This window comes from Schistocerca cancellata, chromosome 4, assembly GCF_023864275.1.
Source record: "Schistocerca cancellata isolate TAMUIC-IGC-003103 chromosome 4, iqSchCanc2.1, whole genome shotgun sequence".
NCBI lineage: Eukaryota > Metazoa > Arthropoda > Insecta > Orthoptera > Acrididae > Schistocerca > Schistocerca cancellata.
This window is the reverse complement of record NC_064629.1, coordinates 366,565,055-366,709,233: the sequence shown is the minus strand read 5'-3', so window position 1 is coordinate 366,709,233 and position 144,179 is coordinate 366,565,055. Positions and strand designations below refer to the sequence as shown.

Here is a 144,179-nt window from a genome sequence, read left to right as displayed (position 1 = left end):
ACCTCATGTACCTCAGCCTCAAAGCCTTCACCTGTTTGTGATCTGTCAGTAAATCAGACTATGTCTTCTGCATGGTTTCATGGTTCATTTTTCCACTGCTCCCTGCTTCCAATTGTTACACTGAAAGGTTTACTGAAGCAGCTGGAAGTTATTGTATAGTCAGCCAGCATTTCACTGACTGCTCCTATATTCACCACATTCCCTATTTTGTTGTGGGATTCTAGATATCCTGTAAGCATACAGTGTGGTTCAGTTTTTAGCCTGTATGCTGCTGCCATTGCCTCCATTTTGACCTAAAGGTGTAATGCGGGCATGCCAAGCATGGTCTCCATCCCAGCTGCAGGTATACTGCTAATTCCACTTGCTATGGCTGAGCAGGCGTTTCTGCCCCTCACCAAGTTCCTTAACAACCATCTCCTGTTCCACTTTGTTCTGCCATATTGTAGTCCCAGAAACTATCATGTATCTTATTACAGTAGTGCATATCCATTACAGACTCATTTTCTCCACAGGCTCTTCTAGTGCTCATAGAATTATCTTTCACCTGGAGCATATATTTCTTGTGTGAGGGGGTCCATGATAGTTTTGCATCCACAGTTACCTCTACATATTTCACTGCCCCCTCTACAGGAGAGTTTCATTGAGAAGCTTAAGATTCAAGTATATGTGCTAGATATACTTACTCGTAAATGGTACTACATCAGTTTTCTTGGGGTTGACCCGCAGATTATGTTTCCCGCACCAGTTTTTCACAATGTTGAAGGCACATTGTGCCATTGTTCTAACAGTAATACCCAATTTACCAAGTATTACTATGATTAAGTCATCTGTGTATCCTTAGCAAAAGCAACCTCCAGTATTTAGCTCTTCAATGAGTTCACTCTCCACTAGGTTCCACAGTAGTGTGGGCAAAACCTCTCCTTTCAGACACCATCTGGTGGTGCTGATTACCCTTTTTTTTATTCATCATGGTAACATGGTTTTAATCTGCCCACATATGGTGGTTTCAATGACTTGCTCTTCTGAAAGTCTAACCATGGATTCAGAGGCTGTATTGCTAAAAGCACCCTTGATATCCAGGAAGATGCAGAGAGCAATTTCTTGAAAGTGTAGTGCTTTTTCTACCTTACCAACATGCTGATGAAGTGCTGTTTCACGATTTGCCTGGTTGATATGCAACTTGATTTACATGTAGAGGAGCCTCAGTTAACCTCTATTCCCCTAACATGCACATTAACCAGTTTTTCTAATGTGCTAAGAAGAAGGGAGGACAGCCTAATTGGTCTCATATCATTGGCCTTGGTATAATCAGTTCTCCCCGCCTTCAAAATGAAAACAACCCTCAGTGTTCTCCAAGAATTAGGAATGATCTCTGCTGCTAGGTTAACCCTAAACAGCAGTCCAGTTAAACTCTCTCCCATTTCTTGTAGTAAAGCGGGGAAGATTCCATCTCGGCCTGTTAACTTGAATGGTTGAAATTTTCCCACCCAATTGGATTTTTTTTTTTTAAATCAACACTTTCTCTAGCAGATTCCCAGTTCTCCCTTCGATTAACTATAATTCAATGCCTCTCAGGGACTGACTCTAGGTCTATGTTGCCTGCCAGAGCAAACTGAGTCTTGATGAGCACATCCAGCATCTCATACCCTCTCCTTGTACACTCACCATCCGTAGTTGGTATTCTGGAATTTTATAAGCTTGCACTTCCTCACAGAATACCTTCCAGGACGACAGTTCTACTTGCTTAATCCACAAGATTGTATATGGCAAACACCTCTCGATATTTTATCCATTGTCTTCTTATCTGCATCCTTTGCAAGTCGAGGTTATTGTTCCGCAAAGGTACACATTCATGTTTGCGTAAATCTTGGTGATTAAAAAGTTTTCTAAATAAAAGGTCATAACGGCAGATATCAGTGTGTCTGACATTTCCTCAAAACCTACTGGGTTCATTAACACTTTCGCTGTGGCATCGGTGCAGGCACGCAACTCTCCAGTGCAGCCCGGCAACGTGCGAGTGCGGGCTGGTAACGCTCGAGTACGGCCGGTAACACTCTGAAAGGGTAGGTACCGCTCAGAGCCGATGCTCCTAAGCACACCTGAGCTACAGGCTGATGTCAAGACCTTGTAGGATCATGTTCTATACTGACCTAATGATGACACCTTAGGTGCATCACTTCAAATAAGCTTCAACTGTACTGTGGTCATGTTTTAAAGTCAGTCTGCTATCTGACACCTGCAGGGGTCACAGGCGTCATTCAGATGTTTGTGATTTGTTGATAATGTCACAAAAAATACAATTTGGATTGTAAAACGCATATTCTTAAGAAGGAAAGAGGAAACTGGATTCATTTGATATTATATTTACTTTAAGTGCGCATTTTTAAGATTGACTCTGATACAGGTCGCCAATTTAGTGGCATGTTTGCTCCTGGTGTGAGAGAATTAGCAGTCTACATTTATCATAGACGCCCAGATGTGTAGAAATTAGTAAGCAAAACACTTTTCCTGCTGCTTTTCACATTGGAAGGTCCATTAACTGCCATTACGAACAATATACGTTCGATAACTGACCCCACAAAACAAAAGTTTACAAGCTTTGATGCTAGCTTAGACACTGCAACTAAACTGAGTAATCAGACAGTGAGCGCGGACGCTTAGAAGCGTCAGCCGCACTGGCTCGTGGCTTGTTGTGACGCTTATAAACGTCAGCTGCAGCGAAAGTGTTAATGAAGTTCTGACTTCAAATAAGTGTGGAGAGATGTCTTTCATATAAAAGTCCCAGTCTATTTTTCTAGAATTCCTACAGGCCACGGTATGTTTATCACTTATTTCAACCTCAAATTTAACGTATGTGTGGTCAGCTAAAGATAGCTCCAATGCCACATGCCACTGTTTGACACAGTTACCCATTAGAATGGATTCAAAAGTTATCTCAATTACTTCTTCTCTTCTTATGTTCCTGAACATAGGTTTCCTTCCCCTATTCAGAATCTCCAGGATATTTTCAAGTAAAAATTCAACAACCTACCATGCTCACCTCTGCTGTTGATGTCACTGCTTCCCAACACCAGGTTGTGGCTACTGCCATCACAACCAGCCAACAGCTGTACAATATGCTGTGAACAACTGTCTACAAATCTCCTCACTTCCTGTGAAGGATTCTGTCCTCATAAGGAAGGTAAGCTGAGGCCAATATAATTTCCCTCATGCTCCCTTCCTCACACTGTTCCATTCTAATAGTCATTAAATCACTGGAACAGAAGTCTGTCATTGGCATGAATGAAATTCCATTTTTATCATAAATGAATGTTCTGGAGTTCTGTAAATTCCTAGCATAAATCAACTCCAATTCTTCTGAGGCTTAAAACTCCCCCTTTGTATAGATACGGTTCTTAGATCAGGCTGAAATCCACCACCTGTCTTTCTAGAAGATGACACTGAGTGATAGTTGCCCCTGTGTTGCAAGTTTTTCTTTAACACTTGCAGCCTTCAACTTGCTGCCACAGCTGCTTGTGATATCTTCAATTACCCTGTAGAGACCTTCTAGTTATGCACCCATACCGTATACTGTACATATAGGAGGTGTTAGGGGTATAAGTGTACATATTGTGATCATTGGTAACCTAATATGTACCCACTGAAAATGTAATAGTTGTTTTTTTCTCTGTGTCTAACTGTCTTCTCACAGACATGTAATATTACTGCCTGATGTTTTCTGCACAGTTGTAACTGCACCACTACGTGGACTATGCCTCTCAGTATAAACTAACCATTTTGTGTCATTGCAGCCACACATCAACACACCACCTGCTGCCCAGGGGAAAATAAGCAATAATGGCTTGCTCTTACCGCATGTACTTCGAGATACTAACCAACCTAAAAACATTCTGCTCCTAATCACTAAATTATTAGTCTGCAAATGAGGTAAATATCAAGAAACAGCAAGTTTCACAACAGACTGGAGTGTCTCAGGGTTCACATTCAGAAAGTGTTGCCCAGTGCATACCTTAAATTCAGCTATTCTTAATTGGAGCACTCAACACATCTTTCGGATAACTCCACAGCCGCAGTCAAAACAGATTAACATCAGATGATCTGGATGACCAGACTGTAGGGAAAGGATGGCTGATAATCCTAGCATCTCCAAAATCCCTCTGCAGCAGCTGCTTCACTGACTGTGCAATGTGCAGAGGAGTGCCATCTTGCATAAAAATGATCCTGCCCTCACATCCATGGTGCTGAATGATTGGAATGAGATTTGTGTGCAAAAGACTCTCATAGCACTTACCAGTGACAGTACAGGTAATAGGAGCTGCAGGACTCATCTCCTTGAAAAAATACAGCCATAGCATAAATGGTGCCATCAACCCACCCCACAGAGTCACCTTTGCAGAATGAAGTGGCACCTGTTGATGTGTGTGCAGATTTTCCGTTGCCCATATTCTGCAGTTCTGTGTATTGACATGTCCTTGGAGATGGGCATGGGCTTCATCTGTTCCACAGCCATTCGTTGTTCATTTCTATGCGATCAAGAAATTACGGAGCGGACGCTTGTCTTGCTGGCAGGTCAGCAGCAAACAGCTACTGAACACTGGTGATTTTGTACGGATAGCAAAGCAGGATGTTTCGTACGACTATACCAATTACTCACAGGCATGTCCAATGTTCAGGCAGTTCACAATGCACTGCAAGTTTGCACACCACTGCTCGATCTCTCCTGCAATGCTTTGGCCACATCTTCAACAGACATCAGATCAACTACTTTCCTCTCTCTGTCACACTGCACTTCAAAATAACGTTTTTTCAAATTCTGTAATCATTTTCTCTAGACCCTTAGAAGACATCGAGCCAATGCTGTTTTTCATACCCCTGAGTGCCCAGAACTTCTGCAGGGCTACTGGTGGGCAGTCACCAGTCTTGTAAAGAGCTTTATCAATAGTACACGATCCTTCATGGAGACAGTCATGTTGGATATTTTGGGCACAAACTGAGGAACAGCCATATGCGTCGGTTGGTGTGTATATTCTGACACTTATAACGCCATATATTGATCAAATTTTCATTCAATTTTCTTTTGTTCCATGATGTTTCCACCTGCATCAGTGATATGCTATTCAAATTTGATATTCTGAGTGGTGGTTCTTTTTCTACAGTGTTTTGAAACTAAAACTTTTAATTGGAAATACCCTGTACATCTCCTAAAACAGTTTTCAAGTTATGACACTTATTTATCTTCTGTTATTAACAAAAACAGTATTGGAAAATGATCTCATACTGAAACTGGAAATATAATTCAAAATAAATTATCCAGCATCTACATGTTACAATATGTCATTTCTACGATTTTTGAAAGCTGTGGAACATAATCAACACAAACTATTTTGTACTATAAGAAGTTACTCCAGTAGGTGAACATTAGTGACAACTGACACCTTCAGTAGTTTCTAAACCAATGAGTATAACCTCTTCTTCAGTGCAGAATAATTACAGGTCGTTGTCCTGCAGTCAAAGCGATTTTTGTGCAACTGACAAAGGGCCACCACAATTTTGTCCATGATTTTGTATAAAGAGAAGAGAGAGACAAGAATTGAGTTGCCACTCCGTTACATACTTGTGTATAATACCTTGAAAGGCATTCAGACAACTGAAGAACTATGGTATACAATCATACCTCATCTGCCCAGTGGCAGCAAGATTGATTATAATTCCACAGCAGACGAAAAACACACAGAGCAAGCATGTCGTGAAGAAACAGACGGGGAAGACAACTGATCAGACTATACCAACAGGTGTAGTCCAGGACACGATCAATGTGTTCATTTTAAATTTATGGTGTTTCATGAAAATCCATCTGATTTTACAAGACCATATCTTCTCCACAAAATAACATAACAACTTTGGTTGCATTTTAACTTATGCATCAAAACTAAGGTGTCCCACGAGAAATGGTTAATATTCATGGAGATGACAGGAACACTAATTTTAAGCAGAAAACATATGCCCTATTCTGAATGGTTTCTGAGATAGAATACATTTTATGAACATTTGTTTTAGAGCTAGTGGTGTGCACCTGTGTGTCTTACCCACCCAACCTCCTTGACATTTGATTCAAGTCCCACCTACCTCATTGCTTTCAACCTCTTCACTCTGGATATCTTTCTGCCATTAAATTAGCCTGTTATGGTAGACGTGCAGCTGTCCATGGTGTATAGTCAGGGAAGCAGTGCAAGGGATTGCAAGTGTATCAAAGAAATCATTGGTTAACTGTGTTTGTACACATGCTGGCCACAATACCACACTAATGAATACGCAGGTGTGGTGTACATTTACGGCTTCTGCAATGGTAGTGCTCCTGCTGGTGTTGAAGAATACCATCAGCACTTGAATTCCTGATCATAGAGTGTTTACCAGTTTTCTGCATGTTGTGTGAAACAGGTATTCTTCCAAATTTCCATCGTTTTTCTGAAGGCGTAGTTCAACAACCTATGATGGAACAACAAGACATTGTTGAAATGGTGCAGTGTTGTCCTACTTACCAGCACATGGCAACTTTCTGCATTCTCAGCTACGCTACAGATCAATTTATTTATGAAAATACAAAGTACAGTCACCAACAAACTTTACATATTCACATACTCCTTTACCTTTAACCCAAATGAATACAGACTCATTTACAGATATTTTTCTCTTACTACGTGTATACAATGACAAAGGTGAAGTTGACATACATGCTGATTTACCAAAGTCTTTATTTGCAAGTTCAGCCATGTGATAGGTGCGATGGGCAATAATGTCTCTATCCACAAAACTTTCAAGTCCACCAACACTAGGTACGCCACTACCACCACGTACAATAGCTACAGTTAACCAACCATTACCATGTGCAAATGTATCATTCATCGCATTGCATCAGACAAGGGTACATCACGAACCGGGGGCTCAAGGAGGCAACAGCATGTTACGTCATCACTCTGAGCGCTTGACCTTTGACCCCGCGCTGATATCTCTGGCTGACGCAATCGTGGCGGCGCGCCAGCGGGCGGGAGCACTCTAGTACGGCCTAGTGCTCCCGTCTGGGATAACGCCCACTGGCAGTGTGAAAATATTCTAAGTCCAAGCTGCCGCATGTACTTAAGCGAGCGATCGCCGCGCAGCAGCTCATTCGCGCTGCTGCTGCCGCACACGCAACTGCATTGAACGCCACCACGATGCCATACAGAAGAATCCGTCGACGTTCTAAGCAAACAATTTATAAAACAATTCAAAACATCGAATTCTCCACATCTGCTGCAGACAAGAAGAACCGCACACAAGTGAAGAGTGTTGCTGCCACTGCACTCGTCGACGGACCATGTGTTTTCTGTGGTTGCAGACTTAATTTTAGTATAGACATGAATAATACATTTGCACATGGTAATGGTTGGCTTACTGTAGCTATTGTACGTGGAGGTACAGGAGTACCTAGTGTTGGTGGACTTGAAAGTTTTGTAGACAGAGACATTATTGCATATCGTACCTATCACATGGCTGAACTTGCAAATAAAGACTTTGGTAAATCAGCATATTTGTCAACTTCACCTTTGTCATTGTATACACGTAGTAAGAGAAAAATATCTGTAAATGAGTCTGTATTCATTTGGGTTAAAGGTAAAGGAGTATGTGAATATGTAAAGTTTGTTGGTGACTGTACTTTGTATTTTCATAAATAAATTCACAATTCATTGTGATCCTTACATGCAGAAAACTTGTACCCTTTCACATACAGCACATCCACAATTCCACATTGACAACAATGCCACTCAACTCAAATTTTGTCACAGGTTACATGACAATTGCCATTTGCTTCCATTAATGCTAATCACTGATGCAGTCATGTTTACACAGAATGAAATCAACAACACATGCAATAATCAGCAATGGCCACAGGAAAATCCACACGCTACAGTGGAAACAAATTTCGAGGTTCATTTTTTGCTTAGTGTTTGGTGTGTTATAATCGGCAATATATTGATGGTTCAGTCATTTTAAAAGAGTGAATGACGGAGCAGAAATATTTGTATTTTTTGGAAAATTCATTTGCTAAACACCTTCAGAATGTTGCTTTGGCCACATGGACTGCAATGTATTTCCAGCATGATGAAGTCCCTCCACATTTTATGTGAGGGAACATCTGAACCACACTTACCCTAATCACGGGTTTGGTCATGGTAGTAGAATTAACTGGCCACAAAGATCACCAGACCTTATGCCATTAAATTTTTATTTATGGGGTTGGATGAAATCTGAAGTGTACCATCAAAAGGTGAATACTCTATATGAACTCCTTGGCTGCATCATGGACACTGCTGCCCTAATTTGGGAGCATACACGGGCACTCAAGACAAGCAATGCAACATGCCCTCATAAGAGTGGACAAATCCAATGAAGTTATGGTGATATTCTAACATTTGTTGTGTGCTGTACAACAGCTGTATTGTGACAGGTACAGCAATGATTAGAGATGAATGTGTTAAAAATACGTATTTATCAATCATTACTTTGTAAAATGCATGTTGTACATGTGTAAACCTGACAAGGTGTTGCATAATAATGAAAATAAAAACAAACAATTCTGTTGGAAGAACATCCACAACTGAGCATTACAGCAGAGGTTGAAAATACTGCTTCAGTAGTAAATTACTTTATTTTCACGTGACCGGTTTCGGACTGTTATAAGCCCATCCTTAGGTGTCATAGTTGTGCTGTGGTCCCTGGAGTGCCGCATGTAACAGGCACCGTGTGCTGCCTATGAGCACAGAACAGGGAGTCCCTGTTCTGCGCTCATAGGCACCACACCGTGCCTGGTACACGCGGCACTCGAGGACCACAGCACAGCTACAACACCTGAGGATGGGCTTATAACAGTTCGAAACTGGTTGCGTAAAAATAAAGTAATTTACAACTGAAGCGCTATTTTCAACCTCTGCGAAAATAAAAACAATGTACAGTAAATGTGTTCTATCTCGGAAATCATTTGGAATAGGGTAGATGTTCATATGAAGTTTTCTGCTTCAAATGATCATTCCTGAATATTGACTACTGCTCCTGGGACATCCTCCACAAGGAGATTTTCGAATTTCAATTTGTGAGAGACTGTGTGTCAGATAGGTTAATTCTAAACTCTAGATTTTTATTTTACGGCTCATATCATTTTTGCATAATCTTTCAGTGCTAGTGTCAATACTCATGTGTATTACGATATACTGTGTATTTTCAAACATTTGCGACTGACAGAAAAAAGTTGTACTGTATCAATTAAAAGTTTATTTATACTTTTTAGAAACTTTTGGTAACAGTATCCTCATTTAAAAACCAGCTGCCTAATTTTATTGTATATTTATGTGAAAAGAAGGTTTATTTTTGAGAATTTTCATACACTTGCAAACGTTTGTGCTTTGTACAACTTTAGCAGTAGCATCCTTGTTGAAACTGAAACTACATGTGAGATTTTTTGGACTAGACTTATTATCAGAGTTGGGTGTAAACATGTAACTGGATCCTTCTACTGACCACCAGACTCACCCTAAGATGTAAATGAAAAGTTTAGAGAAAACCCCAGTTGGCTAGTAATTAAAAGTTCCCCAATCATACTGTGATCACTGGAGGAGGCGATCAACTGGGATAATTGTAATTTTGTTAGTTATTGGTGTAACAAGACATCCTGTGAAACATTACTACATGCCTTCTCTGAAAACTACCTAAACAAATAGTTTGAAACATCACATCTAAAAGAAACAAACAGACCTGACCTCTTTGAAGATATCCACATTGACCATGAGGCAGCTGTAAATGTAAACATCACTCAGGGATTAGGCCTTAGGCCTGTTCCAACTGCTGCCTACTAGACAGTACAAGGAGTGATCTACGATTGTTGGACATGTCATCAGGATATCGCTAATCCCGCCAGCTGTTATTGCTAGTACAAAAATCCTGATGCTGCCACTAGTCTCACGAGGCTGACTGAAGCCCATTCCAGAGCTCGCCACATCAGAAAAAATCTGAAGGGGTACCAGCAATTAAACCCAAATCTTTCCACAATAAAGGCAGCGACGCTAATCATTCGGCCATGGAGTTGGTCTGAGGCAGTTGTAGCAACAATAATTACCGAAGTACAAAGGGCAACTGAAACAGGTAGCAAGTTATATATTTTCACCAAAGTAGATAAAACGCCAGTAGGGTCATATGTTGATGAGGAACTTGAAACATTTAGTTCAGGATACTAGCAGGTAGAAATATGGCTGAAGTTTAAAAGAACAGTTGACCATGCACTGGATAGAAACATAACTAATAGAACAGCTCATGGTGGCACAGACCTTCCATGGTCCAGTGTCCTTGAGAAGAAATTCTAAAGAAACAGACTGCAGCATAATAAGTGTAAAACAAAGCATAAGATTATCAATAGAGATGTACTGAACGAAACCCATTTGGCTGTGTCAAGGACAATGTGCAAAGCCTTCAACTAACACAGGAGAATATTATCAAGACTTCTCTCACAAGACCCAAAGAAATTCTTGTCATGTGTAACTGCTGTTAGTGGTACCAAAATTACTGTTCAGACATTAATAGACGAGACAGAAATTGAAATAAGGGTAGCAAACCAAAAGCATAAACACTGAACTCCATTTTCAAATGTTCCTTTACAATGGAAGTACCAAGTGTATTGCCCCAATTTAATTCTTGCACCACTGCAAAGATGAGCAATATACATATTAGTTTCAATTATGTGGAGGGAGAAAAAATGATGAAACCACGTAGTTGAGCAAAGCTCCAGTGTCCAATGAAATCACTGTCAGATGATATACTGAATTTGTGGCTGAATTAACACTTTTTTAACCATACTAAACGGTTGATTTCTTGAACAAAAACAATCCCACTGTTGGAAGAAACCACGAGTCACACCTATCTAAACCAAGGGCAGGCAGCAGACACCATCCCTACAACTCTCATTCAATATTTTTGACATCCATTTGTTGCAGAATCTTAGAACATATTATGAGCTCATGTCTCATGAGGTATCTTGAAGAGAATAAACTCCTCCATGCCAACCAGTGTGGATACCGAAAAGCTGTTAATCAAAGCAGTAAGGTAGATGCTGTGTTTCTTGACTTACTAAAGGCAGTACCACACATACACAAATTATTTGAAGTACTATCATATGGAATACCAAGCAAGATAGGTAACAGAATTTATGATTTCTTGTTAGGAAGGATGCAGAATATTTTCTTGGATGGAGTGTCATCAAGAGATACTGAAGTAACTTTGTATGTGCCCAGGAAACATTATTGGTACCATTGCTGTTCATGTTGTATATTAATGACCTTGTGGACAATATTAACAGTAACCTCAGAATTTCCACAGTGATGTAGTTATCTATAATGGAATACTGCCTCAGAAAAGCTGCACAAATACTCAGGCAGACATTAATAAGATTTCATAATGGTGCAAAGACTGCCAACTTGCTTTAAATGTTCAGAAATGTAAAATTTTGCACTTCACAAAATAAAAAAAACTTAGTATTCAATGAGTCTTAGTTGAAATCAGTCAACTTATACAAATAACTGGGTGTGACAATTTGCAGGGCTATGAAAATCAGTTGGTAGACTGTGATTCATTATAGAACACTAGGATTGGTTGGTTGGTTTGTGGGATTGAAGGGACCAGACTAATAGGGCCATTGGTCTCGAACACTAGGAAAATGCCATCAGTCTTCAAAGGAGACTACATAAAGAACACTTAAGTGACCCATTCTAGAATAGTTCACTAGTGTGTCTGACCTGCACCAAATATAACAGTGGATATTTAATGTATGCAAGGAAGGACAGCTAGGTTCGTTTGATGAAGGGGAGTGTGTCACGGAGATGATTAAAGAACTGAACTGGCCAATACCTAATGATAGAAGCAAACTATCATGAGTTGGCTACCTACAAAGTTTCAAGAACCAACTTCAAATGATGGCTGTAGGAATACACTACATTCTCCTATGTATCAATTCTGTAGTTATCACGAGGACAAGATTACATTAACTACAGCGCATAGAGAGAGACATTTAAGCAATCATTTTCTCTGCACTCCATAAATGAATGGCACAGAAAAAGAGCCCTAGTCACTGGTATAATGCAAAGTACGTTCCGGCATGTAAGTCACAATGGTTTGCTGAGTATGGATGTAAATGTATGTGATATTCTTTTTGTAGGGTTTGTGAAAGGCTCTGTCTGTGTGACTCTCCTTCCAACAGCTTTGAGTGAACTACAATGTCACACAGCAACAGCTGTGAATGCAGTAACTCGAGACTTGGATGTGAAACTATGGGATGAGTTTGACGTTGGTCTGGACGTTTGTCGTGCATCTGATGGATATAAAATTGAACATTTGTGAATGGTAAATGAAAATTTATATCCTAAATGTCACTGAAAAAGTGCTCTAACTTTGGATGGGTACACACACAAAATATATAGTCTTATAAAATCGGACACTTTTTTGAAAACAAAAACTTTATAGTCCCATGCATAAATTACAGTCTTGAAAAACCTTGTATAACAAAACAAAACTGTGTCCTTGAATACCTAGGCTTCTTGTATACCTGTAAGTCAAACATTATTATGGACCATTAAAGGATGCAGGACAGGACATATTGCCAGCTTCAGATAATAATATTAATCAGTTTCACTCCAAGTACTGTGAAGGTCCTGTCTTACACGATTTCTCATTCCCTTCATTCCTTTAAAATGATTTGTGAAGAAGCAGCATTATGATATGGCACTGATCATGACGAAAAAAAGATACTTCATGCAACATGTATGTTGCAGAGCTGCTACCAGATGACAAGTTGTATCTCACCAGCGTCATCCTCTAGGCTGGCTATAAAGCTGGTCTAGTTGCCTGTTGTCTGCTGTCAGCCTAAAACCCTTCATGGTTAATAGCATCTATGATCTACAAAGATAAATTATTCATTAACACTAAAAGTCATAAAAATGGGCCCAATTTTGTATGTCCTGCTTCTTGGAAACAATTTTATTCTTTCAAATTTGAAAACCGCATCATACAGCTGGGAAAATGTTAGTTCTACTTTGCTCTGAGAGCAGTTGCAAATGTATGCAATATCAATTAGCCATAGATAAACCTATTATTTTTACAAACATTGCACATCACATCTTAACAGTAATTTCTTTTCCACAGAAAAGGGCAATTATTTTGTTTGCTTTTTTCTTTTTCTTTTTCAGAAAGAAGTTTTCCTTCCGATGTGTGGAAAACAAATTCTTTCATGACATCCTTAAGATTAATTTTCTCACCCTGTCTTGATGAAGGTGGCATCTAGACACTGACACTGTCGATTCGACTTAAATTTTAAGTTGTCACAAAACACTGAATGGCCTCTACGAGGACAATGATATTTGAGGAGGAGGGGAGGAGGAGATTAGTGTTTAACGTCCCGTCGACAACGAGGTCATTAGAGACGGAGCGCAAGCTCGGGTGAGGGAAGGATGGGGAAGGAAATCGGCCATGCCCTTTCAAAGGAACCATCCCGGCATTTGCCTGAAGCAATTTAGGGAAATCACGGAAAACCTAAATCAGGATGGCTGGAGACGGGATTGAACCGTCATCCTCCCGAATGATATTTGAACCGTCATTACCAGAATGATCAGGCAAATAACTCTCTGAAACAATTCTTTAACCCTATCACACTCAAGTTATAAGCTGTCTTTCAATAGATGATGCAATACATGATTGTACATCAGTAATTATGGTTCACAGTATTTTCAACTGCACATGAAGTCTGATGCATATACTCCAAGCGACTATTTCAAACATTGTATAGATGGAGAGTTTGTTAGTTGTTGTTGTCTTCAGTCCTGAGACTGGTTTGATGCAGCTCTCCATGCTACTCTATACTGTGCAAGCTTCTTCATCTCCCAGTACTTACTGCAACCTACATCCTTCTGAATCTGCTTAGTGTATTCATCTCTTGGTCTCCCTCTACGATTTTTACCCTCCACGCTGCCCTCCAATGCAAAAATTGTGATCCCTTGATGCCTCAGAACATGTCCTACCAACCGGTCCCTTCTTCTTGTCAAGTTGTGCCACAAACTCCTCTTCTCCCCAATTCTATTCAGTACCTCCTCATTAGTTATGTGATCTACCCATCTAATCTTAAGCATTCTTCTGTAGCACCACACTTGGAAAGCTTCTATTCTCTTCCTGTCCAAACTATTTATCGTCCATGTTTCACTTCCATACATGGCTACACTCCATACAAATACTTTCAGAATCGACTTCCTGACACTTAAATCTATACTCGATGTCAACAAATTTCTCTTCTTCAGAAACGCTTTCCTTGCCATTGCAATTCTACATTTTATATCCTCTCTACTTCGACCATCGTCAGTTATTTTGCTCCCCAAATAGCAAAACTCCTTTACTACTTTAAGTGTCCCATTTCCTAATGTAATTCCCTCAGCATAACCTGACTTAATTTGACTACATTCCATTATCCTCATTTTGCTTTTGTTGATGTTCATCTTATATCTTCCTTTCAGGACACTGTCCATTCCGTTCAACTGCTCTTCCAAGTCCTTCGCTGTTTCTGACAGAATTACAATGTCATCGGCGAACCTCAAAGTTTTTATTTCGTCTCCATGCATTTTAATTCCTACTCCGAATTTTTCTTTTGTTTCCTTTACTGCTTGCTCAATATACAGATTGAATAACATTGGGGAGAGGCTACAACCCTGTCTCACTCCCTTCCCAACCGCTGCTTCCCTTTCATGCCCCTCGACTCTTATAACTGCCATCTGGTTTTTGTACAAATTGTAAATAGCCTTTCGCTCCCTGTATTTTACCTCTGCCACCTTTAGAATTTGAGAGTATTCCAGTCAACATTGTCAAAAGCTTTCTCTACATCTACAAATGCTAGAAATGTAGGTTTGCCTTTCCTTAATCTATTTTCTAAGATAAGTCGTAGGGTCAGTATTGCCTCACATGTTCCAACATTTCTGCAGAATCCATACTGATCTTCGCCGAGGTCAGCTTCTACCAGTTTTTACATTAGTCTGTAAAGAATTCGCATTAGTATTTTGCAGTTGTGACTTATTAAACTGATAGTTTGGTAATTTTCACATCTGTCAACACCTGCTTTCTTTGGGATTAGACTTATTATATTCTTCTTGAAGTCTGAGGGTATTTCGCCTGTCTCATACATCTTGCTCACCAGATGGTAGAGTTTTGTCAGGACTGGCTCTTCCAAGGCTGTCAGTAGTTCCAATGGAATGTTGTCTACTCCCGGGGCCTTGTTTCGACTCATGTCTTTCACGGCTCTGTCAAACTCTTCACATAGTATCATATCTTCCATTTCATCTTCATCTACATCCTCTTCCATTTCCATAATATTGTCCTCAAGAACCTCGCCCTTGTATAGACCCTCCATATACTCCTTCCACCTTTCTGCTTTCCCTTCTTTGCTTAGAACTGGGTTTCCATCTGAGCTCTTGATATTCATACAAGTGGCTCTCTTTTCTCCAAAGGTCTCTTTAATCTTCCTGTAGGCAGTATCTATCTTACCCCTCATGAGACAAGCCTCTACATCCTTACATTTGTCCTCTAGCCATTTTGCACTTCCTGTTAATCTCATTTTTGTGACATTTGTATTCCTTTTTGCCTGCTTCACTTATTGCGTTTTTGTATTTTCTCCTTTCATCAATTAAATTCAGTATCTCTTCTGTTACCCAAGGATTTCTATTAGCCCTCGTCTTTTTACCTACTTGACCCTCTGCTGCCTTCACTGTTTCATTCCTCAAATCTACCCATTCTTCTTCTGTTGTATTTCTTTCCCCCATTCCTGTCAATCGTTCCCTTATGCTCTCCCTGAAACTCAGTACAACCTCTGGTTCTTTCAGTTTATCCAGGTCCCATTTCCTTAAATTCCCACCTTTTTGCAGTTTCTTCAGTTTTAATCTACAGTTCATAACCAATAGATTGTGGTCAGAGTCCACATCTACCCCTGGAAATGTCTTAAAATTTAAAACCTGGTTCCTAAATCTCTGTCTTACCATTATATAATCTATCTGATACCTTCTAGTATCTCCAGGATTCTTCCATGTATACAACGAGTTTGTTTAGAAAGACATAACAAATATCTCTTCAAAATCAGATAGTGGCTTTAGGTCCTCTTGGCCAAACCCTCAATCAATCTCATTTAAAATGAAAGCAAGAATTTCCAATACCTTTCTAAAATCTTCAATCATGAGCCCATTCTTCACAAACAGATGATGTTTTTGTACCTCTCAATCTTGCTTTACTTTCCATTGGCATGGTACACTTGGATCTTTCAGATTTTGGTCCCCTAGAACTCTCTTTGGATTCCTCTAACAGCATATGAAATGCTTCCTCAGTCCTGAGATTTGCACGTAGTGCTTTTAGAATGTCTACAGAATGTTTCAGTCAGACTGCATTAAAATTTGGATTCTGCCAAAATCTGGCCTGTTCTTCGCACCGTCCAAACACCTCAACAGCAAGTGTCATGTACGAAACAATCTCTAATTTTTTGAGCCACATATCATAGCCAGGCTGAGATGATCACCTTTCGTGTCTAATTGAGCTATGTGCATTCAATACTTTGGTCACTGTTTTCTAGATACAGACATAGTTTTCACTGAAACGTTTAAAAGATTTTAACATTACAGGTCCTCAGGCCGGACACAATGGTACCAGTGACTGAACTATCGGATTTAGATTACATCGCCTGCATTTGCAATTCCGGAATTATGTCTTTCACATTATGCAATTGATCACAGCATTTCGAAACTTCCCCCCAGAGCAAGATCGAAAATCATTTCTGCAGTGGGTATAACAGTTCTTGAAGAAAAATTTCTACATTCTTGTTCTACCCAAACATATTAGCTGCATCATTTAAACGATGGACATGTAGGAACTCCATGTTCCTAGTGAGAGTCTTATGAGAATCTTTTTAACAATATTTGACATCATTTGTGCTCTGAACTATCTCAGATTGAATAAACCCAGAAAAAATTCTTTTACTCTGAATGTTTAAGGGTCAACGCAACATACACAGAGAGATCTTGCTTCCGGCCAGCTATGCCCATCATTGAATCCAATACAATTCTGTAAATTAGAGAATCTTACTTGCTGCACGATGTGTCTGTAGATCACATGGACAATAATTTCCATTATTTTGCCAACCAAGTGTTGCAAGGCTTCAGTTCTGGTAAATAGGTCTTCCTCACATCTACAAGTGTTACGAGGTTTCCAGTGATCATTTCATGTCCTCTGTGTTTGTCCTGTCCACCACAGGAGCCTAAGTTAACTGATAATTTCTAGTAATGCAGTTCTAACTTTCTCCTGATCAGCCAGCAGATGCAACATGGCTTGAGTTATCACAGGTGTATCTTATCTAAGCACTTTTTGTTGAAGGGAGTTAAGGGGCACTGGCTGAAAAATGGGATGCAGGGAGGAGGAGGACAGAATAAAATGTAGCTGGAGTTACAAGACATTTAACATAGTTGGTAGCTTCACGGACGTGACTGTTTCATTCAGTCATAACCAAGATTTGCTGTCAAACGTGGATTTGGGGAAAATAGGGGAAAAGAGGGGGGGGGGGAGGGGGGGCATGGCAATGGCAAAACTGGAACTTGCTCATTCCCCCTTCCCGGACTTCGAAGTGGAATGGTATAAGTGGCTCCTCCTACACCAGTTGTTACAGCATTGGACCTTAAGGTAGGTTGGCCCTACTACCCTATAAACTCTCCATCTACAATCTAGCTAGGCTCCACAGATGATTTTTAGAAGTGGAGCTGCAGTGTTTTGTCTGCTCGTCGAGATCAGTGAAAGAGGCATTTTAGGATCTTAAATGGTTTGACCATTTTCAGTCTACACAGCATACCATACTTGGTACCTAAAACAATTTTGATTCCAGTTCTCAGAAAAAATGTGATTTCTATACTATGTTGGTGGAACTGATGTGCCAACTGCTCTATTCTACAGCACTTTCAGGATAGTTTCTTATCCAATCAACAGTGAAAAAAATATTTCACTGTTGTCTGGGCTGTGTGTCTGCCTTACTGTGTGAAAGCAATTTTCAGTATTGCAACAATGAGTAACACATCTTCCAGAAATTCTCACTATGACTCCAATATTTATGTGGTAGAAGTTGACCTAGTTTAGGAACTTCCACAAACGTTTCTGTTACTCTTTATTGGGTGTTTTATAGTGAGCCAAAAAGCTATAATGTTCACTGCAATGGTCTGCATTCTAACCAACACAGCTTCACTCACTCATATTTGATTACAGAATGACACCATGTGTCACAAAGATCTGGCTGACTTCTACGATTTCTCAAGGACTGTAAATTGATCACACGGTGTCTTGTAGAATTTTGTTTCTAATATTGTTCACTATGTCCTGAACATACAGTCTGTAGTCCAATGTAACTAGTGGAAAAGGGTCCAGTTAGTCATAACTTACCTCTTTTTAAGACTGCTTCACCTGAGAAATGGTTGTACATCTACTTCTACATGTGTACACTGTGAGCCACTGTATAGCGCATAATAGAAGGTTCTTCATAAAAATATTTGTAACTTTGTTTTATTCCATTACCAAGTGGAATGAGTGAAATATGGCTACCTTAGTATGTGTAACAGCTACTCAATCTTCTTCACATTCTCTCTCCACAATATATGACTGAGGCATATGTTCTCTAAATTTACCAAATTTTTCACAACAACAACATTATTGTACCTCCTTATGATTCTCACAGCACATCTGGATATGTTTGAACTCATTCTATAAAATTTCGGTAGTCCAGCCAGATACATTCCACTTCTTCTGATATTTCGGCTGTATACCATCCAGCTATCTTCAGCGCAAGCCAGGTGACTGACGTTCCAGCACTTGCTCCGTCCTTTTAAACCTGCAGACTGTGCAACTGCACACGCAGTCACAAATACATAAGGTGCCAGAGATGTTGATTGGCAGCAAAGATTTACAACATATGTATGAAATGTGGTTGTTATGTCTACTTTATATGGATTCAAAGTTATGGAGCAATACCCAGAACAAGTCATATTAGCACATATATGTGATTTCTTTTACAAACGCACTGCACTTTTGTAGGACCCTAACAAACTAAAGACTTATTTTTGCCTTCACATCTACAGCTTTCACATGTTCATCACATTTCATATAGAATCTTAGTACTACCCCTAGATAATTAGACAACCCCAGGAGTTTACCATTTGTCTTGTAATAAGATACTATAAAGTTATCTCTGTTATTGGCATTGCCTTGCATTTAATGCCATTTATTATAAGAGAACTCCTATTCAGTAAAATAAAGAGAATTATTATCAAACACATTTTCTTTCCTTGGAATCATCCAGTGTTAATACTTTCCTATAGACAACAAATTCACCAGTGGGTAGAGTTGTGCTCTGCCAAAGCTTAGGTTTGGCAACACACACAAATAACATATAAATGGCAAAATTAGCTGTAGTAGTATTGGTAGAGTCGGTAGGGAAAGAAACATAAATGAATGTTCGAGGGAGAAACTGTTAGCCAATAACATCTTTCTTTTTGTTTGTTTTGCATGTAATTACAACTGCAGATCATTCCGTGTTAGTCCATTCTGTGTTTTATATAAATTGCATTTTATAAGTAATAACAATTAGTTGCTCAAGAAACTCTGCACTTTTACACAACCAGAGCAATTACTTTTGATGCAAGTACAGTTTACATGCATAAACATAAACAATCAGTATGTTCAAATGCAAGAATTTATTGTTATTACTGATGAGTGCAAAAGTAGTTTATAACTAACAGAAACATGTTTTACATACGTTCAGTGAAGTATTGAAGTGATGTTTGACTTTCTTTTATTTCACCTTATTTGAGGAAATTGCATTTGCTAGCACTATATGATAAATCTCTTTTGTTTTTATTATTTTTACTGCAACATCCCTATGTTCCATATTACAAATCAATTTTTTAATAAAAGCTTAATTAAACATTGACAATTTCAATTTTGCTATAAATACTGTTTATTTTTAAGAAACAGAGAAGAGGATAACTATGTAGAACAAAAATCTTCCATAGCTTATGCAGCTCTTTATATAACCTCATTCAGTTTTTAGATGGTTAACAGCTTCCTATTTCTAGGTGAATTTAGTAAACCACTGGTAACATACACAAATAAAGTGAATGAAATTAGGTCTAGGAAAACTACCATAGTTCATGCTTACTTATGATAGTCTATGGTAGCCTACTGAAGTTTTACAACTCTTCTCAGTGAGCAATCAGAGTGTGCCGTTGAACTCATCTGATAAATTATGTTGAGGGCATTAGCAACATTCTTACATGTCCTTGCGGCACATGAAAGCTACTTTTGTTTTTACTGAGAGTCTTCAAGACTTTTTGAAGTTGAAACTAGTTCATTAACTTTCAGGGTCTGTCACATTGTGCATTTTAATACATTTCAATTTCCCCCGCCACATTGGTAGCATGGTAGCACTTAACCAGTATCACTCTTGGACACACATGAAAGAGTGATATTGATACTGATGTAGGTACTGCCATTATATGTGTGGAGCAGTAGGGGTGGGATGGGGATGGGAAGGAAACTGAACTCTCTAACGAGGAATTTAATATTTTGATTTTCTGTCTTATCTCTTCAGTTTCAAAACTAAGCTGACCAATGAGATACTGGGTGGAAGGTTTGTATGCTTATTGACTAAGTCCAATTCTCCCAATAATTTTCTGATAAATCCTTTACACCAGAATCTGACAAAACAGTTGTAAACTTTGTGCACAGACCTCCCTGCAGATGCACAAGTTGTCCTTATGGGATTTTTTTCCCCCTTACATTCACTTTTGCAGCACAGACAGCACAACACTATTTTCAACATTCTCTAAAATGGTACCATTAAAGCAATGTCCTTATTTCCTGTCTTATTACCTTACTTGGTGTGTATTTACCTACGGCATGATTTGCGTGTTGCAGTTTTAACTATAATTATTCTACATCTGGACTAAATATTAGTGACTGTATTACTTCTACCAAACTATTACATTACTATGAAATAAATCTACCTTTTTTTATCTTTTTGTAAATATCTAACATCCAGATTTATTTTACAATATAAAATCCAAATGCTGAAAATTTTCCTACTTTCTACTTCAGGTTTTAATCAAGTCCAAGTTCCTAGTATCATATGAGAGTGACTTCACCAAGAGTAATGTGTTCGGGGACTTTGCCACCAATACTGCAACAGTTAACAACCGATATTTTAATATTCACTTTCTAAATTAGGTATCTACACAATTTTAATAATTTTTTTCTGGGCACCTGAGTTCTGTCTAACCTAAGAACAACCTCCAAGCATTCCACACCCACTCTTCCACACCAGTGGCCAGTCATGGAATATAGTGCAGACCTGACTATCCTATCAAGTCACCAACCTGTGTGGATTTGCAGTAGAGCAGCTGACCTGAGCTGATCGCTGCACTCTGCATATGGCGTGCAAATAAGCTAAGGCACAACTGCCATTCGTGAACATCAACTGACACTCAAATGCAGAGCAGATAATAGTCTGCAACTCCTAACTTCTGTAACTCTTGTTGCACTCTTCCCCGGCGGGACTCTCCCGTCCTTTGTTAGGGATTTCGAAGACAGTACCAGGGACCCATTTACATGGGTCATCGCCATGTGCTGCAGGTCTTCTTTCTTCCTCCTGTGCATCCTTCAAGTACTGCGCATTGCACTATGTGCGGACAGGTCGTAGGGACTTTCCACTTGCATAAGGCACATATTAAAACTTGTTTTCTTTTCCAAAAAAAGCAAAAGGTGGCAGATCACTCCCTACCTAATAAAATTCCTTGTACTGGGGAGATGTTGGACCACCCTCCCCGGCTGATCCCACCCAATTACCTGCAGCAGGGCTGCAGCATAAGCGGCAGAGATGCTGGCTGACCCTGCCAGTGTCTCAGTTGCACTCGCCACATTCCAGGTGGCAGTTGCCTTGAAAGATCGGCAGATCACCGAGCAGCAAGAGCTGATCAAGCTGCTCGTGGAGGAAGACTTCACACAAAAACATGCACCACATACGTAAGCACCTGCTACAAGTACCCTTACACATGCCCTCTTTTATCACCTCCAGTGGCTCAGGCACTGAAAAAGCTAGAGGTGGAGCTGACAGAGGACACACACAATACAGAAGAGAAAATGTGGTGGCAGGTCAGTCCATGCCACAAACACCGCAAAGACACACAGACAAGTGAGCCCACAAACTCACAAGGCAACTGCCAAGTGCTGTTGCCAACTCTGTCTGCGTCAAGTAGTAACACCAACAACACAGGGAACAACACAAACAAACCTGTGACTGCATCACACGCAAGTACACATGAAGCTACACAGAACCTAAAACATCCTCGGCTGACTTCCCACCAGTCATTGCACACCACTACGGAGACCTTAGTCTCCTAAACAAAGAATTTACTGACAAACACAACCCCACAACATATTATTCAAAACGCAATGGGGTCCATACCACACTGTATGTGGCGAAGAAGACAGATTATACGAATCTACTGAACTTTCTGAAAGAAAGGAAAATGGAACACTTCACATATAGAACCATATTGGAAAAGGCACAGCAATATGTGATCAAGGGGGTAGATGCTCGAACCCCGACCAAAACAGTACACAATGAACTGGGAATGTATTCACATAAATCAAATGAGTGAGTTTGGCACAGTTAGATCGGTCAAATCACGCAACCTGCTGAAGATGAAGTTATTTCTTATACGGTTGTAAATGTACAGATTCACAACATGGCTACAACACAAACAGTCATAGGGGCTGTGTTCTTGAACATCTAAAAAGCTTTTGACCATCTCTGGTACAACAGCCTCATATGCAAACTAAGCCATGCTGGTTTCCCCAATGGGCTCATATGTCTCATACTCTTGTATCTCACGAACAAATGTTTCAACACTGGCATGCAGACAATCAATCAACACAACACAGTATCCAAGCTGGAGTACCCCAGGCAAGCATATTGGGGTCCATCTTGTTCAACCTCTACATTAGTGATCTCCCTGTTACGCAAAACTTGACGTTGGGCATCTAAGCAGGTGACACGGCCATCCTTGTGCAAGATTGGAAACTGTAGAACATAAATTCACAATTACAGACAGCACTCAGAACTCCCAAGACTTGGTCAGAACAATGGCATATTAAAGTAAACATCGACAAATGTGAAGCAGTTCTGTTCACACGAAGACCAAAACTAGTGCACAAACATCAACATTATATGCAGGTAACTCTACATGCATGCCCAATACATTTCTGAGAGGAACTTAGATACCTTGGTGTCTGGCTGGGCTGCAAACTTACATGGAGGGACAACATAGAATACATCGATAATGGAGTGCATGAGGCTAAAAAAACTCTACCCAAGGCTCAACAGGTAAAGCACACTGAATAGGAGGGTATCAAGGTGCATATACATGACAATAATCAGACCACTGATGATGTACACAGCTCCTGTCTGGGGATATGCAGCTCCTACATGCATGCACTGCCTGCAGATCATACAGAAGAAAGTGCTATGCATCATTAGCAATGTTCCACACTACACTCACACCGTGAATCTTCACAATGAATACCAGCTTGAAACCCTCAAGGAAGTATTCTAAAAACTCATCATATAACTATGTGGGAACTCTAGACACACTAAAAGTCCTTTCATCCTATCTCTGGGGATCTATGATCACAACCATAGGTGGGTGCATAAATGACCAAAGACAATACCAGCTAGGGTATAACCACTTATGGCAAACAAAGAAACACACACACACACACACACACACACACACACACGACAACATCGGCAAGCCTCTGCATATCAGCAATACTGACTGGATATGCCAGCTACTATCACAACCGACCAACAGCCAACAGCAGGGAAGCCAAAAAGCTCACGCACTAACACACAAACAAACCACCAACACTACCCTACACTATGAATCCAGTATATGACCTATCTGACACCAACCGATGATCAACCCAACTGTTACAGGTATGCTGATGCCCGTCGAGAAGTCAACACAGTTACCCAGCTGCAGTCGCCGAGTAACAATGCCTCACAACAAAGGTATCTGCCTGCATGATACCCACCACTAACTGCCTAACCCTTGCATGACCTGTCACAGATAGAAACCAATCCACTACTGCTCTTACTACCTGACACTACTTTTGCAGAAGTTTTCTCCCTTGGCTCTTGCCTTGGCCTTTTTTTTCCCTCTGCCCTTCAAACCACTACCCTTCATCACAGAAGCCACTGCTCATTCACGTAAATCTTCTCAAAGCTTGTTATACGGTACAGAGACTAGTGTAGGTAAAGCAACACTACCACTGAGGGTTCAAAATGTGTGAAAAACATATCTGGACTGATGAGCTGTGATACAAGCTAATGACAGTAAAAGTAAATACTACCTCCTTCCCAAAAGAGCACCATTTGGGCAGGTGGTGGAGCTAGTTTGGAGTGGAGAATGTTTAGACATATATATCCAGCAAATGGTACAGGAATCTACTATATGATAATGTGCAGTTGTTTGTTCACACACAGCACCCTCTGGGCAACTTTTACTTTCAGCAAGACAGCAGAACAGCCCTGTTTTCATGCACAGTGTTAAAAAGGTTTGATAAATACTCGAAAGGACATGAGCACACTTGTGTGACCCTCCCCCCCCATTCCCCACTTTGTCAACTGATTTCAGTCAGACTGAGCACAACTGGGATACCATTGTCTTCTAGATGTGCACATCTTGCATGCACCTGACCGCTCTCTCTGTCTGTAGTAACGATCTGAGCAGTCACTGGTAAGAAATTCTCCTCCACATTTTAGGTGTCTCATTGAGTCTCAGTGATTGTGTGCCACCATTGTCATCCAAGCAAGAAAGGATGATCTACAAAAGTAGGTATGCATCTATTAGTCAACTGTTAATGAGTGTATCACTGAAGGTTCTAATGGCTCACCACATTTTAGACTGTGTTCCTGTAATATATGATCAAAGCAGCCATTTACTAGAAACAGCTTTTTTATATTGTTTAGAAGTGTGAGCAGTATCGTTCGTTAGCTGTATATCTCCATTGCCGATGCTGACACATCTATATGCTGTATGGTACATAAATCACCAATTAGTTTTTCAGAATAGGTAAAGGTAGCATATATTTATCATGAAAGTCTTTTCAACACGTACACATTCATTAGAAGTCTCACTAACAAGTCCAATACTACTAGGAAATATTAAGCTATATGTTGCGGAATTCAGCATAAGATGATATGATCTGCTGAATTCTCATCTGGATAAAAATATCTGAACAATTAGCCCTGCCTCACTACATAAGCCTCTGATACTGAATTGGATGAAAAACTATATACAATATAATCAGAACAAACACATCAATGGAAACGGTCAATGCACATTTCTTTCCAATATCACATTCCAATGATTAACCAGAAAAGTGTTATGATGCTGATTGTGTCATTTGTGCAGAAGTGACATGAAATCCACTGAAATGTACACCATGGGCTCAGAAAGGAGTGAAGTGGTGAAAGCAGGATTCACTAGAGCATAATGAATATCACTATTCCTTCCAGTGCTATATTTTTCAATAGCACTGTTGTCCTAAAATTGGCTGGACTCTTACTTACAAATTTCTTCATAAGATAAAGGTGCTATTATATTGTTTGGTGTCTTCTAAACTGTTTAAACAAATGTCTGCAAGATGTTTGAAACCCATACAGTGATTACTTTCTTCTGAGCAATAAATACATTTTGCTTTAGTTTAGAAACGTACCACAATATTACACTGAAGGATAGCAATGGATGAAACTATGTAACATTAAGTTAACATACTCATTTCTGTTTTGATGAAGTCAACATTATTATCTGGTAAATGTTGCAGAACCTAGCATTTTGTAAAATCTAAAAGATGATTATCAAGTTTATTTCTCATGGATATGTAGCAGAACATTCTACCCTGGCTAATTACTTACACTATGTTTACTGACTAATGTCTTGTTTCTTTTTGCTTGTTTTCAAAGTTTCACAAAATGTCTTTTGGGAACGGCGGCCAAGTCCATCTGCAGAAAATTATTTATCAAGTTTCACAAAACTGTCATTAACAATTTTCACAAAATAATAATTACTGATCTTCTATGTTAGGCCAAAATGTGCTAACAATAGAACTAGCATCATCAGGAAAAATAACTAATTCTGTCTCTTGTTTCAAATAAGTCAATACGTCATTCACACGCAGAAAAATACAGGGGAAATCTTTTTGGAACATCTTTTTAATTTCTTCTAGGTGGAAGAGATGGCCTATCAACAGGTTATTAGGTTTATATAGCATAGCTTTCTGCATCCATTTTCTTAGATAAGATGTAAATCCATCATTTTGTGCAATTAATGCCATAGAAAACACACTTCCCTCATGCACAAACATTCTGAATAAGACAAACTTCACCTACCAATACACTCTAGTTAAAACATTTAGTTCATGGTCAGTAAACGTTTATATAGCTGTCTTGGTAGAATCACCCTTTAAAAATTTTAAATGTAACTTGCTCAGCATTTCACTATCATAAAGGTGGGTAACAACCCTTGAACACATTACCTATGCAGAAAATTCTGTAGTCTGCTGGCTGAAATTTGCATTTAACCTAAAAACAGATGTCTGCTGGAAGCTAACAGCAAGATGCATTCCTCTTCACATTATGGTGTTAGTCCTTCAGTACTCCCTAATAATACATATTCATAATAGTTACCACAGCCATAAAATCTCTCTCACATTTATCTCTCCTTTCAAGTATAGGATAGTGAGTCTCGTATACCCCAATCAGCTGGAGCAGCATCAATATGAAATTTTTACAGCTGCCATAGAGTCCATACAGCTGTGTTTCCATGTCTTGCAACAAAATTGACCTGGGGCCTGTCATGCACCATGAAATTTCCACGAAACTTACATCTGTCTTTCACTAAGTGCTACTATTTGATACATTTCACACCTAACATTAAAATCATAACTGAAAGCTATCAAACACACATGCACATTAACATTACATTCCTGAATATGCTACAGTATTTTCATTATAATATTTAAAAGCTGTGAGCTTATTTAGTTCTAGCAAATAGTCAATCCTTAAATAACATAAGCAGGATTTTATTAAACAGAAAAACATTCACTTCGTCTTTCAGCTATACTCTTGTAATCGAGACAATATCATTATTAACGATGATCCATGATCCATCTTCGATTCTCCTTATACTATGTACTACCCCAGATGACTACCTAATTTCAGAGATAAATTATCAGTATCATTCATTGTCAAATATTTTGACATTCCAACCACAAAGACTCCAATAATCAAAATACATTGTTTTCAATAACATTTTTATTGATTAACGAAAAGCTAAAAAATTAAAATGCAATAAGTATTGCTCAATATAACATTAACCCTTTGAGCATACATTTCCTGCAACAGCTCAAAGTAACTTACTCTGGACAACTGGGACGTCGGTAATGTTATGAAGAGATTAAATGTAACAGCCCACAGTAACCTTAGTAAACGTCTAAAAAAAATTTAAACCCTTAGTACAGACAAAAAAGTTTTTTGTCTAACACACTGGTGATACTGTGATTAGAATCTTTTAAATGCTATAAAAAAGAAAACAATACATTTTATTTCATTTCAACAAAGTTAAAAATCATAACATATCCTGTCACATAAAGAAAACAAACTAAACAATATATGCTCAGTAACTGCATTCAGTCAGCTGAATATATTCATTCATGTTAACTCCTTCCCATATTAATTATAGCTAAGGAAATCACAATTCTCTGCAAGCCTATTATTCCTCAGTGAACGCATAAAGCCTTAAGCACTATATGTGAGGACTACCATATCATTACCAAGAAAGATGGATACTAATCGTGTACCAGAGGAGACCTGTAGTTCACTGTAAACACCATCATCTACGTGCAGCTCCATCTTAATGTTACCTGCAAAGAAAAAAATGTAATTGAACAACAGTCTGCTGATATTCATACACTATGTTATTTCCTTCAAGAGAAAAGAACTGTGAAAGAGAGAGCAGTGAAATACGCTTGTCAGGATAATGACTAAAATATTCAGAAATATGAATAGAAACTGTGTTAGAGTGAGTATTTTGAGAGAGAAGAGCAAATACTGTGCAAAATAATTCTGTCTCAAATAGATACAGACTTCTCTTTCTAAGAAAAATTAATTGCTGTAAAACTTAGTTTGTCACAATTATGTGAAAAGAATACCTCCAACTAAATGTTTATAAAACAAGACATGATGTTGAACACCACCTACACAGTAGCTAGTGTTCTGTAGTACTCACCACTTCAACCAGGAACAACTTTGATGGATTTAAGAAACTAAATTAAGTGCAGCTGAAGTCAAAACAAGCAACTTTTGGATCCAAAAGAGGCTAACAGCTCTTAGTATATTTAATATTTCACTATGAGAATAATTAACAATGAGTATTCCTGTTCAAATGTGAACCAGGATAAAAGATACTAAAATACACTATTGTCCATAATTAAAGATATGGGACATATAAAAACAAGCAGTAGAAGGGGAAACAGAAAATCAAGGGTAAATATCTTTAGAAGCTTTTCTGTTGTATTCGTACCACATAAGGTAAGGTCATATTTCCTGCTTTATTTTGAAAAAAGAACTTAAGTATTTGGTATTATCTCTAGCAATATAGCTATGACAGAAATCTCACGGGAAGACACGCCACAGCACATCAGTAGCATGAGCTTTCTAGGCCTGCATGTCTCAACCTTGCAACAACACAACCACAATCTCCAAGTACTCTAGCAAGTTCCTGAACTGGGCTTCTGGTACATCGCAGGTTGCATGAAATTACCGAGTCCCTTGGCTGGAATTTGAATGTTTCCCTCATGTTTTACAGTAAATGGCTTCTGCAATACTGAAAGTAATACAACATATATTTTTGAACTTTCAGTTAAGTAACTGCTGTAAACAACACAAAATTCTTTCCAATTATAGCATCTATTTCATTATTCTTAGCATTGTGTAAGTAATGCGAAAAGAATTTTAAATATACTCTGAATTTTCTATCCAGATGAAATCACAGAAACACATAAATATTTCAGCAGCATACTGTAATAGCATCATCAGTTTATTGGATGCACTGCACATAAAACACCTGTTTGTTGCCACATAGTATGTTGGTGAAATGTCTTGCAATTTCTACAGTTTCATCTTGTTGAACATTTGAAAACTACTGGCTCTGTGATGACTGCATATTGCTTCCATTTAGATAATGCAATTCTATGAATGGAATTAAAGAAAGAAAAAGTTTCTTTAACTACCATAAGCAGTTATTACATTTTTATGTCAGTAACACACCTGTAATAAAGCAACTTTAAATTGCTTTCCTAACTGATAGGCTGGACATTGATTCATTTCAATTTGATATCTATCCAAAAGCTAGCAAGTTTTAATTTTTGTTAGCAAGTTTTCTTTATTTTTGTGTACACCTGTCAACAACTCCATGCTTCTGCTTTTCAATGAGTGGTCTCCTTTGCTCCTAAAGTATTTATATTCCACCAGAACTTCCCTACTGTAATTAAAACTCAACATTTGCTTAAGGTATATTAGGTACAGCAGCATGATGTTACAGCAAGTTTTCAGCCTGCATTGAGAAGATGTTTGCCAAAACTTTAATCACTCTTTGTTAGGTGATTGGAGAGGGAAATTACTAATATCAAAAGTTACATAATAGAACATGTAGCATACAAAATTCATTACGGCAGAATCATCTTGTACTCAGTGAACCCTTTCATAAGCCACTGGAATTTATTTACCCCTTTTTTGTTAAATAATGAAGGCACTTCCTGCACAGGGCTTGCTTTTTCCCCAACAATGAAGAATTTTTTAAACTATCAGCCAAATGTGCATCAATGACAGATTTTTCAATGCACAATTGAGTGCCAAACTACAGTGAGGTAGCTAGAGTAAACAGATATCAAATGTAACATGCTTGTTTCCAAACAACACAAAAGTAACTTTAATTTTTTACTGATAAAATGATATAAGTAATCCAAGGAGTTAAGGTAACTACTGACCCAATAGTTTAATTACCGAGTTGTTGACAGTCACATAACCAAGGCAGAACTTCTGCCTGCTAGCTTTCCAATGAACCTTATGATGTTCTCAGCACTGTTTATGTGCCAACTGATGACTTTGCAATTTGACTATTTGGTGAATTGCTACCTTTATTTCTTAAATTATTTATATCCCATCAAGGATTTTCCATTACCATTTTTAGATTACAATTTTGCTTACTTTTGTGTGTGCACTTACATAAACATTTTGAACTTAACAATACCATGTAGCTTTTGCTTCTTATTGATGTAATTAATGTAATTTTTCAAATGCATTTTGATTTTTGTACTGGACTCAATTATGTTTCAAAGTAGCAGCAGATTTTATACTTTTCTGGAACAATATTACAGGTGTTCATTTTTTATTAATAATATATAGTAAGAGTGAATGTGTGTGCGCGTGCGAGAGAGAGAGAGAGAGAGAGAGAGAGAGAGAGAGAGAGGGGGGGGGGGAGATTTAGAATTTAAGCAGCACTATTATTTCAGTAATAGGTTTTGCGGTGTCATCTTATTAGTGGATTTATTAAGCTTAACATAGTGACAATATGGCTGTTCTTTGCTGTACACTATTGGGTACTCTGAACAATTACACACTTATTTGAAGTATTAGCAGGCATGTGAAGCAAATAACCTAAGATTCCACATTTTGATGACAAAATCTGAGAATCTAACCACTTATCACTGCCATGATGTTAGCTATATTTTATCTAACTTTAACTACTTCCTAGCCATCAAAATAAAGAAAATCTCTCTTGTACTTAAAACAGATCTTTCAGCTACATATAATGTTAGCATTTCACAAATATTTTGAAATATAATGCCTAATGGCAAGCAAAGTGGGACAAATTATTCTCTGTGTAATTATTTACAAAGTTCTATATTACATTCTCCTCTTTATTACAACTGTAGCAGATTCTCCTGCTCCACCTCCTCCTCTTGTTCTCTCTCCTCCACCTTTTTCCCCATTCATTTAAGGGGTCAGCATCGTTATATAGGTTGAAGCAATGTTACTGTAAGTGCACGGCCAGATAACCTTCCTAATGCCACCACTCCACCCAGGGCAGAATTTTGTGTATGCAATCTGTCAATGTCTAGAGTAAATCGATGTTCAAGCGTGACAATATTTTTCTAAATGTTTGCTTAGTGTGTGGCTGAGGCAGGATATAGGTGATGTTTGTACCAGACTGGTATTCACCAAGTTGGATGTGGGAAACCACACAAAAACCCCTTCCCTGCTGGCCAGCTCACCAGCCCTGATCGTTAATCTGCGAGGCAGATTTGATCTGGGGCAGGTTCACCTCCCTGCACCCTGGAAGCAGTACATTAACTGATCAGCTATTCAGATGGGTCCATTTGTAGTAGATTAACTGGCCATTTTTTTCCTTTCTTTCTGCTATACTAGGAACAACCTTTTTTACAATAAAATTTTAATAACTGTGTTCACAAGTGCTAAGTGAAGAAAATACACTTTCTTTTTCACTGGCACTCAAAATGTTCTTTGGAAAATGGCAAAATCCTTGAGCAGTTGGAGATCAGTGGTAGACAAACATTTTTAAGTAAGTAAAAAGTATGAAAAATTCCACCAGACAAGCAATGAAAATTAATATAAAAATCAGAAAAAAAATCAGGGGCAAGTAAGCACATATGTCAAAATCAGCATCCCCCGAAAGTAATACTGCACCTCTAGTACATGTATGTATTACTGAAGAGATGATTGTTGTGACAATCAACATGACAATAGCTAATCTAGAATCTGAGACAGCTGTAGTTCTGCAAATTGTGTATTTTAAATATATGTAAGGATGTAGATATCGACCTTGTGCATACCCATTACCACCTGTTTACCTGAACCTGAATGTATTACGAGCCGTTTCCTCGTTTTCCACTTCCAGATGAATGTGACGAGCTGTAAAGGAAAGCCATATATTATATTATAGAATCAAAGGTTCATTTTTCCACTTTGCAATATATCCACACAGAATTACCTTGAACTTGATCTTGATTTAGCTTTGTGGCTCTTTCCCTCATTTGTGGGAGATCTGGAACGGGAACGTGACTTTGAATGACCCCGCCTCGTTTTTGGGCGATTTTCTTTGTCCTTTCTTTGTTGTTCAGAATCAGCATCACTGTCATCACCCCAACCAACTAAGTCATATTTGGACAGATCAGCATCATCCTATAATAGAACAGGACACTTAAAACATTTGAAATATCTCATTTTCATGCAGCCATGGGACAAATGTTAAAGGTATGAAAATAAATGGCTCCTACTGCCTCCTGTTTTAGTAAAAATAATAATGGCAAGAAATTAATATGCATTTAATAACTTATTATTCTGAGAAGATTAAAGATTACTCATTTTACTGTTCAGATGTGTACTGACAAAACAATCTGGAACACAGTAAGGGATGCATGTCACTGCTACAGTCAAAGTCTATTCCGTTCTGGAGAGAAAAAGAAAATGCAGAGCTGACAAGAATTCACAATGATAGCATCACAAAATCATTTTTTCTATGTTAACGTTTCCAAATATTTACTTTAGTCTCAACACTTATCATTCCACTTCTCTACTTGAAATTAAACACAATAAACCTGCTGATTAGATAATATTTATTAGCTACTAGGTCTAGTTTGTGACCATCATTTAGTAGATACAACACATATAAGCTGGGCTGGTTCCTTAATCAAGACCACAGCTGACCATCTGTCCTATCCTCACAAAGCATGTTTTGTACGCTGTGTGTGTGTGTGTGTGTGTGTGTGTGTGTGTGTGTGTGGTTTTACACTGACAAATCCTATATCATGAGTGATCCTTGGTTGAATAAAGACAATTAAATAAAATAAATCATTACAACAATTACTTCCTTAAGATATTCCACAGTGGCAATATATTATCACAAAGTTGACTGCATCATTGTCATTACGTGTAGTCATATTTATGATAATGACAATTTTTATATAAGCATTACCTTATAATGATGAAATATCCTGCCAAGTGATCAGTCATATGAGCAAAACTACCAGATAATAGACATTATTATGTGAACAATAGCTTTGTGTGGCTTATTATGGCATTTTTCAGATACATTTCAGATGCAGACCACTGTCTCCATAAAATTTCCCTACTTTCTTCCACCACAAATTGCTGTGGCCACACTGAAATTTCCTTTAACAAAAAGGAAACTTCCAGGCACAGTCCCACACTACGTGATCTACATATTCTTGAATTTCCTTTACAAATATGACACTGTTTAAGAATTATCACATAACAATTGGTGTACAATTTTTTAATACTGCTATAATTACTTTTTATAAAGTTTGTTATATTCACCTTTCACTTTTATACTAAATTTCATTTCTTCAAAATACTTTCCAATGGTTTATTATAACCATATTAGGCCTTTCTGGTTGTTTCCCTTGACTGGTCAACAGTTAACAGAACAGTGTTCCAACATTAGCATAAAATGCCTTTGACATATTAATCTTCTATTATTTACGCCAACATATATGCATCAACTGACTGACTAAGGAGAGCTATGTTCTTTGCATATTTCACATCATCATCAACGTTTATATGCCACTGTGTCCATTCATACTGATAAACATGAGCTTTAAATAACGATCAGGGGGCAATGAATTGCTGTCTGTTACCTCAAAAAGGGAGTAGCGCTCTTTCATTTCAGCAAAAATTGACATTACAAACAAGTTCCTCTTTGAAACTCCCTACTAGATTAAAACTGTGTGCTGGATTGTGGATCAGAACTAGAACCTTGCCTCTTACCAACATAACCTTCCACCTTTATACACTGACTCCATACTAATTACAACAAAAAGCTAAGCATTTGCAATATCCACAACTATACTTTATTCAGAACAATATTCATGACGGCATTGTGTGTGCAATTTCAGTGAACATTCTTGTGATATTAATAAAAACGGACTGCATTGATACTAAAATAATAATAATTAATTATTATTAGTGAAATAATTTAATTTTCTGTGAAAATTATACCTCAGACAATGCTCATGGAAAAGATGATGGAAATCTTCATCTTTTGTTATCTACGATACTTCTAGAACAATCTTTCTTCTTGTTCGAACTATTGTAGTGATCCGACGTGATTGATGACTTGTAGAACTGAGGTCGGTAAAAAACTGTACTATGTTGCTAAGTAATATTTGAAAAATAGAGTTTCTGTGTCATTGAAATCAATATGTGTGTTTGAACTTTTATTTTAATATGATTCTTGTCCTACATAAATGTTAAGTTTTCTGTTAAGCTACAATGGAGCGCAGCCATTAGCGCCATTGATCTACAGCGCGGATTATTGGTAAAGTCCTCAATAATGAGTGATTAACATGGAGAAATACTTTTAAATGTTAATGAATACAGTTAACGTGTGCCTCTCAAATCAACAAAGTTCTTCTGAAATTAATGAGATGGATAGCTAAAATGACCATTAATATGTCAGCCTTGGATAGAAAAAGTACACGAAAGGATAAAACCCACTACAAAGGAAGGAAAAACAACAAAGTGGGGAGGGGGGAGGGGAGTATGGTGGCAGGGAACATCCCAAAGCCCTCTGGGGCACAAAGTGGTTAGAGGCTGTCATTCCTTGTCTGACTGGCAGGTTCTTGGTCATTATGAAAGTCTAGTGACGTAGTTAGGTCAATAAAATGGTGGAGCACATAAAGTAACACCCTTAGATTAAAATGATGAGAGATGTAGAACGATAAATGAATTACAAGGTGGGATCAGGCCAAACTACCACCCACAGGCAGCCCAAGATACTCTGGGGGTGGGGGCTGAGACTACAGCAGTTGGTGATCAGCTACCCCACACCCATGGACTGGTAAAGGCCATATTATCTGATCTCAAAATAAAATTGTACAAGCCACACTATTGGATAAGGTGTAAAATCAGGTTTGATGGTTTGACATCAATAGGTAATAAGTCAGCTAGTTCAGTGTTTGCTTTATAGTGGTAAAAGTGGGTCTCTTATTTAAATGTGCACCTGTGATATAGGACCACTGGAACTACAATGACACAGAGTGGCTTGTTTAATAATGTATGCCTGGGTCAGTCTAGGGCGGTCAGTGTGGAGTTGGCAGTGAATTGTAGAATCTTGGCAGGACATTCTGCATGAATACATCCATGCAGTTAGTCAGGCCCTGGTATCTTTCATTATAGGGCACCCATTTTAGTAGCCTCCTTGGCCAAATAATCTGTGAATTCGATTCCTAATATTCTGACTTTGTTAGGGGTACAGATAAATATAATCAGTTTTTTGATATTTTGGAACTCAAATACAAGGTCTTGACAGGAGAAAACCAGTACATGTCAGGGGTAGTGATTATGACTTGTAAGCTGCTCACACGGTCACAGAAAATTGCAAAAGACTCGTGTGAGCAGGCACAAATGTATCTAAGAGATCACAAAACAGACCACTACTCCTGCAATAAAAACACTATGTTACTTCTGTGGTAGTGCATGTTGTTCACTGCCACCTTAGTGTGTGAAGGCATAACCCATTGGCCATTGACACATGACCCATCATAATAGATTTGCAAACATCCTGGAATGTTTCACCATAAAAAGACACTCGCTACATCCTTTGGCCCTGAAGGATGGATTTAGACAATTTTAGACAAAGTTGTGGGGAACAGATCTTCCCAGGGGGGTGTTCACGAGAATGATCATGAGAGAAGGTTCACAGAAATGTCACATATAGCTAAGAGAACTTGGATTGTAGATACACCAGACCAAGAGCATTTCTGTGGAGGTCCCGTCCTTCTATCCAGGAACACCATTTGTGATTGTGGCAACCCTCATTACAAGTGTTTTGGAAGTAGTGCACTAGAAACTACTAGTAACAGGTCAAGATTGGGCTTTCCTTATGGTGCCCTGTAGTTGACTGGAACTTAAAACGAAGAACTGTGACACATGCCGAAGTTTTACAGGTGTAGGGAATGTGAAACTGTAGGGCCCATGGCTTCTGTAAGTTCATTAATTGCTGTTAGGAAAAATGTTACTTTTATTTGTGAGACTCCATTTTTCTGAGTATAGGGAAGATTTTGAGAAGTGCCTACTTGATCGCGGGAGGACCAATGAGAGAAAAAACAAAAATTGGGAGGGCACGTATAAAGCCCCACCCATATATAATAGCAAGAATAGGGTGCTGTATTACATTTGTCACAATTTGGAGTGAAGAAAAACACTAATACTGAGATGTTAGTAATGAGTAAACACCATTCTGATAGCGGATTTCAAGTGAATTAGGTGGCTGTTGGTATATTGGCTCTACCAAAATCCACTTCCATATTTGGTTATACAATAAAACCCTTTGTTAATGCACCTCTGGGGACCCAAATATTTTTTCCTTACATGGAAGTTTTGCGTAGGTATACAAAAACATTGACTCAGAATCATAACCCAAGGATTCACTGTCACCGTTTTTGTCCCCCCCCCCCCCTCCCCCCAACGACAACAACAACAACAACAACAACAACAACAACCACCACCACCACCACCACCACCACCACCTTACTGTTCCTTAACGAGCATACCACACATCATTCATAAAGGCATGCTGGAAAGTAATGCCTCTGAATTTTTTATTCTGGACTCAATATCGGCTAAGGTATTACATGTTATGCATATTATTAGGCTGTCTTTATTGCTTCAATGATACAAGTTGTAATCCTTTGGCATTAGAGGGCTCTGAATTGTAGCATGTAACATGGCGGCATGTAATATAAGTATGTCAGTGCATGAGAAACACTATGTTACAATCAAGTTCCAACCATTGAAAATTGAAAGCATGAATTCAAAGAGTACATCCATGTGTGGAGCACCCTCTCCTTCAGCACACAATGAGAGACAAATTAGAAGCACTGCGACATCTGCAACAATCAAATGCCTTGTGTTCACAGTCACTGATAATCCTCCATACTTGGCCCCATCTGATTTTCATCTGTTTCCAAAGCTTAAAGAACACCTTCGGGGACTTCATTTTGATAGTAATAAAGTGGTACAGGTAAGGTTGTGGCTCCATCAGCAAAGTCAAACATTCTACAGTGAAGGCATCAACAAACTGGTCTCTCGTTTGCTGAAATGTATTTGTCGCCAGAGTGATCATGTTAAGAAAAAATGAAGATTTTGGATGGTTTGTTTTATTTAAAATGCTTTTAAGAGCTTTGACATAAAAAATTAGAGACATTACTTTTCAGACTGTCCTCATACATCGATCTTGTGTGTGGAAGTCAGAACTTTGTCATCACAAGAAACAAAATCCTGGAAATGCACAGTTTCAGGAACACCCGGAATTCTACTCCATTCTTTCTGGACCAATGTTGTCCTCGACAGCAACTGATGTACCACAACCAGCCTTCATGAAACAATTTGACACAGTCTGTTGTTTTATACAACAACAACAACGACGACAAACAAGCACAGCCTGTAGAATGTCAAGTCATCACTTCCTTACTTTCAAGGAATCGAATTTACTTCTGGACATTTGCTACTCCATATTTGGCTTTAACAGTGTATTATGCCTAGGTCAAGAGGCTGCAGTTAACTTGTGCTGTTTGGTGGAAGGAACAAAACATTTACAGTCCTTGGAATGTACAGGCCATCATTCAATGATAAGTACTATTTTTCTTCCTGTTGCACCCCTTTTGGCACCTAAAAGCCTTCTGACGTCTTCTGGGCAAAGCTGTTGTACTCTTTAAGTGCAAGGTAGCATTTTTACATTTATAAAACAACTGTGAGTTTTGAATTTTTCTATAACTAGCGGACACAACATTTCACATCACTAGTTACACATAATAGCACAGTCACACTTTCTTTCCTTTTTTTCATCTCTGTGACATTTTTCTCGCTGAACAGAATACATTTTGCAGGAAGTAAATTGCGAAAGACACCTGTTTCACCTGTGTTGAAACTGGCTGGGCTTATAACCCCATATCAATTGTGGCAATGTAATTTTCTTCCAACTTTCTATTTCCACAGACTCACTTTCTCCATTTTCACTCTGAAATGCGAGATTATCATGCTTTTTACAATGCTCTAACCAGTCATTTGATGCACTGAAATTTTCAACATGCATCTTTAGGATGATTTCATGAGCCTCGTCTTACAGCATGTTTCTGCTGATAGGAATGCTGCCGCTCCTCATTCCTTGAGCCCATTAAAAAAAAAAAATTTCCATATCACGGAATGCTAACACTCGAATGTTCTTCCTTCTGCATCCAGAGGAACCACTAACTTCTGCATTTAACAATGCTTCATTGCTGCTCGAGTAGGCCACTGAACAAAGATGGCACCAAATCTTACTTTTTTGACATGTCCAAAACTTTTACGTACGAATGTCTTCATTACCATGGAAGATCAGCTTTTGCTAAATTGTATGCTTTCTAAATTTACATGCAGTAAATACATAAACGTAAAGCGTACAACTAAAATATAGATGTGTGTTGATCAAAAAGAATCGATTACCATATGACACCATCACACAACTTGAAGTACAAGCTGTGTAAAAATGAAAGGAATCGGAAACTCATTTGGTCACGTCAGGAAACGCATAAAAATGGATTTTTATTTGCAGAATGTTTTATGTGTATTACTTAAACGTTGACACTTTCTTAAAACTGGGTTCATTAAAAGCAGGTAGGAGTAAAATCATTCTGATGGGAGTTCTGCATGGTGATTCGAGCACCACCATTCGATTATGAGTTGAGCCTCTTAACCACTGCATTAACCTCACAAAATATCTCATTTCCATCACATTTCCGTTTTCTCATCAAGCTCTCTCCATAAATAACTATAAATAACCTCAATAACCCTTCTGCTCTCATTATGTGAGCATAACACTTGAGTTTATGGCCAACTCTCACTGTCCACTTCACAGGCTCGCACATCACTACCGACAATATCATATGACAATCCGAATCCGAATCTCTATTGCCAGCAAAATGTGTGTACTTCTGGGTATGAAACAAATTTGCACCATAGCCATTCTGTGACTAATCACATATCTGGATGCTATTGCTAAAATCACTGCTGCCCTGATTATCTGGTCCCAAGAAGATATAACTAAATGTTACCTGTACACCTTTGAACTAATTTGAAGATTCTGACCTTCATTTCCAGGTCACCTTTAACTCTCAACCTTCATATTTAATATGAACCCTTCCAGATGGATCTTAAATTCAGCCAGAGATGTGTTGTTGTCTGCATACTGAGAACTGTTAATGTTCTTGCCTTCAATTTTTTAATCCTCTTCTGATAAATTTCACATGCTTTCTCTTGGAAGGGGGGAGTCAAAATATTGATGCACACCCAAATTTTTCTCTAAAGTCAGCAAGATATTTTTCCAGGCAGTTACCATGTCTTTGTTTACAAATGTGGCCTAACCAAAGATATTTTGTTAAAAAATTTCAGCACATCCCTTAAACCTACAAAACCAACCAGTAATTGCAATAAAACTATCTTTTCATCTTTCTCTCACTTTCTAGAGCCATTGCTAGAATTACTGGTCCTTTTACAGGAATGGACACATCTACTGAATTAAAACAGCATGTCAGCACTTCTTCCAGCTTTCATTTTCTGGTGTTTCTTTGTCCCTTCACAAGTAATTTGTTCAAGGTCTTTCCATTTACTAACAAAAACAGAAACATTGCCCCATCAAAGGGCAGTACATCTTATGAAGGAGAGTTACACTTTAAACAGGAAATTCTTTATACAGTATACTCTCTTATGGAAGTTCTTGGGTGACTGGAGTCAAGGATCATTTTACACAGGAAAGCATTTTAGGAAGGAAAATTAGGTTTAACGTCCCATCAACATTGAGGTCATTAGAGATGGGGAATGGTCTCAGATTCGGTCAAGGAAGGGGAAGGAAATTGTCCATGCCTTTTCAAAGGAACCATCCCAGCATTTGCCTTGAGTGACCTAAGGATAACACGGAAAACCTAAATCTGGATGGTCAGATGCAGGATTGAACCACAGTCCTCCCAAATGTGGGTCCTGTGTGCAAACCACTGGGCCACCCTGCTTGGTAAAGCATTTTAGACACGGGCATCTTAATAACTGTATAACATAAATTTTTTATTTAGCATACATCATCCTCTTCCTCATCATCCTCCTCTTCATCTTCTTCATCACGGTCTACATCCAGTTTTGCTACTCTGCGCGGTTTTTCTGGAATTGACTCTCCATTCTTTTTCTTCTTTTTTCTTCCAAACTGCAAGAACACAACACACAAAATCAAGTCAGAATAAAGTAACTTCATTCTATCTTTGATGATGGGGTAATCAGGGACATAAGCTTAGTATTGGCCATGTTCACATGACTTAAGCTATGTTACAGGAGTGAGTCAGAAATCTTTTTTCCAAAATACTGTCTGTGATTTTGTTTCTGTATGTACACTTGCCATACAAGTGAATCCGTAAATGAATGCAAACACACGTATATCCCAATGCTTACACTGTTTTGCCAAACAATTTGTTAAATATGTGAACAATTTTCAGGTATATTCAGTTTATTCTATTTGTCAATCACGGTATAATATATTAGTGTGAATGGTAACCTATTTTCATGCCATAGCATCTATTAAATTTTATGTTATGCAGAAAATCCAATGTGAATATTTCGATGTATCAACAGAAGTTCCTGATATTACTTAAACTTCATAACATACTGTAAAAGAAACAATAACATAATTGTTGATTAAATATGTGCTTATAACAGCAAATCCAAGCTACTAATGTGTGCGGGGTTCTCTCACTCCAGTGACATAACTATGGTCATTATTACTTTACATTTCTTAATTTCACATACGACAAGGCAAATAAAATCTTCACAAAAAAATATAACAAATGAACTAAAAGTATTTTGAGTAAGGTACCACATCATAATGTGAAACACTATACTGGAGAAACCAACATTTTGTCCACTGTTTCAGTGACCACCTCCTAAGTGTACTGTCACCAGGTTTTTTGAGTATAGTTTTTTTTCCCCCCACACACATTGTGATGAAGTACCATACTCATAAAACTTTTGTAAACTGACTCTAGCTGTGGAAGCCTATGCAAATATAACATGTTTATGGGGTAATATGTGCTGGCCAAACTGTAATACTTTACATACAGAAAACATTAAAGTTTCAAATAAACTAAGATAACTGCTACACAAGATACCAATGTATGCTGAAGGGGAAGTGTATTTCACTAAATGGGGGGGGGGGGGGGGGGGTTGAACAGCCACCTAGCCTCTAAAGTTATTTTAATCACCTTTAATTTATGTACGTACACAGCTATTAATATTCTAGTAAAAAAAATAAACAGAAAGAGGACCCACACTCAGAATCACATCAAATTTGAACAGAATATTACCAAATAAAGGGGAAATGGTATGGAAACAAATTTAATGCAAATCTTACCACTAGGTGGCAGTTGTCCAGAATATGCAAAATATAAGACGTGAGGTACACAGCTGTCCCTCAGCTCATGCCTGAGACACTCGTCATGACTGTCTCACTGCCAAAATTGTGTGCTCCTGGTACAGCCCTTTTAAAAGAATGTTAACTGTGGACCAGTAGTTCTGCAGAAGTTTTGGACACACAACAGTATGAAAAAAAGTATTGGTCTAATGTCTGTCGGAGAAAATGATGAAATTCGGAAAGACAGGTCTTTTCTAGTGCAATTTAGCAGAGGGAGGAAAATAATTGATCCAACATCAGTAGAAGATGTGGTCACAGCACTGCAGCAGGGATCGAGCAATGGTTTGCAGACATGCACTAGACGAGGAACAGCCTGAACTTTGGATGCGCCTGTGAGCAAGGTGCATAAAATTCTGCAAAACATCCTGTATTGTTAGCCATACATAATTACCCATGTTCATGAGTTGCTTCATGCTGACCTGCCACTAAGACAAACATTTATCCTAGAATTTCTTGCTTGCATGGAAGTGAACAATGAATGGCCATGGAACATTCTGTAGACAAAGCCAATTTTTATCTCAAGAGCCAACACACAGAACTCCAGAATATGGGCAACAGAAAATCTGTTCGCCCATCAGCTGGTGCTCCTTCATTCTGCAAAGGTGACTGTGGTGCGGGCTGACGGCATAGATAGGACCATATTTTTTCGAGGAGATGGGTCCCATGGGTCCAGTGGCCTGTACCGTCACTCGTAACTGTTAAAGAGTCTTTAGCGCACCAGTGTCATTCCAACCCTTCACAGCATGGCTGTGTGGGCAGGGCCATTTTTGTACAAGATGGTGCTCCTCTGCACAATGCAGCTGCTGCACAAGCATTTTGGAAATGCTAGAATTATCAGCCGTTATTTCCCTACAGCCTGGCTGTCCAGATCACCTGATCATAACTGCGCGACTTCTGGCTGTGGGTTTATCTGAAAGGTGCTGTGTTCACTGCTCTGATTGCTGAACTGAAGGCACATACTGTGCAACGCATTCCAAATGTGACTCCTGAATACACTATGACCTGTTGTAGAACACTGTTTCTTGATTTAATCTTGGGGCAGAAAATGGTGGACAGCATATTGAAAATATCTTGTGCCAGTCTCACGACAATTAAAAACCACTGTCATTTTTGCTTTTTATGCGGGTTTTGGCCTCTGGACAATTAAAAATCAATTTTTTCCATTTAATATGACATGACCTTGCCACGATGATTGAGCTTATCTAACTAACAGTGCCACAATTGTTTAATGCCAAATTCCTGTGGTCATGCACATTGCACAGTATGGGTGGTTTAATGTGCAACTCACACCATAGCCATCATATTGTGAGTCATTTGTCGCCAAACACATTTACATTATGAAGCTTACAGCACCATTTAGTGGGAAAGTTTTCATTTTTTTGTTCTCATAACATTCAAATGTGGCAGGCAAGTTTGTATGCCAGTTTCATCGAAAATAAGATTATTTCTGTAATTAGAGGATTACATCAGACCAAATACCATAGGAATGTCGTACAGAAACGCAGTGACTGTAAATTCTTGGCTCCAATAACCTCATTTCCTTTTTCATTTAAACGCAGTGATGGCCTCACTTGTTCACAGACAATTTTTGTTTGCGTGAGAAGGCACAGACATTGGATGTGAGACAGGAAGGACAGGAGATGAGGTGAAAAAATAGGTCTTTGCAGAGAGAGGATGCCAGTGGGTCAGGTGTTGACTTCGCGGAAGCGAGGATGCCGGAGTACGGCATGGGGGGCAGCTACCTCCCCTTGCCCAGCAGCCGTAAAGGAGAGCACTGCATTTTCATGTTTTTCAGAGGGCCTTTGTAGATAGCCATCTGACACTGTTTGGAAGAAAATACGGCCTGCAGAAATAACGGCTTAGCCTCGTAGGATGCTCTCAGAATTTGGGTAGATTGTGATGTGTTATATCTGGCAGGATGCCATATGTACAAAAAGCCTCAATATTGGATCACTGTTTTCTGCATTTTTTGCTATTGATGAGAATGCATGGTTTGGCAGAAAAAGTTAACTGGACATAATAATCTACCAAAAAGTTGAGACTTCAAAAGATATGGAAGTGTTTGGACATAAGACATGGTAGAGTTCGCACCGAGATTTATATGAGCAGACGTAACCAGCATGGATCTTGAGTTATTGCAGGCACTGATCTGTGTGCACCCTGTGCATGTCAGCTACACATGTAGCAGCAGATCACCGCACCTTAGCAGATGAGCAGGGAATGCAGTCACAGCAGTAGCAGTGCACCCTCACTTTCAATTGAGAATTATTCATACGATGGTAGCATTCATCACGGCATTTGTGCGTCATTACAGTGAGCATATATAGTACTGGTGTGTTAGTATTTCCTTGGGCCAAACTGGCATTTCTGTACAAGAACCTGTCTCAGATTCAATCTAGGCTTGTTGAATTTGACCGTTTCGCAGTTAGTCACGTCGTCTACAGTCACTGTTCTCCATGTAGAATTCACAAGCTTTGCAATTCACTTTTTGATTGATATTACCACCAGCAGGGTCTACTTTTTTGTTCTGCTGAGTAACATCACTCATCAATTAAAGCCACTAATTCAATTTCAAAGATGTATGTTTGTAAATCATTGCACATTCTTATAATTCATGCATGTGATTGATGTTTTTAGTGAATAAAACATTGGTTTAAATGACTTACTATTTCTATTAGACACCTTTCCATTAAATTAGTAATTCTTTGTGTAAATCTCTACTTTAAGATCTACAGTTTGGGCCATTAAATGTTAGTGTCATACAATTAAATTATACACATTGAACTCATTAGGTGTTAAGGGCATGGTCCCATTCACAATTTTCTGAGGTAGGATAACTTTCAAAGGTCAGGGATTTTGCAACATTTCCCCTACTTTGATAACATTCCATTCAAACTTGACGTCATTCTGAGCTGTGATTATTTTTTTTTATACAGCATTTCGAAACTGGAACTCTAATTATAATCACCCTAAATATCTCACAAGTGACCCCACTCTGGCTTCACAAAGGTAGCACAGTCTGTGGCTAGACAGCTTGTCTGACATAGTGGCAATAAATTATATACACATACCTTCCTCATGAATCGTTCTGTCAATTAGTGAAAACTGTATCAAATCCATACAGTAGTTTCTAAGATCAGCCTTCACTTATGGACAGAAAATGTGATATGCCAAATGGCTCAGCATGCACATGTCAGGCCAGAAGTCTGAGAGCTAGAATTCAACCCTCTGTAGGTCTTATCTTTTTAACACTGAAGACTTCTTGCACATCTGGAAATGCTGTACATATGTGGAAAAAGCCATGTTAACAAAGGGAATAAATTTCCATTAGGAATTAATGATCATTGAGAATATTTTATACATAAAACCATCTAGATTGCTTAATATATTTCTTTACTTTTTATGCTGTTTTGTCTACTACCATCATTGGATTAAAACTCAGAACTTCTAAAACATGAACCTTCCTTATTTTGTACATCTTAAGTTTTGATCAGATGACAACAGTAGCTGAAACAGCATACAAAATAAAGAAATATATTGAGCGATGTTGTGAGTTTTATTAACAAAAAATGCCTTTTTCCACTATGGCTTTAGAGTCGGTAGTGGCGCTAGGCAGAAACTTCACATCAGCAATGAATCAGCTTTGCGAGGCCCATTTCACTTTCCAGTCAGAAAGAAAATTGTTGTTTAGTTTTTATTTATGTGACAATGATTTTATATCAGCTGGTCTGCCTCATGTAACGTTATATCGAAATGATTTATACATGTTAAGCTACATTCAGGTACATGGTACTGTACTAAGAGTAATGTATATAGTGTATCTCATGTAAGCCCTCCCTCAAACCTGTCATGTTGCATCTTCAAAGATCTGATGATGGGGCCTTTAGTGTGTTGAAACCGGTCAGCTAGTAAATAGGATTTAAGCGATCTTGGCTTTTGAATTATTTCTGCAACAGAGTGATCGCCCCACAACACACTGTTCACTGCAAAATAGTTTTTATAAGATCCCAACGCTTCCTTGTTTTGTAAAAAGCATGAACATCATTGATGAAGCCGAAAAATGTTTTAGCTGTTGAAATGTTAGTGGCAAGTTCCAAAAATGGCATCACCATGGCATGAAAAAAGTTCATTGATTAATACTGAGTATTGTTGTTCTCACACCTATTATTATTATTATTGACTTGTTTTCTCAGACTTAAGTCTGGTTAAAAATGGAACGTGACGCGGACCTCGGTCAAGCGTGACTTCCTTGTAACTGTATGGTATATGTTATATTGCATTTAGGAACTTTCGGGTAATTGAACATGTATCAATAATTACAGATTTTTGTAGTTGTATATATATGTTTGGATGTAGCTGTATTGCATTGATGTACTGGTGAATATTGTGAGGTATGACTCCTGTAGTTGATAGTATAATTGGGATAATGTCGACTTTATCCTGATGCCACATGTCCTTGACTTCCTCAGCCAGTTGGATGTATTTTTCAATTTTTTCTCCTGTTTTCTTCTGTATATTTGTTGTGTTGGGTATGGATATTTCAATTAGTTGTGTTAATTTCTTCTTTTTATTGGTGAGTATGATGTCAGGTTTGTTATGTGGTGGTGTTTTATCTGTTATAATCGTTCTGTTCCAGTATAATTTGTATTCATCATTCTCCAGTACATTTTGTGGTGTGTACTTGTATGGGGGAACGTGTTGTTTTATTAGTTTATGTTTTATGGCAAGTTGTTGATGTATTATTTTTGCTACATTGTCATGTATATTATTATTATTATTATTATTATTATTATTATTATTATTATTTATTTTATGGCCTTCATTGGACCACTGTAGTCAAAAATACAAAGTTCTAAACAAGTTGTTACAAATGGATACAATTTGGTTCGACAATAACTTAATATATTTAGGTAATATAATTATCAGAGGCTATTCTTATATGAAAGGTGTTTTGCTCTTCTGTCTGCCCAATATTTCTTCATTCTTTCCGATATTTTCTTTCTTTCTTCATCTGAGACAACTCTTCCTGTACTCCTTTTATTGATTTTCATTTGTAGTCTGGTTTGCGGGTCTTGCAGTATTCTGGTTTTCTCTGTCTTGTTTTTTAGGTCATCTACTGTGATTTGAAGTTCTTTTATATCTTCCTTAATTTCTGTGATACATTTAATGTCGCTCTTGCTATTCCACAATTTTTGTATTTTTTTTTTACTAATTCTGTTTTCTGGAGTTCTCATCAGATGTCCAAAGAATGAGATGCGTTTCTTCCTGATTGTGCTCATGACTGGTTCTATTTTCTTATATACTGTTTCATTTGATGCTATTCTCCAATGTCCATTTATTTTATACTGTTTATTTATACATGTCCTAATTATTCTTCTTTCTATTTTTAGTATTCTGTCAATTTCTGCTGTATTAGTAGTTTTGAAGATAGTTTCAGCTGCATACGTTTTTTCTGGTTGTGTAACTGTTTTATAGTGTTTTAATTTTGCATCTATAGATAGGCTTTTTTGTTGTATGTAGTTTTGGTAATGTAATTTGCATAGTTCAGTTTTTTTTATTCTATTTTGCCATGATGGCTTCTCATTTAGATTGTATGTTATTATTTTGCCTATATACTGAAATTTATCAACAATTTTGATTTCCTGTTCTCCTATTGTAATTTTGTTTGCAAGTGGTGGCTCAGTTAGCATAATCTCCGTTTTTTCAAATGATATTCTAAGGCCTACTTTCTCTGCTATTTCTTGTAGTGATTTCACTTGTTGCCTGGCTTCTTGAACGGTGTTGGCTATGAGAGCAAGATCATCAGCGAATCCCAAGCAGTTTAAGCTAATATAATCTTTTGCACTTCCAATTCTTATCCTCTTTGGATTGTCCTTGTACCATTCTCTCATTATGTATTCCAGTGCACAGTTGAAAAGTAATGGTGATAGGCAGTCACCTTGTCTTTAGCCTGTTTTTATGAGGAATGGTTCCGAAATTTCTCCTCTAAACTTCACTTTTGATTTGGTGTTGGTTAGAGTGAGTTGTATTATTTTAATTAGTTTTGGATGGAGTCCTAGATTTCTTAAATTTTTTAATACTGAAGGTCTGTGGAGAGAGTCATATGCCTTCTTAAAATCTACAAATGTTATTGCCAGAGGTTTGTTCCGTTTCTTGTAGTATGCCATAATCAATTTTAAACTAATTATCTGCTCTGCACAGCTTCTCCATGGTCTGAAACCTCCCTGATACCTGTTCTAATTGCTCCTTGATTCTTTCATATAGGATCTTGGATAGAATTTTATATGTGCAATCTAGGAGAGAGATTCCTCTGTAGTTATCTGGGTTGCTCTTATCTCCCTTTTTGTGTAGTGGGTGGATGATAGCTGTGGTCCAATGTTCGGGAAATTGTTCTGTTACCCAAATTTTTGTTAGAGCCATGTGTAAGGAGGTCTTGACTGTGTCACTTGCATATTTCCACATTTCAACAAAAACCTGATCTTCTCCACATGCCTTATAATTTTTTTGTTTTTTAAGAATTTCTTCTACTTCTTGGAAAGTTGGAGGGTCTAGTTTGTTAGGTTTGGTTTTTATTGGGATATTTATGTTGATTTGTAAGGGTTCTTTGGGTTCCTCGCAATTCAGAAGTTTGTAAAATGCTTTTGCCATGATTTCTGCATTTTCCTTGTTACTGTGTGTCATTCTTCCATCTTCATCTTTCAGTATTAGTGTAGGGGCCTCATATTGTTGTAGTTGTTTCCCAAAGATTTTGTAGTAGTTCCTGGAGTTGGTTTTATGATAATTACCTTCTCTAGACTTTATAATATCTTTATGAAATCCTCTCTTCATTCTTCTAATATTTTGAGTGAATTTTTTTCTTTCATTTTTTAGGTTGATGGCATTTTCTTCAGTTTTGTGTGTTTGAAACTTTAACAATGCTTGGTATCTATCTTCATGGAGTTTGTCACATTCTGATGTCCACCATGCATGTTTCCTTCGTGGGTTCAAGGGAGCTAGATTCTCTGCTTCTTTTTTAAGATTAGGCACTAGTTGTTCTAGATCATCTGTTAATTTGATGGTTTGTGTTATTTGCTGGTACTTATTATTTTTAATTAGCTGATGTGGGTCAAACCTCCTTTTTATTTTATTAGTTTTTCCGGTCCTCTTCTTTAACGGTGTGAATTTGATTTTAATTTTAATCATATAATGGTCTGAGCCTGTGTCTACTCCTCTCAGTACTTTAACATTGTGGATCTCCTTATGAAAATTTTTGTCCATACAGACATGGTCTAGCTGCCACTCGCCCTTCCTCCAGTCTGGATGTTTCCATGTTTTAAGTTTACTTGGCTTCCTCTTAAAGTATGTTGATTTAGATATAAGGTTGTGTTCTCTGCAGAGTTCTACAAGTCTTTGACCGTTTTTGTTTGTAAATTTATGTGGACTCCATTTTCCAATTATATCTTTATATTTCCTTTCTTTTCCCAATTGAGCATTGAAATCTCCCAATAAGATTTTTACATTCTTTTTATTTACTCTGTTCACAGTTTGTTCTAGAAGGTCCCAAAATTTATCTACCTCTTCCTTTGTTTTTGTTAGACAATTTTTTTCATTTGTTGGGGCATGAGCATTTATTATTGTATAGGTTTTATTAATTGTTTTAAAGCTTAGAGTCGCAGTTCTTGGTGATACTGCTTGGAAATCCGTTACTGAATCTATTATTTTAATGTTTACTAAAAACCCTGTTCCAAACTGGGGACATTGTTTCATTGCCCTCGGTCCTGGTTTCCCATTATTAATGTAAACCATATTGGCTCTGTTATCATATCCCTGTCCTCGACAGTTTTGGATGTCTAGGGTATTATTTTCTAGTTCCTTTAAATGGCATTTGTTAAATACTCTCCCGTTGTTTCTGTGATGGCAATAAACACAACAAAATGCTCCTCTATCTCTACAGTTGAGGAATTACAAAATCTTAATTTTATGATCATTTGTTCCACATGGATCGAATCCCTGGTACAATCTAGCATAAAGGCATAATATTTTGCTTGTTTGACTGTTTATAATTTCATTCATAACAGATTTGGACATTAATGCAATTAATTCATTTTGTCTGTCATGGCTCAGATAATGATGACAAAGTTGCTTTTTGCTAATATGTTGCAAGTTCTCTTTTAGTGTTAGATCGTATTTGGAACAATTTAAATAGGTCTATACAATTTTCATTGTTTCCACTATCATTCAGGTTAACAAATTCTCGATGCCCTCTAAACACCAGATTGTGCGAAGCTAAGTATTTTATAATATCGATCAATCTTTCAAGCAAATTATACCAATACTTTTGTCATTCCCTACTCAGTCTCTCGTTTTCCTTATCTACTGTTTTTCTGTATTTGATTCCTTTACAGAATTCCATCCATCTAATCATCACACCATGTGTCCTTGACTTTGTTCATGCCTTTGTAATACCCTACTCAGATCTTTCCAGCCACAACATCCTTTTACCATCTGTCTCTGCAAATGCGAAAAAAGTCAACACAGAAAGCAATAAACTTTGTCTTGAGATATGGAGTAAGCTAACCATCTGTGATGTTGCTTTTCACTATTACTCAGTTCCCTAGTGAAATGAAATTTAGTAAAATGTCTTATTTGCATCTTTGGGGTAACTTGGCAGATTTCTCTAGGTTTTGTTGAGGACCATTTTGGGTTAAATCATGACACTACGAATCTGTTTCTGGAAATGCCCACTTTCCCAGATCTAATTCTATAAATGACTCTCTTATATGAATGGTTTACTCTTGATTATCACTTTTTAAGTCCTTATTCTGCTTACAGTCTTGGATCACAGCAGTTTCACCCAACTCTGATGCTGTATCAGAAAAGGTAACAGATTCATTTGATCCTGGGGCAGATTCTGTTTCATAAATTAAAGACATTTGGATAAGAGCTTCATTGGAACCCTCTGGAGCAGTTACACCTGAAGTTTTTTTTAAGAAATTTCATCACACTTTAACACATAGCTTGGTTGGATGTACTCATCTCAGCCTTTCCTTTTTCCTTTTTGATGCACCGGATTTCAATTTTCTCCCTATGTCTCTGTCTCTTGAGGGTCCTCCAGACATGATGATCTAAAAGACATTTTGTGCTAAGTACATTGATAAGTACAGTTGGTTCTTAAGGCACTCAATGTCATAGTATAGAGCGAATAGGTTGTGTGATTATCATACATGGCAGAATATTTTTTTTATATCCTGTCATGTATGATAGCAGCCTAATAAATTCGCCAAGACTGTATTTGTATACTGACTTACCATAGTACGGGGTTCCTTTAGTATTTATGACTGAAATTGGTACAACCACCCCTTCAGAGATAAAAGACTTGTTCACTTATACAGTTCAATAACTTGAAAAATGAGTGAAGTGTCACTTGGTAGGATTGGTTTCAGAGAGCTGCCATTACTGGCCGAGACAGTTCTCCTGCCTGTATTGTCTCTTCCACAGAGCATTGTTGCATTTCCTTGTTATTTGCTCAAAGTGTCAATTCCAGAAAACTGTGCATACCAAGTGGGCTGTCAATATGGTATAAAAAGGTAAGTATTTTCCATTTAACATGCACCTGTCTTTAATATGGCGATCAGCTTCCTCTCCAAGTATGTAATTTAATAATTTATTTTACAAAATTTTTTTAGTCTGTATGAATGGCTTTATAACAAAACAGTCTTCTTTGAGTTCCATGCATTACTGCAGTCTAGTGCACATGCACTGATTCATGACAGGTATATCCCGTGTGAATCCTGTAATGTAATAGGTCTACCAGAACCAGTCTGTAGTCCCAAACTTGTACCCTTGGTGTGCTGCTGCATAGGTGTACACCATATCTGCATTTCTGTAATGGGGTTGCCAGACGACCCTACATAAATACTACCACATTAGTACAGAAATAGACAGACAACTAAGTAGCTAAGATTTTAATAGCTTAAATAACTTTTTTTGCGAGGCCCCCACAGACTTGGGGCTGTCAGCAGTCACCGATGCCTAACGCCATCACTGTTCAGAGTCCATGTGAAACTGTAGAGCCCACTATAATTGGTTGGAAAGACAATTTGAAGGTTGGGCAAAGACACGGGTCATACTACCTTCAAAAGGGCCATGCCTAGTAAAGCATTGTAAGTATCCAAACCAACCTACAGGTGGTGGACAGCTGTACAATACATAACGTGCAATCTGCCATGTAGATTTGCGAAGTGAAATGCATATCTTAAATTTCCTTTCTTAAGTACTATGCACTAAAATGGTTAGAAATTCCTTACATACCTGGCATTTTAAGTATTAAGCAGAGGCTATTTCAGGACATCTATTATGCAGAGGCTATTTCAGGACATTGTAACAAGTCAAAATACACCAGCACTTACATGTGCTAAATGTGAAAAAAGATGGTTATCTTTGGATTATAAAGGAAATAAATTTTGTGTAACTGACAAAAAAAGATAGTTTGAGATTTTTCCCTATACTTGTGATTCCCCTCACATGAACCATGGACCTTGCCGTGGTGGTCTGAGTTGTGTACCAGAAAAATTTTTGGTTCCTGAAGGGGGCAGCAGTTTTTTCCGTAGCTGCAGGAGCAACTGCCTGGGTGAATGACTGATCTGGACTTGTAACATCAGTCAACATGGTCTTGCTGAGCTGGTACTGTGAATGACTGAAAACAAGGGGAAACTATAGCTTTACTATATGGTTAAATGATGATGGAATTCTCTAGGGTAAAATATACCAGAGGTAAAATAGTCCCCCTTTCAGATCTTGGGTTGGGACCATTCAGGAGGATGTCATCATTAGGAAAAACAAAATTGGAATTCTACAGAATGGAGTGTGGAATGCAAGATCCCTTAAATCAGGCAGGCAGGTTCAAAAATTTAAATATGGAAATGAATAGATTGAAGTTAGATGTAGGGGCAATTCTGGTCAGGCACGTACACAGTTATAAATACAAAATCAAACTCAGAAATAGGTCCAGTAAAGAATAAGAGAAGCTATCAGCATAGTGAATGCATTAATCTAGCCAAGATAGACACAAAGCCAATACCCACAGCAGTAAAGTTTATGTGCCAACTAGCTCTACAGATGAAGGGTGTGAAGAAATGTATTATAAGATAAAAGAAATTATTCTGATAGTAAAGGCAAACAAAAATTCAATTGTGATTGGGGACTGGAATTCGATAGTACAAAGTGGAAGAAAAGGAAACACAGTAGGAGGATACTGATTGGGGGGAAGGGAATGAAAGAGGAAACCACCTGGTAGAATTTTGCACAGAGCATAATTTAACCATCATTAACATTTGGTTTAAGAAACCTGAAAGAAAGTTGTATAAATGGAGGGGATTGAGAACCTCAGATGTTAAGTCCCATAGTTCTCAGAGCCATTTGAACCATTTTTGTATAAATGGTGACCTGGGGGCACTGGAAGGTTTCATATTGATTATATAATGGTAAGACAGAGATTTCAAAACCAGATCTTAAACTGTAAGACATTTCCAGGGGCAGATGTGAAATATAGACTAAAACTAAAGAAACTGCAAAAAAGTAGGAAATTATGGAGATGGGATCTGGATAAGTTTTAAAAAAACACAGGTTGTTCAGTGTTTAAAAGAGCACATTACACAATGATTGACTGAAACAAGGGAAAGGAAAACAGAAGGTGGCAAATGGTAGGCATTTAGAGATGAAATAGTGAAAGTAACAAGGATTAAATACATAAAAAGACAAGGTAGAGCAGAAAACCTCTGACATCACAGGAGATTCTGGATTTAATTGATGAAAGGAGAAAATATAGAATGTAGCAAATGAAGCAGGGGAAAGGGAATACAAACATCTAAACAACAAGGCAGGAAGTGCCAAATGACTAAGTAGGTATGGCTGGAGGACAAATCTAAGGCTATAGAAGCATGAACCACTTGAGTCATTCCATGTCAAATCAACACAGAAAAGTACAATTTTCAACCTGACACTCTTTGATTTGTATAAAATTTGGTGGGTTCACTGCACATGACAAGAGAATTAAATATCCAAATTAAAGAATTTTAACACAAGTAAGACAAGAGTAATGCACACTCAAGTTCTAAAAACATGGGGAAAATTTGACACGCACTGCTGACAAATATGGCTGTAACTTCTGTTCTAATAAAGAAAGAACAATGAACCAGGTAATTTTCGAAAGGCCGTGAAACAAGCTTTGCACGGATATCCAATTTTGTCACATTTGAAGAATGTACACAATTAAGGTCAGTGACCCTGACTATCTCAACATATGTCACCTCTGAAACTGACGAAAAAAATATATTTGCTTCTCCATGTTACACTATACACCATAGTAAAAAATCAAGTTGAGATGACACTGTGATTAAGAGATACATATTATTACGTACAGAAATGTGCTGCATTAATGCAAAATAAACTGTATTCATACTCCAATAATATCTTGCAAAGCACTGAAATACATGTTTATTGTTAAAAAGGTGGCGCCATAACAATGCACAGAAAGGTAATGATGTAGGCAGGCCAATATCAAGCTATAAAATACAGGATGGCAGTGTGGCTGTTACATGTGCACAGATAGTTGCTGCAAAAGGTGGTGTGTGTTAAAATTATACAAATCTACATTGAAGACTGAGTTTGAGGATATCATGTATTGTTGCAATCCAGTCAGGGAAGATGGACACAACAGATACAAGAAAAATCTACATAAAGTGCAAATGTTGATGGTTGATATGATCGGTGGCATAATGAGAGACTACAGAATATGTGATAAATGCAGAAAAAAATTACACGGGCAAGTGCCTGTGACTGACTTAACTACATTGAAACAAGTGGAAACCACAAACCTGCGAAGCTTCTCAGACTAGTCGGACACAAAAATTGCTTTCGATGCATTAAATGGTAGTTTGGTATGTCTTGCCGAGCACCCAGTGAAACAGAAGACTGGGAGTGAAAATGAATGTGCAAAAATATTTCAACAAGTGTCTGAAGTATTACGAAGTAAATATGTAACTGTTGTGGAAGAAAATGCAAATATGATACATGCAATTGAAAGGGAAATTCAGTACCAACAACACAAGCAATGAGAAGATCCAAATTCTTACACTTCTTCCAAAATGTTGGAGCATTTGAAGGATTCAAAATGAATTCAGAGCCTCTAACTACACTCCTGGAAATGGAAAAAAGAACACATTGACACCGGTGTGTCAGACCCACCATACTTGCTCCGGACACTGCGAGAGGGCTGTACAAGCAATGATCACACGCACGGCACAGCGGACACACCAGGAACCGCGGTGTTGGCCGTCGAATGGCGCTAGCTGCGCAGCATTTGTGCACTGCCGCCGTCAGTGTCAGCCAGTTTGCCGTGGCATACGGAGCTCCATCGCAGTCTTTAACACTGGCAGCATGCCGCGACAGCGTGGACGTGAACCGTATGTGCAGTTGACGGACTTTGAGCGAGGGCGTATAGTGGGCATGCGGGAGGCCGGGTGGACGTACCGCCGAATTGCTCAACACGTGGGGCGTGAGTCTCCACAGTACATCGATGTTGTCGCCAGTGGTCGGCGGAAGGTGCACGTGCCCGTCGACCTGGGACCGGACCGCAGCGACGCACGGATGCACGCCAAGACCGTAGGATCCTACGCAGTGCCGTAGGGGACCGCACCGCCACTTCCCAGCAAATTAGGGACACTGTTGCTCCTGGGGTATCGGCGAGGACCATTCGCAACCGTCTCCGTGAAGCTGGGCTACGGTCCCGCACACCGTTAGGCCGTCTTCCGCTCACGCCCCAACATCGTGCAGCCCGCCTCCAGTGGTGTCGCGACAGGCGTGAATGGAGGGACGAATGGAGACGTGTTGTCTTCAGCGATGAGAGTCGCTTCTGCCTTGGTGCCAATGATGGTCGTATGCGTGTTTGGCGCCGTGCAGGTGAGCGCCACAATCAGGACTGCATACGACCGAGGCACACAGGGCCAACACCCAGCATCATGGTGTGGGGAGCGATCTCCTACACTGGCCGTACACCACTGGTGATCTTCGAGGGGACACTGAATAGTGCACGGTACATCCAAACCGTCATCGAACCCATCGTTCTACCATTCCTAGACCGGCAAGGGAACTTGCTGTTCCAACAGGACAATGCACGTCCGCACGTATCCCGTGCCACCCAACGTGCTCTAGAAGGTGTAAGTCAACTACCCTGGCCAGCAAGATCTCCGGATCTGTCCCCCATTGAGCATGTTTGGGACTGGATGAAGCGTCGTCTCACGCGGTCTGCACGTCCAGCACGAACGCTGGTCCAACTGAGGCGCCAGGTGGAAATGGCATGGCAAGCCGTTCCACAGGACTACATCCAGCATCTTTACGATCGTCTCCATGGGAGAATAGCAGCCTGCATTGCTGCGAAAGGTGGATATACACTGTACTAGTGCCGACATTGTGCATGCTCTGTTGCGTGTGTCTATGTGCCTGTGGTTCTGTCAGTGTGATCATGTGATGTATCTGACCCCAGGAATGTGTCAATAAAGTTTCCCCTTCCTGGGACAATGAATTCACGGTGTTCTTATTTCAATTTCCAGGAATGTATTTAGCAAGAGAAGCAAAACAGTTAGTCAAAGAACATGTTATCTTAGCAACTCCCAATCCAAGACCTAAATGTGCCTTAGGTGAACAAATTGTAAATGGTGCCATAGAAATCAACAGAGACGATGTAAGCCGCTGTTTTTCTGGGAAGAAATATTTTATTTCTGTCATGGAAAATAGTTCCAGAATTCATAAACAAGAATGACTAGTGCTGAGAAACTTGTATCAACAGTATCAGACATTCTAAGATGAACACCCTGGACTCAAGTTGGAAGGGTCCAGATTAAAACAGATCATGCATGATGCAGACTATCAACTTAGCACCTGCAAACACTGTCCTGCTGGGATCGTTTGTCATCCTGCACACTCAAAATGCTATACATCCACATGTGAAAACTGTCCAGGTATATATTCTATCATGACAGATCTGCAAGAGTTGTTTGATGAAAATGGAAATGATAAAACATCTAAACTGTGGACATATACAGACAAAACAACTCTCCGGCTGTATGTATCGTGTGGAAAACTTCTTGGAAAACCTCGCAGACAATTAAAAAAGCTTCTGCTGCATTCCTTCGCAGCCACCAACAGTCTGAATTTCTACAACAGCTGAAAGAGACACCTGGTGGCAATGAATACATTTGATATGTGACTTTTCAGAACATTACCGTATTTACTCGAATCTAAGCCGCACTCAAATCTAAGCCGCACCTGAAAAATGAGACTCAAAATTCAAGGGAGAGAAAAGTTTTAGGCCACACCTCCAAATCGAAACAAAGTTCGTCCATTTTCATATGAGACTCAATTTAGGTCGAATGAATGACGATACAGCTACAGTAGTTTGGTTCGAGTCATAAGCTTAGCAGTTAAGCTTCACCAGGTAGCCATTGCTATGCGTCAGATGCTCCGTCCATATTTATACGGGTACCCTTCCTTTTTCACGTGCTTCGTCTGGTTTGAATCGATTGCTTATTTTTCTTTGATCTCATACGTGCCGTTCTCTTTGTTATAGGTGTTAACGTCACTCTAAGCTGAAAATGCATTACTGTACTGTGTCACGCATTGTTTGTCGCATTCTGATAATAAGTGTTTACGGCTGTCGCCGCTCGCGGCATAGCTTGCTTTTGTGCGCGCTACCGCCGCTTACAATGAAAAAACAAAAAGAGAGGAATTGTCTCATGAGTGAAACAATGGCAATAGACTGCTATTTATTGTCACTTACACGACTGCTTTCTTTGATAATGATCAACAAGAACCAAATAACAGACTGCGTATGATAGAAGATGTTCTGAACGAGAGTTTAGCGAAAATTTTTCTCCGTTTGAAAATCTTTGCAGACGCCTCTTTAGCACATTACATTCTGCACAGAAATTAGTCATCTTAGATTTAAAAATCTAGTCAATTGCCATGCTTCATTTCTGACTGTATCACTATCAGGCATAAGAATAATACGAATATAAACATGACACGATATGTATATTCTTCCGCGTTTGCTGTTGTCTCACTCTAGTTTCGTAGTTTATTAGGCAGACAGGATTTAAATGAGATAGCATCAAACACGAAAGAATACATGGCAAAATGTTTATATTCGTATTATTCTTATGGTGAAGAGAATACTGCATGTGATTCACAATTCATAAAAGTTCATATTAGCAACCATCTCTTCTCACAGGTAGGAAAAAATTCAGAATGTAGAGTTGGCCGTATTGACAAAAACCCCAAACAGTCTTGCCACTCGGATTTTCATAGTACATTGAAATGCTGCTACATTCGAAGATGAACAATATGGAATTTGTATTTACTTCGTTGGATAATGTATGAAAATGCAGTGGTAGAAACTCGTGGTGGAGAAAAAAAATAGTCTTCCACCTTTTTTTTTTTAAATTTATTTACTGACGCAGAGGTTTTGGCGCCAGTATTTATCTTTGTGCCTGCAAAGCAAGCCTGTGTAGCGCTACGTATATTCGACGGCAGAAGTTAGTTGTGGCGGCACCTACCAACATTTTTCAGAACTTCCGCTTACTTTGCACTCGATTCTAAGCCACAGGCGGTTTTTTGGATTACAAAAACCAGAAAAAAAGTGCGGCTTGGATTCGAGTAAATACGGTATCCATTTGTCCTTCAGGATGAGGTGCAGGGGTTTCATTGGAACAATGCACAGGCATTCACTTGTTGTTCATTATAGACACCCATGAAACCATGCAATCACATTTTTTTAAATATCAGAATGCCTTAAATACGACACAGTGAATGGTCATATTTTTCAGCGTCACTTTGTTAGCTTCAGGAGACACTATTTCCATGGAATACCCAAATATGTGTAGTACTTCTCGGATGGTACTGCAGCCCAGTATAAGAACTGCAAGAATTTTGCCAACACTACTTTTCGTCGGTCTGATTTCAGTGTGTCTGCAGAGTGATATTTCTTTGCCAAATCACACGGCAAAGGACCATGTGATGGTATTGCTAATAAGAAACTTGCTGACCATGCAAGTCTGTAATGCATCTACAGCTTATAACATTACAATAACGTTGATGGTCAGTGGCAGACATCATAGAAGCTCTTTGAAATAATGCAAAGATACTATTTCCACATGTTTGTTATTTTTGCAGGAAATCAGTATGCTTACATAGTGTATGCAAGCACCACATACATTACAAGGATTTTCCACAGTATTAAAATACAATAGTTATTATTTGGTCAAGAGCAGTGACATTTAGCCATAGAAAATAGTTTTAGAATGCCAGAATGTGGAAAAATTGTAGAAATCTCTGTTATTTTGGATGGACAACTTTGTGTGTCTGAATGTGGTGGAAGCAGTGCAAGTGGTAAGGGGCCCCATGTTGCTTGGGGTCTTTACCGTTGGGGCAGTGCTGGAGTGTGGACGTGACCACTTAACAAGAAAACAGTGATTTTTATTAGCCCAACCACCTGCATTAAGGGAACAAATATCACATAATGCTAGTATTGGCAAGATGCTAAGCAAAATCGCCTCTAGATAGAGCCAATAGGTTAACAGAAAACAACGATGAGATTTTTCATAGTGAGTAGGGCTGTTACAAAATTGGGGCTCGTCCAGGGTGTCTGAATTATACCAGACTGCATGAAGGCAGTGTTGGTTGTGACAAGAAGCAGTGAAGAAGGATTAAACAACGATTTGGTGCTTCAACGGGGGTTTGGCGGCAAATAAAGGAGTGGAAACCACGCAGGCGGCAGAGACAAGCAGCAGGAACCGTGGGGACAGCAGCAGTGCAGTACAACACAAGACAACGGCAGATACGTTGCGGCAGCAAATTCTGGCACTACGAAGTGCAATAGCGGAGATGAAACCTTCAAAAGTAAAGTAAATCTGCACGTGTGTACTATGTGTAACATTTATAGTCGTGTATTGCAAACATTTGTGTGTGTTTTCTTTGCTTGTCATAATGGGGGAACCAACAACTGTGAATAATGCTGCAAGTGATGTGGAATCAACAGATGAAAATATTTTTGTTCCAATAGACATTACTGATGTAAATACATTCAAAGAAATTTTGATCCCTCTTGCTAAATTGCAGAAAAGTGTAAATGATGTTCAAAATAGGGTGCAAGCATAAGAAGTGCAATTAAAAACCCAAGGAAGCTAAATGAACAAACAGTCAAAAGAAGTTACGAGTAGTATGAATGAAATAAAAAGCAGTATACGGTCTGTGGAGGAGAGATTTAATCAGGGGCTGTCAGAAATGGAAGGCAAGATTAGATTAGAAATAGAAATGAACAGGAATGTGTCAGATTAAATGCAGAGGTAAGGGACAAAATTGTTAAGTTGGATGAAAATTGCACAGCTGAAAATTCAGAATTGGAAGGACGGGTGAAAGATGAATTGGAAAGGAATTATATTGGTATAATAGAAAAGGTTAGTGAAGTAAATAGTAAAGTGAGTAAATAAAGCTTTATGTCAGTACTGTGGTATCAAAGAAAATCGAAAAGAGAGTCAAAGGCAGCTAAGATGGAACATGGAAATGTTAGCAACATTGTAAATATGCTGCCCATACATAATGTTCAGAATATTTTCCATGTCATCCAGCAAATTTTTTTGCATATTGTAGAGATCGATTTGTGGATGGAATGACTGATTTGCAAAAGATTAAGTTTATGAGAGGGTTATTAGAAGGGGAAGCTTTGTCATGTGCAAGCCAAATTCGGAACAATTTTATGACTTCTGAAGACTTTGATAAGGGATTTTTAAATAAATAGCGGGGAGAGGTAAAACAATCCAGCATCCATTTTTTTTTCTTTAATGTGGGGCTGTATATAGCCCAGGGGAAGGGAAATATGAAGAGATTTTTGTATGACGGAAAGAAAAATTAGCATTGATCATCATTTCCACTTTAAAGAGGAGACTACTTGATTATGAACAATAGTATCTCATAAATGCTCCAGGAGATGAGGTACACTTATTCCTTGATTATGTTGGGAATATGGATACTGCTTTACTAGTCAGAAACAGAAAAAATTTCCATAATGACAGAAATCATTATGGAAGGGACAAGAGGAATTACAAGGATGACTACAGAAACTCCCACAAAGATATCAGGCATGATCGTAGGAGAAACTCAGGATCAAATGATAGAAGAGATAACAATAGGCCACAATATGATCATGTTGAAGGAACAGCTCGGGGGGTCAGCCATATCTCACAACTGGGGAAATGAGTAGATATCCCACCTGAGGCCCAAGCTAGGATAAAGACTGACAATGCTTGGAAAAAGACAAAGAGAGAAAGGCAGTTTAATTCATTTCATATGGAGAGGATTTTGGATGAAGGTGAATTCTTGGGGGAATTTTTTGAATGTGCTGGATAGAAATGGAAGGGGGAGAGAGAATTCAAAGAAAAGAGTGTCAATGAAAATATAAGCGATTTTTTTTTCAATGGGCTGAATCAAGTGATGGAATGAATGGTGAAGATACGAATATTTATAACGATGGAAATACTAGTCCGACAATTTTGAGATATCATAGTTCTGTTTGTTCTGATACTGTAGCTGACAATAGAAAAGTTGAGAGTGTGTGTATTAATTCTACTGAGCAGCACAGTTGTGTTTCTACGCATGCAGAAGTTGGAAGGGTGGATCCTTTAAGTGCTAATATTCCCCATACTGGTTCTATATGTGATATTTCAAATGTTGTTGATGGTGATGTGAATTTTGAATCTTGTGTCAAGAAAGTTGCTGCTGATGTACGTGCTTTTGCTGATGTTGATGCTAGTGTAGAGGATGCAGTAAATTGGCAGTGGAAGCAGATTCACCTAATAATATTAATGGTATAAGCAGTATTACTAGAGATCTTTATGAAGCAATTATCACGAGCAATGCCTCGGATACCTATTATAGTAACCAGTAGTGCTGCAGAGGCACATCCTGTATGCAATGTAGATGTTATTGGTGTAAATAGTTCTTCATGCACAGAAGACAAAATTTATGGCAGACAGGGGGCACTAGCATGTATCTAATGCAGATGCAAATGTAGAGGTAGCAATAAGTAAGTACATGAGTGAAAATTGTAAACAAATTGGAATTTCATCTTTTTGGGTACCACAGTCAGTGCTAGATGAAATTAGTGAAGAATTTATAAATGTAGTCAGTAGTTTAGAGCAACAAAAAAAGACCAGGCCACCAGAAATACTAAAGCATGGTGGATAAAAAAAATTCATCACATGGAAAATGAAAAATATGAAATTACTGGCAGCTACTGAGGAACTTCTTGATGAAACTGGTGTGATAGACAGCTATGTTTTGCACTGTGTTGTCAATACAGCTGGGGGATACAAATAGTACAGATGTAAATGTGGAAGTAGACTGTGTTAAATTAAAATGTAATATTAGTTCTGGTAGCAGCAATAAGGCAATAAATCACATAGAGGGAGGATTCAATATCACGACAATGGAAGCTTCTATAGATGAATTTCAAAGCATTGAGAATAATCTGGTTGATGAAGAACCTTTCAGAAGTAATAAGGTAGTAAAATTACAACCAGAAATTGAAGTGAGTGTTGGAGGGTTTGAGACTGAAGCACTTCTTGTTTCAAACAGTGAGATTAGTGGGATCTCTGAAATGTTTTATGAACATCTGAAATCCATTACACAAGTTATGGAATTGCCAGTCATTGGAATGGGGATTACAGGTGCGACTAGCAGGTTAAGCAAACCTGGTAGGACCCAGGTAATGCTGTGATTTAAGATAGGTGACATTGAATTTAGTTACAACTGTACAGTTATTCCAGAACTCTGTATGAATTTTATTATTGGGATGGATTGGATGACCTATTTAGGAGCTGTTCTAGACTGTAAAAGCAATCCGTTAAAGATAGATGAAAGTGGGGCTAATTTAGTAACAGACTAAAACAAGTCATTAACAGGGAAAATAATGATAGCATCATTTGTAGTGGACCAAACGGCAAAAGAAACCAGCAAACAGCAGCAGGGGGGAGGGGAAGCCACAGAGAGCTGAAGAAGACAATGATTAAACACAACATTGATAATATTGAAGGGATAAGTGAAGGACACAGGAAGGACCTGCATGATCTGCTGTGTAAATAACCATTCATGCAGAGACCATACCACATAGCTGCTGCACTTCGGAAGGCAGTTGATATTGACCTGGAAAGAATGCTGCAGATAGGGATAATAGAAGCAATAGTTAATACAATAACCCACTAGTTGTCATCAAGAAGAGCGATAAACCAGTGAGGCTTGTGTTAGATGCTAGAAAGCTGAATACCATAATCTGTAGGGAAACAGGCCATCCAGAAAATATGGATGATCTGCTCTATCAGTTCCATTATGCCAAAATGATGTCACGTGTGGATCTGACATCTTGTTTCTGGCACATTCCCTTAGCTAATAAGAGTAGGCAGTATACTGCTGTCTTATATGGTGGTTTCTTTTGGTCTCAACGCTTCTGCGACTATTTTTATAAGGGCATTAGATCATGTTTTACATAGAGAGCTTTTGAGCAAACTGACATTCTACGTAAATGACATATAGATGGCATCTGTAAACTGGGGAAGTCACTGCCCTCTATTGAGGGAAGTGTTAGCTGCCCTTAAAAGGGGAGACATGAAGCTAAAACTAAGCAAGTGTGAGTTTGCCAGGAAGGAAATAGAATTCTTGGGACATGTTATCATGCCCACAGAAAAGATACCAAAGAAAGACAGGATAGAGGCTTTAGCTAAGTGTCCAATTCCTTATAACAAGAAGCAATTCAAGTCCTTTTAGGAATGTGCAATTTCTATTGAAAGTTTATCAGGAACCAGAGTCCAAACTCACCAAACCTAACCAAGTTACTAAAGAAACATGCAACTTGGATGTGGACACAAGATTGCACCAAAGATTTTCAGGAAATAAAGGATAGTTTAAATAGCATTGGAGTACTATACCACCTAGATCCAACCCTGCCTTAGTGTTTGCACACTGACAGTAGTGATTATGCTTTGGGAGTGGCACTGTCATGGAAAAAAGTGGTAGGTGGACACGAAGAACTGAGGAGTATAGCTTTTGCATTTAGAACTCTTTCCAAACATGAGCGAAGTTACGGGATCACTGGAAATAAGCTGTTAGCAATTGTGTGGGCATTCACCAAGTTAAGAAATTATCTACTGGGTCATGAAGTGATTGTTTTCACTGATCATAGAGCATTGAGCTATTTATGTGAATGTAAATTGTTGAACAGCAGATTAATGAGGTGGGCTATGTTCCTGCAGCAATTTAATTAAAGCACCCAGTACATAAAGGGAACTGAAAATGTTGGGGCAGATGCTTTCTCAAGATTACCAGTGGGAACCAGGGATGTGCTAAGATAGGAAGATGATGGAAATAAAGAATTTGAAATGCTATACATAAAGGGTTTGCCGAGCGAGAAAAATATCAGAGGAGTATGTAGGGACATGAGAAGATCACAGGATCAGGATCCCAAGCTACAACAGATAAAGAGGTGACTGGGAACTAGAGAGGAGAAAAATTTGAATAAATATTACAAAATACATAAGGGAATTTTGTTCAGAATGGCAAACAAAAACAGTGATGAATGGATGTTATGTTTTCTAGAGGACTATGTCAATGACTTAATTCAACAAGTGCACCTGTGCTTTGGCCACTATGGACCTCAAAAATGCACTGAAATAATGAAGCAAAATGTTGGGCTGGAAGATGGAAATACATTTTTGTAATATCAAATGTATTTTGTAAATATATCAAGTTGTATGCAATCAAATGGGCAACCACTAAGACTCTGATTTCCAAGTTCACACAAGAGTATTTTCCTTTGATTAGTGTACCTAAAGCTATTTGAAGTGACAATGAATCCCAATTCACTAGTAATGATCAGATTAAGTTTATAGACACTGCAAAGATAAAGCATACAAGAATCTCGGTACATCATCCCTTGAGCAATCTGGCAGAACGATATAGGAGAGAACTGGGACAGCTCTCCAGGACGTACTGTAACAATAAACAAAGCTCTTGGGTACAATATCTGAAAGATTTTGAAACTGTAATGAACTGTGTGAAGCACAGCTCAATGGGGTTTTCAACATGGGAGGTGGAGTTCAACACAAAGCCATCAAATCTGACCTCATACCATGTTGATTCCCTGTATAATGAGTTGAGAAGAGTTGGAAACTTTTGTAAGGGAGAACATGGAGAGAAGAGCAATGCAAAGACATGACAGAAAGCTGAATGTGACAGAGATAAGAGTTGGGGATCTGGTGTTGGTGAGGACAAAGGAGAAGTCAAGTGAGCACAACAAGGAGACAAAGAAATTTTTTGAATTATATTATAGGCCTTTTGAGGTGATGGCAACTCCACATCCAAATGCATGCTGTTTGGTTTGCCCACAGACAAACAAAATACTTGTGCTGAGGAAATATAAATGAGATAAGGAAGGAGGAACATGATGGAATATGTTGAAGTGAGTGAGACTAGAGAGAGTGGTGTGTGTGTGTGTGTGTGTGTGTGTGTGTGTGTGTGTGAGAGAGAGAGAGAGAGAGAGAGAGAGAGAGAGAGAGAGAGAGAGAGAGAGCACATTTTACATAGTTTTTTTAAATGTATTTTTAATAGTTAGTTTCAAGTGTACCTAAAAAAAAGAGTATTAGTTGATCAGTGACTTTGTAATAACACTTTGTGTGATTTTATCAAATGCACATTTAAAGATATTTGTTAAGGCTTATATTTTAAGTTATATATGGTTGTTATACACAAGCAAGAGGGTAAAACGAGCCATTTAATTTATGGGGGAAATAGTTGGGGAGATCAATTTTCTTATCAGATATTGTATTGGACTTTGTTTCATTGATGCTGAGAGGATGCTATGATATCATAGCTGGGAATTATTTTGCATTTTTCATGTTACTTTGAGAATTGAATCCCAAACTGAAGGTCTGATTTGTGCATTTCTTAAGCTTTGTTTTGTTTTCTTTGATGAGTTATCACAGTAATGTTTCAGTGAATGTGAGTGTCATTAGAATCTATTAGCTTGTTTCACATTTGGGGGTCTAAGTAGGTATATGAAGGAGGATGGATGGGCCACAGACTGAAACGGATACTGTACTCATGTTTTGTTATGCAGCACATTTTGCTTGTGGGCGCAGTGGGTGACACTGACTGTTAATGAAATGGACTCAGGATTGGACATATGGACTCACATGTTGCAAGAAACAAGATTGATGAAACCTAATGTTTAAGTGAGTGTTTAAAGTTTGTGCTGTGGATAACAAAAGTGAAAGCAGAGTACACAAAAGAGTGCAAAATGTGCTTCAGTGGTGTAAAGTTCACACATATGTATATGTTTTACAGGAAAAGGAAAGAGCTGATTTGCAAAATTGACATGTCACATGTTGTTGTTGGAGATATTCTGTGTGGCATAAGAGTAAATTAATTTTAAGGCATTTTATTGTATATTTGTAAATCTTGAGCATTTTAAATACAAATTTGGATGCTTGTATTTAACATGGAATGGAAAGTAACTTTAAGCATGTTTCACATTTCTGGCATACAGGTAATATTACCTGTATATTTTGTAAATATGTGTTTCCATTGTCACTTTTAGTCTTATGTAATGTTTACTATCTATTTATTTATTTATTTATTTAACACTGGAATGCCCACTGAGAACATGTGGGATTGTTTACGCACTGTTTCGAACCATAAGTAAACAGCCATTTTAAATTGCATCTCCCTCAGACCAACCATTAAGAGATTTTGACCTTCAGTTGTGATTTGGCCAAAATCTCTTGGGGAGGGGGAATTATAACATTACATTAACACCGATGGTCAGTGGCAGACATATTTCCACATGTTGGTTATTTCTGCAGGAAATCAGTATGCTTACATAGTGTATCCGTGTGCCATACGTCTTACAAGAATTTTCCACAGAATCAAAATACAATAGTTATATTTGTTCAAGAACAGTGGCATTTAGCCATAGAAAATAGTTTTAGAATGCCATAATGTGGAAAAGTTGTAGAAATCTCTGTTATTTTGGATGGACAACTTTGTGTGTCTGAACGTGATGGATGCAGTGCAAGTGGTAAGGGTCTTTAATGTTGGGGCAGTGCTGGAGTGTGGATGTGACCACTTAACAGGAAAACAGCAATTTTTATTAGCACAACCACCTGCATTAAGGGAACAAATATCATGTAATGCTAATACTGTCAAGATGCTAAGCGAAATCACCCCTAGAGAGAAGCAACAAGTTCACAGAAAACAATGACAAGATTTTTCGTAATGAGCAGGGCCGTTTAGCATTACAAGCTCTCAGGTAATGACACCCAGACAGTTGTTTGAATGGTACTCTAAGAACATTGCAGTGTGTCACTTTCATTATTCAACAGTGAGTATGAAGCTGAAAAATGTCTCCTTTGAGAGATTCACACAATTGCAGGTACCCACAAGTTACACTGTGTTATTCCCACTGGCCATTACAATATGTAAATGAAAGTTTTCACCAATTCACCAGACATCAGAAATGAATCTCTAACTAGGATCCAATGAGACTCATACCTTAGTGATATCACAGGGTTTGTTGCATGCATGTACGAAGATGTGTTTTCAATGTTAATGAAGATATGAATGATGTTTCAATTAGCTTCCTACATCCTCACGGGCCTTACCTCCATGCATATACCCTGCAAAATCTGACATCTTGACTGTGGACAAGAAGGACATTCTTGCGAAGACTGATGTGAATAGCAACAGGATTAACATATTTCCTTTCATGAAAAGCTGCACAAACAGTGTTATATATCACTTCCTAGTATTAAGGCATAGTAAGTCTACTTGATACATTTGTCATATTTGTTTCTGTAAATCTGAACCTGTTTACCATGCCTTCCAAGCATGTGTTTGGCTGGCATGGCTATATTATGTTTGTGGGATGGCTATATCATGCATTACTGAAGGCCAGATGTCATGTGCAATGAGCACACCAAATTTTATGAAAATCGAAGAGGGTCTAGGTTGGCACCTGCGTTGATTTGACATGGAACAAGTCACTTGGGGGAAGATAGGTACCACCTACATGAAAATTAGAGAGATCTTTGGAGAAAAGAGAAGCAGCTGTAGGAATATTACGAGTGCAGATGGAAAATCAGTGCTAAGCAAAGAACTGAAAGCTGAAAGGCAAATGTAGAGTGGCTAAGCAAGGAAAATGAACTTTAAGGCAATCACACTGGGAGTGGATATGTTTGAGTTCAAGAGATCCATCTCGTCCTACAAGCTGTTAGGGAAATACCGGCCCACTGAGACATAGCCCCACTTTCCTGAGTAAGCCTTATACAACTGAGATGCAGCATGTTCCTCTGAGGTTGCCTGCTGATGACCGTTCTGCCTTAACAGCAATAATGTTTCATCAGCATACAGCACACATTGAGATTAAGGGGTTTCTTATAGAGGTTTTGACCACCCTCACACTCCAGGCAGCTAAGCCAAGATACCTGGTCCCTGTGCCACACAATGTTCCACCATCACATCCCCAGAGGTTACCGTTACAGAGGACTGGCAGTGTTTACCAATCACCAGCTCAGGGAACTTAGGTTCACCAAATGCTGGGCTCCCAGAGGTGCTCACCATTTAGCACAATATGGGGGCCATGTATGACTTATCAGATGCCACAGACGCACGACCTACCCTCCTGCAACACTAAATAGATGACATTAAATCAGAACTACTGATATCCTTGGGAGAGCCATCAATGACAAAACAATTCCATCTTGTGTGCAAGAAGTATGAGACTGGCAGACTGCCCTCAGATATAAAAAAGAATGGTATAATTCCAATTCCAAAGTAATCAGGTGCTGAGAGTTGTGAATATTACTAAAGTGTCAGTTTAGTAAGTCCTAGTTGCAAAGTACTAACAAGAATTCTTTACGGAAGAATGTAAAAACTTATAGAAGCTGACCTCCGGGAAGATCAGTATGGATTCCAGAGAAATATAGGAAAATGAGAGGTGTTAGTGACCCCTATGTCTTCTCTTAGAAAATAGTTTAAGAAAAGGCAAATCTACATTTACAGCATAGGAAGCAGTGGTTGAGAAGGGAATGAGATACGGTTGTAATCTGCCCTCAATGTTATTCAATCTGTACATTGAACAAGCAATAAAGGAAACCTCTATCTGTACACTGAACAAGCAATAAAGGAAACCAAAGAAAAATTTGGAGACGGAATTAAAGTTCAGGGAGAATAAATAAAAATTTTATGGTTTACAATGATTTTGTAATTCTATCAGTGACAGCAGAGACTTATAAGAGCAGTTGAACAGAATGGACAGTGTTTTGAAAGGAGGATGGGGTTGTATGTAATTAAAATATGAGATTGAACGTGGTATCAGAGCTCATCCCCCCTCTCCCCCGTAATTTACAGGAATGAGGTGAGTTGTGTGTTCGGATGTGGTGTCAATTCTCTCCAGCGACCTACCAAGGCCTCATTGCTTCCATGCCACAGCATTTCGTGACGTATCTGTGTCAAAGTTGGATATACCAACTATTAGATAAAAACACAAATTAATGTGCACTAATGAGTGACACACAAATTCATAAATATTATGATAGTAAAGGAATATAAACAAGAATATACTGATCTGTGCACCTACTGCACAGAATTACTCCATTACCTCATCATATTCATCATCCGAGTCCGAACGGCGTACATATTCCACAACGCCACGGTCATTGTAACCTCCACCATAACCAGTACGTTCTTCAACCTCACCATACTTTGGAGCATTGCACATGTTACACGACTGTCGGCGGGCCCAGTTGACATTCCCACACCTAACAATCATTATAAAATAATCAGAATCAGAGGAAGAAAAAACAGAAAATATGAACAATTACAGCAATCTACATGTTCAAGGTCATCATTAAACAGTAATCCACCACCAGCGTAACCAAAGCTAACAAACTTGAAATATAGCTTCATGACAATTTCAATTTGTTTCCTCTAAGGAAATTTTGAATTCTTACCTGTTTTCACATGGCTAAGCCTAAGACAATGACAGAATTTAAACCATCTATTAATAAGGACATTCCATGACAAGTGGTCTAGGAAGTTCCCACATGACCATCACGGATTTTGATGAAATTTTGTATGAACATGCGCACATGTTCCTGATAAATATTGGTAAAGTTTCATAATCACTAATTCAATACTTCTGGAGATAAGAGTCCTTCGCTTGACCATATAGCACAGCTACCAACAGTGCACCCATCAGTTTTGAGCAACTTTGAGACATGATACCTCTGCCACTATTTCCATGGAAGAAACAAAACTAAGTCATATTGTACATTTTACATTCTCTTAAGCAGAATAATAATAAAGATTTCCTGGGCTTTTTTTTATGCTTACTTTGAAGCAAAGTTGACAGAAAAATTAAATACTTGGAAAAATGTGAGGTTTCACTTTTTATATTTCTGGAAGTAATTGTGGGATCAATATGAAAAATTGCACAGTAAAATATAAAATTTCGTTCTCCTACTGTTTTCCAATAGTTTACAAATAGCAAGTAAAGTTGACAATTTACCAAAAAAAAAAATGCTATTTTTGGCCCACTTTTACAAAAAAGAGACTTCTGTAAACTCTTTTAAATGATTTTCATTCGAAACATCATGTGCTAAACCACCTAAAAAACTGTATTTGGTTTTGCAATGGGACTGAATAAAGCCCTAAAAATCAACAAGGGGGGGGGGGGGGGGGGTGCATTCAAAGCAGGCCCATATTCTGTTGATACTCAAATCTGATATCTTTTATCACATTCTACGATTGTTTAGCACTCTCTGGGGAAGGCAATACTAAAATGGTCAGGAAGAGAGAAAATCTGAGTAACTCTGAAAACTTCAAAAAAAGAGGTGCCATTTGTCATGACTCATTGTGACATTTAAGTTTGTTTTTCTGCTACAACTACAAAATCGAACTGGTTATAAACTTCACAATGTAGCTGTGCATTACCAAGTCAGTGGAGCTCATGGTAGCGAAATAGCACACATTGTATAAATAGCCTGCAGGTTTTACACCACTGTCACACTGCATAGTAGTCTGCCTGACTTTTTTGGAATGGATTCATGTTGTAGGGAATTATTGGTATGCCTTCTTATTGTGTAATGTCATTGATGTGTTAGTTTAATTCCAGTTTAAGGTATAGGGTACTTTGTGTTAGTGTAGCCTGCAGTTTTGGTGGAAAGGTGTACTGATGAAAAATTGTATAAACATGTTGCTGTGGCCCATGGTTGCTTAACCGCAGCTGTTTCATTTTAAAGTGAGAAAACCAGCATCCCCCAGTGCCATAGGGGCACACCTGATAGCTGTAAGACAGCAGCCATGGGCGTGTTTCTTTACAGCAAGTTCTCAAGCCAGATAAGGGTTTCTTTACACAGGATCCCAAGCCTGATGATTCATTTCTATTAAGCCTCACAGGCCTAAGTTGAAAAAGGTCTCTTTTAGGATAATAAGTATATGTTTATTTCAAACTACTTTATTTTTTACAGGTTGCATTAATTTACTGTAGAATATCATGAGGGAAAACTATACTGTTGGCCATATGATGTTACTGATGGGAATGTTTTGATAAGACAGAACCCAAAAAATTACCTTTTCCAGTTTGATTGCCTCAAATTATTAGAGATTATAAGAGCCACAAAAACGAAAAAAACTTCTTATTGTTTATCCTCATTCAATTTCATTGTTTATAAAATGAATTCTGTACAGCTGAATGTTGTAGAGATGCCTAAAACTAGAAAAAAGAATCTATATTTGCTATTGTTCTGGCTCAACCTCATTTCCCAATTTTCAGGTTTATCCTGCAATTACTTCCAGAGATATAAAAAGATAAACTTCACATTTTTTTCAAGTGTGTGTTTTTTGGCTGATTTTGCATCAAATTCAATATGAAAATTGATCAGGAAATCTTTTTTAATATGTGGGATCCTGCCCACTCATCGCTTATAGGGTGCCTATAGGATGCTGCATTCTTGGAATGCTATACAACAATTCAAACAAAATCACATTAATAGTTTTTATTACAAATAAGAAGAATGACAATACTTAACTTGTATTTACAATGAGTGGTCACAAGCGATGGGTGACATGCAAGTTAGTGTCCTTTGCTATATACAATGTAGTTGCAAGCAATTGATATGGATCAAGTGTCACTGCTATCTTAACACTCTCTGCTAGGCTGTGCTAATACTGTCCGAATACTGAGCGAATAGTGAGCAGCCAAGGCTGGCAGGAGCACCACTTACATTCTCCTCTTGTAGAGGCTGCTTCTGTTGTTGTGCGGTCCTAATCAGCGAACCATTAGCCAACGTTGTTTCACCGCCTTCTCTTCTCTTGCGTTCTTCACCTACATTCCAGTGCTTGTGGTTACACCAGAACATAATATTTCACTTACAAGAGTGCAAAGTGTTGTACAAGATGGCCTAGCCCCCCCCCCCCCCTCCCCCTTTTCAAGAAAATGCTGCCGGAGATATTGTGTCTCAAAGTTGCCAAAAATTTACGAATTCACTGTTGGTAGCTGCGCTATGTGGTCAAACAAATAATTATATCTCCAGAAGTATTGAATTGGTGATTGTGAAACTTTACCAATGTTTACTGGGAACATGTGCGAAAGTTCACACAAAATTTCAGTAAAATCTGTGGTGGTCATGTGGGACATTTTTCGAAACTACACCACTTGGCATCCTTGTCGTCGGCGTCGGCGTCGTCTTCCAGTCTGAAGCCTGCTTTGACGCAGCTCTCCATGCTAGCCTATCCAGTGCAAGCCTTTTTATCTCTGCATAATTACCGCAACCTGCATACATTTGAACCTATTTACCGTATAGATCCCTTTGTCTTCAACAATTTTTGCTCCGACACTTCCGTCCATTACCAAACTAACAATTCCTTGATGTCTCAGAATGGGTCCAACCAATTGCTCCCCTCTTTCACTCAAGTTGTGACAAGTTTTGTTTTCCCCCCAATTCAATTTGGTGTCACCTCATTAGTTACTTGACATATCCTTCTAAACTTCAATATTTTTCTGTAGCAACACATTTCAAAAGCTTCTGTTCTCTTCTTGTCTGAAGTACTCACTTCCATATCTCACTTCCATAGGAGGCTACACTCTACACAAATAACATCAGAAAAAAATTCTTAATACTTAAATTTATATTAGATGATAAATTGCTCTTTTTCAGAAATGCTTTTCTTACTATAGCCAGTCCACAGTTTATATCCTCTCTACGTCGGCCATCATCAGTTACTTTGTCGTCCAAATAGCCCATCTACTACTTTTACTGTCTCATTTCTTAATCAAACTCCCTCAGCATCGGTTGATGTTTATCTTATAACTTCTTCTGATCAGCTGCTCTTCCTAGCACTTTGCTGCTTCTGACAGAATTGCATTGTTGCCAGGTAATCTTAAATGTTTATATTTCTTCTCCCTGCACATTAATTCCTTCTCCAAATTTCTCCTTCACTCCCTCAACATGTTGCTCAATGTACAAACTGAATAACATTGTTGCTGGGATACAACCTTGTCTCATTCCCTCCTCAATCTTTACTTTCCTTTCATGTTATTTGACTCATAATTGCATTCTGCTTTCTATACAAGTTGCAAATAACCTTCTGTTCCTTGTACTTTATCACTGCTACCTTCTGACTTTCAGAGTGCATTACAGTCAACATTGATTAAAGTTTTCTTTAAATCTACAAATGCTATGAACTTTCTTCTAAGGTACGTCATAGGGTCATTATGGCTTCGTGTGTTCCTACATTTCTGCACGAACCAAATATCTTCCCCAAAGTCTGCTTCTACCAGTTCTTCCATTCCCAGTCTTCTGCAAATAATTTGTCTCAATATTTGGCAAGCATGACTTATTAAACTTATAGTTTGGTAATACACCTGTTCAGAACCAACATATCTTCTTTGGAATTCGAATTACTACACTCTTCTTGAAATCTGAGGGTATTTCACCTATCTCATATATCTTGCACAACAGATGGGATAGTTTTTTCATGGCTGGTCCTCCCAAGGCTCTTACTGATTATGAAGAAATGATGTCTAGTCATAATGTCTAGTTCATGGGTATCGTTTTAACTTAGATCCTTCAGCGCTCAGTCAAGATCTTTTCGTAGTATCGTATCTCCCATCTCCACTTACTGCATCTCCCTTTCTAAATATCTTCAAGTTCATTTCCCTCATATAGCCCTTCCATATACACTACTGGCCATTAAAATTGCTACACCATGAAGATGATGTGCTACAGACGCGAAATTTAACTGACAGGAAGAAGATGCTATGATATACAAATGATTAGCTTTTCAGAGCATTCAAACAAGGTTGGCACCGGTGGCGACACCTACAACGTGCTGACATGAGGAAAGTTTCCAACCAATTTCTCATACACAAACAGCAGTTGACTGGTGTTGCCTGGTGAAACGTTGTTGTGATGCCTCGTGTAAGGAGGAGAAATGCATACCATCACGTTTCCGACTTTGATAAAGGTCGGATCGTAGCCTATCGTGATTATGGTTTATCGTATCGCGACATTGCTGCTCGCGTTGGTCAAGATCCAATGACTGTTAGCAGAATATGGAATTGGTGGGTTCAGGAGGGTAATACGGAATGCAGTGCTGGATCCAAATGGCCTCGTATCACTAGCATTCGAGATGACAGGCATCTTATCCGCATGGCTGTAACAGATCATGCAGCCACGTCTTGATCCCTGAGTCAACAGATGGGGACGTTTGCAAGACAACAACCATCTGCACAAACAGTTCGACGACGTTTGCAGCTACTCGGAGACCATGGCTGCGGTTACCCTTGACGCTGCATCACAGACAGGAGCGCCTGCGACGGTGTACTCAACGACGAACCTGGGTGCATGAGTGGCAAAACGTCATTTTTTCGGATGAATCCAGGTTCTGTTTACAGCATCATGAGGGCCGCATCCATGTTTGGCGACATTGCAGTGGTCACACATTGGAAGCGTGTATTTGTCATCGCCGTACTGGCATATGACCCGGCATGATGGTATGGGGTGCCATTGGTGACACGTCTCTGTCACCTCTTGTTCGCATTGACGGCACTTTTAACAGTGGACGTTACATTTCAGATGTGTTACGACCCGTGGCTCTACCCTTCATTCGATCCCTGTGACATCCTACACTTCAGCAGGATAATGCACAACCACATTTGCAGGTCCTGTATGGGCCTTTCTGGATACAGAAAATGTTCGACTGCTGCCCTGGCCAGCACATTCTCCAGACCTCTCACCAATTCAAAACGTCCGGTCAATGGTGGCCGACAACTGGCTCGTCACAATACGCCAGTCACTACTCTTGATGAACTGTGGTATCGTGTTGAAGCTGCATGGGCAGCTGTACCTGTACACGCCATCCAAGCTCTGTTTGACTCAATGCCCAGGCGTATCAAGGCCGTTATTACGGCCAGAGATGGTTGTTCTGGGTACTGATTTCTCTATGCACCCAAACTGCGTGAAAATGTGATCACATGTCATTTCTAGTATAATACATTTGTCCAATGAATACCCGTTTATCATCTGCATTTCTTCTTGGTGTAGCAATTTTAATGGCCAGTAGTGTATATACCTAGAATAATAAAAGGGCTACACACAGTGATATAACCATGTGCTGGCAAAGGATGCCTTACAACATTTTGTGTCATACAGGACCACAAAAATTGTGTGTATTGTCCCTAAATTGACAAGAGTCTCCCAACAATGCTTTTCCTAAAGCACTAGGCGGTAGTATGTGAACGTGTAGCCTACAGACCAAATACAATGAATTAAATTCTGGTGGATGTAAGTACTGTTCCACTGGAGTTGTTATTCTGTCAATTATCGACCCAAATTTGTGACAGTATCATGTATCTTTATGTACAATGATTAATTTAACTATGTCACAGATGAACTACACAAACCACAGTGAATGGGGTCAGTACCTTTGAATATATGTTACAAGGGCATCTACAGTTCAATGTAACATGTTACATTTTCTCGTTAATATTCCCTTCTTTGATTTTTTTCCTCTCTGAGAGAGAGCTAGTAGGGCCTACACCACAACAGCTCCCACCACTGTTGGGACAACTGCTGTGTCACACACAGAAAAAACAATACATCCCAAATTTCTAAGTGCCTATGCTACATTTTCCACAGTTCATCTGGTATACTCAAGTAGTATCATCAAACTGGTGAAATTTAAAGCTTCATGTCATGATCAGTATATAGTGCTACAAAACAATATTGCAATGCCTGTGTTGTTAAGAAGTATGACGCACTGTTCCTTCAGACATGCATGCATGGTTGAAGGAACACTGCAATATCACATTTATCCACCAATACCAAGCAGCAACTTTCAATTAAAATATCTCTCATCTCTATGGGAATTACATTACGTGTACAAGTGCATATTGTGATACATGGACGGTAAGACATGAATGTTTGGGTCTGGTCAAGGGTCATGCTTGGATAGCCAAAGTGGATAAGGCCACCACTCACAAAAAGCAGGAAATCCAGGTTCGAGTCCAGCTCCGGCATCAATTTTTATTGTCACCATTCCATTATATAGCTGATTGTTGTCCATATACACAACTGCAAATACATTTCATGCATGCTACAATAGTGCCTGGATGTCAGATACACACACGGAGAAAATTCTGTGTTCACTTGCTGGCAAAAAAATAATTTGTTCAGTTCATCATAATGATCAACATTGTCTTAACAGCCATTTGGCATCCTGTGCTGAATTAAGCACACCTCTGGCCTCAATAATGCATTACGATCTTTGTATACACACATCCATGTTTCTTCCAGGGAGAACTATAATAATACCATTTACACACTGTGTGATCTCTTCACGAGCCCCTGAGCGTGATTCAATAAATACACTGCTGGCCATTAAAATATTTTGTGTATACGATATAGTAGGAAGAAAAAAAGATTAAATTTGTATATGATTTGGGGCTATACAGGATGCAAAATTTATCAAAGAGTTGCCACCAGTGGTAGCACAGCTGGGCATCAGGTTCAACTGAACTTGGATGACAGGTGTGGGTAAGTCATGCTGTGCTGCCTGAACTATGCCAGAGTTCATCAACCATACTGGCTGGTGACTGGTGGCATAACTAGTCTTTCAACAACCCATGACCAGTGGCTTTCAGTGGGGTAGAGATCTAGAGAACATGCTGACCAAAGCAGCTAACACCCTGTTTATCACAGTAGGTCAAGACAGCAGAGGCAATACATTGTCTTCTGTTATCTCACTAAAGATAACATCACAGAGATCTCGAAGGATTGGCAGTCACTGGCTTTGACATGTCAGAAATGTAACTGCCACTGTTCAAATTACCAGCTAAGTGAACTGGGGGTGATCGTGCTGTATACCAAATTGCAACCCATTTCATCACATGAAGTGATGGAATCAAATGACAATGAATGCATTATGGCATCTTTCATTCTCCCCAGATGCTCCTCACACAGATATGTGTATTGTGATGCTGTATGCTGAACCTGGATTCATCTGGAAAGATGATATGGTGCCACTCCTGTGTCCAGTGTTGTTGCTACTAGCCACACCACTTTTGCCATACCTCTCCCCTCTGGTGCATGAAGAAAAACCACAACAATGATCACCATGCTGATAGCAGTGATTCCCATATCATCTTATTGACCTTGTGGTAAACAAGTTCGTTAGCTGACTCTAGGTAATGACATAACTGTGAGATCCTGCACAGCCGAGTGAACAACATTACTGTCCTCTAGAGTGCTATTGTGTGGGACAGCTGAGATTCTGATGGCACTGAGTATGGCCCTCCTAGACCCATCAACTCTACATTAGCATGACAGTTGCAAGATACTGATCAAGGCAAACAGCAATTTTAAGGAATTATAAATCGAAGTCTCTAAAGGCAATCATCCTGTCACAGCCTTTCTCCTTACTCAAGGAGTAACATGATCTCACACAAATAAATCAAAATTGAAATGCTATTTCTGAATGGGATTACTCCTACCTACTTTTTTGGGTTGCACTGTAATACTAACGATTTGCATATCCAGGTATGTAGTACATTTCATGTCAATTTGACATTTGTTGAATACCACCTTTATTGCATTGAAATTTTAATGGCCAGTGGGATAGAGCGTGTGTGAGGCTGTTTCCAGATGATGATGATGATTATGTATATAGGAAAGAAAACTAGTGAAATGTACGAAGACCAGTATGGTATCAACACTTGGAACATGGTCTCATTTGAGTCAAGGTAAATACATTGCAATGGACTGCATTAATAGGTGGAAAGTTCCACTACAATCTGATTACATAATTAGCTACAAACAACTGGAAAAATTAACATCTGTAAAATTTTTAGGAGCAGAAGTACAGAATAACTAAGTGAAATGACCACATAAAACTAGTTTTAAAAATCCAGATGCCAGACTGTAACTCATTTGAAGAATTCTTAGGAAATGTAACACACCTACAAAAGAAATAGCCTCCAAAATCCTTGTTCAACTTCCTCTCCAGCATTGTCTGACAGACGCCATTACAAAGTAGGATTAACAGAGAAGATCTAAAGAAGAGTGTAGTATTTTGTCATGGGTTTGTTTGGTATGTTCAAGTTTGTTATTGACTGTCTCATCCAATTCTAATGGCAAACACTACAGGAGAGACACTGGGCATCACTCAGAATTATTGTTAAAATTCTGACAGCACTTACATTTCAAGAGTTAGGCAAAAATTATTCCTCCCACATACACATCATGAAATGACAAAAGAAAACAGGAGACATTAAAAGTCATATGGTGACTTCCCGGTAGCAGTTTTCCTGTGCAACAGATACAAATAACACAGTAAAAAGTGATGGGTAGGTGGGCTGGAGGGGAGGAGTGATTATAGTGGTGTCAAAAGTATCTTCCACCACACACCATAAGGTGGCTTTTGGAGTATCACTGTAGAAAACATTAGGTTCATTTTATTTTGTATCTTATCCATTAGCATTTTTGTGGTAAGATGCCATTATAGAAAAAGCAGTTTATAATTTTTTAAGCTGTTAGGCTTATGCTACCAGTTTTGTGTTAATTAGTGTATAATGATCATAGCCACATTTTCAATAATTTTTTCCGTATGTGTGACTACCATACTGTAAAATAATTAATCATTTCAGTAACTATTTCTGGTGGCCAGAAATTACTTTTTACCATTACACAATTATAAAAGAATTTTGTTGAATTATTATTGCTTGCGTGTTTCATTTATATCTGTTGAATAAGTCACATTACACAGTATGAAGGAATATGCAACATTTTCAAATCGGAATTCCCTCTCTCTGATTCAGTTGCACTATGTTACAGAATTCAGTTTATGATTTTGTTCTAAAATCCATAAATCTTAAAAGATCTAATAAAATCCATTTTTCAGAGTGGGAAAGACAACTGACTGTATACATAACTTACTTATTACACTGCCAATCATCTGCACTGAAAAGCCCACGGCTCTTCTCTGCAGCAGCTTTACCAATTTCATGGCCTAACTTCTTCTTTTTCAAGCTTTCCACTTTTTCTGCAATGAGATTAACCACAGCAAAAAACATTAGTAACATAAGATTAAAAGTTTGCATTAAAAAAATTCTGAATACAAGGATTCAGTGACCTGCAAAATGATAACACTGGTGAGAAGAAAAAAAGACAAAAGAAATATATGAGGACAGGACATTAGATCTAGCACACTCAGTGCAGCAGTCTTCAGCACCCCTGTTTAATATATTTATGTATATATGTAACTGGCAATATTTGATTGAAATATATTAGCAGGTTATTTGAGAATGTGTGGCAATGCAACTTAAGGGGAGGCATGAATGTCCACTTGCACAGAGGGCTACACTGCCCTCAATCCCCGTAATGCTTCCAGAGCCTGTTCACCTGCTGTTTTAAATTGGTGCCATTTTGAAGTACTCTCTTGAGAAAGCTAGTAGTGAGGCAAGAGTGATGCCATAAATGAATACATTAAATCTTTTATAAGGAAACTAAATTACCCATGTCACTGTGAACTTGGGATTAACGAAGAAGTGACTCCCTTAATTACATTTTTATGAAATAATGGAACTACTGTTAAAGCCTGAGATTTTGAAACAGACATATATGGGTCATTATTGATGGAATTAGATCTATCAGTTAATAGTATTACAATTAAAATATTTGTACTATTGTCAGCAGTTTTTTTGTATTGTGGTTAGGGCACCTAACATAAATGTTACAAAAGCCACTAATTACAAATTACATTGGAAAGTTCATGCGGAATGCATAAAAGGTTATTTAAATTTATTATTGTTATTATTAAATTTAAATTTAAAATAATATATTCAATAGAAAAATAATAAAAACATGTGTAAATGTCTTCATGAATGCTCACACACATCCTCTCACAGTTAAACAAAATTCTGACCACCTCGCTAAGAGAAATCCCCTCAAATTTGAAGATGAAAGCTCCAGTGTCAACCTTGTTGCCCCGTGAGTCTCGACGCACACAATGTATGAAATGGATCCCATGCTTCTCCAACAGCTCATGTAGTTCTTCATCAGTATGTCTTGTAGAAAAATTATACATTGTACCACGTTTCGACTCTTATCGGGCATTACGGTAATGGGTACATCATTCAGTAATTTGCAAAGTATCACCTGGCACTGGGTAGGATTTGCCATTTTAATTATGATTGAACCACTTCATAATTTACTGAAGGAAGTGATTTCTCAAAATATGTTCAAAGAACACGAGCTTAATAGAGAGGAAGGACCCTTCATATGCACAAGTGCAAACCAGCAATTGGAGAGTAAGTTTCTGCAAGCCACTTTGTTTCAATTTCTTCCCATAGCATGGTCAATGAGGTAAAGTTCCTATGGTCATAATGGCACTGAAGACTTCTGGTCTGCTTAAAGAGAGAACCAGAGCCACACAGGCACCAGGTGTAAGCTTAGGCCCTTTCACATTGACAGACATCTGCCATGATGCTGACTACCCCAAACGATGGCTCTCCCCTTGGGCACCACTCTGCCAGAACAAGGGTCACTTGGCTTGATGACCATGGCCCAGAGGACCCGGACAGGCACCTACTTCTTGCATCCACAAGGAAGTAACAGTCTGGCATCAATAGTGCATTCCCTGCACAGTCAGACTGCTACCACTCTATAGGTACCTCATGACCTCCTCATGGACTGGCTGCTACAGTCAGAATAAGATTACAGCAAATGAAAGGAAGAACAGCTGCAATAGCTTGGGAACACATGCCCACCAGAGTCCAGAAGCCTTAAGACAGGGTGTATACAGGGACAAGGAAAAAAAATTCCCGGATTATTCCCGGATTTCTCCCGGATATCCCGTTTAAAAAATATGCTATTTCCCGGGCGACCTACTGTCACTCAGCACAGAAAAAGTTCCCTTGGAACTGTAAAACTTATCAATCCTTTGAATGGTTAACGTTTTATATAATCGCGTAGAACTTCCCGGAAAAAAAAGAAAAGCTGGAGCAGAGAAGTTTTGGAAAGACCTTTGATTTGCAGCAACATACACACTGCATATTTTCGTATTACGAAAGTATAAATTCGAATTGCACCAAACACAGCTTGTTAGTTTCCGGAGCGTTGCAACCGAGGTTGTGATGTCCTTTTGTAAGCGAGTCATATCTCAAGCCACGAGATCTCGCCAGTCGATGACAGCAGCTATTCAGAGCATAGGACACGTGTTATAGTCAGCCACTAGCAAGATTACTGGTTACATAGCGCGAACACACAAGAGGAAAAGTTAACGGTTTACATTAATGTACACAGTACCGTATATCTACAAGAAAAGCTAAGCTTTCACGTGTAATATTGGTCTTTTTTTGGTGTGATATACTTTAAGATACATCACACACATGTGCCAGTAAATTTAAAATTGTGACAAATGCCTTGGCTCGAAATTCTTGAAGTGGCTGGTCCTCAAACTGTTCAGTTTCGAACGCTCTGTGATTTAGATATCCATCCCACTTTCACACACGTAACATAATTCATCTTGCGTAAAAAGAAATTTACTTTGAAAGTAACGCTTTTCTAACCACCGTTCGCAATACTGTTAGTTATAGGTTCGATTTACCAGTTGCCAGAGAGCGCCAAAAACGAATTATTGTGCGTGTGCAACTGCAGTGGTGTAGGAAGCCCGCATGTTCGTGTGTATAAAGCACTAAGAGAGCTTACACTAAGCTTTTCAGTGTGGTTTTTGGGATGTAAATTTTCTTGGAGTACCAGTACTCTACGATCTCATGTTTGGTTCTTTATTATGGCATAATGCCATACATGGCAGAAGATGATAACGTGCACTTGAAATTCACCAAACAGTTGGAAGTACCCAAAATTGTTAAATGAAACACTTCGTTTCAAATAAAATGATTGCCTCAGCGGAATTTCTTTAGCAAACTTGCAAAAATAACTTCATTCTTCTGCAAGGCGATTAATGCTTGACTGCTACTAACTTGGAAAGAAAATAAAATCAGAAACTGAAATTAATAATATATTTTTGCCCTCTGTAATTATGTGAATGCATTTTAATTCACTTGATAGCTCCCGGCCACAGAAATCCGTTTTGTTTTCATTTGACGTGGGAGCTGTACACGAAGAGAAGCAGCGAAATCACTTAACGTAAACACGGGTCACGTGGAGACTAACCCCCTCCCCACTACAACTCAGACAACTCTGTGCAAGTGCGAATCTGGCAGCTAGGGCGCGCGAGAAAAATTTTTCTCGTTTGCATCTGGCTGCTTGCTGCGACTACCGATGCAGCTAACAGCCAAACTTCAAGAAGCGGGAAGCGAGAGAAGGTACTGCTTATACGCGAGTCAAATGCACATGCGCAACAGACCGCTGGCAACTGGTCAAACGAACCTAATGTGAACAGTTGTGACGTCATGCTCATAGCAAGCAGTTTACTGTTACGAAGAATTACAGTCTGCGCCCTACGGCCTTTAACATATTTTTGCTATCTGTAGACGCTTGTGCGTGCACGGTGTTTTGTTGTCGTAAAATGCACATTTCCTTTGCCACTACAGTTTTATTTTTTCCCCTCTCGTTTATATTTTATTGCTGCAGTATCATTCTCCAGTAGCAGGATACAATAACATTCTTTGATAGAGAATCAATTCTGCAGTCAAAACTACAAAAATGTAACTGAAAGCTAAAACAATGAAAAATTCCTGGAATTCCGAAAAATTCCCGGGTTTTTCCCGGTTTTCTCCCGGATGAAAAAATTCCCGGGTTTTTCCCGGAATTCCCGGTTGTCCCGGGTCGTATACACCCTGTAAGATGAACTCTCAGTTCAATATGGTGTGGCCCATTCATGACTAGAACGGTACAACTGTTTCCTTCAGAGAGGCTTGGTAAGAAGTATCACACGCCTTTATTGAGGTTGCAGCAGCCCATAATTCCTTATACCACATATTCAAAATCTGGTGCTTCAGTTGTGATTTCCCAGTATGCCCAGTTGGTTTGGTGTCCAAATGAATGTCATGCTGGTTCCCGCACTGTAGGTTCAAATAAAATGTCTTGTATGTTAAGAGAACAAAATGTTTCAGAGATAGCACTGATTTATTTTTTGTGGGCATCACTACAAAACACAAAGGTCTTGGCTGAGGGAGATCTTATTTAATGCAAGGTTAGACATATGGCTACCAACCCTGCCGTATATACATAAAGCATGCACTCTGAGAACACTGCTTGTGAACCTCTCCTGGGCTGAGTACACAAAACTAACTAACCTAGTCATGAATTCTGGATCCGTCTGTGTATGCGAATCCATATTTAGGTTGGCTGGTTGATTGCTTGGTTGGATTAAAAGAGGGGCAAAGGGACCAAATTAAGAGGTCGTCAGTCCCTTATTCCGAATAAAAGAATGCCACAAGTGTGAAAATAAAACAAATGACTGGCAACTCAAAATGCAATGAAAGGAAAAATCACAAGAACGATGAAGGGCAACAAACATATAAATGGACAAAAGAGGACAAGAAAAACCACAGAAACGCAAGAAACAGGACAAAGGGATTAAAACAACAAAGCAGATTACCACGGCTGGCTGACCATGAGAATAAAAAAAGGAGAAGCCAGCCACTCTGCAACACATTAACACCTCCATCCTAGAAGCACTACGGTGGAGGACACAGAGGGACAAAGGACATCCGCTAAAACTTAGATCAAATGATAAAATAAATTATTCATAATGATGAATAAAACTTAAATTAAATCAGCCGATGAGGCTTTGTCAGATAAAATTAGCAGCAACAAGTAGGGTAACCCAAGATTTCGTCGCAAGGCTGTCAAGTGGGGCAGTGCATCAGAATATGGGCCACTGTCAACCGGGCGCCACATTGACACTCAAGCGGGTCTTCATGGCGCAGGAGGTAACTGTGGGTCGCTCAGGCATGGCCAATGCGGAGCCAGCAGAGGACAACTGATTCCCTGCGAGAGGCCCACATGGAAGACTTCCTCACATTCATAGTCTCCTTAACAACACGCAGTTTGTTGTGTATACTGTTATGCCAGTCCATCTCCCAATGCCAAAAAACCCTACAGTGTAACTCAGAACACAGGTGAGGTTCAGAGATGCCCATCTCCAGAAGCAGTTTCGCATAGCCTGTTTGGCGAGCCCGTCGGCAAGTTCGTTGCCTGGGATTCCGATGTGACATGGAGTGCAGACAAACGCCAATGAACGATGGGACCGTTCCAGAGCATAGATGGACTCCTGAATGGACACCACCACAGGATGGCGAGGGTAGCACTGGTCGATAGCTTGTAGGCTGCTCAAGGAGTTAGTACACAGGAGAAATGGCTCACCTGGGCATAAGTGGACGGGCTCAAGAGCACGAGATATGGCTGCCAGCTCTGCAATGAAAACACTGCAACTATCTGGCAAGGAGAGGTGTTCTATATGTCCTCCATGAACATCGGCAAAGTCAATGTGACCATCAGCCATCAATCCATTGGTGTAAACCACTTCATGGCCCTTGTACATGTCACCGAGAGGAAGTGCCAGGGGAGAATCACAGGGTTAACTGAGTGCTTCGGGCCACGTGAAAGGTCCAGGCGAAGCCGTGAGCTAGGTGTATACCATGGAAGTGTTCATGAATGAACCTCAAGTATAGGTGGTAAAGGCAAGGACTCCAGTTCAGAGAGAAGGGATCGCACACGAACTGCAATTGTAAGCTCTGACGTGGGCCGCCGATGCGGGAGATGAATCACCATGGACGGGAGAAGGAGATTGTAATTCAGATGTGCAGAACTATGAATGTGTAAAACATATCTGGAGAGCAATTGCGCATGCCTAACCTGCAATGGAGGGACTCCGGCCTCCACCAGTACACATCACCAGACTCATCCTAAAAGCTCCTGCTGCTAGGCGAACACCACAGTGGTGCACTGGGGCGAATAAACGCAACGCTGAGGGTGCCACTGAACCATAAACCAGACACCCATAGTCAAGGCGGGATTGAACAAGGGCTCTGTAGAGCTGCAGCAGTGTAGAGCTATCTGCACCCCAGTTGGTGTTGCTCAGGCAGCAGAGGGCATTGAGGTGCTGCCAGCACTTCCACTTAAGCTGACAGATATGAGGAAGCCAAGTCAATTGGGTGTCAAAAACCAGTCCTAAGAATCGATATGTCTTCACTACAGTGAGCGGACTGTCATTAAGGCAAAGTTCTGGTTCCGGATGAACGGTACGACGCCGACAGAAGTGCCTAACACACAACTTTGCAACCGAAAGCTGGAAACCTTGGGCTAGAGCCCAAGACTGCGCCTTGTGGATGGCTCCCTGTAGGTGCCGCTCAGCAATACCAGTACTGGTGAAGCATTACGAAATGCAGAAGTTGTCTGGATACAGAGATGGTGAGACGGCCCTACAGCTGCTGCTAGACCATTAATGCCCACTAAAAATAGAGAGAGACTCCGTACAGAGCCCTGCGGGACCCAATTCTCCTGGGTATGTAGCAAAATATGGGATGCACCAACTTTGACATGAAAAGTATGAAGTGACAGGAAATTCTGGATAAAAATCGGGAGCGGGCCTTGGGGACCCCACTTGTATAAAGGATATGATGTCGCCAGGTGCTGTCATACACTTTTCGTAAGTAAAAAAAAGACAGCAACCAGGTGTTGGCATCTGGAAAAGGCTGTTCGGATGGCAGACTTGAGGGACACTAGATTATCAGTGGTAAAGCGATCCTGTCAGAAGCCGCCCTGACATGGAGCCAGTACGCCACATGACTCCAGGACCCAACCCAAATGCCGACACACCATACGGTCCAACAGCTCACAAAGAACGTTGGCGAGGCTTATGGGCCGATAGCTATCCACATCAAGTGGGTTTTTACCGAGTTTAAGCACCGGAATGATGGTGCTGTCCCGCCATTGTGATGGAAAGATGCCTTCACACAATATCTGGTAGAAGATGATGAGGAGATGTCGCTTCTAGTCAAATGAGAGATGTTTAATCATCTGACCGTGGATCCGATCTGGCCCAGGAGCTGTGTTGGGGCAATGTGAAAGCGCAATGAGGAGCTCCCACTCTGTAAATGGGCCATTATAGGGTTCACTGTGGCCCGAACGAGATGACTTTCCTCTCCATCCTCTGTTTGAGGATGCAAAAGGCTGGGGGGTAGTTCCCCAACGAAGAGGCTCAAGCATAGTGCTCAGTAGTCATGTTTTCATCGGTAGACAACACGCCATTGATATTAATGCCAGGGACACCTGTTGAGGTCTGGTAATAGACGACGTCTGACTCTTGGATTGAACTCAGATGCTGCAAACAGCGTGACGGTTCATCTTCACCATGGGGCTAATAAAGTTTTAGTGTATGTAAATACTATTTCAAAAACTTTATCGACATAATAGAATACAAAAAGAAATAATCATATGGTAAACAAAACTTACACAGACCATAGACAAAATTTAAAGGGAAAACAAGAACAATGAAATGTAGCACCATTCTCGTAAGCTGTATATACTTTGTAAACATATAGCATTGTAGTAAAGAACTGTCAAAATATCCGACAAAAACATATTTTTACATTTTAACTACAAAAGGTATTATAATTAGGAAGCCCCAACAGAAAAATAAATTACTATAGATGCAATATGTTCGTCACTTCCTACTAGACATAAGTACCAATGCAAATGTTATTTTCGCAGGTCACTTGATAATGGCAATAAGCCATAACAAGCTTGTCATATAAAATATTTAAAAAACGTATTACTTTACTGCAGCTAGTCTTGGAGTATTCATTTTCATTAAGTCTTACAAATCCAATTCATATTCACAACTCAGGTGACTTTATTAATAGACTGAAGTCACTCTGACTCAATCAATCAGATTTATTAGTAAGCTTTGAGTCTATCTCACTCTTCGCTATGGTCCATCTCATCAATTCATTGTCACTCATCAGCAGTAAGTTCAAAACCGATATAACAGTGCTACTTCATCAAGCACATTCCTCAACCTACTTTTTATTCAACACTGAATATTTTGAGTAAACTGATGGTGGTGCCATGGGTCATCCTCTACCTTTCTGGTAGTAAACTTTTCTTTTATTGAAGACTCTGAGAAGAGGGCACTTGATTTGGCAGAAGTGAACCAAAAGTTTTCTGCTGCTATGCAGATGATACATTTGCAGTGCGGCCCCACAGTAAAGAAGAACTGTCACATTTTTTGCAGCAATTTAATTCAATTCTCGAGAATATCCAATTTACAACTGAAGTGGGAAAGGTTGGCTGGCTGCTGTTTCTAGATGTTTTGCTAAGTCAGAAAGTTGATTGTTGGGACATTCCATTTACTGTAAGCCCACACATACACTCCTGTATTTGTAGGCGTCTAGCTGCCACCATCCATCACAAGCTACGGGTGTCCTTCGAACTTTGGTGCACCTGGCACATAGTGTGTCTAACAGAGACAGCCTTGCAAAGGAGTTGAAACACTTACACTGTGTTCACAAATAATGGATGTCCTTCACATTGGATCAACACAGCTCTGAAGAGCAAGAAATGTGACCACCGATGAGAGCAAGACGAGGAGTGGTTCAAATCCACGGTGTTCCTTCCATATGTCATCAATATTTCATCAAAATTAGGTGAATCCTAAGGAAACATAAAGCAATCTTCTGGCCGCCTACAAAGACTTTTTCTTTTCTCAGCTCAGTGAAAGATGGTCTGGGATTGCGGAGGGCTGGAAACTACAGAATATCTTCACAGCACGGCAAAGTCTACATTGTTCAGAGAACACACAGAATATGTGAAAGGTGCATTGAACATTAATGCCACACTCGCCTTTCGTAGCCCTGTAAATCAGCCATAGTCAAGCATGTATTTCCACAGGAAATTCTATAGATTATTCTGCCACAGAAATCCTGGCCTCAGCAAGATCCTTTAAGGATTCAATTATTACAATCTCAATCTGATTATGTCTATTTTGTCGCTCTCTGCTAGATAAAATTAAATAGGTTTTTCTAATATTGCAGCAAGCAAAATAAGCGAGACTTTTATTGCACAAATGGTCATTTTTATGTACTTTGTTTACACAAATAGCATGACATAATATAAGTCACGAAGTGCCAATATAAAATGCCTATTAGGTTTACTACAGACAATAGAATCAAGCAACTGCTAGCCAAGGACTGTACAACTGGTCTTTAATAGTGCAGCGCTCTGGCAAAAATTTGTCAAAATTTCATTTTCTTGGATACACCAAGAAGATATTATGTAATCTTTCTTACTTGTCATTCCTGTTAGTCATTTATTTCCACTCTGGTAGACTGAATCTATGGATTTTGTTAATAATTATAACAATGCTGATCTTTCGCACACCCAGTCAACCACATAAGCAAACAGTATTGACATTCACCCATTCGGGTTTATTCGGCTCAGCTCGTATAGCCCTATCTCCTTTTTGTCTGCAGGAAAGCTTTTTATTTGTAGATGAGATGGCTATTCCCCTGGCAGAAACATCACATACACTATGCATGCATTCAAAAATCAACTTATAATTCATTCAGAAAACAACTTAGAATGTGTTCAAAAACCAACAAGAATGCATTACAAAATCATATGAATAATCAATAGACCAATGTGCACTGAATACAGCAGATCATCATCAGCAGTGCATTTGTGAAACAAGTACTTTTTTTTTCCTTCAAGAATATGAATTTAACAACCCCTGAAATTCCCACCTGGGGCAGATACCCCGTCTGCAATGATTGAGGAATCAGTATATTTCTGTGCACGGGGAATGGGCTCTTACTCATTGATGATACATAGTGTTCCCAGCACTCCAGATTATTCTTGTTTATTAAAAATTGTACCCTTACTCAATGTACTTTAAATGCAATTAAATGTTCCACAGAAGGAATGCATTTGTGTCATCAAAGCACCTGCCAATGCTCTCCAATAGCTGCAGGTATTTCTTTTTGCCCATCAGGGCACAGGTTTCTCAAGTGGTGGGAGGGCACAATGAATAGAGGATTCTTGCTTCCACAGCATGTACAGTATAATTTTGTCAATAGCATCCTTTATCACTCTTTCGATTTCCTTCTGTTGACTGGTTTCAGATATTGCTCTCGAGGTGAAAGCTTGCCAGTTGGCTTTTCTAAATGATTAGCATGGTCAAATTCTGCTGATCAATAGTTTGGGAAGATAAAGACGTGTGTCCAACAGCAAGTTGACTTCTGGAAGTCAGTTGTAGAAGCTATTTCTACTAGTCCTTTTATGAGGAAACATCCCCAGCAAATGTACTTTTGCAAGTTTCATCAACTTCCATTAGCAGTTTCTGCAGGTTCATTGAAACAGTTTCTTGCATCTTGTGTTTAACAGCAGTGTGGTGTCAAGAAGTGAGAAATACATGCAGACCAGTGAAAGAACACAACCTTTTATCAGGAAAGTTGAGTGCTTTCCTATATTGTGGGATGTAAATGGCTAAGTACTATGGGACTGAACATCTGAGGTCATCAGTCCCCTAGACTGAGAACTACTTAAACCTAACTAATCTAAGGACATCACACACATCCATGCCCAAGGCAGGATTCGAACCTGCGACCATAGCAGCAGTGCAGTTCTCGACTGAAGTGCCTAGAACCGCTTGGCCAAAACAGCCAGCTGTGGAATGTGCATATAGATTTGAAGAGTAGGGTTAAAGGTACGCTGCACGATAAAATATTGTAGCATAATTACTTTGATACAACAGATAATGAAAAAAGAGTTCACAATTTGCAGGCTCTGTATGGGCAATAAATTAATCAAGTGTTTCCTGTAATCTTAAATATGTATGCCGCAGTAACCTTTCCTTTACAGAATCAATTTCTGCCCAAGCAACTTGCACAAGTGAATTTGTGCAAGTTTTTATACTAATGTAAATATCTCTGCAAGTTCTTGTGGAAGGTACTTGCTAATGGACACACACTGATAAGAAAATGGTCAATGTGGCAATGGATGTCCCATCAGATTGGGGGAGCTGTTCAGGCTACAAATTGTAATATCTATGGTGGAATACGATCAACATGTGTGATGAAGTGTGAATTCTGGCAGCTCAACTCTGGCTCACAAATTAATAGCTCTGTTGACTGACCCTTACTGGATGTGGTTTTTGTTGCCAACACATTGTTGTGGGTATTTCAGTCCCCTAGTGGCAAGAAAGGCGGAGACATTAGTTCTACTAGGTCTGCCAGCTTGTGATATGGTATGTTTCTATCTGGGAGAAGTAGATATTAGATACTGTTCCCCTTAATGGACAAATAGACTTGCACTGCCACAGCTTCCAATCCATAGGTTAGTGGCACTTGCTCACTGATGGTGTCCAACTGTATCAGTATGTGGGGAACTCCAGATGTCTTCTTGCTGTTAGTGTGAATATAACAATAGATGTTGTAGTTATCATCACTTGGGAATTTGATTTCTGAATACCATATCTCGTGTACTGTCATACAGACATCAGGGTAAGTAGCCACCTGTTAACAGAATTCGGCCAGCTGGAGAGTCTCTTGATGGTACATCAGATTTGGTTTTGTGAATACAGTGAAGGGGGAGGTAGTACAAGTTACATTAATAGTGGCTTGTGTACAATCTGAGGATGCAGTTCTTCTTCAGTTTTCATAGGCTCAACATCAGGGGTGGTTTGAGCTGGATTGGCTGGTACTGCCAAATTTAGTTTCATTTTCAATTTTTCCTTCCTGTCCCTGCGAGACTTCTGTTTCTGTGAGCACTTTCCTGTCATGACTTCTGGGATGGAAGATGATTATTTCTTTCTATTACTTGCAGTCTGTGGCTCTTTCAGCCACTGGTTGTTAGTCTGGTGATATATTTCATTCTGAAAGGGGGAGGGGGTGACTTGGCACGTGATGCTTGTGGAAAATTAGGTGTGTGTGGTTCCACTAATGATGTCATTGCCACCCATGCTATGAGTTTGAGGTCAAGGGAGGTCGCGTCCTCTCATTCAGTTAGACAACATTCTTTGATGTGTGACTAGAGCAAGGAGTTAAAGCTTTGAGATTTAGTACTCTGTCGTACTAGGTGCAGATTTTGTCACTATTTCTGCAAAATTTTATGTCATACCGATAAGGTGGGACCATTAAAATGTTTCCCTTGAATTCCAATACAATATTCGGTTCAGTGTTTTATATTCTAGGATCATCATATTATTCTAGACATGAAATGGAATGTGATACTGATAAAGCAAAAAAAGAAAAATCGGACAATACGGATAAAATTTGGGTTTCCAATAACTGGCAAATAGGCTATAAAATTTCCTAACACACTGCCAATGTCAATTTTGTCTGATTACATATTTTAAATGTATGATAATTTTAATTTTTTTAAGACTTTTTCCCTTGTAATGAAAGTACCTTCTTCTATAATGTCATTGATCACCCCTCATATTGCATTTCTTCTAAGCTATTAAAACAAATGAATTTTGAAGAAGAACTTTACACACTTACAAGAAAATAAAATCAACAAAGACTAAAGAACACTGCAGAAGGCACAAACCATATGAGTCACAAAAAATGAGCATAAGAAATGACACAAAATGGCTGCTATGCACTTGGGAGAAAACTAGCAGTTTGAGGAAAATTCTCAAACTAATTTCCTCACTGTTGCCAACCGTGTGTGTATGGCTTTTTAGCCACTGCTTAAATAGTGTATTGTTTGTCAGAAACCGACGAAGCCTGATGTACACTGTGTAATGGGACTGTCTCCTGCATAATATGATGACCATTTCCAATTTCAGCTACTGCTACTTTCTGTGCTGTCAGGTGTACAGCTCGGATGCTCATTTTTATGAGCACACACATGATGAATTCTCACTGCTGCTCGAGCAGACCCAATACTCACTCAGTGTTCGAAATTTCGATGCAACAAGCTCAGACATGTCTTATACAAAATTTACATTAAAAAATATCTTAACACTGTAAAACAGTGAACTACTGTAGTGTTTCTTACGCATAGATAGATTTTCAATCCACAAAACCAATTCTCCATAAGAACACTATTTTCAAATTGGTGTGTACACTTACCCTTATCGCACCGATTACAGGTGTCCCGCCTCGCAAAGTTAATATTGCCACACCTGAAAAATTCAGACAGAATATAATACACACTTAACAGAAATTCAGAAGAGTAAGACTCTAATGCTTGTACCAATGATAAAGAAAGTACATAAATAGCTGCAAACTACTTCAGGTTGATTACAGCTAAGTGTGTAATAGGTCACTGAAGTCGGGGAGCTTCATATAACATTTTGTAGATGCCAGACCACACTGATGTATCCATCTATCAATTTGGATGAACCCTAACTAAAACACAGACATCACTTTTCACAATTTCAGCAATGTCTCCCAGTAAACTGAATCTTCTCATTCCTTGCAAGAGAACATTAAATATCATTCACAGCATAGGCCGGATAAAGAGAAATATTCAATACGAGTCATGAGCTTTGACCAGTGACAGGAAATGTGACAAATGCCTTAAACAACATAGCAATTGTAGTGCGATATCAGTGGTGCCCCCCCCTTTTTTTTCACTCCTTTCTGCATAATAATTACAGAAAGGTAATCTGCGTGCCGACTGGCTTTCTCCCTTGTGTTTACAGTCAGACTGACATTTCTTGTTAGTTGAAATTTCACACCTTGGAACTGATTTCTTCCAATAAGAGCTCTCAATGTCTTACACAAACTGCCCACTGTTGCCAATGTGCTATAACACATAAATGAACTCGTAGCTTAGTGTTTGAATCATGCATAGTAGCTGATACATTCAGTAGCCAGCAGTCTGTATGACTATCATTAATGTCAGTGTACAAGAGCAGGACTACATACTTGCTGTTTGCTGAAGCCATAACTGATGAGATGGACTGCTGATAGTCATAGCAGCAACACTGCAATGATGCATGGAAGATCTCACCCAACAAGTGTTTTTAATTAGACCATGGCGTGTGAATACCACAGGGTCACAAGTTTACAGGGGTCATGAAAAATTACATAAAGGAGTATATATACAGGGATGGAAGCATTTGAAGTTTTAAACAGATGAACAATGTATTATGTGAGACACACATTTAATCACATACTTCGAAACTAACTTGTTTCTGTGCCAAAAATATTACATGTGACTGACTGACAACAAAATATGGCAGTTCACCAGAGTGTGAAAACAATTTTGATTGTAAAAGTGGTAGAATTAAAACTGTTTTGAATTAAGAACTCTCTAGAATTTTCCAATTCATTTTAGGACTAAGAATATAGAATCTTCAACTTAACTGATTATTTGAAATAACTGTCATTCTCAAAAGACTTTCATTTCATTGTTATTAGGTCTTCAATGTATTACCAACATAGATGCTATTAAAGACTGGGCATTGCCTCAAAGTACAAGCATGAGTAATCACTCGTGATCACTTAAATAATGAATTACTGAGCAGTGCATAGCACGTAATAGTGAATGACATGTGTGTTGTGCTTTGTTTCCAAGTTGTTTTTAGGTACCTGAATGTGTCATTTGACATTAACTGAATGTGTGAGGCTGTCACTCGAAAAGTTTGCACCAGTTTGATAGTGAGTTACTTTGACTTTGCCTATTGTGGGAGATGGATTTATGCACAAGTATAGTATTATTAGTGCTGTATGTTTCTTATGGTCAGCAATTTAATAGCGTTTTCCTTTTTTGATGGTAAAGATAGAAAAGATAAATGTAAGAATAGATTATTGCATGTTGCAACGCGCGCAGATATGGTGTGTATGAATAGTTCTTTACGTATATCAAAATAGTTGATGATGCAAGATTCCCAAGTGTTTTTCTTGTTACAGTTTAGTAATTTTGTTGCACTGTGGTTTATCGACATTGATTTACCATTGTTTGTTAGGTTTTGTTTTTGATATTAGTTATGCGAATGAGTTTTGGCGTGTTGTACTGTTGACTCCATTTTAGATGGATAGGGCAGATGAAGGTTTGGATAATGGATCTGACAAGTTGTATGTATTGGTTTTTGGTACTGTGGCCTTCGTGTTAGCTGCCATAGAGGTCAAGGGAAATTTGCAATATCAGATTTTGGAGTTCTGTGAGAGTTCTTGGTATGAAGGGCTGCACATGAGCTGTATGGGTCCAGACAAAATTTGCAGTACCGGGTTTTAAACTTATGTGCATTCCTTCCATCAAGAGCCGAGTTTCAGCTAGATATATCAAGCAAAATGTACGCTACCAATGGTTTCGTTTTTGCATTTTTAGGTTCTGCTGAAAGTTCAGAATATAGTGTTGTCAATTTTTGGTTACTATTTGTTTTGGAATGGTGTCATCATTCTTACTGTAGTAATATTCCATCTGTCTTCCCCTCCCCCCCCACCCCTTTCTCAAAACTTCTACTTCCTTCAGTAGGCCTGTTTGTTTCATTTCACTGTGAAGGTTAAATATTTTAGTGTTCTATGTTTATTCGTAAGTGTAATGAGTCCTGCTATGCTCGCCATACTATATATGACTTTAATAGGAGTGTCAGTCATCTGGGATTATGGAAGTGTCCGATTCCATCCGTCCGCTTTGATGCACGACGTCGTCAATATGGCGGAAATAGCTATTCTAAGAGTCCCCATATGGCGCCTATGATGTCACTACACACACACGGCAACAAACACAATAATACACATAAATAAGACAATAACATCTTCCTCCTAAAATACAATCAAAATAACAGGACAAATGTGGGAAATGGGTTTTTTTTTTTTGGGAGGGGACAAGCTAAATATAACAGTTAAAAAAAAAAGAATGCAGTCCCAAAGCACACAAACAGGCGAACACAAAAATAATTACAATATCTATAGGAATCGAACACTTCCCTTGACCTATATAGGTCAACCGCAGCTGACGATACCAAAACACCAATGCCTACAGCAAAAACTACGGAAATTGGAATCAGACACTGCTGATGATCCCAAAACACCAGTACCTACAAATAAAACTACAAAAAATGGAATTGGTCATTTCCCTTGACCATTATAGGTCAACCACAATTATTGATATGAAAAAACCAACACCTACAACTTTGAAAAACAAAACCAAAACCACAACACCTCAAAAATTCAAAAGTCAAACATCCTTACGTAAATTAGAAGACATTCAATACACAATAAATACACAGAACATTACAACAAACAGTCCCAAAAAAAACAATTACTTATCAACAACAGATACAAGATGACATCTACAAACACAACCAACTCAAACTCCGCAATGATGACGTCATACAACAACACCCTTACGTCATGGGTCAAAGCAGATGGGTGGAATTGGATGCTTCCGTTGAGCCCTGTCATCTTAGGTGATAGTTTAGAATTTAATGTCGCAGTGACCCTAAGGTTAAAAAAAAAAAAAAAAAAAAAAAAAAAAAATGTTCTAAAACACAGAAGCACATATCCCTGGTTTAACACCTACATAAGCTCTTATCTCATTGAGAATCCATAAAACACTAATTTTGTGTCAGTAATAGGCCTGCACTAATTTGGAGTGCAGATTTTAATACTACAATTGGTGAATTTTGAAGACTGACAAAAAATCCAGTGCTGCACCATTAGTATGGTTACATATCAACTAAAATGAACAGGATATATGACAATTTTTATGTAAAAAAATAAATAAATAAATAATGTCACAAGAAATCAAGTTAGTATGTGTTAGCCCTCGCTTTTGTGGAAAACTACTTATACACTCTACAGGGCAATGGATAAAGTGTTCTGAGTATTATCCAGGCGGATCCTCAGTCATGATAATTATCGGTTTGTGGGGCGCTCAACTGCACGGTCATCAGTGCCCGTACAACGTCCCAATTTTTCAAAGTCCAAGTTTTACACAATCCCATCTAGCCACTGCCACAAATGATGATGATGATGAAATGATGTGGACAACACAAACACCCAGTCCCCAGGCAGAGAAGATCCCTAACCTGGCTGGGAATAGAACCCGGGAGCCCGCGATCCAGAGGTAGCAACGCTAGCCACTAGACCACGAGCTGCAGATGGATCCTCCGTGGGCAAGCAGATCATCATCTTCAGCTATAGCCTGCTACAGTCGCCTCCAGGGAATTAGAGAGAAATATTTGACAGTAATATCAGTTGCGAAAATACATGATCACTGAGTGAGGAAAAAAAATGACAGGAGTAAGCAACCATATCATTTAAAACAACCATCACAGTATTCAATGGTGGTAATTCAGGACTACTTAGAAAAGCTAAATCTGGATGATGATACATAAACTAACTCCACTATGTCAAATGCATAAATAGGAGGAAAACACCGTGGTTCACCAGTATTTATGTTTGATGCAGTTAGTTGTCCACTACAGAGGTCATCAGTTACTTTTGCACATACATACATACATACATAGTTAAGTGTGTGTAGAGCATACATTTTTTAGTTACATATGTTTCTAAAGACGAAGATGAAAGAGACAAGTTTGATCAATGTATGAGGAAGCCGTGTTATTCTGTACAGCATACTTTAAGAATTATACTATTCCAACAAGTCAGACTAAATCATCTTAATATACAGATGTTCGTATTTAGAACATTTCTTACATTTCGTTTGACGATATAATAAATAGATCAAGTGTTTTGCATCTGAAAATACCGTTACAGCACAGTGAAGTTACTGAAACAACCCAAATATAAAACAACACAACGTTTGAGTAAAATCGGAATTTAAATTAACTAATGAATCTACACAATACCGGTTTCCGGCTCACAACAGAGTAGATGTTGTAGCGATTGGAGTACCACTGGAAATACGTATTTAATCCGGTTTCAACGTTTGTACGCTGACAAATATTCATATGAGATGAAACTTAAATTTCAGTATGAGTATTCTCATTTAAGATCCATGATAAAGTATAGTACTGCAAACAATAAGTTTACACACATTTCAAACAAAGAACATTAGGCTAAATCTCAGACCCTCGAGTTGTGAATGGACCTGTATAGGGTAAACACTAATAGGCGGAAACTACTGTCCACTGGTGTGTTTTTTACGGATGGATGAACAGATCTCTACGATTTCTCTTCGAAGGTCACGCAATGCAACACCAAATGACGATTATCGGGTATTTCCTAGATTAGTTTATCCTGCGCTGCGATTTGGAATTTAATCCACGCACTGATCGGTGCCGAGGTAAACAATCACTATAGAATTAACTGGATAGAGAGGGGGGGGGGGGGGGGGGGGGAGAAATGTTTTACCCGCGTCAAAATTAAATAACGAAAGTTCTGCTTGTAAATCGATGGCGGTAAATAGTTTGAAATACCAACAAATGAACCATGAATATTAACGATGACAAAAGGCAGAGGGAATAGTTAACACACTACCTCAGTGTTATTTGTTTTACTTACTGAGGATCACTGCATATCCAATCACCTTCGCTCATTTTAAATCGACTGTTACCCGATGCCGTGTCCATACTTTGTCTCAAATCGTTACGACGGAATAGAAATTTTTAAGATTTTAATTTGTGTTGCTAAATTTAGTCATATATCAAAGAAATCCCCACTCTTCTCTTCCCAAACAATCACCACAAACTTCCATTCCGTGCCCCTTCCACCCACAATTAATGAACAACGATTAAATCTGGCAACACTGGTTTCATAGATATATTTTTTGGCCCACAGCTGAAATTGCTGTCACAGTACCTTTTTATGATAGTATGTTTTTTGCGTTCCTTGGTTCCGATAATTGTATTGTCCTCAATGTATTTTATGTTTTATATGTAAGAATTACGGAGTAAAACTTAAGCTTACTTTTTATTGCAACATCAAATCAGCAGCTTCAATGCAACGACATTTTCATTTTTCTTCAAGTTTAGAGAAAACTCAGCATTCGTCTAATGGTTTATCACCCGTTTGGCACAGTAAATGTGACGACAACCTTTCTTTTTCCCAAACGAGGTAGGATTAAATTCTCGTTAACATAAGGAATGCTAATATCGGGGGCAACTCCGATGCTGTGTTATTGTTCAGATTTAAATTTATAAATATGCGAACGGCATTAGAGCTCGGTGCAAACATTCATAAATATATTAAATGAGATGTTAATAATTGATTACCACTTTAGCTATTAAAATATTCTTCTAAAGTTCTGAAAAAGGTAACTGACGAACAAATGTTCTTGAATACTTCACAATTTGTATTCCATAAGAACACTCCACTAAGATCTATATTACTAAGTGACTATCCAGGAACTAAATGCCAGTTGCATGTTGCCTGTCTAACGGATTCCAGGGCAACAAGAATTTAATTTTCAATATTTCACGTAATTATTGACGGAATTCAAAAATTTAAAATGCCGTCGCTGTCTACTCACTAAGAGCTATGATATTAAAAGTTTAACACGAGGCAAGTATTGCAGTGAAAAACTGTATTTGTCTTGAGGCAGCATAGCTGATGGCATGCAAATGGATATTGGACTTTATTCATCTAGTATTTGAGAATGACAGCACTTAGCGAATGTACTTGCAAAATCAAATCATTGTGTGCCACATAGTTTAAGAGATATGACATCAGCGACATTTAGGTGTGTGAAAAACTAGGTTCTGCTTATAATGGCCCACAGTAAAACTTTAACATCAGGCATGACGTTTTAATAAATTACTTTACAGAGACTATTCGTCACACATTTTGCAGACAGTGACTACGTATATTACTCAATGTACCTGCCAAATTATATCATTGTACGACACATAGTTCAGAATATATGACATCATAATCACTGAGATGTGTGAAAAACTTGCTTTTGCTTAAAATGGAGCGCAATTTACCTAACCTATATTCATCCAGTGTTTTATAACAAGAGTACTGTGTGTATAATTTCAAACCTTTTGTAATCTTTTTCTCATTTATACACTTAACATCAAGTATTTAACACATTAAATCATTTGTAAAGTAATCAGACACTTGAAGCTGTTTTATACAGGTGAGTTCTATTCTTTAAAGAATTGGGGGTCTACTGGTTGCTGTCTAAAGACAAACTCCTATGAACTAAGACATCTTATTATCTGCATGAAGACAACTCATAGGGCGAATCATAACATTATCTTGGAAAAATTTAAACTCCATGTTACTGACAGAACAGTTATTAAATGATATAATTTATATTCAAACAGCAGGAATCAGAGAGTTGTCATTAGTAGTTTCATTAATTTCTGTCTTTGTTTAGGACCTGCTGGTGTACCATACACTCCTATATTGGGTCTACTTGTGTTGTTGTTGTGCGTAACTGAAATTCACTCATAAATTGACCAGGCAAAAATTATGTATCATAATGGATGTATCATAATGAGGCAATCAAAACTTTTGCTAACAAACAAAATTGTACCAAAAGTTATTGACTGGTATTTTGTGCCTAATCTTATATTTAGTGTAAAAATAACAAAGTAACTGCAGTTCTTTGTAAAGCTAGACGTAGTTCCATTAAAACAGTGGTTTTTGGGGGAAAAGTAATAAATCTCCTACCTACACAACCAAAGTCCCCCTCTTTGGTTTCTGTCTGTATGTTCAAGGCTAATCTCAGGAACTACTGTGGGATTTTGAAACAGTTTTACTAATAGATAGACAGAATCTCAATGAAGATTTGTGTGGACACATTTTAAATAATTCATACAAATTGGCTCAACTATGATGAATTAGTCACCTACCACTGTGAAAACGACGCCATTGTCACCTTGTGATGAATGGTAGAACTGCTTTCAGTCATCCGTGTGGTTCAGGGTGTATCAAATATTATGCTAATAAGAACAGATTTGGTGGTATAGAGTTAATGTTAAAGTGGTGTGAAGGGAAATGTGAGAACGGGTAGCATATAAAAAGAACCTTGTGCATATTGATAAAAGTTTTCTGTTGTTATGATCACAGTTGTTTACTACTCAGTTTAGATTATGCACAAATGTAGACTAAAGTAGCATAGACTCATATTATGAGTGCCATTATTGCTGTGATACCATAGGGAATTCCACTTTCAACACACACACATAACAAATGCAGTGACAAAATATAGAGTTTCATGGATACAATGATGCCTTGATATGTAGTCCAACCATGGTGAAGTTTATAATATTATCTCTCATGGAAGCGCCTACAACAACAGGTGCTGAATGCTATGGTACTATAGTTAACATACTTGAATCATACGCAGATGAACAGAGATTCAGATTCCCATGTGATCAGCTTAGGTTTTTCGAGAGTCCCCTAATGATTTCAGGCCAATTCTAGCATATATCCTTTCAAGAGGGCAGGACCAGATAACATTTGTGCCTTGTGATAACTTTGCTGGTATGTACTGCTTAAATCATTGAATATATAAAAGAAAATGATGACATTCAGTTACTTAATGCTGTTCTCTGAATTTTGATCATAACTGTACACAGTGGCCTGTAAACAAAATTAATGTTATGCCAGAACAATCGTCCTTAGTGCTGCCCATGCAAAACTGGGGCGGGCTGTTATTGTTTCATATAATCACTCACCATTCATGTAAACGGTCAGCATAGATCAATGTGTTCCCTGGGTTATTTGTTTATTAATCAATCTACAGATTCCACAATATAGTCAAACATTCTGGGCATCATTAGCGGAATGTGTAAGCAAATTACTTTTTCTCTGACATCTTGAAAAATATAACAGCTTAAAGCCAATTCACACCCAATGGAAGAGAATGGAACATCATGTCAAAACATTACACAGTGCATTTCAAATGGCGGCATTCACACAAGCTGTCACTGGCACAGGACAACATAGATCAGAATGGGACATTACAGTCAAAGTTTCTTGGGAAGAAAGTTTTGATGTTGAGATTGGGTTGAAGGTGGGGGGAACTGTGTCGTCGTCTGCTACTGTCAGAAGTTAACCTATTTTCACAGCAGTCACTAATGTAGACTTCGTGCTTTTGCATTTACTTAGCTTTTATTTTATTATGCTGCTTTGTTTTTGTGACAAATTGATGTGTTCCATGACGATTGGATACTTTTTCCATTGATTGTTCGTCTATAAAAGAGGCCAGGTATCTGAAAGTGAAAATCGACTTTGGTTTTACAATAACTGAAAAGATCTGATTCCTACAGTGAGTATCAATAAGAACATAAACTTATGAAGCAATTTTTATTAAATAACCTTTTATTAAGTGAGAAAGTCGGTTCAATTGAAGGAAAAAAATACAGTTGTTCATGACATTATTTGCTATGTAGGAAAAAGGAACATAAGAGATAAGGCAAATAGGTACCATATATTCCCTTATAATATTGTTTCATAAGTTTGTATGTATAAATTTTCTGTGGCAAATAAATGCCGAAGTTTTGAAATGTTGTTTCACTTCTTAGCAATTTACCATACAAAATTAATCAAGCATATTAATTATGAATTTTGTTTTGGCCATTATTTAACTTTATCATTGCTGGTTTCTTAATCCTGATATTATACTCTGACTTTTTGCATCGTGGATGGTATTTCATAACCTAACTTTCACCATTTGGTAATGAGCTAAGCAAACTGACGTAATGTTGAATTTCTGTCTACAGCGGCCATTAAGAAAATAGATGACTCGAAGTCACACCCACTACATGCAATCTTTAGGAGCAAAGCACTGTGATTCATCCACTTGACAGCTCTGTTACCATGTATACATGTAGCAGTGAAGTATGTTAGTACCAGCTAAATGTTCAATGTTCCTGCACAACGTCACATTTTTTGTGTGGTTTCAATCTTCTGTGAAAAGGTGCATTGACTTGTGTGCAAGGGCCTATGTGTAGCACTACACTGGTTGGCGTGCGCAAAGGACGACAAGACATTCGAAAACAAACTGAAATTGTCATATCGAATGTGCTAAAGTTTTTCACTGATCTGGCCAATGGTGAAGAATCAAGTGTGAATATAAATTTGACACAAATTCGTAAAGTGATAGCTAAGGCTTGTGGTACTTCGGAGCTGACTATAGGTCATATTAACAGAGCACTAATATCGGTGGGGTCTACAGATGTGAACATATACTTCAATCTCCAAGAAAGGGATAAAAATGAGATTGAAAATCTATAGCGTTTGACAATTTTAAAAGCGAGCTCGTGTGTAGATCTGTACTTGGTTACTACGTCAGAGAAGAGTATCTGACACTTAGAAAAATATAGGGTGATCTATGTGGTAAAATAAATTATACTGGCTCAGAGATTTCCATTCTTTATGGAATGCAGAGACATTCCAGCAGCAAGAGCGAAGTTTTTGCAAACAATGCACTTACTGTGAGCTGAGGATAATAGGTCTGTAGGATATTTAGAAGAAACTTGGGTATCACAAAAACATAGAAGTACCGTATATATGACATGTCTGCAAAGGAAACGGTGGTTTGAAAGTGCCTACTGGTAGAGGTGGCCGACTTATCATCGTTCTTGTTGTTCATTGAACCTAGGAACCGTACTAGAACCCAAAACTGTTTTTATGGTGGTAAAAGTTCTTGCCATTTCGATTATCATTTGCAAATGAACAGAGAAATTTTTAAGAATTTGTTTATTCGACTGTTGCTAACTTCACACTGGTGACCAACGTCTTGGACGAGGGCTATATCCGTCGAGTTGATGAGCAACTACAGATCTTCCTAGTGGACAGAAATGAATATGATGTCATCGAACCGTTCACAGAGGAACTTCGCTCGCTGAGCCCCAGGAAAGCAAGAGGCAGCGATGGAGGCAACAACTACCAGCTGATAACCTTCCGCTGGGAGCCCATCGGCACTCAGCCGACGTCTTCAACTAGATACTCTGCTCAGGCGGCTACCCTTCAGCATGGAAATACGCTAGAGCTGTGGCCATACTGAAGACCAGCAAAGATCCAAACCAGATAACCAACTACCGACCCATCGGTCTACTCCTGTCTCTCTCGAAAGTTTTCGAGTAGCTGTACGAGAAGAGGCTGATTGAACACATCACCCAGGGGGGGGTCCTTCCTAACAAGCAATTCGGTTTTTGATGCGGCCACTTAACTTCTCACCAGCTCCTGAGAATGGTAGAGCCTGTGATGAGAGCACCGCCAACAAGGGAATATCTTGGAGCAGTTTTCCTCAATGTGTCCAGAGTCTTTGATTCCATTTGGCACGACCGCCTCATGTACAGCCTCTTTATTGTCAGGTGCCGACGTCGCATGTGTCCCCCTAAGATCGTACCTATCCAAGCGAACTTTCCACATGAGGGCAGACGGTGGTACGTCTACAGATCGGCATATACGTGCAGGAGTACCTCAGGAGTCGGTACTCGGCCCCTTACCGTACTCCCTGTATACTGAAGATATACCAAGGATGACACACGTTGAATTGGTGCTCTACGCCGATAATACAGCGCCGTTTATCCGCAGCAGACGTCGGCACATAGTGAGACGTCGCCACCAGCTCGTGTGTGCCACTTTGGGTTCATGGTAGACGAGTGGCAGTTGAAATTCAATGCAGCGAAGAGCCAGATCTTCTGTGAGCTGAGAAACTGGGAGCACCTATCCTATGGAACAGGGTGGCGAAGTACCTAGGAGTCACTATAGAACAAATACTCTCTAGAGCCCCTCACATTTGTGGCACCAGAGGCAGTGCCATAGGGCACCTTCAGACTCTATATCTGCTGCTCAACCTATAGTCGACATTTCCACCACATTATGGTGTCACACTGTACAGAATTCTGGTCTAATCAGTGTCGGAATATGCAGCCATGATGTCGGTAAAGGCCACAGATTCACTCATCGCAATGCTGCACTAGGTTGAAAGCCTAGACTTCAAGACCGCTCTGCATATTTTGAGTGGAAACTGTCCAAGATGATGATGACTCCACTTGTCCACAGCATGGGGACAGTGGCATCCCACTCCTGCTGGACAGATTCCAGATCACCATGAGGTCCTTCTATGAGAAGGCAGTACAATCCCGCAACTGGCTTGTCCATGAACTGAGCCATCAATCACATCATAGGCCCACCACGCATTGGCGTGACCTGCTGAGAGAGTAATGATTTCTCATATCAGACACAGGGAATCGTCACTACATTACCACAGGCCGATTCATAAAGGTAAGGTTTTGTTTTCTTTCTTCCCCACACGAACAGCATATTTATGCTTACACTGCTCAACATGCCAAGTAAGTAAAGCTCACCAGTGGATCGTCAGGCTCAGCAAAGTGACCAGTCTCGGGGAACAGCTGGTGAAGATGCCAAGATATGAAGTCGAAAAATCGTGTTGGGTAGATGAGGACCACTGGCAGTGCATATGATTCTATGAAAAGACAATCAGTTGCTGAGAAGATCTAAGAAACTATGATGATTTTCGTATTGTGGTGTTTACATGTCAAAAAATATTTATAATTAGAAGTGTTTTGTCAATCAATACAGCATGACATCTCTGTGGACTTAGACCATTTGGTTTGAATAAGGTAATGTGAAAGACAGCTTTTGCTTTCAAGTTTTACTTTTCTTTTTCTGGACAATTAAATGCAGTTTTCTCCCAGCTCTAAGCTACCTCTCCACCAATTTTCAGCCAAATCGGTCCAGCCGTTCTTGAGTTATAAATAGTGTAACTAACACGACTTTCTTATATATATATATACTTTTCTTTTTCGTGTTAGTTACACTATTTATAACTCAAGAACGGCTAGACTGTGGGAGAAAACTGCATTTAATTGTCCAGAAAAAGAATATATATATATATATATATATGTGTGTGTGTGTGTGTGTGTGTGTGTGTGTGTGCTGCAAGGTGGAAGAAAACTGCATTTAATTGTCCAGAAAAAGAAAAGTATATACATATATATATATATATATATATATATATATATATATATGAAAGTCGTGTTAGTTACACTATTTATAACTCAAGAACGGCTGGACCGATTTGGCTGAAAATTGGTGGAGAGGTAGCTTAGAACCAGGAGACGGACATAGGATACTGTTTATCCCATTCGATCGCTATAAAACGTGGTATAACAAAAACGAATCTGGTATGGAATAACAAAACGCAAATGTCAGCTGAACGTCACTATAAAATGTGGTGTAACAAAAATGCATCTGACATGGAATAACAAAATGCAAATGACAGCTAAAGGTCTATGGTCAAGTATCAGTATATATCATTAACTAGCTGACACGGCGAAATCTGTTCTGTCTTAAAGCCAATAAATAATCGGATTTTGGATGTTAAGTTCAATTTTTTATTAGGAAATACAAATAAAATATTAAGTATTTTAATGATTCTTTAATCTTTATGTTTTTTGGTGCATAGCTTCCACTCCTCAATTAAGTACCTTGTGATACACAACATTTTTTGTTTTATTGTCAGGCGCAAGAACAAACAATGCAGATGATCTTCTGACCTGTGAACATGCCACATATAGTTGACCATGTGAAAAGCATGTGTGTTCCAGATTTAAACCACAGGCTTTCAAGGATTGGCCTTGTGATTGGTTAATGGTCATGGCGAATGCAAGACGGATCGGAAATTGAAGTATTTTAAACTCAAACGGCATATTGGTTGGGATCATTGGGATCCTCGGAATGAGAACTTCCTCACCTTCGAATTTTCCTTTGAGTATCGTCGCGTAAAAACATTGTTCATCAATTTACTTACCACCAAATGCGTACTGTTGCACAGTTTTGGTTGGTTTATGTTTCGAAGTATGATTACTACGGAGCCAACTCTTAGGTATAAATTGTATGGTAGTAAAACAGGCACATCCAAGGAGTTTAAAAATTCAATTGGATAGTTGGTGGCTTCATCTTCATTTGCTACACAGTCAATAGATTTGAATGAATGCATTTTACCAATGATCTCATTCTGAATTATGTAGTTTAGATCATCTACATCGTTATTCTTAGCCGCTAAAATTGCTTGCTCACTCAACCATTCATTACTTTTGTAGTTAGTAATGATGTTTGGGAATACTTTGTTGATAAGTTCGTCTTTTGATGAGACAAAGTTACATAAATTATGAGGAAATTAAATCAATCCGCTCGATTCTTCTAGAGGTACTCGACCTTTTCCTATAGTCAGCAATTGCTCAGATAAATCTTCAGCAGATGTATCATTAAGCAATGCAACTCCCATGTTTGTTGTCAGCTGAAGTTTCTTTACATAGCGCCATAAATTCGATGATTTGAGGCAAGCATTTATTTCGTCTGCAGCCATTGATCTTGGAAGTACTGGCAGTGTTGGGCGGAAATCGCCAGACAGTAAAACCATTGCTCCTCCAAAACATCTTGAGTCATTGCGTACATCTTTCAATGTTTGGTTAAGTGCCTCTAATGCACGTTTATGCGCCACAGTGCATTCGTCCCAGAAGATGATCTTGGATACTGATAAAACTTTGGCCATTGCTGAGTTTTTTGTAAAATTACATGTTGGTTCTGCAGTAGCTTGAAGATTTAATGCTGGCCAGAGTGGCCGAGCGGTTCTAGGCGCTACAGTCTGGAACCGCGCGACCGCTACGGTCGCAGGTTCGAATCCTGCCTCGGGCATGGATGTGTGTGATGTCCTTAGTTTAGTTAGGTTTCAGTAGTTCTAAGTTCTAGAGGACTGATGACCTAAGAAGTTAAGTCCCATAGTGCTCAGAGCCATTTGAAGATTTAACGGTAATTTTACTGCTGAATGAGCCATACGACATCCTTCTAATGGTGTGGCTGCTATTCCAGAAGAAGTAACTGCAACCGCAATGTTGGATATCATCGAAAATTATCTACATGTTGATCTCTGTTGTTCGCTCGACGATTGTGCATTGTCCATCTTCTGTTTAGATGCAACGTTTTCCAATTTTACTTTTTCAAAATTATGTCGTAGTGTATCAGGAAACTATCTGTACAAAGACACTTTCAAACTCCATAATATACATTACGTAAATCTAACAGGGCCAGTCCATAAGTTCCCCTTGTCATATAAAAGTTCATACATCAAAAGAGCCGCCCTCTGCTTTCCTTTCTGCATGCTCTATACATTCTGTGCCCCTACTCCTAAATAACGAGTGGGAGGGGATCAGAAAGTACCCTGCCCCTTCAAAGTCGGCGCCTCTTAGTACCGTTTCAAGATAATGTCTGTCATGAATAAGGACACAGAATTACTAACTTAGACATTTTTGGAACGGAGGAGATGGTGATTTGACTTCTGAAATCCCCGGTTTCCGGTTTTTGGGATTCCGTAATCAAGGAATCAGTAGAAATACGTCTTGCCAATAATCTTATAAATCGTGACAACGGCTTTCAGCTGGATAAAAATTGGAATCCTGTTATTAAAATTATACAATCACAGCGGAATCGACAGTGTCATTCGATACTCAATGACTAGATGAACCTTTATTTCCACCACCGAGGGCAGCACGTACAACTCGGCTATGCTGCGCATGTCAACACCTGACGCATGCGCTGTAGGATGCCAGTACATTTCACATGCGCGAGATTCGGCATAAATACCGCGACTGCACCTGGGCTCTTCAGTAGTTGTGTACTCACCTGATGATGGCCGGACGTCTCTGGGCCGAAATATCGTGGCAGAATGTCGACGGGATCCGGCTGCATACCCGGAAATTATTAGAAGATGGTGATTTGATTGGATTGTCATGAAAACAGTCACGCTGTGTCAGGTGTAAACACCTGCATTCCATTTGACCACTCACAACATTCTATATATCCATATTTGTAATATTTTTCCCCATGCTCCGAAAGCTTTTCGATAGATGGTAGCACCAGCCAGGTATGGGTTATAGACATCGCGATGCAGAAAACTACGTATCACTTTAGTGGGACATATTATGTCCCATTAGCTACGAATGAGTGAACATCAGGCACTCTTTAACCAAGATAGTCATTCACTGAATAAAGCATTTTTTCTGCTGCAGTCGGTTAGATGGTCTAATGTTTTGTTTCGTTTTAAGTAGACCCACAGAATGAAGGAGGTGTGAATAATCTACATCAGTTGATTGGCTGAATGGAATTACACCTTTGTTTGCTTAAGAAAATAAATCTAATTTGGTGAAATTTATCTTTGTTACCCTGGAAACATGCTTTAAATATTTTAAAGTAGATTTCAAATTGTTGTGATATGAAATTATATTAACTCTTGAGTATTACAGAGGTCAGGACAGAATTCTTCTAAGCTCTTTGATAGAAGCAGTGTTGATTGACACCAGACTTCCTCAAGCGTTTCCACGTGCAATCTTCCACCACTACCCTTCCACACGCCAAATTTGGAAACACTACTTACACAACTTTACAGATGGTCGCAAGTGAAGTATTGTGGGGAGAAACTTATATCAGCCAAAGTTAATCAGTAAGCTTTAGGTAAAACTCGCTTCTCTCATATTCGCATGTGAGTTAATATGGTTGTGCAGCTTTTAGCTGAGCAGCTTATACTACTGCCAATGAGAAAATGTATCCACTAATGTTGGGCAAAAAAATGGGTGTCTATCAGAAACCGTTTAGACATCCAATAAGCTAATAAGGGAGCTATCTGTCGAGGAAGAGAATCATTTTCGAATGTAAAATCAATTCTGAATTCCTTTTGAGTCACCATTCTGGCTCTACACAAAAATCTAATATTGTACACGCAAACAAAGTTGACACTTGGCGCGTTGGCTGATGGGTGCAACTGCAAAGACATTTCCCATTTACAGCCGCTCCCTCAGCCAGCATGCCGAGTGTCAACTTTGTTTACACGTTTAATACACATATGTGAGGTGCCGATCCACCTCACACTAAATTACAAGTGACATTGCGATATCTGGCAGCTGGAGACACTATCATCACTGCAATACACATGCCGCAATTCTGAAGAGCGTTATTTATAAATTTTTGTATTAAGTATTTGGATGTCATCTACACCACACTAAAGATAGAGTGGAAAGTAAAATTTGGTTTGAGAGTTTTGCTTTGTTTTTATTTTTGGAGTTAGCCAACATTCTGATAGATACAGAAATATAACATTTTATTAATCAGTAGAGTATTTCATTTTGCAACCAAACTTCTTACTACTGTGCAGAATAGTTATTATTTAATGATTGCACTAATACAGACATTGTTGTATTTATATAAGATTTTAATTAGGGTCAAGAGTAGCTTTAAATTTCTAAAGGCACAAATAAATATTGTATTTCTACTTCACCATAATATTTACACTCAACCACAAAAGCAAAAAATTATATCATTGTATAGAAATAAAAAATATCCATACAATATTGACTGTTGTGCTGTAACATGAACCTCAACAAGTCCACTCACTCAGTTATAGTATTTTTCGAGTCCCTGAATCACATCAAATGATACTGTATGACTTTATTGCAAATAAGTGATTATAAGGAATTGCTAAATTCTAGAATGAGATTCCCATCTCATGGTTTAAGAACACAGTGCCACTTTATGAAGTTTTTACTTGTTTACTGAAGACCAAGCCATTATTTTATCACTAACTATTCATGTGCATAAACAAACCATTCAAGACAAATACTGTCCAACAACAACAAACAAGGGTAAAATGAGAGCAGCTCTAACTAGTGGCAGTTACTGAAGCTCATATGTGATGGCAGGGGAAAAGATATTGTGCAAGAAAGTTAAATGCCTTTCAACTTTCTCAGTTTATGTGTAAGCTTGTAACGCCGGAAATGCATATCCTTCAATTCCCATCTATTGCACTGCGAATATTTTACCTTATTTTGTTACCTGAAGATATGACATTTCTGTGTCTTTATATATTGTAATTGTTTTACTGTTTGTATATATATATTTATGCATTTATGTTGATTTGTTTTGTGAATATTATTTGTGTTTATACGCTGGGTCTTGCCTAGGGAAAACTATGCTATCGAATGAATACGTCGATAGGTCGTGTGGAGAACAAAAGTGTTTAGGATCTTTGGTAGTGTTAACGCTCTCGCATGGAGTGCGGGCAGACAGGGAGTCGGGCTGGGGTGGTGCAGTGGAGCAGGTGTGTTGTGTGACGCTCCCGCGAGTTGGCGCAGTTTTGGGGTTGGGCAGCATGTAATTGCCCTCAACTTGCTATGATAGCTTCTGACACGGTGTCGAGGATGGGAAGCATTAGCTGGCGCACATCAAGAGCCCATGTCGAGAAGAAGACGCGCCAACATCCAGCTTCTGCGACAGCGATGGCTGACAATGAGTGACTGTCTCCACCTCCTCAATCGATGGCTTCAAACCTTCAATCAACCAACAAGGAAGACTGGAAGCACGTAAAGTTTTAGAACTGTACGGCAGACCTCAGCTTTTAAAACTGTTCAAATCACAAAATTACAGCGACGTAGCATGAACCTTTGTTGCTCATTGTCCCAATTGCATTACCAAGCATGGTCCCTTCCTTTTCCGGAATGAACCCGAGTGTCGTTGAAATTCAAATGCCAGCATTAAAGCAATATTATTCTATTTCACTGCTTTAATTTCAAAGTTCAGTTAAAGTATTCATAGCTGGCTACAATATTTAGATTACACAAGCACAAATTATGAGTGCGAGTTTTGTTACCATATTTTAGCTTACCTGTGACTACAGCTCAGCTTGGTACGTGCTAAATTTTACTATTGTTAATTGTTCAGAATCATTTAATTCAAGTTCAAAGTTAAATCTCTTATTTCTAAATTGCGTAGATTCAAGTAGCTTTTGAAATGATTGTTGAGGTAGCCCAAGACTAACATTATTTTATTGAATTTCGTAGTGTTTCAGAAACAAATCTCACTATTAATTTCAGTCACCAAATTAACTTTCAATTTTCCGGTTTTAATTAATTCTTTTGCTAAATTAAGTCAGAGTGTAGCGAAATTTATTACTTCTGACAAACTTTCAGTTTTCACACAACATGTGTCAACCTTCAGTTGCCACGCTTTTAGTGCTAATTATTTGTGCAATAAGCTTTCTTTTTCAGTTATTATAGTAGTTGTCCATAGGACTGGCGACCGTAATTTTCCCCAAATCTCAAATATCTAATTAGCGCCAATTAATTGTTAACGTGATGACCACACATTTACTTTCTTTATTAATTTTACCCTTTTCTCAAAATTAATTTCCACCAATTTCATTTGCATTTTTCCTTTCATTTAGATGTAACCCTTTCCTCTATCTATACCGACAGATTAACTTCGGTGATGATTGCTTTTCCCAAAGTTCCATTAGATACATGCGGTTTAATTTTTCACTGTCATTAAGGTCGATAAGTGAGGGGGAGGTCACAAGCTGACATGACAGTGTGCAAATAGGATGCTTCCACACGTAAACTGCCTTACATGACTGGTGGTGAGGGCATGCACATTTAAGTAATTCATGCCTGTGGAAACCAAGCTTCAGATAATGATACGTATGTGTCAGTGTAACCATGGTAAACTGGTTCTTTCAGCTGTCGAATTTTCATTCAGGCGCACATCAAAATATTGCAACTTGCTTTCTTTCTCTGTGTGTATTGTAAACCTGATGATTAGATATGTGTATTTCCAGTGGTCAAAGTGCATCCAGTTAAGTGCTTCAGTTTAAAAAGGTGTTGTCTTTACGTCCATAGAAACAAGTTGTATGAAGATGCGCAGCGTTTAAAGCTTTTTCTGTAAAATCTCCTATTGGAAAATTAGCAATGATTGGCACCAATGGAGATGCAAGGGCTGTTTCATGTATCATACTTCCCACTGCAGAGAAACTAAGTAATCTTCAAATATGACAGAAGAATTTCGTAATTGCAGCTCTAAAGCAGGAAGTTGAAAGATCTGATGTGTCTGTTTTCAGTAAGTCCGTATGTCAAGATGCCATTTCTAGCCTCACAATAATATTGTTCTGAACTAGCTGTATGTCTTTGGTAGCAGGTATGACTGTCAGAGTGAAAGATATAATAGTTACAGAGATGGACCTAAGGGGACAGTAGCTTGGCAACGTAGAGCAATGTAGTTCTTACACCATTCTTGGTTAAAATTCACTCAGTTTTCTTGTCCCATTAGATTTAAGAGATAACTGAAGCTTTTGATTACTTCCTTTGTAGTTATTTTCAGGAGCCAGATAAAGTGTGTGTTAGGCAGAAAAAGACAGACTTAAGAAACAAAGGAATTACAGACATTAGCTACGAGTGGGCGTTATTTAAGTGAATGGGGAAAGTTGAAGATTTGTACCAGACCGAGATTCGAACACGGGTCTCCTGCTTGCTATCAGATACTCTGAGCACTAAGCCATCAGGACACAGTGGTCATCACATTTCCATGAAATACCCTAGTATGCCTCAACTTATCCACACACTACTACTGTAGTGCCCCTTGTCCATTTCCCTCATTACCTGCAGCATTTCGCCATTTCCTGTGAGGGTTCAAGCCTCGTGTGCATCAGCACTGCAGATATCACTGTCCATCTTCACCTTATTTATGTATATGTTGTGCCTGTTATTTCAGACATGCACACCAGGCTCGAGCTCTTACGAAAATAGGCGAGATGCCACGAGTAATGAGGATAATGGCCAAAGGGCACTGCAGTAATTGTGTGTGGATAAGTCGAGAATTTGGGGCTGATGAGAAGTGTGCTAGGGTAGTCCGTGCAGTTACGATGACAACTGTGTCTGGATGGCTTAGTGGTCAGAGCATCTGCCTAGTAATTGGAGACCATGGTTTGAATCTCAGTCTGGTACAAAGTTTCAACTTTCCCCACTGATTTAAATCAATGCCCACTCACAGCTAATGTCTGTATTCCTTTGTGACTTAATTCATAGTCTCTAAATCAGTTGATGTCAAGCACAGCTTCAAACACAAGTATGGAACTATTTTTGATACGATAAAAATCTTTCTCCATCCATCGATCAATTTGGTTTATGTCACCAGGAAAACCATTGAGATTAGATTGTGCAACAACTATTTTTGTTAGTACAGGGTCTACACTCTTAGTAGTGTATGGTGGTGCACACTTGGTACTTGGAAGATATAAACTTTATTCCAATGAGATCTGTCTTCTATTACAGATATAAACATAATCTCTGGTAGCAAAAGTAAATTTCTTGTCCTCTGCATGACATCTCCTAGACACAATTTGGTGGAGTGCCACATATAAAATACTATGACAGCATGAATGATGACATGTCAGCACATGATGATGTTAATGGAGAAAGTCACTGAAAGCTAGAGTTATCATTTAAACCTAATGCTGTAAGTGAACTGAGAGATGTTATCGAAACTTAGTATGAAATTTTGTTAATCTATACGTGAGGCACCTAACAGCACTGACCTCAGTGTCAATGGGTCGTTAAACTCTAATCTTCCTTCTTTTCTTCAGTAATTTCTGAGGGATCAATTTCATTAAATTTAGCTCCTCTGAAAAATGAAATTATTTATCTTGTGACAACAATCGCCAATCAAAGATTATTTTGAGAACTGTAATTGCCAATATGCTTTAGACAAACCCTCATTCCCTTGCATTATTTCATAGTATTTATTGTAAATATTCAGTTGCAGTTATTTTATTGATCAGGAATTCAATAACATACTCCTGCATTTGTGCTGTGGTCAAAAGATTTTACTGAGTTTTGTTTCTATAATCCTACCTTGCATTGGCAACACTGATTGCCCTGTTAAGGCTGACTCATGCTAGATGAATATCAGACATCACTGTCAGATGGTGAAGGAGGGTTCACATTATAGTGGCTGGCACGAAAATAGAGGTTGAAGGTCATTCCGTCCACACACAGTGTTGCAAATTTGAAAAAATTTTAAGTTCACTTCTAAGAATTAAAAAAATGGTAGAGAATACTGCTTTACAAAATTCACTAGTTGATGTACTTATAAACTGCAAAACTTACTTCTTTATCACAATAAAATTAAAAACCAGTGTAAATTACAGCTGTAATGGAAACGTTACTGTTTACTTCAACCAAGAGAAAATATCATAATGTTTCATAGAATCGAGTTGAAAAAAATTAAAAGACTTTCTGAAGGTTTCTGTTGAACTTCAACAGATAGTAAATATATAAAATGGGAAAGAAAATGTCATAAAAATGTAATATGAAGAGTTTTGGCAACAGTTTTCAAATATGAAGTTTAAAAGCCAATTCACACAGCCATCATGTCATGGTACCATTACATGGGGTGTATTCGCGCTGTCCTTCACATCATATCACATCGTTTCACTTAGACCAGTACCAAATGGTGAAAGTAAGGTTATAAGTTACCATCTGTGATACAAAAAGTATGAGTATGTTATCAGAACTGAGTAACTAACAATTATGAAATTCACTAATGGCCAAAAAAACTTGATAACGTATGTTCTTGATCAATTTTTTCTGGAAAAGTCCTGAGAAGTGAAATAACATTTCAAAACATCGACATTTATTGCTAGCGAAAATATGTACAGACAAATACACAAAACAATATTTATAAGGGAAAAAAATAGAGACTGTTTATCTCCTCCATATTTTTTCTAATACATTACTAATAACATCATAAAAAGGTGTATTTTTCTACTTCATTGGAACTCTCTTTTTTATTTCAAATGCTCTTTAATGAAAATTGCTATCAACTTGTGTTCTTATAAATTGCTGTCAACTTGTGTTCTTATTGGAAGCCCATTCTAAATGGGCTAAGGACCAAAAATAATGTACTGAGATACAACAAAAAGCAATACTGTATAATATATGAAATTAGAACACACGTTTTATAACATATAAACTACTAGCAGACCCAGCGAACTCTGTTCCGCCTTAAACCAATAAATAATCAGATTTTGGATGTTAAGTTCAATTTTTTATTAGGAAATACAAATAAAAATTAAGTATTTTAATGATTCTTTATTTTTTACGTTTTTTGGTGCATAGCTTCCACTCTTCAATTAAGTACCTTGTGATACACGACATTTTTTGTTTTATTATCAGGCACAAGAACAAACAATGCAGATGGTCTTCTGACCTGTGAACATGCCACATATAACTGACCATGCGAAAAACATGTGTGTTCCAGATTTAAACCACAGACTTTCAAGGATTGGCCTTGTGATTTGTTAATGGTCATGGCGAATGCAAGACGGATCGGAAATTGAAGGATTTTAAACTCAAACGGCATATTGGTTGGGATCATTGGGATCCTCAGAATGAGAACTTCCACACCTTCGAATTTTCCTTTGAGTATCGTCGTGTAAATAAGATTTGTTCATCAATTCACTTACCACCAAATGCATACTGTTGCACAGTTTTGGTTGGTTTATGTTTCGAAGTATGATTACTACGGAGCCAACTCTTAGGTATAAATTGTGTGGTGGTAAGACAGGCACATCCAAGGAGTTTAAAAATTCAATTGGATAGTTGGTGGCTTCATCTGCATTTGTTACACAGTCAACAGATTTGAATGAATGCATTTTACCAATTATCTCATTCTGAATTATGTAGTTTAGATCATCTACATCGTTATTCTTAGCCGCTAAAATTGCTTGCTCACTCAACCATTCATTACTTTTGTAGTTAGTAATGATGTTTGGGAATACTTTGTTGATAAGTTCGTCTTTTGATGAGACAAAGTTACATAAATTATGAGGAAATTAAATCAATCCGCTCGATTCTTCCACAGGTACTCGACCATTACCGATAGTCAGCAATTGCTCAGAGAAATCTTCAGCAGATGTATCATTAAGCAATGCAAATCTCATGTTTGTTGTCAGCTGAAGTTTCTTCACATAGCGCCATAGATTCGATGATTTGAGGCAAGTATTTATTTCGTCTGCAGCCATTGATCTTGGAAGTACTGGCAGTGTTGGGCGGAAATCGCCTGACAGTAAAATCATTGCTCCTCCAAACCATCTCGAGTCATTGCGAATATCTTTCAATGTTCGCTTAAGTGCCTCTAATTCACGTTTATGCGCCAAAGTGCATTCATCCCAGATGATCTTGGATGCTGATAAAATTTTGGCCATTGCTGAGTTTTTTGTAATATTACATGTTGGTTCTTCAATAGCTTGAAGATTTAACGGTAATTTTAATGCTGAATGAGCCGTACAGCATCCTTCTAACAATGTGGCTGCTATTCCAGAAGAGGCAACTGCTACCGTTATGTTGGTTCTCGTCGAAAATTATCTACATGTTGATCTCTGTTGTTCGCTCGACGTTTTCACATTGCCAACTGAGCCATTTCATGGGCTGCCTCCCTTTGCTCTTGTGATTGAGAAGCACGAAGTCTGTTAAGTACCAAAATATTCACCAAAGAGTAAGGTATTGGAGTAGCTGAATGAGTAACGTTTAAGTCAGGCAATCACAGGATCTCAAGATTGAAAAACCTACATAAACCTTTTTTTACTTTTATTTAAGTCCTATATTTGTTTCAAGTGGAAATAATAGTAAACAAATATTGAATAATAAACTTCTGAAGAAAATAACATCATTTTATTTTCAAGTATGGGTCACATGAAACAAATTAAAATTTGATAGAGACCTGTGAAATGACGTATACAGAGTGAACATTAATAAAATCAACAAACTGCAGGGACGTATTCCCTACTGAAAATTGAGGCAAAAAGGTCCTATGAAGATGGGTCCAGAAATGCATCGTTGCCACAGTAGATGGCACTGACGAATGACTGTTCCTCTGACCACGTCCCGTGTGTTTCTTGTGTGTCGCAGGTTGTGTGAGTGACGAACCGTACTGTAAGCAGCAGAATGGTACGGCATTCATGTCGCAAACAAGCCGAAATGGTGTTTGCATATGGGCAAGCAGATGGAAACGGTCGAGAGGCAGCAGGGATATAGCAAAACAAGTGTCCTAACAGACAACAACCACATCAGACAACATTTTGAGCCGTTTTTTTTGGCGTTTGTGTGATTATGGGTCCTTTCAGACAGACAAACGTGCAGGGAGGCGGTGGACTGTGCGTACACCAGATTTGTAGGACCAGGACGTTCGTCTGCTTAAAAAAAACCATGATCACACAAACGCCCAAAAAGGGCTTGAAATATTGTGTGATGTGGTTGGTGTCTGTGAGGATACTCGTTTTGGTATTGCTGGGCTGCCTCTCGACTGTTACCATCCGCTTGGCCGAACACAAACACCATCTCAGCTTGTTCCTGACATGAATATCAGACCATTTTGCTGCTTACGGTACTCTGTGTCAATCACACAGCCTTACGCACACAAGGAGTACATGGCATGTGGTCAGAGGTACTGTCATTCGTCAGCGCCACCAACTGTGGCAGCGATACATTTCTAAACACATGTTCACAGGTACTTTTTCCTCCATATCAAGACAGAAATCATCCCCTACACTTTGTAGGTTTTATTAATGTTCACCCTGAATACATCAATAATACAGTAATACATGAATTTTCACTCTGCAGCGGAGTATGAAATGGAACTTCCTCGCAGATTAAAGCCATATCAGCATGCTGGGAAGCTCCATCAACAAGACTGGTGCATTTCGTATGCTTGTTGCTTCACGGAACGAAGAAATTAGTGGGCATTGGCAATAAATAGAGGAGATGTAGGATGTCCAGGAAAAGAAGCATTTGCATTTGACCAGCACATCTGTCTGTACATACAGTCCAGCGTTTGGAATTTTTACTTTCTAGAGTCTACTAGACGACTACTGTCTTTCTTTTCGTATTTGCAGTTGGTGTCTATAGCACTGTTTACTGTAAATAAACGTCCGCTTGAACATATTTTTCTGAACAAATCGGACTGAAAATACTTCAGATTGTAAAATTTATAGTCTCATGACATATCACACACGCAAATTTATTGTCTAAATTAAGACATTAATATATATTGTGGAGTTTTGTTTTATCTGGCATAATGTGTGTTTTGTGTTTGACTTAGTGGGCATTACATGGAAAACAAATCTTAAAACACCTAAATTTGTAGTCTACGCTCTTGTTAGTTCAGTGATTTGTCTCCTGGAGTAGATTCAAATAAAAAATACGTAGCTACATAAATATGTTTTTCATTCACTGTGTTGAATTTCGTATACTGTTAGCATAAATAACGCTCGGGAGATTTATTACAAGTCTAGTAAGCATAAAACAGCTCAAAACAAGTTTACTAGTGTATTGACCTTAATTTTACTTTTGGTTTTTGCCTTAGTGCCAGAGATATAACAGCAGAGTTCGCAGTCGACTATGTCCATTCGCACGTGCTGCGGCAGATAGGTAGAAATATGACTCTTAAGAGTAGTGACGTTCACCTAGTGGTAGCACTAGATAGCTCTGGCGTGACGGCAAGAGCCACTATCCCAGAAAATTTAGGATTTAACGTCGAGTTAAGCTTCAGATAGCAACGGAACTACATCGTTTTATAAATATAGTTTTTTCCTTTCAGAAATTTTATTTTACTTCTTAATTTATATTTTCCGGGACTTTGAGCTGATACATCAACCTCACTTCTAACAGAGACAGGTGTTAGGGGACACACGGCGGGAGTCTCAGTTTTCATATCAGAGCTATAATTTTCATTCATGTTTTCAACCTGAAAATAACACGGATGTCCACCCTGAACAAATTCAACAAACAATATAGAACAAAATGAGGTCAACAACAAAAGAAATGATTAAGGCAACCGCCAACGATAAGCGGGAAATTCCGGTTCGAATACGTGCGTAGTATAAATTTTCACATGTTACTAATGGGTAGTAGCTAACACAGTTGAAGCCAAGATATTCGCAGTCAGCGAATTTATTTCGAATGAACGTAGGTATTACTTTAAAAGAAGACAACAGACTTCATTAACATGTAATTTATACAATTTTTTGAATTAAACCCAGACCTGTAGGTTCACTCATCCATTAATAAATGACTACTGATATGTGTCGCAAAGAAACTTCTGCAAACTTTGTTCTAAATATGAGATGTGTTTCAGCTTTACTGTTTAATTTCAAAGAAAGTTGTTTCGACCTTTTGGTGTGGAATGGTTTGATCATCATCTTCTTCCAGCAGTAAGTACAACAATAAATCACGATCACTAATTTGAGAAATTTGTGTCTACTTGCACCCACTGTTAATGACTAAGCTGTAAGTCACTTGCATGCTGCACCATCAGGCAGCGGACTCAAATAATACTGACTTCTGTTTTCTGCACACTTTAGTGAGATGTGGCTTTCCTTCTAACTTTGAGAACAATGTTGACATGTAAGGAATATTTAGTACACAGCAACATATCACCTAAAAAGAACCAAACATAAAGTAGGCAGCAGCCACATTTTTCACTGCAACCTCTTCAGATTTTATTCTGGAGAGTACTAGGAAATTCAGTATCAGGGTAACTGTGACAAATATCGAAAAAATAGACACATCATCGAGCTGTGATATGAAACTATAAGATACCAAAGAAATCAATTTTGTGCACAAATTAGTTTCCTCAGAATTGATACAGTAATGAGGAAAACGCGTAAATGTGAAACGAGTCGTTTTTAATATTTTAACGAAAAAAGCAGAACTTCTACCGAAAAACTAACTCCAGGAGTTGATGTAGCTTTGCTTCATTTACTAGCAATATTGTTTACAGTTTAGTGACCTTTTATTGTTTACAGCAAGAAGATCAGAAAACTCATTTTTGAGATGTACTGCTATCAGCTGGTTTGTGCGAACCACTCGTTATTTTCCTGTGTGATCTTTTCTCTTATTATTGCTCATTATATATTTCTAACTTTAACAGTACATCAAACAAGTGTTTACTTGTAGGTAAGCCAATCAACTAAAACGCATAATTCATAAAGTGAAAAAAAAGGTATCCGTTCACCTTTGGCTTGAGCCATAGCTGTTTACTCGGTTTCCGTACGGAAACTTCGCGCATGATGCCTAAATTTTGGATTGCAGCCGAGTTGCCGCGCGGGATTAGCTGAGCGGTCTCAGGCGCTGCAGTCATGGACTGTGCGGCTGGTCCCGGCGGAGGTTCGAGTCCTCCCTCGGGCATGGGTGTGTGTGTTTGTCCTTAGGATAATTTAGGTTAAGTAGTGTGTAAGCTTAGGGACTGATGATCTTAGCAGTTAAGTCCCATAAGATTTCACACACATTTGAACATTTTTTTGCAGCCGAGTTGCCCTTCTGTATACTCGCTATTCTGTGGTAGAGGCCTGATTCCCCAATTTCCAAACATGCATTTCCCACCATTCACCCACCGCAACCCCTCTTTCCTTAGTGGGAAATCTCTTAAACTTGCATTTGCATGTTGCATAAGAGCATGTAATGGTGATATACGAGAAAAGAGCCGATGTGACGAGCTAGTGTGAGTTCATCTCTGCTGATGATCTAACCTCTGCACTTGACCAGGATCCCCTGCATCTGTAGTAATCGCACACGTTTACTTGGCCTCTGTAAAAAGGTATTGTGGGAGCTGAGGCTTATAATCGGTTCATAGTACGCCGGGTTTGCCCGCCCGGCTAGCCACGAGTTCTAACGCGCTGCTTCCCGAGCGGAAAGGCGCGCCAGTCCCCGGCACGAATCCGCCCGGCGGATTAGTGTCGAGGTCCTGTGCGCCGTCCAGTCTCCATCTGCCTCGGCGAATGCGGGCTGGTTCCCTTTATTCCGCCTCAGTTACACTATGTCGGCGATTGCTGAGCAAACAATGTCTCCAGGTATGCGCACACCATAATTACTCTACGACGCAAACATTGGTATGAGATGTTCCCGGAAGGGGGGGGGGGGTCTCCGCCAAAACCGAACCACGCAATAACCCTGGGTTCGGTGTGAGTGGGGTGAGTGGACAGCTGTGGCCTGTTGTAGGATTTTGAACCACTGAGGGTTATGGTGGGACGAAGCCTCTCCGTCGCTTCTAGGTCCCCGGTTTAACACACAACACACACACACACACACACTACATACTGGGTTTTCGCACAAACTGCACCTTCTACTCCTTTGGGAAGTCAGTTTCTTTTTTTCTTTCTTCGCAGCAGTCTTCTACTGGTTTGGTGTGGCTAGCTACGAAGTTCTATCCTATGTTAACCTCTTTATCTCAGAGGAGCACTTGCACCCTACGCCCTCAGTTATCAGTTGGACATATCCAGATCTTTGGCTACCATCAACAGCTCCTTCTGGTACCATGGAAGTTATTACCTGATGTCATAACACATGTCCCGTCATTCTGCCCTCATATGTTCGTTTCTTTGAGTCTGTGGGGAACCTCCTGATTCTTTATCCTATCAGTTCACATAGTTTTCAATATTATTCTGTAGACCCACATCTCAAACACTTCGATTCTCTTCTGTGCCGGTTTTCTCACTGCCCATGATTCAGTACCATACAATGCTGTGCAACAATCGTACATCCTCAGAAATTTCTTCTACAAATTAAGACCTATGTTTGATACCAGAAGCCTGCTCACAGCCAGGAATGCTCTCTTCACCTGTGTTAGTCTGCTTATTATGTTGCACGTTGCTACGTCTGGCGTTGATAATTTTGCTCCCAGGGTAGCAGAATTCCTTAACTTCGTCTACTTCATGATCACCAATTTGAGTGTTAAATTTATCACTATTTTCATTTTGGCTAGTATCATTATATTTGCTTTTTGCTGTTTACTCTCAATCCAGAATCTGTACTCATTAGATTGTTCATTTCACTCAACAGATCCCATCATTCTAGCTCATTTTCACTGAGGACAGCACTGTCATAGCGAATACTATCGTTGATATTCTTTAACCCTGAATTTTAATCTCACTGTTGGAATTTTTATTTTATTTTCGTCATTAGATAGAACACTAGGGGCGAAAGACTGCATCCCTGTCTTACACCCTTATTAATCTGAGTAATTCGTTCTTGGTCTTCCATTGTTATTGTTCCCTCTTTGTTCTTGTACATGTTGTGTACCACCCATCTTTCCCTATAGCTTACTTATATTGTTCTCAGAATTTCGAACATCTTACACCATTTTAAACTGTCGACCGCTTTTTCTAGATCTACGAACCTTATGAGCGTTTCTTGATTTTTCGTCAGCCTTATTGCCACTAATAAGCACAATGTCAGAATTGCCCATCCGGTGTTTTTAACTTTCCTAAAGCGAAACTGATCATCGTCTAACAGATCATCAATTTTCTTTTCCACTCTTCTGAATATTATTCTTGACAGCAGATTGGTTCATGAGCTGTTAAGCCCATTGAGCGATAGTTTTCGCACATATCTCCCCTTGCTATCTTCAGAATTATGTTGATGATATTTTTCTGAAAGTTTGATAGTATGTCGCCAGTCTCATAGATTATACATACTGCAAGTTAATGCATGATAACAATTATTGCAGTAAGATACACTGAAGTACAGCCCGCAGTATTCGAGCTGGAGGCTGTGAAGGAGACCACAAGTTGTATGAATTAGATACATCTGCTGCTACTGCAGCATGAGAACGCGTTCTGTGTCACTTCAAGCGACTGTATATTCTTGCAACCTATGAACCTAGATAAATGATATTAAATATTAGTCAATCATTTTCAAAATCGGTGCACTACATTTTGTTATTTGGGAGTAGATTTTACGAAAATTTCAACATTGTAACTATCATAGTTTCAGAGATAAAAAATTGCAAAAAGAGTCAAAAACCGACACTTTGTGAACTAAATTCAGTTAAGATATATCATAGTTTGTCTTTTGGTAATATTGGAATCCCAACAAAAATTGTCATTTGTGTATAATTTTACCACTGTAGCCAATATGATTATTGTGCTTGAAGTTTGTAGCACTTCAGCTGATTGCATAAATAAGCATTAAGTTAAAGCTATTTTAACTTGTCAAAATCGTATTTATGTACCATGTGAAGTATTTATCCCAACAAATGTATCTGACACCTCAAAACAACAACTCCAAATCCCCAAAAATTTATTCTGTAATAATGTTATTAGGACATATATTCGTTGCACTTTGTGATAATGTTTTTTCTTCTGCTATACGATTCATGCACCCAATAGTTTCCGACATCATATTTGTTTACTAAATATGACAGTATACATGTTTTGTGTTACTACTGTGAATGGAACCTGTGACCACTGGAGGTACTTTATTTTACTTAGTTTATGTTTACCATTAGATACACATTTAGTTTTTTGTCAAAAGAAACTGAAAACCATACTCTGAAATGGTGTTTTGTTTCTCCACATGACAGTGCCACAATTTCCTACAAAACATCGTAACACAACATGTACACAAATGTCATACTAACAAGTGTAAATCCACCTGATGATGGAGGTTTAAACCTCTGCAGTGCATTGTGGAGATAAATAAACAGTGACTAGTAACAGTAAACTTGTTGTTTCATTTAATGGAATCGTTAATAATACCATCTGCTGTCAATTCAGGGTTTTTATTTCATTTTAATAATAAACTTTCAAAATCTGCATAAATAACAAATGGAAATTTTTATGTACATTGTTATTTTTAAAATTTTATGTATTCATCTGTTTTGTGTACAAATTTACCACTGCAGCCAATATGATTATTGTACTTGAAGTTTGTAACACTTCACCTGATTGTGCAAACGAGTATGAAGTTTAAGTTATTTTAACTTGCCAAAATCGGATTTATAGACCACGTGAAGTATTTATTGCAACAAATATATTCGACACCTCAAAACGACACATCCAAATCCTTTAAAATTTATTCTGTAATAATGTTGTTAGGACATATAAATTCTTTGTACCTTGTGATAATGTTTTTTCTTCTGCTATACGATTCATGCACCCAATAGTTTCCGACACCATATTTGTTTACTATATATAACAGTATACATGTGATGTGTTACGACAGTGAAAGGAACCTGTGACCACTGGAAGTACTTTATTTTACTTAGTTAACGTTTACTGTTAGATACACATTTAATTTTTTGTCAAAAGAAACCCAACACCATGCTCTGAAATAATGTTTTGTTTCTCCGCTAGACAGCGCCACAAGTTCCTACAAAAAATCGTAACACAATACACACAAATGTCATACTAGCAAATGTAAATCCACCTGATGATGGAGGTTTAAACCTTTGAAATGCGTCGTGGAGATAAATAAGCAGTGACTGCTAACAGTAAACTTGTTGTTTCATCTAATGTCAATAACAGTCACGGTAAAGCCTGCATTTAAAATTAGCGATTTCTATAGAGAATAATTAAAAGATGGATATAAACTCAATAATGAACAAATAAATCAAACTAAGTTAAAATTAAATTAAATAACCAACCATTTTCTATAAAACATCAAAAACATGAACCAAGTGGCTTTTGTTATTATATTAAACATATAAATGCGCATTATATAGATCCAGTTGAATGCAGAGGACCAAACTGCAAAAAAAAAAAATTCATTGAATGTATGAAAAAAGAAATACAAAGAATTTATTCAGAAGAAAACGACATGAAACCTTTGACTTCTGAAGGTCAGTCTAGGTATAAAAAATCTCAAATTCGTTATTTGTGTAGAAAAATTATACAAACAACAATAAAAAAGTGTATCTTTATGGTCATGTAACAGGAAAATATATAAATCCACTATTTAATAATTATAATTTATAACTAAAAATACTGAGTTCTGTACAATTTGATTTATATAACTTTATCTGGTTATTGTTCTCATTTACTTGTAAAAGAACTTGATTATGATGAAAAAGAAATAAATTTAATATCAGATAATGAAAAGAGATATATCAATTTTTGTACAGAAATTGAAAATATGAAAATGAGATTTATGGATACCTTTAAAATTATGGCTTCAAGACTTGATAAATTTGCTTCAAATTTAAAAAGAAAGAAATGAAAAATATATAAAAAGTTCCCAGAAGATATTATGAATTTACTAACTAAAAAAGGCTTCATTAATATGATTGGTTGGAAAAAATTAGCGAAGAAGATTATAAATATGCTAAATTAATTTGGGAAAATTTTAATATAAAAAAATTTAGGAAAATACCACGATTTACGGATAAATACAGATATTTCTTATAGTTAGGTGATGTTGTCGAAAATTTTAGAAGAACTTGTATAAAAGCTTATGATTTACACCCTTATTGGTATTTTACTGCTCTAGGTTTATCTTTATATTCAATGTTAAAAATGAGAGAACAAACACTTGATTTATTAGATGATTATCATAAGAAGTTAATGATTGAAAAAGTTATAAGAAGGTTACATCACAATGTTGTAGAAGATATATTAAAGCAAATAATAAACAAATGAAACATAATGATAAAACTAGGATACAGATTTTTTAAACATATTTAGGTACAAATAATATATATAGTTGGACTGTAAGTCAGTATTTACCTTATGCACCTTTTGAATGGTTTCAACCGGCTTCGTTTGATTAAAAAAAATTAAAATTTCAGACACTTCTATAATAGATTATATTATTGAAGTAGATTTAAAAAACTCAAAAAAATTATATTTCGACATAAAATCTACTTCTTTAACCCAAAAATAAAACAATACCAGGAGCAAAAGAAAAAAATATTAACATCTGCATATAATAAATATAATTACTTTTTCCCTATAGAAATCTTGAACAAAATTTATTCCTAGGGATGAAGTTAACACATATACAAAAAGTTTTAAAACTGAAACAATCTCATTAGTTAAAAATGGATATAGATTTATATACAGAAACGAAAATTAAAGCGAAAAATGATTTCCAAGAAGATTTCTACAAATTAACCATTTTGTGGGTCATGGGCGATATACTTCCCATTAAACGTATTTCCTTGCAGCGTTTATGGTAATATGTATTACCACCTCTGTATGGTCCTGGTGCCTAGTGGCAGTCTTCTGCACCAGGTATTGTTTCGTTTTTTTGCGAAATAAAGGATTCAGGACTTTTTTATTTATTATTATTATTATTTCGTTTGGCATCAAGGATACATTACTTTAATTGAACAGAAATGATGCTACTGGTAACACAATATGCATATACTACAAATAAAATAGGTTACATTCATTTATGGCAATAAAAGTCTTAGATTAGATCGATAAATCAATAATATACATATGGATAAAAACACTAGGATGAGTTACATGTAAAAGAGAAAATGTGGTTTTTATAAACAGTAATATTGACAAACAGAGCTTCAAGTTGTAATAAAAACTATAGGTTAATATCTTAAGTATCCAGCCAGGAGATTGCTTCCTCAGAGACCTCATGTATGCTGGTCAGAGTCCCAGCATATTTCCGTAGGGGACACTCTGTGACTATGTGGTGTATTGTTTGTCGTTTGTGTCCACAGTCACACTTGGCACTTTCAGCGATTCCCCACTTATGCTTCAAGTCCTGGCATCTTCCGTGCTTGGTGCGTATGCGATTTAGGGTGGTCCACGACCTCCTAGGTGAGTGGAATCCAGAAGGGACTCGTGTAGGATCAGCAATGAGACCGGCAGAATCGGGATTGGCTGCGAACCATTCTTCCCGCCATGCTGTTTCTGTTTGGAATCCTTCAGAAGTAAGCCTTTTTACAAGTCTCCAGGAGGGTTTCCTGGAATTAAGACGTTGCCTTTGAGTGGCATCACAGTCCTGGTGTAGCGGTAACTGGGGATTCTTGGAGCATTTCTCTCATTCCCTTTTCAACGCTGTTTGACGTCGTAACTTCGGTGGTGCAATATTAGACAGAACAGGTAGCCATTCTGTGGGTGTGAATTTTATTGACCCAGATACGCTTCTCATGGCTACATTCAGCTGCGTGTCTACCATGGCTGTATGAGCGCTGTTCAGCCATACTGGGCTGCAATATTCCCCAACAGAGTATACAAGTGAGAGGGCAGTTGTTTTGAGTACTGATGCCTTAGCTCCCCAGCTTGTTCCGGAGAGTTTGTGTAATATATCGTTTCTGGTTCCCATTTTTAAAGCTGTTTCAGTTAGGTGTTTTCTATATGTTAGCGAACGATCCAAGGTCACGCCGAGATATTTTTGGAATGGGTTATATAACAGCAACTGATTTCTAAAGGAAATTTGCGGTTTATAGCGAGCATGCCTATTACTCAGATGGAAGGTGGAGGATTCAGTTTTATTTCGGTTTACTTTGAGTCGCCACCCATTAAAAAAGTCATCTAGAATTCGCAGATCCTGAGTGAGAGTCATTTCTGAAGTTGTAAAATCGTTAGCCTGAGTCACCAAGGCTATGTCATCAGCATAGATAAATGTTCTTGCTTTCGTTTCTGGCAAGTCAGCGACATATAAATTGAAAAGTAGGGGGGCCAATACTGATCCTTGTGGTAGTCCATCATTTAAATTGTCTACCTTGCTTACTTGATCTTTTAGGTGAACTTGGAATTTCCTGTTGGACAGCATGTTATTGAGTAGTTGTGCAATTCTTTTACATGAAATTATTCTTAAGAACTTAAGAAGCATGCCTTTCCGCCACACTGTATCATATGCTGATGTTAGGTCAATAAACACGGCCATTGTTTTCTTCAGGTCTTCAAAGCCCTTCTCTATGTATGTTGCCAACGCTAGCACTTGATCGCTACAACTGCGGTCTTGTCTGAAGCCAGCCTGTTCTACAGGAATGTGTTTCAGGATAGTTGGTGCAATTCTATTATAATGTACTCTCTCCAGCAGTTTATAGCAGACACTTAGAAGTGCAATGGGTCTATAGTCTTCAGGTTTGTTACCAGATTTTGTCGGTTTCAGGATGGCATTTGTTTTAGTTTTCTTAAATGATTTGGCAGTCTTCCTGTTGCGAGAATTTCATTAAACAGTGCAGTTAGCCACTGCACTGCACCTTGGCCAGCATGTTTAAGGAGCTCCGGGTATATACCATCACAACCAGCCGCTTTACCAGATTTTAGAGTATCTAGGGCTGAAACAACTTCGGCTGCAGAGATTTTCTGTGCAAATTCGGAAGGCTGTGCTTGAGACATTTTAGACTTTAGCTCATGTTTTATTTCTTTGGCTTTCTGTTTGTTGTTGTTGCTTGGTGTTTTTGTTATATTAGCAATCCTGGCTGCTATTTTGTTAGGATTTATTTTGTCTGATAAGATATTAACTTTTGTGGCACTGCCAAGCTTTCTTAATAAATTCCAAGCTTTCTTACTCGAGTGTTGGAAAGACATGTTTTCAGTTAGTTCCATCCATTTCTTTTGTCTAGCTGAATCTAGGGCCGAAATCAATTCATCTGCTACCTTGGTGTCTCGAGTCGTTTTAAATTCGTCATACAATTCTTGACATCTAGGGCTCCATCCAGGAATGTAGTTCTCTCTGTAGCCTCTTGAAATATGTTTTCTGGCAATGGAATGAATTAGTCTTACAAAGCGGTCGTAGTGCGTAACTTTAGGTGGAATAAACTGAATAATATGATCAACCTCTTCACAGAACTTTTCCCATTTGGCTTTTTGGAAGTTCCATTGTGGCTTTGGTATAGACTTCACAACTGGGATTTCGAGTCCAATTTTCACCAGTACAGGTCGGTGTTGGCTTCTGGGGAAATCACTGAGCACCTTCCTGCTGCTCTGCAAGGGTAATCCTTTGTTGTTAGTGGTAACGAAACAGAGATCGGGAGTGTAGTCCTGAGCCCATCTAGCTGAGCGGAATGTGCCTTTGTCCTTCCCGTCAAATAGTAAGAAAAGGCGTTCCATTTCAGCCCATTCTGATACTTTCTCACCATCTTAATTCGTGGTTCTGTAGTCCCATTGTGTGTTATGGCTGTTGAAGTCTCCAATTGCTATTCCTGATGTGGAAAATTTTGAGCAGCTTCATTTACCCATGGTTGTGCTGGGGGCTTATAGATGTTCACAATCTCTGTGTTGGCGACTTTCAGCCTGATGGTATGGATGTTATTTTCCGTTTTTGTTTGGACATCTGTTACCTCTTCAACATCATTCTTGATATATGTTGCAGATCCGTAACTTGCATGGTATGTCACAGCAGCTAACGTGTAGCCAGGGAGCTTACACCTGGAATGGAGTTGGGTTTCGTCTGAGCAGTGGGTTTCCTGTAGTAGAACAACGTCCACCTTGTTTTTAATCAATATTTGAGTGAGATACTCACTTTTTGCTCTGCTTGTTCTCTCTGTGTTTAGCTGTAAGAGCCGGAGGGTATTCCCTAAGTCCTTTGTCCGGTAGTTCTTGGCAGAACTGTTTTGCTTCATTGCTATGTATCCTCTAACAGCTGGGATATCCTAAGGTAATTTGCAACCACCAGAGGTCAGGCAGACTATATCTGTAGTCTATTTAGCTGTAACTTAGTTACGTTGCCCAGGGTACACCACTTGGAGGCTAGTCTACTTCAGGACTGTGGCAAGTATATATCCCACCAATGAAAGTTTGTTTTAATGGTTCTTGTATGGTTACCACCAAAGTTTTTTCTGGAAAGAGCTTGGGACGTATACTTACCACAAAATTAATCTGCCATTTTTGGTCCTTGGGAAGCACACTTACCCCCAACATATGGGTATCACAAAGCTTTTGGGAACACATCTTACAACCTCTTGCCTATGTCTGACATGTTGTGGTAGTACACTGCACCAGGTGTAAGAAAACTGATACAACAATCAGTTTCTTTTTGTCGTGGTATCAGTTGTTGTCAGAACACTTGCCTTCTGTGATAAACATTATTGTGACCTTTATTAGCTCATACTTTTCTGGTGTAATTAAGTTCAAGACCTTTCACATTATGCTAAGTAAACTTTAATAAAGAAAACAAATTATTTTTAAATAAAGAAAAAGAAAATGTAAAATAAAAATAGAAAAAACTTTTTGTTATTTCTTAAGTGTAATAGCAACATATAAAAAGTCACAAAATGGAAGTGGAAAATCCATTACTACCTCAAAGACTTGCCATAGTGATACATCTACCACCATAGTTTCTAGTCCTAAATCACAAAAATAAAATTACCAAAAACTAAACATAATCAGTTGATCAAAATTCTGACAGGATAGCCAAAAATGATCTTCTCTGAGTTGCCACAAAAAATGCCTCCTTGAAATGGGTTAATGAATACATCAGTATAGGGGAAAACAATGGAAAATATACAAAATACAGCGGTAAATGAATAGAAAAAGCAAAACATATAGAAAGAACAATTTTAATGAAAATTTAGTGGTTATCCATAATAAGAAAACTAAGATTTTGTTTAATAACCCTATTTATATTGGAACGTGTATAGTTGATTTAGCAGCACAATGTATAATTTTCACTATAATGATAAGAAACAAGAAATGGACGAAATATCAATATACTGACAGTTATACCTGTAATATAAAAACTGAAGATTTTTATGAAGAACTAAAACCAGTGATAGTTAAATTTGATATCAGTGATTATCCAGAAGATAATATTAATAATATACTATATATTATTAGTATATATAATTAGTATATATATATATATATATATAGTATGAAAACAGAAATAAGTCTCTAATGGAAATATAACATAAAAATTTTATGTTGCAAAAGAAAAACATATACTTCCAATGTTGGTGATAATGAAGAGAAAAAATCAAAAGGAGAAAAGAAATGTGTAGTTAATTATTTTATGAGGTTATAAAGATTTTTTATTTAACAGTAAAGTACGAATATAGAACTATGATTTTAATACAAAGCCTTAGCATGAAAGCTAATATCATGACATTAATAAAATAGCTTTAAGTCCTCATGATAATAAAAGATATGCCTTAGAAAATACATACATTAAAACATGAACATTATAATACAAATGATTAATTGCTGACAGAATTTTCATTTTAAACTTTTAATATTAAATTAAAAGTATTAAAATTAAGAATTATTATAAATTTTCATATTTTTATTATTATATTCTAAACTACACTTTTTAATAATAAAATAAAAAGTTAAAATTAAAAATTATTTCAAAATTTCTTATTTTTGCTGTATTTTAGATAAAATTTTTTACATTTACGTGAATATTTGTCACTGGATGCTTGATTCTTATAAAAACAATTTGAGTATTTAATATCTTGGCAATTTATACATTTTTGAATTTATTTTCCCTCAATTTTGAATTTAGATTTTCGTCATTTTTAATTGGTAATAATATTTTTTTGTTTGCAGCAGTCAAAATATAGTTTTGAATGTTTTTGTAATAATATTTAGAATATATTTTCCACACATGCAAAGATTATGTACTTTGCTATGTATTGTTTTTATGATTTTTGTTTAAGAGGGTCTAGACATTGTTTTATAGCTACCTTTTGTATATTACTGTGAAGTAAAATTAACAGTTGATTTTAATCCCCACAATTTGTGTAAATCTCAGCTTTTGTTTATTTAAAAAAATTTAATAGAAATAAATAAAAACTTAAAGAAGTAGTACTATTAAAATAAAAAAAATTAAAAAATGAATCAAAATCTTTCCAACAAATTAAAACATAAACTTGTATTTAAGAGCCATTTACTTTTACTGCAGAAATCCAAAACTCTTCCTTAAAGCAAAAGATGTTGCTGAAATATTAGAATACAAAGATAGAAATCAAATAACTGGAATAAATATTGATGAGGATGATACAGTTATTTATGAAAATCAAAAGGGTGTCTGCCATAAATGGGTGAAATGTAATAAAAAATAGAACAGTCATTAATAAATCTGGTTGCATTCTTTAATTTTATCTCTTAAAAAAGAAGAGATTAAAAAATTAAAAAACTGAGGTACTAAAGACATTTTACGATATTTAAAACAACATGGTGAATATAAAGTTAGAGAAAAAATAATAAATTCATACAGAAACCAAATAGAACATAAAAGTTGTAGTTTGCAACTACTTCAAAAAATTTTTTTAAATATAAAATAATGAAGAAATAATTATATTATTATATATAATAGAAAATTTCAGGGAAACAGTTAATATTCCTTCATAGACAAAAAAAACAATGATGAAATAAATAGATCAATAGCACTCACGGTTTCTCCAACAAATAACAAATATTTGAGGCCAACATTTGTTATTGTAAGATTATACAATGATAATTTTATGTCTAATTATTATGGTATTACAACAGAAAGTCACAGACTAGACCACCAATAAAAAGAAATTAAAACAACTGTTAGTCTTGGCCATTACCCCAACTTAATACATTTATATCAAAGAATATAAGAAAATTTAAGAGCTGATTACTATCAAAATTACTGTAATATATTTGATACACCTTGACTGTTTATTCATTATATAGTTAGAGAATGCTTTAGGGTATTCACTTTTAATTTTAATGTTATATACTTCCAAAAATTTATTTTTAAATGTTTTTTACAATATAACATAATTTTCTGATACCCAACTATTGTAAGAATTATTGCAGCCAAGTAAGTTAATAGCATCATTATCATAATTCAATGTTATAATATTCCTCTACAATATATTTATCTGGAAATTTTGTTTTTTGTGTTTCTAGTTCATAAAAATTTGCTTTTATGTCTTTTAATTCATATGTAATTCGATCTGAATATATGTTTTCTTCATTTAAAAATTTTTTTCTTGATCAGTTACCTGTGTAGCTTTTCCAGAAATTCCTTTTAATTTGCTGATTTGAACTTTATCTCCTACATTGGTTTATTATTATACACTGCAAAAACCTTTTTATAATTTTTTAATTAACTTCTATGGATACATTTTTATTCTTGAATGATGTGTATTATTATACTCATAAACTAGTTTTTACTAAATCATCTGATTTATAATTACCTTGAAGAGCAAATTTTTCCGCATTTTCTCCTTTACTGTACTATTAAACCTTTAGAAAATTGAATCCTTCAGTTTCCAAAACATTGAGTACTTGTTAATTTTACATTTTTAATAAGCTGTTGAAAGTCTTTATTATCAAATTCTTTGCCATTATAAGTTTGTGAATCTCTTGGGTATCTTAGTTTCAAATATTTTTCAAATCACTCTATCTTTAAGTGGGAGAGCCAAAGGAAATTTTGAAAAAATATTGAATTCAGTCAATAAAAATTTATATCCATTATTCATTTTTGATGTACCTTTCAAACTCCCATAATCCATTTCCACTAAATCTGCTAGCTATAAATCTCCTGTACAAAATGAAATGGTATTTATTCTTTTAAAAATTTTTCTTATCAACTTGTTTACTTCAGTAAATATTTCTTCTTGAATATTATACATTTGTATCCCAGCGCCTACAAAATGTTGTTAAGAAGCTGAAGTCTATATTTTTACAGACTTTATATATTCATTCATTTCTTTGTCTTCCATTTATTGTTGTTGTTCTATTTTGATGATGTTTGTCAGTAAATTCTTTATATTTTGGGCACTAGATACGATGCCCGAAATGACAGAGGTCCCACTATTATGCTTATCCATTTATGTGAGATTAAATTCCACCAAATATTACTATTGTTACATCTACTTGAACAGTCGGACCTTTATCTTTTCATGTTACAGTTAGAAAATTTGATTTATGCAATTTTTTTATTTTTTAGCAGGACTTTTTTCGTTAACATTATCAAACTCCTTTGACGCAATATCAAAATCATTAAATGATAAATCTTTATCTATATTTTCAGTAACAACTTTTCAGGAAAAATCTTTTTTAGACATTTTCAGCTATAGACGAAAAGTCAATTATTAGTTTGTCATATACCTTACTTTTTAATGCATTAAATTCATCTGATTCATACTTAAGTGTTCAATTTGATGTAACTTCTCTTTTTATGTTAATCTTCTATAGCTCTATAATAAATTGTATTTATTTTATTGAGATGTGTTAGATTAATTGTATACTCAGATTTTTTAACAGTGTTATTAAATTTTTCCATATAATTTTTAGTAACATGGTTATTAAACTGTGTTAAAATATTTGTGTATTCAGCTTTGGTAATGTAATTTGATTTACCTGTTGGTATTTTATTTCCTAAATATATCGTCATGACAGCATGATAGCCACTCAACACACCAGAAACATGAGCCAGTCCTCCAGCTTTAGCTCAGTATAACTCTTAGGTGTTTAAGAAATAACACCTAATTAATTACTGATTTGTTGTATCATATTTTCTATTTCTTTAACTAATTCATATTTATTAATTTTTCTATTAGTTTCTGATCCTGTTTCTCCAAGGTCTTTTTATTAATTTTTTATTCTATTTCTGATTCATGTTTATAATTTTCGATCTTATTTCTAATACACCTTCATTAACTTTTAGTTCTATTTCAACACGTATTTCTGATTATATTCCCCTTAAATTTATTTTTTTCTAATTCAGGTTTTGACTGTAATTTCTTTTCAGTTTTTTTCCAATTCCGCATATTTCATTTTTAATTTTTTTAGGAAAAATGTCAATTTATTATATGTAAAACATCAATAAATTTAGCGAAAGCTGGAGCAGTCTGAGAACTATCTCATACTTAGTGGGTAATATTTTTAATACAAATAAATTCCAATGACCACAAATAAATCGATCAAAATTTTCTCCTCTTTCAACATTTAGTGTAAATATTTGTTCCCAAGTAATTAATAAAGTATTTTCTTACATTGCCACCAAATCAACTTTAACAATTTTTGTATTATTCATTTGATAATAGGAATTCCAGTGAGTTCCAACATTATCAGAAATATCTAAATTAACTATACCTTATTCAAAAATTTTTGAATTATTATTAAAAAATTGTCAATCATCAAAACGACTCAGAAGTGTTTAATTTTCGTTGCATGGCAAGATTTTCTATATCAAAATTTGATAAAAGAATATTCTATTTTTTATTATTTTTGAAAATTATATTTGTGCCCTTTCTTGCTGCTGTGCCTTTCTTCTCTGTTGCTATATTATGTTTCTTTTATTCTTCTTATTTCCTTACTAGTTTTTCCCTTTATTACTGCATTAGCTACAGCACCTGCTAACACCAGCTAATAAGCCAGCTGCAGCTGAATTTGGTAATGCTGCCAATAATAAAGGATGAAATCCTCTTTCGTATTTCTTTTTGTCAATTGTTCAATAATTGTTTTTGAACAGGCTATACCTATCGACATAAGTAAATTTCAACCAGTGTTTCCTCTGTCTTTGTTTTATGAGCATCTGTTAAAAAACCATTAACCCTACTTAATTTCTCATTATTTAATTTTATTTTAATTCCTTTATTTTTATTAATTAGCTAATTAATAATTGGTTAATTTAATAATTTTAATTACTTTACCATTTGGCAGCAAAATAAAACATAGACAGGGAAGAACCGAGCTCAGCGGCTCAGAATTATTAGAAAATTACCACAGCGAGGCAAGGAGTGCTGACAGATCTGGTAAATGAAGACAAATGCGCTCATATACTCAGAATAGCTCCACCATTTTCGTGGAATTGGCTTGTTAAATACAGAAGATTTCGGAGCTCAAGAGCAAGTCTGTAATGCTGATATTGTGCCCATGTCGCTATAATCAGACAGACAGTCTACTGAGTTTCAACAAAACTATGAAAAGCTGGCCTTTCTCACTAACACTGTTCATAGGACCTCCTAATGCATGGTTGGATTTCAAAATATTGGCTATGTGACCAACCAGAGGTCAGCCAATGCATCCATCACATAACCCAAAATGAAATCAGTCATGAGTTTAATAAATATGTAGGCAGGAATTTGCGGTGAAATAATGTTCACTTCTCATACTGCTTTAACCTTTTTGTAAACTGAATTTATTGCAGAAAAAACGAAGTATCTTTTCAAACTTTTCACAATAGATATTATTAACAGAATATTTGTCAGTGTGATAACCTAAGTAAGCTGGCCAGCATCACATGTTCGCTTAACCTTTCGAAAATCCACGAAAAATATTTAAAGGGCTTAAGTGCACTTCTCAGTTGAAGTTCTGTGATCGCAAACTAATGATATTTTATTTGCTGGTCACAGTAAGAGTTAACTGTAGTACACCTCATAGAAGTTTGGACTGAGTTTTATAGTCCTCACACTGAAAATTGTTTCAAAGTCTTTGTGATCGACACACGCAAAATATTAACAAGTCTCAACAAACCAGTTAATGTGACGCAAACTTTTGTAAGTCCATACAAGCTAAAAATATTTCAGAATTTCTCACAATCATCACATGCAAAATTTTTATAAGTTCACAGCCAGATTCTTAGAAAAAATATATCTGATGCACACACAAGGCAAAATTCACTCACACATAGGTTCTATCTGTTCATGAACTCTCAACTGGCTTCTGAAATCCAAATGGCCACGTGAGAATGATTACTGTTACTTATACCCTTGAGCTGATGTGAGTCAAGCTAACGTAATTCCGAGTTCTCAAAGCTAGACACACACACACACACACACACACACACACACACACACACACAAACACACACACACACACACACACACACACACACACACACACACACACACATATATATATATATATATATATATATATATATATATATATAAATTTGGATGCAAATTTCATCAGCTTATGAATTCTGCTCATGCAGCTTTAATGGTTTTCCCACAAATGGCGCTTCTGTTCATATGGATGATACTCTTTACCGCTATATCACTAATAAATATTAGACAATTAAACGAATTACAGTCACACATCTGTAATTTCCTCTGTTTACTAATGCTGCCACTGCTTTCACTTTTCACGTTTTATTTACTGCAAAACTCACTTTTCCATGGATGGAGTATACATTCTGGCCAGTAATTTGAAATACATAATATTCATGGAAAATCTATAGAACAGTTCGATAGTACTCACTGAGATCTATACATTGAGACCTATCCACACTGTATGGATCACTTAAGGCGCTAGTGAGTTATTAGTTTCTAAAGATCATTTGATATCCAAAACATTTAACATTTAATAACTTGTGAATTAAGTCTCATAGTGAGGGCATGCCTTCACACCCACACTCGTCTTTGTCTTTAAAACCAGGTGAGTAGCTTCTGTGTCATTGGTTTGGTTTAATTTTTATTTGGAGAGTTAATTATTTCAAATTTTCTTTATTCACTTAGTTCAGCCATGGCGACCACCCTCCCCAGTTCATTCAGACAGTCAGGTTTTCATATCACTTAGTCTGTGTCTCCAGCTACTGACAGAACCATGAAGCTTGCCTGGCTCAACATGGTACACTCAACTGTCAAAATATGATCTCTTGGTTATCATAACATTCACCAATTGAGCTGTTGATGTTAGAAAGGACTCCAGTGCATGGCTGTGTCTGTTGTTGAATATTTTTAGGCATTTCTGGGCAGTACCATCCACTTGCTACTCCATACATGTAGTGAATGGTGTTGCAAACAGAAGTAAACACTGTGTTGTACTCACAAAACTATCATAGTTTGCTCTTTTAATACAAAAATTTAGAAAAAGCGTATCTAAATTATGTGGCAGTATCTTCCATCCTAAATAATATGCTGAACATATTTTTAAAAAAATTCCCTGTGCAACTAAAAGTTCAGTATAAATCTATGAATGAAACAAATAACAAAATATATCTTAGTAAGCTAATGATTCTAATTTCCCATGTGTTCGTGTGTATGAATAACTGTACAAATGCTCTTGTTATCTCTTTTGTAATGCTTTATCAATTCACCCATTTGTATCATTGCATTTTATATACATATTGGAGCACAAATGGACACTGATTTTAACACCTTTGATGTCTTTATATGTGTCTCCCAGCTCACTATAATGGTGCAGCTCAGAACATTGGCACTGTTTACAACTCTCCAGCCAGCCACTGTACTTTATCCAACTTGTTGTTGTTGTGGTCTTCAGTCCTGAGACTGGTTTGATGCAGCTCTCCATGCTACTCTATCCTGTGCAAGCTTCTTCATCTCCCAGTACCTACTGCAACCTACATCATTCTGAATCTGTTTAGTGTATTCATCTCTTGGTCTCCCTCTACGGTTTTTACCCTCCACGCTTCCCTCCAATACTAAATTGATGATCCCTTGATGCCTCATAACTTGTCCTACCAACCGATCCCTTCTTCTAGTCAAGTTGTGCTACAAACTTCTCTTCTCCCCAATCCTATTCAATACCTCCTCATTAGTTATATGATCTACCCATCTAATCTTCAGCATTCTTCTGTAGCACCAAATTTCGAAAGCTTTTAGTCTCTACTTGTCCAAACTAGTTATCGTCCATGTTTCACTTTCATACATGGCTACACTCCACACAAATACTTTCAGAAACGACTTCCTGACATTTAAATCTATACTCGATGTTAACAAATTTCTCTTCTTCAGAAACGCTTTCCTTGCCATTGCCAGTCTACATTTTATATCCTCTCTACTTCGACCATCATCAGAAAATGCATCAGAATGCAACTAAGAAACAAAAACCACCAAATGAGTCACCTATTATTTACATGAGTCTGATTAACAAGGACTGGTTGCATTGAAACCCACCCCTCTGCTATCCAGACTTGACACAATCACAAATTAAATCTTAGAGCAAGCAAGCAGGTTGTAGTGTTCAGAATGAATACAAGCTAAATACAGACTTCTCGTTTTTGTAGCAACAACTTGTTCCATAGCCAAAGTCATTGCCAGTGTACTGCAGTGAGACACCATTTCTCCAACCAAAAGCGAAATCAAGTTGTGGCCTAAATAACAATACTCATAATGTTAAACAGACGACTGGTGTCATGAACAAGCGTTTGCAAACAAACTAATTATTCCTTTAACCAAGCTAAAAAATAACTGTTGTATCTGTAGCTTAATATCAATCAATTAAAAACCTTAGCAAACAAGACTGAACAGAATACTGTATTTCAACCTAATCAAATCGCAGAGTACACAAACCCACATATGTAAATATTATCCTACGCCAAAAATATAAGGTAACGCATATATCTTGTTCTGCAACTTTATTTTGCTTTTATTTCATTTTTGTAATCATCAGCTGACTTTTCCCAATTACCAGCCAGACCCCAATGCACCAAAGAATTGTGGTGAGTGCCAAATTAGAATCACTCACACAACAACAGTATATAATAATTTTCATTTCAGCTTATCGGCTTTGCATATTCAAATTAACATATTTAAGTACTGTACAGTTATTACAGCTATTGCAGCTTGCTCAATGACACTATACTCTCCTTGGCTTGTAAATCGTATTTACACATTCAAACAAAATACATTTAATTTAACCCACCCAATTTTTTTTTTTTTTTTGCATCTAACAGTTCCACAATGAATATATCCCAAAAATACGCCGGATGGAATGGCCGTGCGGTTGTAGGCGCTACAGTCTGGAACCGCAAGACCACTACAGTCACAGGTTCGAATCCTGCCTCGGGCATGGATGTGTGTGATGTCCTTAGGTTAGTTAGGTTTAAGTAGTTCTAAGTTCTAGGGGACTGATGACCTCAGAAGTTGAGTCCCATAGTGCTCAGAGCCATTTGAACCATTTTGAACCCAAAAATACATAAATTCCGACAGCATAACATTCCTCAAAAACCTTAAGCTATACACGTTATACATGTAGGCTTGTCATTTTAACTGAAGACATTGAAATACCTCAAAAACTACATATCAGGTTAAAAAAAGTTATAACTGCAATTTGTTTGTCTCAGAGAGGAACATTAAACGATACCACATTCGACCCCCACACAACAAACACCTCCGTGGCGATGAGGGTTAACAATGAAATCTTCAATGGGAAACCCCATTTTTTATTGCAGATTACGATTCTATAGCAACATCTACATACGTTTTGTCAGAAGAATTATATTCGTTTCGCCACAGATGAGGTGCAATAGGAGGAATACAAATGGATACACAATCGTTATTTACGACACGCTACTCATTGGCCTGTTAACATCCAATCTTCGTTTCGCCACAGATGGCACTATAATTGGAGGAGTAGAAATGGGTACACAATCGTCATTTATAACATGCTATTCAAGGGGCCTTGAATATCCAGTAGCACATGGGATTCCACCTCCATGCTGCGAGGGTAGGTCAGGCCGGTATTCCATAATGTCTAACTGGAAACCCCATTTCCAACATTTTGTTCCTCTGACATATCGAACAGGGGACTACTGGAAGGGCCACCGTGGTTGTTGCTCAAGACGAACGCTACTCCACTTTTTCAGTTGGAGTAAGTGTTCAAACGGAGTACCGACAACTTCAGTACACTTTGTGATCCACTTTTCAAATGAATATATACAGAGCAGAAGCATATCTACAGAAATACCAGCACCGTCGTTTCTGATACAGTCGAACATGTCTTCACGGCCTTTTGGCACTTGCTGGTACACCTTATCTTTCAAATATCCCCACTGAAAGAAATCCGGTGGCGTCAAATCCAGCGATCTAGCAGGCCAATTAATACGGCCAGCTCTGCCGATCCATCAACCAGTGTAAACACAGTCTAATATCTTCCGTGCTTCACCAATGAATTTGTTCTCTATGATGCCACACCACACGTTAACAGACCAAGGACGTTGTTGATCAACTTGCCGTAACCAGTGGGGATCGTCTATACTCCAATGATGCACGTTATTATGGTTAACACAATCATGGTTTGTGAATGTAGAATCAACACAAAACAGTACCTCGGTTAAAAATGTGGCAGTCTTTTGCAGTTGTTGATGTGCCCATCCACAAAACACTACATGGTTATGAAAATCTGTGTCATGAAGTTCTAGCCGCAGTGACACATGGTATAGATGATACTTATGATGTCGCACTACTGAGACAAAACTACCTAAGGACGTGCGGGAATCATGGTGGAATTGCTGGGAGCTTATCCGTTGGTTATGGAGCACTGCTACTAGTATTGGTACTACAGTAGCTTCTCCTGTAACATGTTTGTTCGTTTCCTTTTGCCGATCTGTACGCTCCCATCAGACAACCTTGTAAAAGAACGAAGGAGAGCGAGCTTTCTCTGGAAAACGCTCGGCATACGAGGCAACAGCAGCCTCAACATTTCTACTACATTCTCCATAAATCAGGAGCATTTCAGTTTTTGCTTCTGTGGCAACATCCACGTCTGTTCTGCAAATGAATACAAACACTGTGCAAGTATTGAAATGTTTAGAGCCGTTATCTGTTATATGTCTGCATAATATGTGAGCTCCGGTCGCAGTTCAAATGGTTCAAATGGCTCTGAGCACTATGGGACTTAACTTCTTAGGTCATCATTCCCTAGAACTTAGAACTACTTAAACCTAACTAACCTAAGGACATCACACACATCCATGCCCGAGGCAGGATTCGAACCTGCGACCGTAGAGGTCGCGCGGTTTCCGGTCGCAGTGTAGTGCCTGTTATGTTACATCTTAGTTTGCTGCACGGTCACAGTGGCGTGTCCAGTAGTCCCCTGTTCAGTGTGTTGCGAATGGGATTTCCAATTACACATTATGATATATGGGCCTGTCCTACCCTCGCAGTATAGTGGTGGGGTCCAACGAGCTACTGGATATCCAAGGGCCCTTGAGTAGCATGTTATAAATTACGACTGTGTACCAATTTTTATTCCTCCAATTATAGTACCATCTGTGGCGAAACGACGAAAATGCTTCAGACAAAACGTATGTAGATGTTGCTGTAGAATCGTAATCTGCAATAAAAAATGGGGGTTCTCATTTAAGATTTCAACCCTCCACTATCTACGAAGCAGTTTGTTTTGTGGGGTCAAGCGTAATGTTGTTGGATGTGCCCTCCGAGACAAATAAATTAAAATTATAACTTTTTTTGATCCGATGTGTAGTTTTCGAGATATTTCAATGCCTTCAGTTAAAATGAACACCCTGCATGTGAAAAATTCCAAATCCATTTTTTTTCACATTTAACATCAAAATCAGACGCCATCTCCCCAAATTTGAAGACTAAATTTTTACTTATTTCTCTCTCTACGCATTTAGGAGCAAGGTAAGCTCACTGTGTGACACCCAACCTAACTCACACTTTCGCATCCTAGGGCAACTAGATCACTCGCAATACCCTCTGACCCACAATCACTCAGTTTATCCATCTTATTGGCCATGGCTCACGATTCCAAACACAGAGACAACAGAAAGTAAAATACTGTTGCGGTTCTTATCTTATACTCGTTTGCTGATATAGTGTGTTTTCTGAGGTTGGTTGTCGACGAAAATGCAGTGAGGAACAGCTCGAAGGCGGTGGCTTGGACATGCAGCAGTATTGAGTTGAGGCAGGGAGATAGGGTGTGCAGCGTGAGAAGGAGGTGCAGACACAGGGATAGGATAGGCTTCATTGGTGGCTGCGTGTGGATGAGGCATGAACAGTGGCACGAGCGATGGTGTGGACTCTTCACAGTGCGAGGGCATGACACGCAAAGCGACTGGCTACACTCATGTCTGCCCGTGGACATGGCAACAGTAGTAGGACAAAGAGAGTGTCAATACGCTCAGCACTGTTACCAGATTTATTCAAGATGACGAATCGAAGCTGGTGGCCATAGATGTGGCAACATCGTAGCGACGTCATGGCAAGAAATTCTAATTATGCCCGGAAAACAGGTCAGTTAGGTTACTTCCACTAACAAAATTCCACACACCCCTCCCCCTCCTCCACTCACCACCCCTTCCCTCACCTCCCCCTCCCATCTGGAAATTGGTAGGAAAAGGACTCTATCTGTGCTGGATTGCTGGATAGGATGTATGTAAGTCTTTATTTTGTATGCATTGTTTATTTAAACAGTCAGAGTTGTCATAGACAGTAGCTCCAGCAAGTGTGTTCACCATGAGGTCTGGAGTCCAACTGGCCCAGGTCACAACACCACCACCAGAGAACGCTGTCAGCCCTCTCTGTATCCCCTCCCGTGACGTAACCCAAGATGGCAGTCTGAGGAAAAATGGCGGGAAAAGGTCTCAGTCTGTGTCTAGCTGCTGGACTGGGAAAATGGATGTCCTTGTTAACTGTGTGTACTATGTGTTCAATGGATGAGATATCTGTGCTGGAGGAGGAGGAGTTTAACGGATATGTTAGCTGTAATCAGGTAGCTAAGGATTGTATCGATAGCCACCTGCACAGTGTTTGGAAGGCAATGATATTTCATGATTGTATGAAGAAGATGAATACGATTCACCAAATAATGAAGATGCTGCAGGATGGGACTAAATTACACTTCACAACTCATGCTGATAAATGCATGTGTTTAACTGTAGATGATTCATTAAAAGTCCAGCCAATCTTCCGAAGCGCAAGAGGTAAGATGTACACCCGGGGCGCATGTGGTCCCTGCCCCAGAGGCCACAAACTGGGTTTATGGCACCAACACGCAGTAGCCGAAGGGGCGGCTACGTGCTTCTTGTCGAGATCCGAACCAGGAGGATGGTCTGCTGGATTTGTCTCTGAACACTCGAACAAAGAAGACATCACAAGACTCTCAGACGTTACAGAACTTTCCATAGATACCTTGCCCCTGTCCTGTTCGAACCAGTTTGTAGAGGCTTCTATGCCCTGCACAAAGGATGTCTTGTGACTCTCTGATGTCATGGAAATTCTTGTGACTGGAACATTCTGATGTGTTCTTACTGAATTTACCTGCCAAACTGCTGCTTCTGCCGATGTGGGTGCACTGTCAGCCATTTTCTGCAGACAGACAAGTTACAAGACTTTCAGTGGAAAAACTATTTTGTACACATCGAAAAAGAAACCTACAGCAGCGATATTGCACTGATATTTAAACCCTGCAAAAGTGGTCTCCAAATCATGAAATATGGATACTACCACCAAAGACACTTCCTCAATTACACTGCGCTACAGTCTGGAACCGCAAGACCACTACAGTCACAGGTTCGAATCCTGCCTCGGGCATGGATGTGAGTGACGTCCTTAGGTTAGTTAGGTTTAAGTAGTTCTAAGTTCTAGGGGACTGATGACCTCAGAAGTTAAGTCCCATAGTGCTCAGAGCCATTTGAACCATTTTTTCACATGGTTTATCAGAATATCATACCATTTCCGCGATAGTTCTCGGTATT

General features: G+C 38.1%; 1 protein-coding gene across 4 annotated transcripts; it reads right to left on the bottom strand.

The window, feature by feature from the left end:
- Positions 1 to 26,386: 26,386 nt before the first annotated feature.
- On the bottom strand, positions 26,387 to 98,040 carry LOC126185190 (zinc finger Ran-binding domain-containing protein 2). Of its 4 annotated transcripts, none has more exons than XM_049928054.1 (8): positions 97,807 to 98,040; positions 92,458 to 92,510; positions 79,349 to 79,454; positions 69,514 to 69,673; positions 40,398 to 40,520; positions 32,262 to 32,452; positions 32,104 to 32,182; positions 26,387 to 28,113 (listed from the first exon to the last, which is right to left on the bottom strand). In XM_049928054.1, the coding sequence occupies exons 1-7, from the start codon at positions 97,872 to 97,874 to the stop codon at positions 32,137 to 32,139; spliced, it is 747 nt and encodes a 248-aa protein (XP_049784011.1). In that variant the 5' UTR covers positions 97,875 to 98,040; the 3' UTR covers positions 26,387 to 28,113; positions 32,104 to 32,136. The 4 variants fall into 4 exon arrangements, with proteins under 4 accessions (XP_049784011.1, XP_049784009.1, XP_049784010.1 ...); XM_049928052.1 differs by having other exon boundaries at positions 32,122 to 32,182; XM_049928053.1 differs by having other exon boundaries at positions 32,128 to 32,182.
- Positions 98,041 to 144,179: the final 46,139 nt, after the last annotated feature.

What these genes read in the sequence shown, in the direction of transcription:
- LOC126185190 (XM_049928054.1), bottom strand. Translation starts at nt 97,874, where the DNA reads ATGGACACGGCATCGGGTAACAGTCGATTTAAAATGAGCGAAGGTGAT. An exon ending in GATGATTGGCAGTGTAATAA is followed by an intron (nt 69,674 to 79,348) that starts GTAAGTTATGTA and finishes AATGATTGTTAG; the next exon opens with GTGTGGGAATGTCAACTGGG. An exon ending in ATGATGAGGAAGAGGATGAT is followed by an intron (nt 32,453 to 40,397) that starts GTATGCTAAATA and finishes GTTCTATTATAG; the next exon opens with GATGATGCTGATCTGTCCAA.